The 144179-nt window shown below is 37.9% G+C and overlaps 5 protein-coding genes and 1 pseudogene across 5 annotated transcripts; 3 read left to right on the forward strand and 3 right to left on the reverse strand.

Moving 5' to 3' along the window:
- Positions 1-12855: 12855 nt before the first annotated feature.
- LOC139716755 (Golgi SNAP receptor complex member 1-like) lies at positions 12856-24149 on the reverse strand. The gene is made up of 7 exons (XM_071628289.1): positions 24010-24149; positions 21404-21512; positions 20820-20907; positions 18600-18871; positions 17175-17204; positions 15508-15590; positions 12856-12980 (listed from the first exon to the last, which is right to left on the reverse strand). The coding sequence occupies exons 1-7, from the start codon at positions 24086-24088 to the stop codon at positions 12856-12858; spliced, it is 786 nt and encodes a 261-aa protein (XP_071484390.1). The 5' UTR covers positions 24089-24149.
- A 491-nt stretch (positions 24150-24640) lies between these two features.
- Positions 24641-28178, forward strand: LOC139716708 (DNA oxidative demethylase ALKBH2-like). Its single transcript, XM_071628238.1, has 3 exons — positions 24641-25117; positions 26423-26565; positions 27869-28178. Exons 1-3 carry the CDS (start codon positions 24641-24643, stop codon positions 28176-28178), a joined length of 930 nt encoding a protein of 309 aa, XP_071484339.1.
- Positions 28179-31457: 3279 nt separating this feature from the next.
- Positions 31458-53358, reverse strand: LOC139716756 (E3 ubiquitin-protein ligase BRE1B-like). Its single transcript, XM_071628290.1, has 19 exons — positions 53266-53358; positions 51029-51170; positions 50278-50445; positions 49463-49781; positions 46864-47040; positions 45652-45761; positions 44940-45149; positions 42331-42456; positions 41592-41765; positions 40987-41122; positions 40469-40590; positions 40022-40329; positions 38834-38918; positions 38045-38227; positions 37099-37227; positions 36379-36588; positions 35567-35707; positions 34709-34810; positions 31458-33509 (listed from the first exon to the last, which is right to left on the reverse strand). Exons 2-19 carry the CDS (start codon positions 51152-51154, stop codon positions 33333-33335), a joined length of 3003 nt encoding a protein of 1000 aa, XP_071484391.1. The 5' UTR covers positions 51155-51170; positions 53266-53358; the 3' UTR covers positions 31458-33332.
- A 2457-nt stretch (positions 53359-55815) lies between these two features.
- Positions 55816-73427, forward strand: LOC139716757 (ankyrin repeat domain-containing protein 27-like). The gene is made up of 16 exons (XM_071628291.1): positions 55816-55866; positions 56909-57014; positions 57751-57787; positions 58272-58401; positions 61344-61400; positions 63257-63318; positions 63596-63752; positions 64797-64876; positions 65560-65719; positions 65994-66065; positions 66250-66348; positions 66993-67090; positions 67518-67611; positions 67983-68217; positions 70572-70662; positions 72052-73427. The coding sequence occupies exons 1-16, from the start codon at positions 55816-55818 to the stop codon at positions 72110-72112; spliced, it is 1590 nt and encodes a 529-aa protein (XP_071484392.1). The 3' UTR covers positions 72113-73427.
- Positions 73428-88213: 14786 nt separating this feature from the next.
- Positions 88214-92417, forward strand: LOC139716758 (3 beta-hydroxysteroid dehydrogenase type 7-like). The gene is made up of 4 exons (XM_071628292.1): positions 88214-88314; positions 89542-89711; positions 90476-90640; positions 91515-92417. Exons 2-4 carry the CDS (start codon positions 89552-89554, stop codon positions 92291-92293), a joined length of 1104 nt encoding a protein of 367 aa, XP_071484393.1. The 5' UTR covers positions 88214-88314; positions 89542-89551; the 3' UTR covers positions 92294-92417.
- A 16044-nt stretch (positions 92418-108461) lies between these two features.
- On the reverse strand, positions 108462-110328 carry LOC139716709 (E3 ubiquitin-protein ligase TRIM33-like; annotated as a pseudogene).
- Positions 110329-144179: the final 33851 nt, after the last annotated feature.

Raw genomic sequence — 144179 nt, forward strand, 5'->3', positions numbered from 1 at the left:
GCAGAAATATTACCGATGACGCGTGTTAACTGTGAGTCTGTGACGACACATCATTAAGGGGGGGGGGGTATCGTAATGTTTAATATGAAAAAAGAAGAAGAAGAAAGAAACTGGCCATGTTAGCATTTAGGGTCCTAGTGTGTAAAAATGTTTGGCCTGGGGTGGATATTGCAGATTGTTCGTGATTTGGTCAAGGGGTAATACTCTCTTTCCTCGCCAATGCAGTGATGTGAACTATGTCCCGGCGGAACTAAGTCTCGGAAACTCATGTTTCTCATTCTTATTATATTCCCCAATAAATAACGAAGAAGTAACGTGGTACAAGCTGTTGTGTCTCTCAGTCCCCATCGCATGCATCTCTTTTCATGAGTTTACAGGGATAATTGGTATTGAATTATCTTTTGATATAACCCGATTCCTATAATAGGCCTAAAATGGTGCCCGATTCCCTCATATATTGTGAGCTATGATATAGAGCCATGAACCATCCTTGTCATGGTGACTTGTTTGAAAATTATTGTTCCCTCTCATTGTGAGTCGATCTTGGGAGAAGAACTGAACGCGACTAGGCATTAAACTAACTTGTTCTGAATGAATGACAGGGTATAGGCCGGAGGAAAAAGAAAGAAAGAAAAAAACCAAAGCAAAAACCCCTCAATAGAAATCAATCATTATCGTGAAGATTTACCAAAGCTTTTTTGCTCCGAGTGGAGCATCTATTACTTTTGGTCAAATAATATTGTCTCACTTTCTTGCATGCATAAAAATGCCACAAGTTGTGAATGGTCCATTAGGTATCACTCCCATCACGGATAATACCTGCCAAGTTTGGGGAAAATTCGACAATGCGAGAACGTGAAATGTATAGGCCTACATTTTGGACCCCAAATTGGTCTACCTTCCCACAGATCTTGTTGAGACCCAACAATGGACAGAGCTACCAAGTCTCACGCATTGTGAGTGAGACTCAAGCAATTAGGGTCTGTCTCACGATCTCACGCATGACACCTATTGTTCTCACGCATTGGGAGCATAGCTTAAAGGATTAAAGTGAGAGTTGCAATTGAAGGTATATTTCCCTTTTGTCTTTCAAAATAAGTAAAAAATAGTCACTTAGGTATGCACCAGCTTGCTAGGGTTAAAAATTGAAAAAGCTCTCTACTGTGGGAGGGCGGACACCCCCTCCCACATCCTCCCCTCGCTCAGTCGCTTCGCTCCCTCACTCACGCACATAATGCGCGCGCGCAGAGATGCTGAGTCATGAAAATCTCACTCATAAAAAATTTTTTGAACTTGGCATCTATGAATGGGGGGGGGGGGGGGGGAATCAATGCACCTCCGGATCCGCCATGAACAAATTTCTAACTACGGTCAGGCCCCTACTTCTTACTCAAGCACTATATACGGTTCTTATGTCACTAAAATACTTCTGCTTCTAAACAAGATCTTTAAAGATTGGGGGGGGGGGGGGGGGATGGTGCCTAATTTGAAAAAAACTGAGGTCCTATCACCCTACAATCCTATACTTTGAGGTGATAATCCATTAAAAGAGTTTTCAAGAAGATGCTGAAAATGAGAAAATATGTTTAAATCACACACTACTCCACATTGCGACATGCTGCATTATGTATTTCATAGAGATTTATATGCCTTTGTTGATTAATATAGTATAAACCTAGCATGTTGCCATAATAATGTTCCAAATGCTCTAAAATACGATCAATTAGCGCGTTATAGGCCCTACAGACATACGATCACATGGCATTAGGTGCTCGCATTTGGTCCCATACATCTTCGCCTCATCACGTCTGCGTATTATACGCCCTAATATCATGACTAATTTGTGACGTTTTTATCACAAGTATAGCCAGAATCATTTCACAACAAACTGTCTTTTTAACAGTTACTACTTTAATTTCAACCATCTCCTACGCGGTAGTCATTCTGATTTACTTGTAATAACTAAATCAAAGACAATACGCTTGTTTCTTTGCTTCAAAATCATGACGTAGTCTACAACAGTGACTGTAACAGGTATCACTCTTCTTCATGAAAAAAAGAAAGAATATCAAGCTCCAATGTCCATTACTATCCTTTACTTTACGACCAATCTTCATGTCAATTCCACCTTCAGTAAAACATTATCAAGGCTGACTGCAACAAGGAGTAAAATTGAAGTGGACACTAGAGGGCGCATTCTACAATACTAGGTGTGACCACAGTTCTGTGGGTGTGACCAGTGGGTGTGACCCGTACTCGTACACGGTACAGGTGGGTACGATTAAGTAGGACTGGTACGATCTATAAAGCAGCGCAGTCGAGCTGATCAATGACCTGTCTGGGCGCGTTCATTCTTTTTCGAAAGAAATACTCATTCATTTGAGAAATAAACAATTTTGAAACAATAAAGTTGACTGAGATGTATTAATGGCATTTCATTACGTAAGCTCTACAAACTAGTTACTCAAATGAAGGAAAAAAATGTATTGGAGTTGTTCAAGACCCAACTTGGCTTGTTAATTACTTGCATCCCCCTCCCCACCCACCCCCCCAAAAAAGCAAAATTGCAAATTTTTCATTCTATTTTAGATAGAAAAATAAGGAAAGAATGCATATGTACAGAAAATATGTCACTTAAAAATGTGTGTGTGTGTGTGTGTGTGTGTGTGTGTGTGTGTGTGTGTGTGTGTGTGGGGGGGGGGGGAGGGGCTATTTCCGAATGCAGTACCCTTCTGTAGTGCACCTAGATCCCCCCCCAAAAAAAAACAACAACAACAACAAATGCTAGCACACACTTTTTTTTTGTTTTTCAATGATGTTTATTCTGTTCCATTCAAAGTAATAGAAAAAAAAATAACAATTTTCATTTGCTACAATTGAAATGACGAAAATATACATTTGTGATCATAATAGCAAATTTGCTATTGCTGTACATAATGACATAACAAAAATTACATTTTCATGAACAATTATCAATTTACATACAGTCACTTCCCCTATGCTCTCAAAAAAATTGCTTAAATTTAACAGTGATAATTCAATTCTTCTAACATTAATCTTGATAATCATCCAAATGAATTATGCAGCAAAATTATACAGTAATAAATAATGAAACCATATTATTTATCAACCAATGCCCGCCCACCTACTAACTCATATCCCTTCCTTAGTCCCTATGACCACCCCCACCAGTTCCCTACCTTCCTGTTTCCTCCCCCACCCCTATCTGTACACATGCAACACACAAACACACACAAACACACCCATACACACACACACATACACATGCACCTAATTTGGTTAACTGCTCTTGCCTACACATCACAATATAGTAAATATAGTTATATAATCAGCCCGCCAACAGGCTGACAGGAACGCATGGGAAAGGAGGGGGAGAAAATACAAAACAACACAAGAGAAAAAAAAAGAAGAAGAAGAAGAAGAGGAGGAATGAAGGAAAGGAAAAAATGAAGAAAAGAAAGAGTGGAATACTATGGAAACATCACTATTTTCATAAAAGTCACAGACGTTGCAGGCCCGTAGCCAGGATTTTTCAAGGGGGGGGGGTGCGGTCACTAAAAAAACGGACCTTCGGTACCAATACCAATGATGACACACACACACACACACACACACACACACACACACACACAAATTATATATATATATATATATATATATATATATATATATATACATTCTTTGGACGACCGAACTACAAAAGTTGTATAAGAATTTGCGCGCGAAGCGCGCCGCAAATTGTGAATTTTGACTGTTTTAATGACGTATAAAGTCTCGAGGAAATTTGTATTTTTGTCTGTTGCATGCAATCGCGTTACGGTATTTCATCTAGGAAATAGTAAAAACTCATTTTGCCAGGAAGTTGCAAAGTTTAATTGTGTTCGAGACTCTGCGCGCGTAGCGCGCCGCAAAATTGAGAATAGTGATTTTCCTGGTGTTGTTTTAACTTTTATTTTTTCTATTGTATACCCGCGTTAGCAGGCCTGAAGCCAGGATTTTTAAAGGAAGGGGGGATTGCGTTAATTAACAAAACGTTCCTTTGATACTGTCCCGGGAGGGGTAGCGACAATTAAAAGGTGGACACCATGCTCATACATGGACTTTCAAAATGGCCCCTAAACGAGTAATGATCATATGATTTTTTCGGGCCTTAAAAACAAGTATTCCTTAAATGTTTCCTGCACCCTAAAGAAGTACTTCATCATGATTGAACAATATACCATTTTCCCAAATTTCGGCCTTTTTGATACCCTTTGATTATATACGCTCGTACATCACACTTTCCATCTAATCCGTGAGAAAAAACGACCCCTACGCGTTTTCTTTAGCGAGTATGGTCACGGTGTCCACCTTTCAGTTGGAGTTTTCCATCCCTTTGGATGCTGTTTGGAAGATGAAACATTCATTTTACTATACTATACAGTATCAGCCGTTGGTATGCGAGTTTGTCAAAAACGAAAATAAATAAGAAAATTTTTAAAACAAAATGAATTGTAAATGTGAACCATTTATATTTTGCCTCCTTGTGGTAGGATATTTCCAGCATTTCCGAACTTTCAAATAATCATTTTAGATTTAATAATATTAAAGGTAGTAGATCCGATTCGCAAACATCTCCAATATCAGTCAAATGTCATATTAACCATCATGCTAAGAAGGTTTTCTTTGTGAAATTTGGAGGTCAGTGAAATTCAAAAATCAAACATCCGTTAGCCATTGGAAGAAGTTGAGTGCAAATTCAGACCTCAGGCTTAATGCTCAGATGTTTTCCTATTTGATTTGATCTGTCTTACTGTGCACACTAAGATACATACTGGAATGGTTATTTCTTATTTATTAAATTATAGTAGCATATTTGGTTACTAGCTGTCTCTAGGCATTTTCGAATTTGGGCTGCAAAGAGATCCACTACCTTTAAGTTAGAAGAGAGATAAGTAAATAATGATAAAATAAACAAACAAAAAAGAATGAGTTTCTTTTGTAATACTATCTGACAAACTTTTTACTTTACCATTTTACTTCATAGCTCAGCACTTTCCATTCTCTCTCATACCCTCTTACCCATTACATTTAAATGAAATACAACTAAAATGAGTTTGCGTGCCTGCATAATACTCTTTGGAAATTATAAGTGAGAATGTTCTTAGGTTTTGGCTCACTTTAAAATGAGAACCAATAGAACTGTCACAACATGAGAAAATGTATAAGTAATAATCAACAGTACTTTTCCGAATTTGGCCTGCAAAGAAATCCGCTACCTGTAAGTTAGAAAAGAGATTAGTAAATAATGATAAAATAAACAACAAAAAAGAATGAGTTTCTACCGCCGTATCCAGAACAGAGCCTGAAACGGTGCAGGCTCAAGAAATCGTTTGTACTAATACGTCTTGTTTTTAAGACAGGCCTTTCATTTTGTTTTGTCTCTCCTGATTGTTCGTAAGAAATGCTAATTCATGACCACCTTTTCACAATTTGATTGGAGCATGCATTCATAATGGAAAATAGTTGACATAATAATCTATCCCCAGGCATTGTCATGCCAACATGTACTTATATATACATGTACTATATCTTTGTGAGACGTAGATACAAAATGTCTCAGGTTTTCGATTATAGTAATTTCGAGGAAATTTCTTTAATTTTTATCATATATGTAAACTTGAGGCTATTAGATTTTCATCCACTTACCTCTGTTCCTGTGAAAAAATGCAAGTGTCAACCTCAATGTCATCCACGAATCGCGCGTACTCGGGCGGCCAGTGGAAAAAAAAACAAACACCGGTCACACGCGCCAAGGGCCATGGCATGCAGTGCCAATATAATAATAGCTCGCACAAACTGATACATAACATTTGTGTTTGTGTGCATGGGGACGACCGATGGTTCATACAACAAAAGGGTTTCGTACAATTATTTTTAACATTGTTAAACGTACTCTTCCACATTTACGTAGCATATAATGTGTCTTTATATTTATTTGGATTGTTATCTTGAGAATTGCTAAAAACCGTTATTATGAAAAAGTGGACCTTTCAGAATTTTTTTTTTTTTTTGGGGGGGGGGGGGGGGGGGGGTGCGTACGCACCCGTCGCACCCCCCCCCCCCCCCCCCCCCCCCCCCCCTGGCTACGGGCCTGCGTTGCAAGTAGCTTCAGACTGGTTTATTCAACGAAGTCTCAAAATATTCCCATTTTTAGTATTTACACATTTTGATCTATTTGAATAACCCGAGATTCCCCCAAATATATCTCTCCAATCCATATTCCTTAACTCATTTATATCAAAATAATTAATTATGAATTCCCATAACGGTTTCACTTTAACACAGTGTAAAAATAAGTGCAGATAAGTTTCAGGCTCATGTTGGCAGAAGGAACAAAGGCTGTCTGTTACAAAACCAAACTTCATTAAACGCTCCTTAGTGTAAACTACGCCATGTAACATCATAACTTGAAATTCTCTATATTATTTTCTTATCAATGTACACTTACTCGGTTTAATAAAAAGATCTTTATTTCTTTGTTTGTATAATCATAGCTACTGTGGTCATCTTTAATTTGTAAAACATAAGATGACTGTAAATCTTCCACCATAGCCTCATATATTTTTCTCGATTTTAAAACTTCCAAATTTACTCTCTGACCAGAAAAAAATCAATTTTAAGTCAAAGTTTGTGGAATCAACTTGCTGAAGTGTACCTGCTCTCATAGAGTCCTTCCATTTCTGGGGTATAGCATTAAATATATCATTCAGTTTAAGCAATTCTTCTACCTTAAAACCAAGACCCAAGCTTTGAAAATGTGACTGAGATCTCAAATGACCGTTATCTAATATATCTTGTATTGTAATTATTCCTGCATCAAATAAATCTCTATGAAAAAACATCCTACCTGCTATGCGTACACTCCTATTATTAAATATTATTGGATTTACAACCTCATTTTCCAATTGTCTATATTTATAGATATCAAGCCAAACCTTCAATATTTCCGAATAAAAAAGTGGCACATTATCTGTCATAATAGATGAATCAAAGTCACACATAAACAGGAATCTACCTCCTACTGTACTAAAACAGAAGTCAAAAAATAATTTCCACCCAACTTCTTTTTCTCCATATAGAAGGCGCTTTAGCCACATAATACGTTGTGCCTTAACAAATAATTGAAAGTTCGTCATTCTTAAACCCCCAAACTCATAATCTTGATACATAATATTTCTCTTTATACGGTCTTTGCCATGCCATAAGAAATCAAAGGTAATTTTTTTGACTTCTGAAAATACCCACTGAGGAACAACAATAAGTGATGCTACATAATTTAATTTTGACAAGGCGAATGTTTTCATAAGATGTATTTTTCCCATAAGTGTTAAATCTCTTTCTTTCCACCATCCTAAAAGACTTTTTATCTTACTTAATATTTCTTTAAAATTTAAATTTTCTTTTGCCTTAACATCTAAGGAAAAATAAATTCCTTAATATATACACACACAGTCACATACACACACACGCACACATACACATAGTTGCACATGTGTCCATGCATACTTCTTGCTCTGGCTTGCTCTATTTCATAACATCATAACAGATACATTCATAGTCTGTTTGGGGTTAAGCAAACCAAAACACACACAATATCACACACACACACACACACACACACACACACACACACACACACACACACACAATCCACTAACCCCCTCTCTCTCTACACAGTATTTGACTGGATTTCAGTAAAGTGTATCAATTAAAGAAGTCTTTTTGAAGGTTCCACATTTGCTCCCGCAACAGTTGCTATTACGAAATATCTGCACAAACATTGATTTTACCCACAAACATAACCCTAATCCTAATCCTATAACATCAAACTAAAACCCTATCAAAATGAAAATCTTTGGAGAAAATAAGATTGGAGCAATCATTGCAGGTCAGCAAGTGTCATGTCACCTGTCCTTCTTTCATTTTTTATGAAAGTGTCAAAAAGAACTTGAAGTCAGCTTAAAGGGAGAAAGGAGGAAGAAAATGTTGTTCTCTTTATAACCCTGGGTCCTGTGAAATTTACATGTATACTTAATTGTAGGTTTGTAAATGCCCACAATAGAAAAAAGAACAACATATGCTCATGTGTGCATGTACATTGAACAGGACGCTTTTATATGGATTAAACTTGTGCACCATGTGTATATTACCACAAACCTCTCTTCCTCATTTACTTTTCCATGCAATCCTTCAAACTCACAAACTTAAGTGGTTCATGCTGCATTTTTTCGTTGAATGGCAGTAGAACCAAAACTGTGCGGAGGTATGTTCAATACTGTAGGTATCTTGATTTATGAATGGCAAGAAAGTGCACCCTTAGGATCACTTTAACAAAACATAATGAATCAACAGCAACAGATCAGTCAAACCGGACAAATGTCAAGACAGCTTGAACACAGTGTACTTTTTTGATAGACATCTGTTTGTGGCATTCCTTGCACTATTATTTATCATGTGTGTGAACATGACATATTTACAGCTTTTCATACATATATCTCTCTCTCAATACAACATAAAATCTTTTTTTTTTTTTTTTTTTTTTAAATAGGTTTCTATGTGTATACAGTCATATTGACATTTCATGCAAACACTGATATGATTACTGCCTATTAGTCATTTCAGGCTTCAAAAGAATGCAATACATCCATCGAGATCGACAGATTTCCATAAGGTGGGAACAGACTTTGTATTGTTCACGAATGACAACAACTGTTGCTTGGCTGTGGCTTTCATTACACTGTACTTTCTTAAGCAAACTCTTTGACATAAATTGTGTTGTATTTCATGTGTTATGTTTTAATGTCATTCATGTATCAGTCATAATTATACAGCGACATACAGACAAAATATATCTTTTATTGAACACAAGTACTTGAAATTAAAAGTAAGTACCTCATGTATCATGACGTTACTAGAATAACTATATTTTTCCTTTTTAATAGCTTCTACAAGACAATTTCATTATGAAAAAGATTTGATGTGAAAGGGCATGGAAACTGATAAATGGACATTCCAGTGAATGTACACTACACTTGCACATACAATGATTGCTATTTCTTTTGCCTTGTTTACTCTGTACAAAACATGCTTTCTATAACCTCATTCAATGCACCTGTTACGGATTCTTTGATGCAGTGTCAGAGAAAAAGAGTGGCCACAATTTACTTGTCAGCATGCTTATGTAATCCTTGTCTATGATTGGCTAGTGCATTGAAGATCAACTGAGGATATTTTTCTTACTTACTGTGGGTTTCAAGAAACATTTACAAAACTGTCTGTGACAGGAATACCGTATACAATGCACTCCTGTCATAACCAACACAGTTATAACGGAATTCTCGTTGCAACAAAGTAAAAATTCAGGTCCAAAATTCATTTATATATCTTTATTTACTTCACTGTAAAGCTATAATGAAATGTCAGTACAACAATAGAAAACTGCTGGTCTCAAGGACTTCATTATAATGGGAGTCACCTGTACACAGCATATTCAGTAGTGCTTTCATTTTCCATAACTTTGGTGAGTTGACTGACATTTACAGAATACATTCAGAGTAACTTGCAATGATATTGCCTTGGACATTATAAATTTGCTTTATGTGTATACTGTCTCCACTGTGGGAAATTAATTATCAATCTCTTCTTCTTCTTTTTTTCTGACAAGGGACAATACTTACTCATTTCTTGTTCCATCACTATGATTCTCGATGGTGAATTTAACCACTTGCAAATTGTCTTGCAAGTTCTAATTTGCCAAAAATATGCTTGCAAAATGTATACCGTAAAACGGATTGAGTGTGTGGGGAAGAGCAAGTGATATAAGGTAACATCACCTCCCAAACTCTTATACACTCGTTTTTTCATCTGTCATTATTCAGGAATGGATCAATCAGTGATTTTCACATGTAAAAAAAAAATCATAACCTTGGGTCTGAAGGGTGTGCCTAGCAACAAGGAAATTGAGAAGCAAATGTTTGTGATAAAGTAAAGTCATTATAGTACCACTGGGGGGCATTTCATGAAGCATTTTGTCCGACAAAGTTGTCAGACAAATTTGCTCTCAGCCAATCAGATGCAAGGATTTCAGTAGCTTGTAACAGTTTGTAAGAAAAATATCCGACCAAAACGCAGCATGAAATGCCCACCTGGTGTCAGTGACTATACAGCTTATTGCCATCTTCTAAAGTCAGCAGTCTTGCGCATTGGTACGATAGTCACAAGCATAATCACGGTGATTCACTGTGTATCACTCTACTCAGCTGGAACATATTTTGTGCACTAGCTCCTTTTCCTACTGAACTATCAAGTGCCTGTCACTATCCAAGAAACCCACTCTTTTCAACAGGACAACACTGTCTCTAGTAACCTTGACAACAGACCTGCCAGCAATTGTCTGTAACATGATGTTATCACTTGAAAATGAATAATCATGAAGAATACTAATGATGCACTGACAAAAATTACATGTACTTTGTGTTTCAAAAGATAATGAATAACACCAAAGTTCAAGATCCACAAATTAGAGCATGATGCTTGACAGGAAAAGAATCATAAATCTGCTATAAAGACACCATGTCATTTTTTTTATCAGTCAAGACACAATGCACATTTTGTATTCCATTCTCTACTGATAAGAGAGACAAGAATTGATAACAGTCTGTCTGAACCATCATTGTCATATCATATCACTGGCTTCTGTGTTCATAGCAATGCTTACAGTTCTCTGATGTGACAGACACTGATACAATGGGACAGTTGTGAGGACATCTACAGCTGTGTATTCTACACTTCTCTTGCACTTCACAAATATCTAGTGAGCCTGTCAGATGCTATTGGACTTAAAATACTTATCAAGGGAATTTAGACTCTGCGACAAAGATCTATGACAAGGATGAATATACTCATGGCCAGAACTACATTGTATGTATCAAGCAGACTCTGATTTATATTGCTAAAATCACTCCCCCTTCATTGCCACATGAGATCTACGATCTACATTTATATCACTGTAACTGACAGGAAAATATTCTTTGCACAAGACCAGCAGTAGAATGACATCTTATGTCATATTTTTGTACATTCCTTATTTGCTAGTAACACTTGCAATCCTGTACAACAGCAAATAAGCTTGAACGCACTAGTCTACAATACACGACTCCTTGGTCTGTTTTACACTTAGTAAGAGTACATATGTCTTGTTAGTCTCAAACCCATTCTTCTGGCATTAATTATGGATAAAATGAAAGATGCCAGTTCTCTCTTTCAATCGATTCATTTTGCAGCCGATGTTGGCATTAGATTTCTGAAAGAGGGAGCAGCAATCATACCTTGGCTACCTCTTTTGGATATAAAAACTACAGTACATGGTAGTTCATGTGTCTCTGTGCTGTACCACGAGTCTTGTTGTCTGTTTCAAAGCAGCAGCAGTCAGCATCCCTAGCACAATGCACGGCTTGGTTGATGTAAATATAAACATTGTTCTAAAACAAGAAGCATGCACATGTATCCTTTTACACACATGAAAAATGCAATGACCATCTCTTGATCTTTATGTCAAAATAAAAGTTTAAATAACATGTTTTCTTTTTACATGAATTTAAACCGCAAAAGAGCTATGGAGACTCTCTACTGTACATTTCATTAGCAAGCACTTTAACTCTTTATGCGCCACGGAGAAAACCCCGTGTGCCACATTATTCTGAGACAGCAACATAGTCATGCTTTGGGACACATTCTGTTTTTCAAATTGATGTAACTTTTATAGATTTTTGTTACCCTGGACATATGATGAGAAAAGTTGTAGGGGAAACGCCGAGCTTTGCTTTGATGTAAATTGTATGACAAATTTATGATTGTTTCTCTTTCAAATGACAAGTAGTTATATCATTGTATAGAGGCATGACTTCTGCACACAAAACAGTGACAAAAACGTAGAATTTACTCCCAAATCAGTAGGGAACACTGCTTGATAGTCAACTCACCACATAAAATGTAAGCTACATGTGACAGGAATGGAATCACGAGGAACGCTTTCATTGTACTTTGGCGTTTGGCGATTTATCAATCGGTTTGGGCGGGTTTGTGCGTTCAAGCAGAATATGCGAAGTTGGCATGCCGTCGACTAAGTCGGGCGTGCGAACTTGGCACATAAAGAGTTAAAGTCAATGACTCAATCCATAACTTAAAATAAAAGGCGAGCCAATGTATCCACTGTAACTCTCTTGACTTTACTCCCATAATCATGTCTATGTAGATAAAACAAGTATACATAAATAAAAAACAAATCATGACTCAGTGAGTAACAAGAACAAATAAGATCATGTGTTGAATGAAGGGTCATCCCTAATCCAACACACAGAAACACACGCATAACAATACTCAGGCAGATGTCTGGGAAATGCGTATGATAGCAAAATCAGCTTGTCCTTTAACAGGTTAAGCAAACAGGTGAAGCGGGGGGTTCCTGGTGCTGTAGAAGTTTGCTATCATTGCTCTCAATGATGTTAAACCAATGCAGTTCATTGCTGTAAATCTTCATCTTAAACTTGGACTACAACTATGTACAGATCCTCAGCATTCCTGTCTTCATGGCTTCTGTTTGCCAGTTCCTTCTTGTATACAACAAAGTTCTCTGAACGCTGCTGATGATTAAAGCTGATGCTCTCAAGGAATTGGCATTCCTAGTGCCCACAGAGAATAGTTTCCATACAGCGGGTGAGGGAAGAGTCTGAACATTGTATGGCCACAGCATGGGAATCAAAGACAGACCCCTGGAGAGAATAATGCAGGGCTCTATCTGAATGCATACCACAGTAACAATACAAGGCAGACGGCAATGACACCTCCTAAGATTAGCGAGTCTCTTCTCTTTCTCAGATTTATTCTTTGAATCAGGCTGTTTAGGACAGGGAATCGATCTGAAAGGGGAAACAAGCAGTCAAGGAGAAACATTTCACAACATTCACAATAAGTGTTTACCAAGAACACAGACAGCAACTACCAAATACAGCACAAATACAAATGTAGGAAACATCAAACATACGGAACATGGAAGTTTATACTGAATATCACTTTAACTACCGGTAGTCACAAACTACATTGTAAATCCATCTTGTTTTAAGGCAAATACACTTAGGTACAGAACATATTTGAATATAAACATAACATACATTGTATATAGCATATGGGCAAGTCCAAGATAAGGTCCCCTCAGAAGGCAAAATTTCATCTTTGCTGAATATTGACATGTTTGGTATCATTTTGAAGCTTATGAGTTGAAGTTTTGATTTCCAGGGAGGAAAATAAGATATTATGTAAATTTATGCAAATTTCAAGGGCTTCATTTGCATGAATGTGAAATACAGCGTTACGTATGGGACATTTATAAAAATTCATATTCATTCAAAGGAAAGCAAATGATATTTGATTAATATGTGGACATAAGAAGTTCATCAAATAGTTTAACTTGGTATGAAAATTTAGGGATTATGCAAATGATTATGCAAATTAGCTTGTGTCCTATCATGACATGTCCCATACGTAACAAATTGAGGTCATTTTTTTCTTAAGTTTTTTCTGAAATATCTAAGGTTATTTGAATGCCCTTTTGGGAAGTTCTAATTTATTGTTTAAAGAAGTTAAATACCACACAAAGAAGAGAAAATAGTAAAAGAAATATTTTTTATTAGGCAATTAAATAATGTTACGTATGGGACAAATGCGTTACGTATGGGACATCCTCATACATATTGCATGTGAATGCATGTAGCTAGCTGGGAAGGTCTCTCAGTACACAAATGGTCAATCATCCTGCAGAAAGCATCCCAACTTTGCAGCTACTTTTGAGTTATAGACACTTGAAACAATACATGTACTTGACTGAACAATTTTCAGAAAGAGGGAGGGGGAGATGCCAAAATACACAATGAAAATCAGCATTAAAGGGATGATATAGTTTTCGTAGAAATGGGGATTCAGTTTTCAACATTTTACAAGATGATTGGAAACCACTATATGAATTATTAAAGAGCATACAATTCTATGACTAGAGGAATTCCAAGTTTATTTTATGAAGATCCAATTTGAAATGGCTGAGATATCAAAAAACAAACAAATACAAAGTAAAACAAAGTGGTCCTAATGAAAAATGTGACCCACCGTTTATTAGGACACCACGTTTCTGGATATCTCAGTTATTCAGTTATTCAGATTTTGGTAGTGGCCATGACAAAAATCATGGGTATACATACTGAGGTGTGACTCAAATCAACAACCAGATTGCTAGACAGACATCATATATCTACTCGATCACTGGGGTTCCACGCAGCAGGTATTGCATATTTATTAAAGTTAATATTTCTTGTGTCAAGTTGTTTTTTATTGAAACTGAATGGCAAACTGCCCTTCATCAATGGAAGTAAACACTTTACTATTCGATTTTTTAGTAGTAACTATCCTGATAAAAATACAGGGCATGCATACTCAGGTTGGTCATCAAAATATAAAATATGATTAAATATGATTATAATGGTAAATATTTGGGGAATATTGACTCCCTTGACAATATGGATCAGTATTTGAGTAATTTCAACTGATTCTACTTCGATAATTATGCAAAATACCCATAAACATGGTTCTCTACACACTGAACGAATGGGGGACAAAGGGCATGCATACTCAGGTTGGTCATAAGAATTATAAAATATGATTAAATATGATAATGACGGTAAATATTTAGGGAATATTGTTCCCTTGACAATCTGGATCAATATTTGAGTAGTTTCAACTGATTTTACTTCAATAATTATGCAAAATACCCATAAACATGGTTCTCCACACACTAAACGAATGTGGGACAAAGTGTCCCATACGTAACTATCCCATACGTAACACGTCATGTCTGTCTTTAATTAGAACCTGTAATTAGTGTTTTTTTTGCCTCATGACTTGAAACTTACCTCTCATAATCTTGAGTGTTGTGACTTTCATCACAGTGATTTACAAGTTGTAGAATGAAATACTTTCAGAGAGTTTTGAGGTTGAAAAAAAAGTTCAAAAAACCCCCCAAAATTGTTCTGGTCCCATACATAACGGGACATATTTTCTCTTCTAGAATATAATTGTCACAGTCATTTTTCTCCATTTTTTACATGATTATACTTCTCCTAGATACCAATCACCATGATAAAGTTCAATATGATCAAAGGCCATTAACACTATTTTTTAGGTCATAAAAGTCTCTGAATGTCCCATACGTAACGCGCGTGTTATCCTGGACTTGCCCTCATACAAAATAGAAAATGATCAAATCAGCATTGAAATGATCATATTCAAGACATTTTAAGGAAAGACTCATAGCAGAGTGAGAGAGAGAGAGAAGAATGAGAAAGATGTAAAATGTTAGTTCAACAAAACTTTTTGTGTTGCATTATAAGAAAAGGATACTGGCCATGGTATTCATGCTGGTGGAGATCTTCTTTAATGTTGATTTCTGGGAGCTCAAGTTTTCCTTTGTAGCCATGGCAACACTGAAGATATAAAACAAGAAAGAGTAGTGTAGTAATACATTGTATGTATTTTTATTCATTTATAATCACTGGGATTAGTCACTGGTTTTGTTTGTTCAGGTACATTGTAAGTAGCACACTGGTAAACAAAGCATGACATGAAGGGAACATCGCAATTCTAAAAATAATACTAATATGAAAATTTGCACAAACAATCCTCAGGAAGCACAGCAAAATGTAATCACTGCATAATATTATCTTTTACAACTGACAGCCCAACCTTATGGTATATAGGTAAATTATATCATGCAAATATACATGTGTTTTGACAATACACTGTATCTCTAATAACTAGACATCCATCTACATGGTGTTATCTAAATCAGTGAAGTGAATCAATTTGATCGGTCAGGAAGTCCCCTAAAATGATACCTTATCTAGTGAGTACTCACAATTGCACAATCTTAATCATACCAGGTATATGTGTATGTATCAACTGGTCTGTTTGTATGCATTGATATACAATTGTATATTCAGTCAACTGTGATGTACAGACACTACATTCTATAGCAAGAGTGGCCTGTCAAGATACAGTGTAGTGACCCTGACCTTTGGCCTTTTACCCATATCATAAGTCAGTGAAATAATGAGTCTATTCCATTAAATTCTTCCTACCATATAATGATTCCCATTTGACATACCAAGTTGAACATCTGTGATCAAAGTTCACAGAGACTCCAACCCCAAGCACCTTCTCATCTGGAGATTCTCCCGCCCGAAACCCCTAGCAAACGGGAGACTCCAAGTTGATGTGTGCGAAGCGCGAAGTTCCTCGTATAGGGTTCTAGATGTTCTCTGGTGCTATCTAAAGCCTATTTTTCAACATACGATAGCAATAAGTAAGAAATCCTTTCCACCGGGAGACACAGAGCCAGGGCGGGAGAAATCAAATCTCCAGCGGGAGAACGGGAGATTTTGCAAAAATGGGTTTTCAGCGGGAGATCTCCCGTCGAAAACGGGAGAGTTGGAGTCTCTGAGTTCAGTGATTTCTGACCTCCAAGGGATTTTGTCCAATATCTAATCACTGTATCTACACTAAAGCAACATACATGTGCAAAGTATGACACAAATCCACTGTAAGGCTTTTTTTCTCTATGTGTAAGAATGAGATCGGAGTCATATGGATGGAAGAATGATGATTTCTTAAACATTATGCCTTGGGCACCTTCTTGGGGTAAGGCACTGTTTAATGCAAATTACCTGCATAGAATGACATCCAACATATCTTTATCTACGCATGTCACAAAACACTTTAAACTTTGAGGGGCATTTGCAAAAATGAATGTTGAAATGAATGTTTAGTTGCTATAACAATGGGTGAATATGACTTTAAAGAGAAGCACAAACATGTCTGATTCTTTTCCTTGTGTGCGTGTGTGTGTGTGTGTGTGTGTGTGTGTGCGTGTGTGTGTGTGTGTGTGTGCATGTGTCTTTTGACTTGACAGAGAAAGTCAGAATCTTTGAAATAGCAAGAAATTTGGATGGTTTCATATCAGGTTGAATACTATCTGTGAAAATGCACAAATATCACCAAGAAATACATACCTTATTGTCTCATCAGCTATTCTCTCTGAACTGTGGATCACAGAATACAAGAAACAGAGGAGTTAGAGCTTGATTCAGTCAACAAAAAAATCAATTCAGTCAAGTCCTGAATAAAAATTGTCATACCCATGTATCTTAAAGCATCTTTTGCTACAAATGAGAATAAACATAAGACTACAGAGATTACACAGCATCAGGTTTGAAAGTAAGGAATAATATAGCTTGTCTGCTGGGAGAAAAGTGAAGGTATTACACACAGAAATCTCACTATGTTGTCTCCTTTGTGATCATGATGGACATGAAGTTACAATACCCTAAAGAGTACATGATTCAAAGCAGTGAAGCATCGGTTACAAGGTTATTACAAAGTGATTGAGTTTTTTATTTATTTATTTATTTATTTATATGTTTTATTTTCACAGGGTGGCTCCATCAGTGGGTTAAACACTGTTGTTCTTGGAGGCCCTGCATGAACACATACATACAAATAAACACAAAAATGTATGATAATCATACAATACCAACAACAAAATCATATTTGCAGTATCAAATCTGTATATATCTTAATATACTGTATACTGATGTATATTAAACTCAAAATTTAACAAATATTATGCAACACATTACATCCTCATATCCTTAAATTTCCCCTACCTCAGAAAGAAAAAACAAACAAACAGAAAAAAAAAGAAATGACAACAGAACTATACTTGGGCACAGTGGAGTGCCCTCCAAAATTGGGCTGAGAACGAATGTTTAGATGGAGCATGCCTTAAGTTTATTGGTAAACTGTTCCATTCGATTGCGCCGGTGTATGAAAAAGACTGTTTCCCAGCATTCGTTCGAGCTCTAGTTACTATTAGCCCGTCAGAGACTGCTGATCTAGTCTGGTAGTTGTGTGTATTACAAAATACACACATGATAATGATAAGGAAGGTACCTGAGTGTTTCAAAGCCAGCAAATAATTCAACATGGTATCCTCTTCTCTTCATTTATGCTCATCAAAACTATTCGACTGACATCAATTAACTTCCACTCTCACCTCCAAACTATTCGGTTATGAAAACAAAATCACTGTTTTCAACAGAACCTGGGCATTAGTAGTGCACCCTTGACCAGAAAAATAAAACTGCCTCTCGCCCTCTTTGGAGTGGAGGCTTAAACATGTTTTTGAACTTGATACAAAAGATATGACAGATCACAGAATGACAAATGCACAATACTTTCTTTTTTGGCTAATTCTTTTGTCTCCATGAAAGACACAAGCCATTTGCAATTTACTATAAGTGTTACTAGCTGGCAATCATGCAATTACATGCCTATGTAATACACATAAATGATTAGAACATAAATGATTAGCACATTGTAAAGTTCAAACTAGTCCTCACTGATAAAGTAGTTGGCTAGTGAGAAGTTATCCTTACTTTCGTATGTGTTCATTCTCCTTCAGGTACAAGTCTGTTCTACGGTTGAGCCCTGAGGAGCTCTTGTAGCTGTCAATCTCACGCTGCACAGAACCAAGCAGCTCCTCACGTTCTCTACAAGCCTCAATATTGGCCTTGGTCTTGTGGAACTCATGGGTATAGTCCTGTAGAATGTCTCGATGCCGCTGCAGAGTGTGTAACAAGGCAGCACTTGGCGATGCTACTGACACACTTCCAGCATAATCAGCCATTCGGTCATTGACATCAGACAACTGCAAGTGTAAAAGAAAACAAAAACAGAAACAGAAAAAAGAAACCCACACTCACTACTGGTAATACATCTTTGGGCTACTTAGATGGTACTTCTAGAGAAATTGCATGATTTCAGAATCTTGCAGTAACCCCAAATGAGAAATTGGTGTGATACTATAAGCCAGCAGACAACAGTTTCACAGGAAGGAAAGTATACACATCTGATTGTCTAACAAACAAAACAAACAACTCTTCAGCAGTTCCATTCCCAGAAATTCTTGACATTACTGCATGATAAGAGACAAAAAGTAAAAAAAAAAAAAAAAATCCCTGGTTTTTCATACAGCATGGAGATTTTAGTGGAGTTACCACATTTAGAACGTAAGCTTAGACAAGGCAATCGCCAAATTGTGTCTCGCCCATTCGCGTACAAGGAATTAATATTTTTTATAACTCCCAGAAGTTATTTGACCTGCTTATGACCTTTGACCTTGTGGTGACCTTCAATACCCTAAGGGACATTTACCATCCAAGTTTGGTCACAAACGGACAAAGGGATCAAAAGTAATGAGCCATAATCGAAACGCGCCATAAAAACTTAACATTGGGCCCTAAAAATGTGTTGACCCCTTTCTGTGACCTTTGACCTTGTGATGACCTTTAACTCCCCAAGGGACATCTAACGTCCAAGTTTGGTCACAAACGGACATAGGGATCAAAAGTTATGAGCCACAATCAAAACGCGCCCTAAAAACATAACATTGGGCCCTAAAAGTTTGTTGACCCCTGTCTGTGACCTTTGACCTTGTGACGACCTTCACCTCCCCAAGGGACATGTTCCATCCAAGTTTGGTCACAAACGGACAAAGGGATCAAAAGTTATGAGCCATAAACGAAATGCACCCTAAAAACTTAACATTGGGCCCTAAAAGTTCGTTGACCCGTCTGTAACCTCTGACCTTGTGGTTACCTTCAACTTCCCAAGAGACATCTACCATCACCCAAGTTTGATTGCCATTGTAGCAACATGTGCTGAGTTATGTGTGATAAGAGAGTCTTGCGAGTAAACTTTAACGTATGACCTCAAATGACCTTTGACCTTATCATGTGACCTCTTACGGCACCATAACATGAAGGTACTCCCAGTGCATCCATCACCCAAGTTTGATTGCTATTGTAGCAACATGTGTCGAGTTACGAGTGATAAGAGAGTCTTGCAAGTAAACTTTAACGTATGACCTCAAATGACCTTTGACCTTATCCTGTGACCTCCAACGGCACCATAACATGAAGGTACCCCCAGTGCATCTATGACCCAAGTTAGGTTGTAATCCAAGCAACTTATGTGAAGTTATTTGTCAAAAGAGAGTCTTGCAGGTAAACTTTAACATAGAAAAGAGGGTCTTGCACATACCCATTAATATATGACCTCAAATGACCTTTGACCTCATCACATGACCTCTGACAACACCATAACATGAAGATACCCCTAGTGCTTCTATCACCCAAGTGTGGCTGCCATTGCTGTAACAGTTGCCAAGTTATGTATCATAAGAGAGTCTTGCAGGTAAACTTTAACATTTGTGACGGACGACGGACGACGGACGGACGACGGACGACGGACGGACGACAGACGGACGACGGACGACGGACGGACGACGGACGGACGACGGACGGACGCCATTTGGATCCCTTAGTCTCGCCTTCACCTCCGGTGGGCGAGACAAAAATGAGTTCACTTTATCAACACAGACACTGTGTAAAATCATGCCAATGGATACCTTAAATACAAATTTTAACTGCATAGATTCACAATTCCTAACTCTGAGAAATAAACATCCAGTCAATACCTTCACCAGTTAGTATAATAAAGACTACACTCTTTGAAATGTGAAATGTGGGATGTATTAGCACAAATTCAACAACAAAAAATGAATAGAATTACATGATTGTTCTGATGACACATACCTTATTTAATAACTGCTCTATCTCCATAGCCATGGTGTGAAACATGTGTTCACTGTTAGAAGCACTGAGAAGAGGAGATGTATCTGAACTGTTGGGGGAAAAACAAACATTCATAGAAAGATAACAGCAATACCAATTTCAACCTAAGAATCGATGATGATGGAAGTCAGTTGATCACCTGATAACTACAACAATGTGTATCTGTGGCAACACACATTGTACAGCTACATAGGGAAAGGTCTGTATGTGATTTCAGGTTCATGGGTCGGGGGAGAGAGATCCGAGATGGGGAAGGAGACAGGGGAGGTAAAAGATAACAAGAAATTTGGGGTTTGATGGAAATGTCAAACTGTGGATCCATAAGCTTTTCTTTGCATTATTTGATTGATCAACACATGTCTGTGCATATCAGGTTCAGACTATTGAAAGTACAGCACGAGAAATGTACTAAAACTCTGTGCAAGGCCTGTGACAAAACAGATAAACTATACTGTCTATATGCCTAACACTGTGTGTCTGTAAACTTGTTGTAATTTACATTGTAGTGAAACCTATGCTCATGATGAATTCATTCACTCACTCACCTGTCAAAGCCATTTGATGTAATGGTGCTAAAACTTGTTCCAAGTTTGCTGAAGGAAACCAGCTTCAAGTCAATCTCATTTTCTAGTTGCCTTGCCTTTTTCCTCAAATCTAAAGCACAAAAATGGGACAAAAACACTTAAAAAAGGCTGTGAATTATATAACACAACATATTAAAGGCAATAAGATAAAAGGGTGTGAACAGTTCTGGTCAAGGTGAGGATTTAGCTTTTAACGTTTTGCGATATATTCAGAAACCACTCCATATGAGACGCCAAAGAGCATGCTATTTTCCAAAGCCTAAGGGTATCAAAAGTCTGTCTGATGAAAATCGGCTCCGAAATGGCTGAGATATCCAAAAACAAGGTGAAACAAAGAGATCCTAATAAAAGGCGTGGCCTGTAGTCTTTTATTATCATCACTTTTTTTCGATATCTCAGCCATCAGGAAACCAATCCCCATCAAACAAATGTTGAATCCCTCCCAAAATTACATGCTCTCCCACATCTCACAAGAGGCTTGTCATATCTCACGTTGGAATGTTCAAAACATGAATCCCCACCTCAACCAGTACTGTACAGTCCCTTTAAAGGACAAGTTCACCTTCATATACATGTGGATTGAGTGAAGGCAACAATGTTAGTAGAACACATCAGTGAAAGTTTGGGGAAAATCCTACCATCCGTTCGAAAGTTATGAATTTTTAAAATATCTGTGCAATTACTGCTGGAGGAGAAGACTACCACAGTGTATGATGTCACATGCGTACAACGATATAAGGGAAATAAAAAGAGAATTTCACAAAACATGACGTTTTAAATAAAGTGCACATTTCCTCGACTTGTTACTAACTTAAAGGGGTAATATTATTCCCCCTGACTTCTGAAAGAGAGAAGTCGATTGTTCTTTTATTATGTGAGAAAAGTGAGAATATCTTGAAGTTTCTTTATACTTTCTTTATATAGTTGTACTCATATGACATCACAAGCTATAGTAGTCTTCTCATCCAGCCGTGACTGAGCAGAAACTTAAAAAATGCATAACTTTTGAACGGATTGTCCGATTTTCCTCAAACTCTCACTGATGTGTTCAAATAATATTGCTGCATTCACTCAACCTACATGTCTATGAAGGTGAACTTGTCCTTTAAGATTAAGAACCTTGAAAAATATCACACGCACACATACATACATACATTTTAGTGTAGCCCCTACCCAGTCTCTTCATACATGTAGCATTATGTAGCATTATGTAGCATAGCACAGCATGGTATACTCTAACTGCGACAGCCGCCGCACGAAATGTGGCGGCTGCGCCGTTTTCGCATTAAGATCTTGGAGTTGTACAAAATGGGTGCCGTTGCATCGCTATATTTCCGTACTATTTCAACAAAAACTACTAGGAATATGCTGTACATGGGTCGATTAAACCTAAATGATTCCAATCGCTGACTGTTTGATGCATTTCATTGCTTATGATGCAGAAAATGTTGTCTTATAAGGCAAATATCTTCAGCTCACCGATGCTCACTAAAACTCACAATCACTTGCACATGCGCACAGAATGCATTCAGTGCAGTGCATTGACAGCTGTATCGCTTGCTACATGATGCATATTCATTTCACCTTATATGCACCGTGCGATGATGCATTATTCATATCCTTGAGCATCCGTATTGACGTTGACGTCATTGTTCATACATGCGCAGATGCGTACTAATGGATATACACATTCAAAATGGCAGCAAGACTCTCCACTGGCACTAGGGCAGGCCGCTTACTCAAAAAAAAATGTGGAAAATTTTGCAGTTTCCAGATAAATTGGTGAGAAGAACCAAATCGATTGGGTAATATATATTTCATTTTTTATTGTCACTGGGTTTATGATAAAAATTTAGCCATGCTTTATTTGTGAAGTCGCCGCATGTGGCAATAGGGAGTTTTTTATTCGTGATTTTTGCTCCAGCTCAGATGCGGGGTAGCGGTCTCCGGGGCTAGCTGGAGCCCTGCCTAATGCAAACATTCCTTCTTGTCTGGGTATTGATGAAGGACGCAAACATTTCTTTGACATGACTGCTTTTGTATTTGTGATGGCGTCTTGAAGTTATGTTAAAAGTAACAAAACTAAAAGTAAGTTACAACTGAACTGTATCTAAGTAACGTTGTCGTTACTATCAATCACATTTTTACCTCTAGGTCTAGTCCTATATCGATTTTAACATTTAAGTTCAACTTAAATTCTTCATGAAACACCCCCGTGCTACTAAATTTTACTGTATCTAATTTACTACTGGTAAACTTTACTAACTTATTAGATCTAACTTGTTAGATGTAGAACCTTTCTATTCTACATTGTACTTTTTGTAGGCCCGGCCTAGGTCTACGTCGCGTCTCCTGTGCTGTGCTGTGTGTTATTTGGATGGCAGTTCTAATCTAAAGTAAGTGTGTGCGTGCACCACCACCATAACATCCCAATCGCAGTCCATGCAAGGCATACCAATCCTCTGAGTGTAACGTGAGATCTAGAAAACATTTATTTAAATAGAATAAACTTAAGAGAAAGTACTTAAGGACAAAATGAAAAGCCATGAAAAGGCCCTAAATATTACCTTCCCACTGGTTTCCTTGCGCCATATTCCTCATTGCAGTCGACTCGGGTGTGGATCCGGGATTGTTTGTGTCCGACATCTACGTGGAGGTTGCTTGCAGTTAGTTTACTAGTAATTCCCGAGCGAGGCTTGTATCGAAATTAAGATATGACGAAAACATGCGTATTTCGAGACAATATATCCTCTAAAAATTAATTTTTGAATAGATTCTAATTGAATTTAATTTCAGAAATTAGTTGCTAATTTTATGTTTATATCAAATAACTAAAAGTTGAGATAAAATTAGTATATATTGTATATAACATTAATATTAAACTTAGCAATGAAATATTAGACGTTTACCAGTCGTTATATTGATAAGCGAACCATCGTGTTGCGCAAGTTGCGTAGATGACTTTTACGATCTCGCTCGCACCATACCATTGTATGGTACCACCGCAGCTAGTAGCTGTACGAGTACAGTGAGTAGTTCCTCGATCCCCGCGCCGACAAAGTGGGAGCGTAACAGTGAGATTTGCCGTACATCCGACTCCATCCAGCATGCAGTGAGCAGCGAAGCCAGCAGGCCAGCTAGCCATAGATCTATGGTATGCCGCGAAAGATGTTCAAATGTAGATGAGGACCCAGGACAATGGATCGTTTTGTTGTTAGGAAGCCAAAGGGCAAAATCAAGTCTGCAGGCGCCCACAAGGATGAGGAACACGAGAGAGATGGAGGTGAAAAAGCTGTCGCGAAGGGTATCCAGCGTGAGGGGCTTACGCAAGATCAAGACGGCCGCGGCAACTCTTCCCCTGGCTCTCCGGACGACGCCCAGCGAGCATCCACCCATACATGTAGCTTGAAGAGAGAATCATGCTGTAACATTAGAGAGGCTGCTTATAAAGACAGTTACACTTTAAAAAGAAAGAGGACTGATGAATTCCTGATGAAGTCAATGAATAAACGGAAAATTTCGGGTGAAAACTTGAACTGCGATTACATGAAGGTCTATCTGAGGAATGAGGCTGATGATTTGTTGCAACAGTGCGAGGAGAGTCTTGACTATTTCACTGGTGACTTGGCAAGAATTCAGGTGTATGGAAAATGGCATGATATTCGAAGAAAACAGGTGTGGATTTTTCTTAAGGATTGTTCTTAAAAATATAAAGTAGATTTAACATATTATTCACTTTTCTCGCATGATAAAAGAACACTTGACTTGCCTCTTTCAGGAGAAGGCAGGGGGAATATTAAATACCAATTGTAAACTCATATCCCGTAACATACGTCAGTAACATTACAAGTTGAGGGAATGTGTACTTTTTTTTTTTTTTCAAAAGTGAAATGTTGTGGGGTTCTCTTTTTATTTTCATTGCCTTGTTCTACACATGTGACATCATACTCTGCAGTAGTCTTCTCATCCAACAGTGACTGTGCAGAAACTTTACAAATTCATAACTTTTGAATGATAAATGATTTCCTCAAACTTCTGATGTATTCTGCTGATATTTACTGCATTCACTTAATAATCCATATTATTATGTATAGGACCTATTGATGTGAACTTATCCTTTGATTGACCAGTAGACATGGGATCTACAATTAACTTGTGTGCTCTCTGGCTCTGGTGTCATGGTGGCTGATTCTGGACTGGTTTTTCTATGCTGCCTAGGAACATAAGTTTGTACATGATCACACAGTGGACTAAATTCTTGGTATTGTTTTGTTTTGTTTTGTTTTTTTGGTAAAATAATAAATGTAGAATTTCCTCATGAAGAATTTTAAAATCCTGCATTTTAAATCTTTCCATCTGCATTTACATCATGAGAAAGGTTAATTTTTAAAATCATAATGTTTAAGTAGTCTAATTTTGTTGATTCGTTGACAGTTGGAAAGTCTGTTGTAATCTTCAGTATTCATGAAAATTATAAATTGAAGTCTATAATTTACAAATTCTTCAAATAATAGATCAGTGAATATGGGATAATTATTGTACTCAATGGTCATTGTTAAGTCAGCATTGGTGGTTTGTATGCATGTCTGTTAACAGCAGCTGATGATAATAATGCAGCTGTAATACATTAGATTTGTAATGCACTGATCAGTAATAAAATCTATTGTGCATTGTCTACAGATCAATTAGTTGGCTAGCACACTACAACTATATTCAGGTGTTGACCCAAAGATTAGTCTGTATCTGGTCGATGGGGATATATTCCGCGGAGACTGCATCTGCCTTCACGGATCCCCTCCTATACAATCTACAGAGGAGAGCAATAACGACAAAAAAAATAAAAGACTCCTCCGGACGGATGGATCTTTCTGTCTAATTTATGTGATGCAAATTCACATTAAGGTGGTTATTTTCAAATCATGTTGTGGAGTTTTGTCTATGTATATATGTATTTTTTCTCTTCTTCTTCTTCTTTGAAAGGTTGCTCATGGTGACTCTGGAGTAACATACAAATATTCAGGTGTGACGGTACCTGCCAAACCATGGACGCCTCTTCTCAGCACCATACGTGATAGAATCCAGGAGGTGACAGGCCACAAGTTCAACTTTGTTCTCATCAACAGGTAAAAAAATTCAGTGTCATCTTCTGATGGTAAGAATTGTACAGTCAGCCTTGCCTAAGTCTAATTTATTTGGACTGAAGAAATAGCCTCCATTTAGAGAAAATTTGACTTATGAGGAATTAAAATCAATAGAATATAAAGAGGACTTGAAAAGACCTTCGACTTAGGTGATTATTTGACTTGTGCTAGGTCGACTTCATAAGCAAGGATGACTGTAGCTATATCAATCAATGATATTTATGAAATATGCAATTACTTGTAGAATGAATGACTTTGTCAATCTTACTTTTCTGTGCAAAAAGGGGTTTGGGAATTCTTGCAATGTGACTGGTCAATTGCTATGTACATGTATATCTCACCGACTGCATGCATATTTTCCCATTAGTCATGCCTTTTTCCTTATCCATGCATCTGGTGTACAAGTACAGATGCACAATTTTTCCTTGCATCTAGTAAACTACAGTCAGCACACACTTAAAGGACAAGTTCACCTTCATAAACATAAGGATTGTGAGAATGTAGCAATATTAGTAGAACACATCATTGAAAGTTTGAGGAAAATCGGACAATCGGTTCAAAAGTTATGAATTTTTGAAGTTTTTGTGCCGTAACCGCTGGATGAGAAGACTAGTGCAAACTTAGATGTCACATGCGTACAACAATATAAGGAAAATATAAAGAGAATTTCACAAAATTTAATCTTTTGAAAAAAGTACACATTCCCCTGACTCGTTACCGACAAATGTTATGGGTAATATTATTCCCCCTGCCTTTAGAAAGAGGCAGGTCAAGTGCTCTTTTATTATGCGAAAAAAGTGAAAATATGTTGAATTTTCTTTACATTTTCTTTATACAGTTGTACGCATATGACTCACAAGCTGTAGTAGTCTCCTCATCCAGCGGTTCCAACACAAAAATTTTAAAAATTCATAACTTGCATCGATTGTCCAATTTTCCTCAAACTTTCACTGATGTGTTCTACTAATATTGTTGCATTCTTTCAATCCTTATGTTCATGAAGGTGAACTTGTCCTTTAAGCCATATTTTTGAGGAATTTTCTATCCATTGTAGATATAAACAGATGACTCGGGGGTTTTGTTTTTGTGAGTTGGTAGAAATCGCATGCACTCAGTACCTCTGAATTATCCAAACTCACTCGGCTGCACTTCCTGGAGTCAGTCAGTTCAAATTTTCATTAACAATTTCTATTGACCTACACAAACCTGCAAGTCATATAAATGAATACTTTGTAAAGATACATGGCATGATATTGTTCTTGTTACTGTTGACATCGCACCACAGATATGCTGATGGTAGTGACTACATGGGGGAGCACCGAGATGATGAGAAGGACTTGGTAGCCACAAGTCCTATTGCTTCTCTGTCTCTTGGCCAGCATCGTGACTTTGTCTTCAGGCATTGTGAGGCTAGGGGCTCACATGCCAAGAGGAACATTGCTCCAGTCAAGCTAGAGTTAGAGCATGGAAGCCTATTGGTGATGAACTACCCTACTAATGTGTACTGGTACCACTCCCTACCGGTCAGGAAACGAGCACTCCATGTCAGGATCAACATGACTTTCAGAGACATACATGTAGCGAACAAAAAGTAGTGGCGAAAAAGAGACAGACTAATTGTTCAGCATATGACAGGAAGATAAACCGTCAAATGTACGCAATGTAATGCTTGATAGTGGAGACTGAATTGTGGCACATACATGTATGTAGCCTAATCTGAAAAAAATATTTCTGTCAAGTTTGGAAAGCTGTATCTCGGCTGATGAAATTAGTGCTTTTTTATACATATTGTTACAGAACAATAATGTACAACTGTAATTTTGTCACAAGTGTTTGATTAAGAGACTTATGCCCAGCATTACATACTATTTTTTTAAGAGTCTGCCTGAATATGTGAATCTCCATGGCATTAGAACTGTCTGTAGGTTGTAATCCTTTACTGAGGTACTAAGAAAAAGATGTGAAGGAATGATACTGTATTGAGATATTCATGATACATTCATTGTTTGAATGTGTTTGAACTGTGACCCTGGCTTGAACATTCTGTCGTGGTTTATTCATGTGTAGGGCCTACGTCCTGCATGTTTAATCAAAGTTGGAAAACACTTGATATCTACATGTCTTGAAAGGACCTCTCAGAGTAAAGAACAATGAAAATTAAATCAAACAACAAACAAGTAAACAGACTCATCAGTTGTCTTTTGAAGCTTTAAACACCCAAGTGAATTAATTTGTGCACAAGCCCACTGATGGTAGCATTCTTCTGTTCTTTTAAATTGTGAGGTAAATTTCAAATTAGAGACCTTTTTTTTTTTTTCAAAAGATCCACGGTATAGTTGTATTGGGAAATTTCACTTTATACCTCCTATTCTCTCCCTATGTCTTTGGTTTAACTGAAACACCTTTGTTTTTGTTTATTTGTTTGTTGTTTGTTTTTACTTGTATGGGAGTGTTGGTCCTTTGAGAGAGAGAGAGAGAGAGAGAGAAAGGATTCTTTCTAACATGCTGTGTAGCTGGTGCATAGTCACCCTGACCAGGCTTACTTTCATGGTTCTAAATCTATAGGCCTAAAGCTGTTAACCTATTCATTCTACACAAGCCGACTGCTCCTTTTGTTTGTGCAGTACATCTATAAACAGATGTACTTTTATGTGACACACCACGTAGGTCCTATGATGTCACACAAAGCTAGTACTTGAGATAAAACGAAATATTTTTCAACTTCAAGTTTTCTTTTTGAAATGGGCAACACAAGACTTTGTGGTGCCATCACAGCGTTGAATTCAGATTGTCTCATGTCTTGTGTATTTGTCTGTCCTTATTTATTCATTTTGTGTGAACATGATGTCTAACCCCATCATAATGAGATATTCTGGACTGCAAAGAAAATGGTGAAATCTTGTGAAAGGGAAATGAAACCGAATTATACATTTGCTTTGAGTTGAATTCAGCAATGTTCATAAAACACAATAGTAAAAGTTTGGTGAAAATCAGACAATCTGTTTGAAAGTTATGAATTTGTAAAGTTTTGGTGCAGCCATCTCTGGATGGAAAGACATCTACATGTTTGTATCATCATGTATGGAAAACTATAAAAAGAAAATAAAAAATGAAGAGAATTCCACAAAAATGACATTTACATGAAAAGCATACATTCCTTTTGAATTGTTACTGACGTAACTAATGTTACTGTGACATTATTCCCCATTTTCTGAAGTGGAAAGTCAAGTGCTCTTTCATAATGCTGGAAAAGTGAAAAAAAAAAACATTGTACTCATTTCAAATGACAAGCTTCATGGATTCTCACTTACGGCTAATAACCAAAGAATATGCCACACCTACCAGGTATGAATTCCTTGCGTACCTTGATAAATACACTGTACATTAGTTCGCTGAATATTGCATGCCACAGACACAGACCTTGCTAACACTGCACACATGGAGTGTTATCTCTGCTTTGTGAGTAATGAGGTGCTGTGTGTGCCATATTTTTGTGAAAGTGTACAAGATGTGCTATTTGGTTGTGAATCCTCCAAGCATGTTCATAGACATTGTAGATATGTAGTTTGTAAAGTTAAGCACTTTACCCTCATTTTTTTATCTCAAAACAAAAACAAGTAGGCAAAGTGATGACGGCTTACCAGTAAAATTACCTTCATACATGTAGTAATCATGTAGATTTTAACCTCTCATCAGTCAAATTTTCTCCAAGTCTAAGCTATTTCTTCAGTTCAAATAGATTTGACTTATGCAAGGTTGACTATGTAAGGTACAGTGGACTCCCATTATAATAGAGTCCTCGGGAGTCGGGACCGGCAGTTTTCTTTTGTTATACATTGTATTGAAATTTCATTATAACTGAACAAACAAACAACCAAAATACATAGAACAGATAATGTTACAACCTGAATTTTTACTTCATTGTAACTGGAATTTCGTTATAACCGTGTTCGTTATAACAAGAGTGCACTGTAGTATCATAGACATGCTTGTTAGAGCATCCATACCAGAAAAATCTCAATAAATATTATCAAAGCTTGTTACAAAGGGGTTTGAGTGTACGTAGTATAGTGTTCTAGTACGTGTATTCACTGGTGTGTGTGTGTGTGTGTGTGACATCATGCTTCTGTGTGGTATTGCAATAGTCACGAGGTCAAAGTCAGAGACCAATATAGTCAAGGAATAATTTGAAGTAAATGTACATAAGTTATACGGTGTACACTGTATTTTTTAAAACTTAATTTTATAGTCCCCTATAAAATGCAGGTGAACCCTTGTAACGAGATACTTGGAACTCAAGAATTTTCTTGTTACGAGGAAGTCTCATAAACACAGACTCCCACAAGTTGCTACATAAATACATGTATATAAACACCAGAAGAACTGAAATGATCACAAGAGTTGTCTTGTTAGCGTATGTTTGTGGCAAATACAGAGTGTAGGCCTACATGTACTTTGTAGATTAGAAAAACTTGGTACACAGATGTAATGCTGGCAGTGTACTACCTAAACCTTTCCGTTAATTGTGATAAACCGTCAAAGCATGTTGAATGTTTGATGTTGGACATAGTATACGGAATATATAAACCGGTCTGTATATCAAATAATTTTATGTATTTGATATTGAAAATTGAAGTTTCAAAGCATAGTCCCTTTCTTTATGCTAACCTGAATGAAATATTTTTTTTGTCTCACTCTGGTTTATCATCATCATCATATACTGTAAGTGGAACTAATGTTCAAAAGAGGAAACTTCACGGACACTTGACATATTACTCACTAACCACACACCAAAGGATGGATGAACAAGCAACTCCTGTGCTGTGCACTCGACACTCATAAAGAAATACATCATTTCACACAAATAACCAGAGTTGGATTTTGGCCACAATGTTCATCAGCTGTTATTTCACAACAAAACTGCGGACATACTTCTGACTTGAAACAACAATATTGGTCACACTAAAACTGGGGTATAACAACATCCACAATGTCACATTAACATCAAATATGTATCTCGTGAATCTATTCACTGGTGATTTTGGTGAAAACCCACTTTCTTACAGCTTGAAAAGTGAATCGAGTGTTTCTGCAAGTGAAATAGAACGACTGTACTATGGAGCAAGGCAAACCTGTCCAAATGACATCCTAACATACACTATGATACCGTGTACTTGGCTAGGATATATGTTCTGAAATGTCCACTTGTATATTCTGGTGCTAAGGATGGACTTTACAGCATACAGCACTGACAGTTTCCTTGACTATACAGTAATGATGAACCATGCATAATCTACATAATTGTATTTCTAGAAAGACTGACATATAGGAAAAGATGTAGTAGAAACACTTCAGTGCTGACAGAGTGGAAGGAAGGAAATGCATTCATATCCATACATCTGGTGAAAACAGTAAGTAGTACATTGGGGGACTGTGAGAACTGAGAGTATTGGTACAACAGGTAGGCCTGGAATAAAGTGGCAGGGTGATATCTCCTACAATTGACCACTCTTGGAGAGTTCTAGTTGATGAAATCTATCAATGTCCACAGTTCCCTTTGCAGAAATTTACATGCATCACTGATGGTCTGCAATGTTGAATCTCTTGACAAGCAAGGGCAATGAGAGTAACAAGTTCCATTTCAACAGGAAGAAATGTATGCCTCATGTCAGAAGTTATTTACAGTTTGAATAATTATATATATACACATCAATGTTTAGACTTACAAGTATTCACAGTAGGTTTCAAGAAGGAATACATATAACACTCCATAGCCTACATACACAGACCATTGACAGGAGCATTGGGACACTACATACTGCTGGTGCCAGGACAGTCATAGTTTGGAAGAAAAATTTTCCTTACATCTGTACATCCTTCTCTACAACAATCTTCCTGTGTGGGTTGTACATGACAAGAAAACATTCTGACAATTAAGTTGTGACTGCACTGTTCATAACAGCTCAGTAACTTGACTGAATGTCTGAAGTCCTGAGCCTTCGCAGTAGACTCTAGGAATCCTGCTAGAACCAATGCGGATGTAACATACTATCTCTTTAGTAGCAATGTGTTTCTTGGTTGCTGTTGTTCACACTGATTCCAGTGAAACAACAGAAGTTATGGATATTCTAAACCATTGCCAATACAAGATAACCCCAGACAGAATGCAGCACTACACATTGCTTTTGCGTACAACACAATCTTAGAGGAATTTGGTTTACTATGAAGAGTAATAAAAGCGCATCACAATCTTCCATCAATGTTTAAAACTATGCTTGCTTTTATCAACTTATGACAAGTTGTGCCGCAAAAAGAGTAACAAAACAATGTGTACTATCTTAATGTCTCTTGCCACCTTCAACTCTCAGATCTTACACTAACACTTGACACTCATGATTATCTTTCTTGTAAACCCATGACAAATCTTAACATTTTCTTTCTCTACCATCAACCTAATCAATAAAAGATGCACAAAACCCCTGTATATCTACAGGTTTTCCAAACACAAGAGTAAACAGCTTCACTTTTGAGTGGCCAATTCATAAATCCCAATATTCAAAGTTGCTCTGATCCTTCAACCCATAAACCAATATATCCACATCAATACAAGTCCATCATTCTTCTCCATGTCTCAAATCCTGCATGATTATGTCCTCATATATGTCACACACTGACAATCCAACTTCCATCATTAATAAATTGAGGACAGACACGAGACAATTTGCCTTCACAGATATCTCCTCAGAGCCTCAGTCTAGCCATATCCTATGGTAGTCATTGGCACCAAAGCCAGCATTACACTTGGGGCACTTCCGTTGCCGTGTTTCATAGCGAGTCTTGATACAGGTGAAGCAGAAGACGTGGAAGCACTTAGTAAGCACAACATCCTTGCGACCTTTCTTGCAGCACGGACATGTCAATTGCTCCTGGAACAGTAGAAGAGTACAAGGTATTTAGAGTATATCATTCAATGCTTGCGTCTATTCAGCTCTAAATGAACGTATTCACACTATTCCCTCACAAGGGTGGTCAGCAGCGCTCGAATCACACTGAGGCCATGAGGCCAATGGCCGTAATGCCCCTCTAAACTGAAGAGTTCAAGGCCATTACTGGTCATGATACTGATATTAAAGTTAGACGGCAAAAACATAAATTTTAGTCACCTTTGCATAGATCTACATAATGGCATAAATGTGCTTTTCTTCTGGGATGTGATCTGAAATGTTGTATTTACATTTCTCAACTATTTTCATTAAGTATATATCAATGCGCTTCATGTACATTATCACATAATAAAACAACATCAGTAACTTTTGTTGCCAGGCAAAGAAACGTCAATCACGTCAATGTCGGTAAAAGTCAAAACATTATTTTTAGGTAAATGAATTTTGGCCTTGATGCCCCCTACATGGCCCTGATGCTTCCTTTGAATATCTGCGAGTCAGGGCCAAAACGACCATGGCCTAAATCAAATGGAATTCAACTCTTTATGTGCCACGTTCGCACGTCCGACTCAGTGGACAGCGTGCCAACTTCGCATAGTCTGCTCAAACGCTCAAACCTGCCCAAACCGATCAATAAATCGCCAAATGCCAAAGTACAATGAAAGTATTTGTCACGATTCTGTTCCTCTCACATGTAGCTTGCACTTTATGTAATGATTGACCAGCAAGCAGTGTTCCCTACTAAATTTGCATGTAAATTCTAAGTTTCTGTCACTATTTTGTGTGCAAATGTCATGCATTTACAGTCATGTTGCTACTGGTCATTTGAAAGAAAAACAATCATAGATTTGTCATTTTGGCATTTTCTCTACAACTTTGCCCACTACATGTCCAGGTTTTAACAGAAATGTATAAAAATTACATCGATTTCAAAAACAGAATGTTTTCTCAAAGCATAACAGCGTTGGTGTCTCAGAATAATGGCACACAGGGGGTTTCCACCATGGCACATAAAGAGTTAAGGCCTGCAGGTCAGTGTTAGGGAAATTTATGTTACCAAATTCAGACTGTTGGCTAGATTGAGGTTTAGTTCTTGGACAAGTTTGCCGAACATTTACAAACATACTTACAGCCTGATGCAGGGTACCAGTATACCAAAGTGTGAAGAGATTAATGCTTACCTTTAATGTTCGAACCTCTTCAGCCAGAACTTCATCAGCACTGCTAGCAAGCTCCATCCGTTTGTATCTTTCTACTTTCCTCTTCAGACTCACACACTCTTCCTACATAGACAAAAGAAAGAAAGAGAGAGAGTGTGAGGTGTATTTGATTAAACTTCATTTTAATACTACCTATATATGCAGAAATTTTTGTGGCTTTATTTTTATAAATTATAAAGCGAATAGGCTCTCGACCATGAAAATAGAGGTGAAAATGTTGACAAAAATTGCAAACAAAAATTTGCCCCACACGCACAGTCTCAGGCAGGACACTAAGTGAGGAATAATGGTAAAGCCCTGATGCAGTCATCACTACGTACTGAGAGAATTGATCTCATTTCAGCAATGCAATCAACAAAATGGTTTCTTTGAGAAGTCATACCATCATCTGAACTTTTGTGTAATATATATAACATGTTTTTGCTTGCTTGAATAATTAATAAATCAATTAATACACATACTTTTTAATATTTCATGTCCGCATACTTGTTATGTGAGAAAGACCCTCTGGAGAAAGGGAGTTCACTCACAGGGCTCCTTTTCTCAGATTATCACAGTCATCACACATGAAATGCTATGCTAGGCAATAATCATGTATGTTGGCAAAGTCCAGATAGGCACTGATACACAGACAATCTAAGAATATGAGCAACCAGCTTGACAATTGTCATGATGGTGATTCAATCAAGAGAGATGGAATCTAAATATATATACAATGTAATGCTCCTCAGATGTATCTTAGGTCTACAGGACTGCACCCTAATCATAACCATCATCATAACATACAATGAAGAACACATGTAAAAGTGCATGAGATACCTGCGCTCTCCTGAACTTGTGGTTTTCTGCCTCCACGGCTGTGGATTTCTCCTTGACCAACTTCTGAAGTGCCTCTGTTGTCCCGTCAATCTTGTCAAGTTTGAGTTTAAGATCCGCAGCTTGCTGGGATACATCGATGGCCTGAGTATGCCAACCAAAGAAGAAAGGAAGGGATCATGATAAAAATAACTAGAATTTAGTACTGAAAAAAATAATTATCCTTTGAAATCATTCAATATAATAAAATCATTCTTTGAATTAATCTAATATAATATCTACCAATTGTGTTGTGAATCATAACAATGCTGTGTGTTTGGAATTATGATGGATAGTAAATATCTTACTGTCTCTTGAATGACTGAATCTGGTACATGAATACTGTGTACGCTGTTATTTTCGCATACAGATATTTTCGCGAATGACGAGGCCATAGACATTTTCGCGAGATGTTGTTTTCGCGAATTGACGCCGACGCTTACGTTAATGCACTATTAACAGGACGCATAGAGACATTTTCGCGTGTTGCTAAATTCGCGATCAAACTGTGATTCGCGAAATTCGCGAAAATTAAACCCTCGCGAAAATAACAGCTTATACAGTATACCAGACATCATTCACCCCTGTCCCTGGCACACAGCATTCTTTCTCACTCACTCTACAGGCTATACAGCATTTCAGTTTGAGGACGTATTAGTCCTCACATAAGGATGCCACAATGCTTTGCACATGTCCTGTGATTATACTCATATAAATGGACACATAGCATAGATAAATTCTGCCATCATGTACAAGGCTTTCTACAGGGTAGCTACCTTTCGTTTGTGCATCTCCATGGCCTGCTGACGAAGAGTCAACTCCTTCTCCACAGTACTCAGGGTGCTCTGTAAGATTCTCTCCTTCTCCTCCAGTTTCCGTACCACCTGATTCTGGGCATCCACCTGGGTCTGAAGCGTCCCCACCTGGTCAGCCAACACATCCTTCTCTTCTCTCAGTAGTTTGTGAATCTGGTTGGACTTAATCCTCTGTACATACGAGTTTGAAGGTAAAATTCAATACACATAACAAGTGGTGAAGATCACTTACGAAGCAACATTACATCACATCATCCTGGAACAGAGTATCATTTATAATGAAATGAAAGATTTATCAAAAGTTAACCTTGTTTACCCAATTTATGACCGAGAATGGCTAATCAATCTTTCTTGTCTATCACTACAACAATGAGGTTGGTAAAATACTTGAACGCATTCTTTTTGTGATGATTTCATGTTTGCAATACTTAAGCATTTTACTCGCCAGCAGGACAAGGAAGCCAAGTCAAAGCTGAACTACAGGCTTACAGCTGTTTTACTGTTTCTAACAGAAACTTGTTGAAATTAATGGAAACTGTTTACACCAGAGGAGGGAGATGGTGTATATACATCCCTGCTTTAATTTGTGAGAGAGTATACAGTGCAGACAGTGATAGACTAATCTTTTTCTTCCTAAGTGTGGCACAAATCCATGTGAATGTGTGTCCTCTTTGTACTCACTTCAGACATGAGTTTGAAGTTGGCGTCATCCTTCTCTCTGAGCTGCTGAAGGAGGCGAGTGTTCATCTCCTGCATGTCCTCAAAAGCTTGACCTGTGACATCCATCTCAGACAGTAGAGCCTCCTCCTCCTGACAGGACCACATCAATACCAACATCAGTTGCCATGGCTTCATGACTGACATGTAATGAATTTATTTACTGACATTTCACTTGACTTTTAACTCTGATGACTTTTTTACAAAATTCACTTTGCCATCTGTTTGACAACAGTAAATAGCAATCATCAAATATATGTGGCAAGGAATTTTAATCTGTAGTCTCAATAGCAGCTCCACTGAGTCAGTTTATTTGTCATATACTGTTACAAATCAGCTCACAGCTATCTGCAGCAAATATTACTCAATAGTGCATACAACATTTAAACTCACCAGCTTTGCAATTCACTTTTTATATTGAACAAAATATGCAGGAGACATGCTACACCATAATAAGACTTTGTAGTGATCTTTAGTATCAGAATGTAATTTGCAAATGAGCTTTATACTGCAGTTATAAACCAACAGCACTGAATTTTCTAGGCTTTCATAGAATTCCAAGCTTGAATTAAGACTAGGAGTAAAACCTCCATTAACCTTCCCTTGAGGTTAACCTATCAAAGAGGTGTGTAAGTGGCTTCAGTGCCTCTTAACCCTAAAGGGGCCGGGCTTTTTTGGCTATGCTCAGACTTGAACGAAGAAAGTCAAGAAGCCTCGCGACGAGGCCTTCTCGCGTTACAGAATTATAGCGCGAAACGTCGAGGGGGCGGATTCCGCCCCCCCCAGCCCTTTTAGGGTTAAGCTTTTGACTTAAATTGGTGTGAATAAATCATAGATATCTGTTTTTGACTGCCATCTAAAAAACTCTCCCTCTTCACAAACATTCAGTAAATGTTAGAGCATCTCTCACCTGTTTCTTCTCAGCAAGTTTCTTCTGTAATTGGTGAATGCCTTCTTCCAGGGCCCGAATCTTCCTCAAAGCATCCTCATCTGTCATCTTTCTGCTCTCTAGTCTCTCTCTCTCCTCTAGGTGTCGTATCCTTTTCTGGAGGTCATCGATCTCCATCCTGGCCTTGCGCTCATTGGACATAATCTGGCCAGAGAGGGCACACTTTCTGTTATCAAGTCACTGATGGATAATTTATCTTCTATCTTGTACTCATGAATTGCTATCTTTACAAATCACAGTATATACTCGAACAATCTCTCCATGTGTACAACATAGTTTATATTTTCTTTCATGTTAATATTCTTATCATATGATGTGTGCAGGACTAAAAGTGCTTCTTACCATTTAGACTTATGAAAACGAGTGTATTACAGAATTATTCTTACTAAGGCAGGTACTGGGTAATCTCAGTTTGGATAACCATAAGAAAAAAAAAATCCAGCTGTGCCATGATACATCCTTGTGAAATCTGCTAGCTAAACAGAAGTAATTCAAGATATTTGGCTGTATTTAATAATTTCACTAGATATTGCCACAAGCATTTGTTAATAAAAGCCCACATATCAAGGAGAATGTGTGCGGAAAGTGGGGAGAAGTCTTTGCTGTATGCAGTCCAACGTAGCAAGAATGTAACTTGCTGACTTGATTATGACAAAGAACACAAATCATTCATGCATGACAAATTGTTTCTTAACCTGTATAAACAAGCCCCTGTATCAAAAGCTACGTATACTGCATGAACACACTTACCTGTGCCTTATCTCTCTGCTCTTTCTGCAGACCTTTGTACATATCGAGCAGCAGCTTTAGCTCTTTCTGTCCTTCCTGAGCTTTCCTGCAACAAAATAAAAAAGAGAAGAAAAGAAACTCAACAGTCAAGGCTTTTACTGTCGAAAAGAGCTATCGTTAGATCATTGTAAATGGTTTACCCGGATAAGGGAAAGTTGCTACTGGAATCCCGTCATATCATATTTGATCTAAACTACCCTCTATTTACATTGTATGCCCTCATTATCTGTAGTCACTCAATACTCATAGGTCTTAGTATTCAGTCAATACTGATGGCTAAATTTGTCCTCTCCCTTCTAACTCATCCCCTCCCCCCCCCAAAAAAAAAGCATTTTCAAAACCGACATCATGTAGTTCACTTTACTAACTAGAAAAGCACTCGGAGAGCGCAAACCTCCACCAAGCCAACATCTAATTTCCACCCATACACGTACACAAATGCAATTTCCCAGTATAGAAGTCTTTTGTTTACGTCATCAGCTTCTAGCTGTGCAGTGCCTTGCCAGAGCAGAGCATGCACTTTAGAGCGCTTAAGCAAACCTCAATTACACGCAGCTTGAACTCACAAGTTCATTGACCCTATCTGTAAAAAGATAAAAAATCCTTTAAAAAAAAAAAAAAAAAAAAAAAATAGATCCCCAGATCAGTACCCAAATTGAATTATCTGTTCCCTGTGTCCTTATCAACTTTTTATGCAAGTTTCATTCAAAACCGTTCACAACTTTTTGAGTTATTTTGCAAACAGACACACCAACACACATGATCACTAAAACTCCTGCTTCCTTCACATAGGTAAAAACACATCCTGATTGAACAATACATAATGATAAAAAAACAAAACAACAACAACGAAAAAGGACTGACTCACTACAAAATACTGAAAAAGCAAAATATTTTCACGGGATGAAATTATTGCAAATTGGAGCTGAAGGCCTTTTGCACGTCATGAAATTTCACAAATTACCGCTGGCATTCAATGTTTACAGTGTAAGCCAGAACTTTCGAGTGCATTTTAATTTCGCGAATCTTGGCTCTGGCAAATTCGCAAAAAAATTAAAATGCACGTAACATTCTGGTTTTTCAGTACCTCTTTTATGCAAGTAGATTCCTAAATATGACTGAAAGTCAGAAGAGATATTGTGAGCTCACTTTAGCTGTGCCCTCAGCTCCTTGACCAGGTCAGACTCATTCTTGATGTCTTTCCCACGATCCTCCTTCCCCCGTTCTTTATCCTTCCTTTCTTCCCCATGGTGTGCATGATGATGGTGTGTGTGGTCCTCACGCTTGGCTGGCTGATCCTTCTCATGCCCACCCTCTTTCTGGTGCTCTGAGCTACTCTCTCTGCCATTACCACCACTGCTGCCACTCCCACTGGAAGATGCAGCTGACGCAGAAGACCCTCCATTGCTTCCAAGCCCACTGCAGCCCTGGGCATGCTTCTCCACTTCTGTTTTCAGCTGCACTCAAAACACAAGGGATAGAAAGGGTGTTTAAGAAAATCATGTACACAAAATACTTGTCTTTGTGGATTCGTTCTTGGTGAACTTTTCTGCGGCTTATCATCACTGAATTCCTCGAACAATTGACGAGACTTACTTTGGCTATTTCCACTTGAGCTTCTTTGAGTTTCCTCCTGTAGCGGCTTATTTCTCCCTTCAGCTGTGAGTTGTGACTTTGGTAACTGGACACAAGATGGCGCAGTTCACGATTGATGGGTCCTTAAAATAGAGAAGCAGAACAATGATACATACTGATGATGCAGAGTACAAAGGTGTTTGTTAAAAGTACATCAAACTGCATGACAGGAATGGTATAGAATTCTAAGGAATTACATTTGGTATCAAGTTGTGCCTTTGTAAGATTTGGTCAATTCTGATTATACAGAAGCCTTCAACTTCAGTGACATCACCAACACAGCTCCAAAGACTCCAGTCTGTCTACTTTTCCTCCAGTCAATAATCATGTCCACTTCTATAATTGATAAACTCACTTTTGCAACAATGATTCCTTTAGATTAGCCAGCGACACCTCTCTAATTTCTCCACATCCTTATGTCTGCACTGTAAGCACTACCTTGGCTTGCTTTTGATGCAGTTCTAATCAAGATTTCTTACCTGCTTGTTCATTGGCTGCCAAGTTCTGTTCAAACTCTATCCTCAGCATCTCATATTCCTTTTGGACCTGTGCTAGATTGTCTTCCAGCTGCATGACCTCCGTGCGTAGCTTCTTCTGACAGGCAAGTTCATCACTCTAGAGATGCACAAAGTCAAACAGAACATTTTTCATATATTAGAACTTATGTGACTGCTGGGGGACTATAAGATTTGAAACAAAATTCATCTCTGCCTCAGAAAAAAAAGTTTCGACAGGTCCTGAAGGTGCCCGTAGACAAGTTTTGGAGCCATATTTCCACATAATTCAATGAGATTATACCATATTGAGACTTACAGTACAGTTACTCAAATAGTCTTCTATATAAGGCATATTTAATCTGCATATTTTATAAATTATTTCAGAATTCATATCAAACGAATGAGCAAACTGACATTAGAAACACCTTTGGAGGCTTAAAGATGACATAATATGCAGGATACATGTCCTTATCAATGAGTCATCTCACAAACATACTGTCAAAGATACAATTCAAAATGTTCTCGGGGGGAATACAACTGAAGGGAAAAAGTAATGGTTCAAGACTCTAGAGATTGAAGTCTTCTACCTCCATCTGTTCAATCTGTCTCAGGTGAGTGTTCTTAGTCTGCTGCAGTAAAGTCCTGCCATCCTCTGCCTGAGACTTCATTTCTTGAGCCTCCTTGTAGAGAACAGAGAACTGTGACTGCAGGCACTTGTACGTCGCTGTCTCCTTGATCACATGCTCTGGCAGTAGCTTTAGCTGTAAGAGTATCACAGTTATAATCATGAACTGTAATATTCATGTGAAGCAAAAATGATCTAATAAACCATTTCATTTTTATTTATTCACTTTTCTGCACCCAGGGTAGCCCCATCAGTGGTTTATACACTGTTATTCTAGGGGGCCCTGCAACAGAATAACAAAGTATAACATGAACTAGGAGTTCTGAAATGAACTTGTCCCAAGCATAAGAATTTCTAAAACAAAATTCCACATGCAATATTGCTGATGTTTGTATCAGAAATTACTGGCAATGATATGATGTGAGAGAACACAAAAGATCCTGAGTGTTCATTTGTTTTGTGAAGATCTATCCAGTACTGGCTTTTTGTGAATAGTTACATGCTTACAATCCACATTATACATTTGTCAGAAAAGGAAGTATTTTACAGTATCATGTATGAAAATTAACATGTCTAATATATTTTACCACAGTATGGCTCCATGCTTTTTTCCTTGTATCTATTTTTCACTACTCCACCCACAACCTTCCACCCTTATATCATCCTAGAGATGATGACTGCAGCATTAGTAGTGTGCTTACATCCATTTTGGACTGTTCCAGATCTTTGACCACATCTTGATACTTCTCCTGAAGTTTTTCAAGATCATCCAGACGGCTGGTGGCTAACTCTTTGTTCTCCTGTAGGTCATTCACTATGCTCTGTAGCTGTAAGGACCAAGATAAAAAGTGATGCTCCAATTACTAAAGTACAGTTTGAATGTGATATATGTGAGGGCACACACCTGCTGATATGGCTGATGCTCACAATGTCACTGAACCAATAACAAATCAATGTGTGCATGTGTGTATAGACTGTATGGTCCATTGTATACCACTCATATATGAGAAGCTGGCAGAAGAGACAGAGAAAGATGATGAACTTTAAATCCTAAAATGAACTGTTCTACATGTTTGTTCAGAAAAAAAAAAAATGGCCACGTAGATCAGAAACTAAAACAATACTGGACAGTCAAAGAAGAATGATAGTAGAAAAAGATTTGCTTTTCAAATCAAAAAGGGTCATAATTCCTCAAACAATGAGAAAATGTGAGCTAGGAAAAGGCACTGGTATGATAAAGTCAGAGAATTTGACACATTCTATTCTTTTTTTTTTTAGCATAATGATAAAGCACTTGACTGTACCTCTTTTAGAAATCAGGGGTAATAATATTACCCACAATGTATGTCCCTAACAAGTCAAGGGAATGTGTATTTTCCATAAAAAATGGAATTTTCTTGAATTCTCTCAATATCGTTGTCCTGGGGCCTGTCTTATAAAGACTTGTGATAGAAATCAATCACAAGTTTCATGTGAGCTTCAATGCAAGTTGCGATTGATTTGGGGACTTGTGATTGATTTGAAGGCTTTATAAGACGGGGCCCTGCAATGACATAAAAACTGTTGTAGTCTTCTTATCCAGCGATGGCAGCATCAACGCCTTAAAAATTCATAATGTATGAATAGATTGTTTGATTGTCTTCAAACATCACTGATATGTTCTACTAATATTGCTACAATTACACAATCTACATATATTTGGGTGTCTCTCCCCCCCCCCCCCCCCATCTCTCTGGTCTTTGCATGCACTTTACATTAAAACCTAACCCTGTTGGGGAATTGGCCTCCCACGCCTCGTCAGCTTTTGTACATTCTCTTACACACATGCGTTTTTCCTTTTCATTCTCTTCTTTGTACTTTTGTGTACATGCAATGTTATGTCCTACACCTGCCCACCATTACTAAAATCTTAGCATGTGACATGAATCGAACTTGAAAAACTTGAAACTTGTTATCATAGTATACAGCCCAAGACATTTAGATCTTGTGTATGTCTGTACAGCGTTTGCATCATTGTGGCCACACAAAATGCTACAAGAGTGACAAAGCATTCTAGCCACTACAGATCAAAGGTGTATGAGAGGTTAGTAGAGTAACTATGACAGTACTAAACTAGAAATGTCGCTATGGCGACTGGTATGCCTCCGCCATAATGAATGATTCTCCTAATAGGTCTATAGTACATGTGGACAATGTGTGATTACATTTTCAAAAAATTGGTAAAATATTAAAATGACATGTTTGTCACAAATGTATCGAATGTTTACCTTCCTTGACCTATGTTTAATTGGATGAATAGGAGAGCATGTACTTTAACTTCGACTTTGACCCTTTCATAAGTTTACGCACTTGAGTAATTTTCAAGGTACGGAGAAAAAGTGCAATTTCTGTATTGAACAGTAAATTGTTACCATTTTCATCTGGCCTTTGATTCATAAGAGAATCACTGTCAGGCAGAACATACATAAATATGTACTAAGTTTAATAGATTACTTGAGCCGCTTCCGATATGGAGAAAGTAGCAAGTTCAGCACTTTCACTTGATCTTTGACCTTTTGACCTTTGACCTTCTTGGCAAAAAAAAAAATCCCAGAGAATCTCTAGTGGGTAATATACATGCATACATTAAGTTTAAAAAAAATAATCCTGCTGGCATTGCATAAATATAAGGAAAATAGTAAAATTTCGAAGTATTGCCCTTGACCTTTGACCCCTGACCTTTGACCCCATGAACCCCAAATTCCCTAGCTAACTACTGCCAGTCAGTACATGCATGTATACTCTGTTCCATAAAGATACTTTGAACAATTTCCAAGATACAGAGAAAAAAGTGAAATTTTAACATTTTGCTTGACCTTTTGACCTTTGACCTTTTGACCTCATTACCCCAAACTTTCACCAAAGAATCTTAATTGAGTAATACATGTATGCACTAAGTTTCAAGAAAATATCTTCAGGCATTGCATAGATATGGGGGAAATAGTGCAATTTTAAGCATTTGACCTTGACCTTTTGACCTTTGACCTTGAGCATGTGCACCCAAAAGTTGATAGGCACAACTTCACCCCCTAATACACATACATGCCAAGTTTCATTAGGATACCTCAAAAGGTTTTGATAGTTACCTTGTCCACAAAATTCATTACGGACGGATGGAAGGACGGACGGACGGAAAGACGGACGGACGGACGGACAGACGGAAGGACGGACGGACGGACGGACGGACGGACAACCCGAAAACATAATGCCTCCGGCACCACTTCGTGGCGGAGGCATAAAAATGAATGAAGCTGTAAATATTCTGACTGACCTGTTTAGATGCAAGTCCACCTGATCCATCCCCTGAGCCACCAATGAATGTGGCTGTCTTTAGCTTGGTGTAGCTTTCTTCTAGAAGGAGTTCTAGCTTGAAGCCACGTTGCTTGGCCTGATTTAGGTCATACTCTAAATCATCAATCATGTTGTGAGCCTCGGCTAGCTTGGTCTCCATTGACACCAACTTATCACTGTACCCTGTGTACTGCAGTCAACAAAATACACAAGGATTTTATGTTCTGTTTCTGTGAGTCAAACATCTTCCAGAATTCTGGAGAATTCTTTGAACTTCAAATCTGCTCTTTTCCATGATACTTATGGTGCCACATTATGTGATATGTTTTCATATTTTTTTAAACTTTAATAACAAAAAGTAAAGTCAACATTCATAAGATCTACAAACTATTCTTCTGAATGAAGAAATTATTGCATTCTCCCTGATAAAAAAAGAGAAACATTTTCAAAACTTCTTTAATTCTTGTGTTTATCAATGCCATGCATTCGGCTGACATAGTGAAGACCTTTTATTACAGCTTCCTTCAGTCATTATTGCATGTCTAACACTGACTATTGCCTTTCAAACTTATGAGCACAGTCTGGACAGTGCGGAATGTGTGACAAGTTAAATCATATACATTTCAATTTAATCCTATGTCAAGTACAAAATAGGGTACATGGTCTGCAGCACTGTAGAATTGGAAACAAACCTTCATGGTGGATTCTTGATGCTGAGTCTGGACTGACTCTATCACATCCTTGAGCCTTTTGTTCTCAGCATAGAGGTCATCATTAATGCTCTTCAGCCCCTGCTCTGCATCTGCTTTTAACCAAGAAGTGCACAAAATACACCATGTATTTAAAATTATTTCAGCAACTCTGTAATACCACAAGACATCAAAGTTAGGTTTGTAGTCAAACAACTCCTTTTTAGGATTGAGAACATGAACATTACAAATCAAACACAACATACAGTGAAATGAAAGCATGAGAGGAGAGGGAAAGTAAAACATTTATGAAAAAAAATTGACTTCAAATCCAATTAAAAGACATAAATGATACTTCTTGTTTCAAGAGTATTTCATAATCTGTACATACAATGGCTCTAATAGTATCTGTGTACTTATTGCTTTACAAGGTCTATTATGTGTATATTCCATACAAGAGACCAGAGTAATATTCATGAAGCTGCTTGCCAGACCTAGAAGGACAAGTCCACCTTCATTATTATACATATGGATTGAGTGAATGCAGACATATTAGTACAACATATTAGTGAAAGATTGGGGAAAATCGGACAATCCATTCAAAAGTTTTGTGAATTTTTCCAAGTATCTGTGCAGTCACGGCTGGATGAGAAGACTACTACAGTGTATGTTGTCGAATATATGTAAAGAATGATGTAAAGAAAATATAAAAAGAGAATTTCACAAAATTCTCCTTTAAAAAAAAAATAGTGCAGATTTTCTTGACTTGTCACTGACGTATGTTAACCCTATAAATAACCAGGGGGGGGGGGGGGGGGGGGGCACAATATGTGTGTGCACAATGGGCACAATGTGCCCAGGAGAAAATGTGTTTGCTACAATGTAGCTCACCTCACACAATTCTTCACTTTTACCTCAGTCATTTCGAGAAGATCTGATAATAAGGCCAAAGATTCTATCGTGGTCGTTGCTGAACAAGGCCAAGTTCACAAAGATGTTATGTGATCTCATTTACTGAAATCTCTCTTTTTCTGAGGAAATTCCACTTTTCTTATTTGTCATTCTTTGGTTATATCTCCAATGTACAATTTTTATGACAGCACTTCATTTCACATATGCTATTCATATAAATAACATTATTCAACTTCAGCTGTCATTCAAATCATCAAAACCACACATTCTGTCATCTCTACCAAACGATAGGACAAGACTGACCTGTGCTTTCCATGTTTTTAACAAATGTTTCCTGTTTGCTCTTGAGATCTTCAAATGACTTAAGGAGCCTGGAGACAGCCTCCTTGGAAAACTTGCATCTCTCCTCCAGTCGGATGTCAATCTCATTCTGATCACAACTTGACATCATGGCTAGGAATGATGTGATTTCTTCATTGGCTGAAAAACGCAAAGAAAAAGCATACACAATTCTTTATTGACTACATGCTGTGCACAATGACTTTTTTATGTTATCAAACATACAAAGTAGCTTTCCCCTGGCTATCACAAGAGGTCATTACACAAGACTCTGAATATCATCCTTCTAATTCACACTGATTTTCTATATGCTGATACTGGCACAGATGCTAAATAGGAATTCACGGATAGAAATTAACAGGTTAGACCAAGATTTAGCATGTCAGGACAGAAAAACACAGAGCATTGATTAGAATTGAGTTAACAAATCAAATATTTCAATGATGACACTTTTTCCCAAGCAGCTTCTTCATCAACTATGACAAGAAAAATAAAGACTGGCTGGTGCCATGTTAAGAAATATCAAGTGACAGCTAGTGACTGTCATGTAAGACTTGAACAACCATGCAAGACAAAAATTTTGAAATCTAGTCTGACAACTGCATACTACAGGGAACTGTACTAATTGGAGGAAATCATTTAAAAATGAACAATGAAATTATAATTTATGTACAATGTAGCACTAAATCAATGATTATTTGACCAAAATGGAACCAGTGTTTCAGCCACTAGAATGCTTGTTGCTTGCCTTAGTCGACGTACTTTATGTCGAGTGAAATAGAGCTTTGTCATCCGATGTGACATCACAATGTAAGATGTAATGTACCCAGCGTTTGAAAGTGTTGACAATTTTCTAAAATCTTTTACACAGCTACTTTGCTCATAATTCTATTCACTGTACTTAATGACATCATAAAAGAATAGACAGTTATTTCTGAAGTTAAGATTCAGGAATACATATATGTAAACTTTCTTTTGTGCACAAAGCATAAAACTGCTGAAATGTCCTCATAAATTACCAAATATTGCTTATTTTCACTTTTATACATTGCTTGTAATATTCAAAGATTGTTTTCTATGTGACGAGTTCTCATTTCATATTTACTCCTCAATAGGTATATTAGACATCTTTTGCCTTCCTACAAAATGACTAGCCTCAACACTTGATCAAAAAGAAGAAGAAAATAGGAAGTGCTTGAATAGGTTTGCAAAGCTGCTAGTTTAGAACTTTAAACAATGTTTACACCTTTTAAGCATTTCTCTCACAAACTGCTCTGTGAAAAATTGATAAATACACTAACAATTAACACTTCAAATTTGAGAACGTGACGACCTTGTTTAAAGGGATGTTACAGTATTGGTGGAGATGAGAATTGGGCTTTTAACTTTTTCGAGATACCAAGAAAACACTTATGAAATAGTACAGAGCATACCATTTTAAGAGGAATTCAAAGTTTATATGATGAAAATCGGGTTTGGAATGACGGAAACATCCAAAAACAAAGTAAAACAAAGCGATCATGATAAAGTGTGGGTCCCACACTTATTAGAATCGCTCTGTTTTGGATATCTCAGCCATTTCAAAACCAATTTTCATCAAATAAACGTTGAATTCCTCATGGAATTACATGCTCTTTCATATTTCATAAGAGGTTTCTCATTACATGCATTATCTCACCAAAAAATGTTAGAAACCTGGGGCCGTATTCTGAGGGCTTATTAAGTGTCTGATTAGCACTTAATTACCAAATTGGTATTCTGAGAGCTTAATTAAGTAGGGGGTTTATTAACTACCACGACAACAAGCGTTTTGGTGGGAAAGTCTTGCGCGCTTGCGCGTATCAATGCGCGTACACCTCTGAGAGGACTTAATCACAGAGTTAATTACAAATTGGTATTCTGAGTGTGTAATTAAGTATGAAAGTTAACGGAAAACTCAATGATACCAAAGAGTGTCATTAACTACTCTGATATCACGCATTACAGAGCTTTTTCTCGCCCACAACGATGCTTACCGTCTTCGGTAACCGAGGAGTGGTTGAGTCTTGTTGTCATGGTATCCATAGAATTCAGAGAAAAAAAGAAGTGTAGGCGATCTTCAGGGAATTTTGTCATTTTATGTGAGCTCTTCGCGTGCGTAGGTGAAGGGTTGTAATCAAAGACCGAAGTGTGCGCACGGAGCTCTTGCGTTGTAATTACAGGGGGTGTGTGGAGGAGCGCGCATTCAGCGCGCGTGATCATCATTTTGGCTTCTAACAATGGATCTGATTGGATGGAATAACAATTGGATGGGAGGAACCTAAGACAATTATAGGGGACTTAATCATACCTTAATTACGTCCTCAGAATACCGATTCTGCCCATGATTAAGGGTCTATTAACTTCTCGACTTAATTACAAAGTTAATCACATACTTAATTACAATGTACGACCTCAGAATACCACCCCTGAAATTAGGTCTCAACCCAAACTATACAATCCCTTTGTTTAAATGCCATATTTGAAGGAAATGATGCTGGGTAACCATAACATTTCAGGATGAAAATATAATCTCCAGGATTACCTTTCTTTTCTTCCTTAATTCCATCCTTGCTGTCTGAATCAACATCCATCTTCTCCTGTGAGTCATCGGAACCTTCAATCCGAGCATCGGTCTGACTCTCAGTCTTGACCTCTGGTGGTTCAACTTTGACCTCTGTCCCTTCACTTTTCACATCAGGCTCCTGTTTAATGGATGGTTCAGTCTTGATCTCAGGTGAGGGTTCTGGGTCAGGTTTGATTGGAGGAAAGCTAACTATGGGAGGAAAGCTCACAATAGCTGGCTTCACCTCCGGCTCAGGAACAACAAAGCGTGTCAGGAGAATCTTCAAGTCTTCTTCCAGCTGTAATCAAGACATAAAGTGAGGAAAATGTAAAAGACTTTTTCCACACATGCAGATAAAGTGACTCGGGTCATGCTAATGAAACTGCATATTTATGGTACATTAAAAAAATTGCAGCAGCCAAAAGTCTGTACCGTACAAGGAATAATCATCTATGCCTAACATCTTTGAGTGTAAAGACTTCCATTTGAAAAAAAAAGAAAAGAAAAGAAAAGAAAATTATGGCAGATAATGTGACACAACACATCCCAGACTGCAAACTGTGTCTTTGAACATAGACATAAAAAAAGAAGAGTTTTGTAGGCAGGAGTTGTCTGATAGCTACCACTCTGGTTTTTTCCTTTTCTTTTTCTCATGTTAGGCAGTGAAAGTTTACTGAGAGTTAAAAGATTCCTCCACTTGGTCACATCAGCAAACTTGTAGCACATTTAAAATCATAATTTCTATTAGGACTATAAAACATACAGGACCTTATTTTGCACAAGGACAATCATACCTGTGTCCAATATTGATTCATCAATCCAAGAACGTATTCATCTGTGTTCTGTCTTTGTTGGAGCCGCTCTATACGCCCCCTAAGGTCATTTTCTACTCCATTCCGTGACTCCAAGCGTTCAACTAATTTTTTGTTCTGAAATCTCAACACTTTGATGTCCATCTCCTCCTGTGGAAAGAAAGGTGGTATAAAGTAGAAAGAAATACACGTTGAATGTATCAGCAAACCCCTGATGCCATGGTAGAGCAAAGAGAGTCACAGTATCTAACATTGCTAAGAGACATCTTTCTGTCATTATATACATACACATACACATACATACATAGCTTCTAACATTAGTCCTGAAGAACTTCCAGATTTTTGTCATTATTTCTTTTTCTTTTACAGCATCCTCTTATAAGTTTTCCGCATCTATTTTCTGCAACTGCCTGGACTTGCATCATTTCCATCACTTTGTACGCTCTACACCAAGTATGTTTCAAGTACACCTACACGTTTAGGAAAGACATCCACATCAGTGGATTTGAGAACTTAGCAATATATGACACACAAATACACACAAAGGATTCGTCCAATAAGCAGTAGAGCACAGTGGATTTGTGGATGTTCTATTTGAAAAAAATGTGTATTTAGATGTTCTGGAGCACTGGCACGCCACAATCCACTCTGCACATGCAGTACGTTGGTACACCTCACTGATGACCTGTAATGTACCTTAGAAGACTAAGTGGTGAAATGAAGGCAATCTTACCTGTGAGTAGATGGCTCCAATGCTGTATGGCTCTACATGGATCTTCTTCGCAGCAGGTTCCTCCTTACTAGTGGAGGCGCCATCTGAAGGGGAATTGGTCTCACCAATAGTCCTCTTGGTCGCCATAGTGACTGGCTGCTTGCTGCGGATTTGATTGGATAATAAAGAATCAACACTCTTAAATTCATGAAACACATCTGGATCTACACTGACTGAAATTGTGTGCAAGCCACAGGTCCACAGTAAATGTCGGTGAAATAATTTACAGAAACACGTCATCTCAAATGCCTCCTCTGGGCTGATGTCATTTGCTCATTCACAGCTTGCGTGGTAAAACTGTGCTTGATCCCAATTTACTACAAGTGCAAATGTGCTGTAAGCCAGGGACTACGGATAGATCTAAGGGATTTGCACTTTTTCTTTTTGGTTGAACTTCAGGCAAATAAAATCTAAAACTAAAACAATTTGTATCTTGTACTACACATGCACATAGCATATATGTAAGAGGTGGCAAAAATTTTGTCCCCACCCCTATTTGCTCCACAGCTTGCCATATGTGTGTGTTTGCATCCACATCCATGCATCCTCGCGCATAAAAGCCAACATTAACACAGGTTGGGTAAAGCGTTATGTTAAACATCAACAGGGAACATCAAGAAATCTTTCTAAAAAAGTGTTAAAATAGTGCAGCATTTTGCCATATAAACATGCATTTCCCATCAACATCTGCATGAGTATACTCGGGACTAGTCTTCAGCAGGTTAATTTAGTTACACAGTGACCAACTGGCTATAAAGTAAGCTGCCCATGATTAGATCGACCAAAATGCCGTTCAAAATTCGACCACATGCTGCATGTAATGCTTTTGCGCATGGTTGAACCTTGGGCACGAGAGGTTGAATCTTTTGCTTTAATTAATGCATGAATGATGCAGTAGTGGGGCCAATTACCGTACCTCAGCATAGCATCTTTATCCTTCATTCTTTTCTTTCCTTTTTATGATCTTTCTGATTTTTCTTTTCTTTCTTCCTTTTATCCTCAGAAAGACTTCAACGTCTGACAAATTTTACCATAGATACAACCCTACACTACCCCAACTTTAGCCCAACCAGACGCTGTGGGTTAATATTCTGTGCTACGTACAGCGACTGGGCCGTGTATAGTTACCCCAACTTTCTTGCTAATAATGCATGAATGCATGCACCCTGCGTGGCTGCGGTCGGTCCACAGTGGGGCCCATTTCACCATTTTGTCCTGCATGCATGCAAGCGCAAGCAGGCAGTACTACAATATGTTTCTATGTGGGTAATCTCGGCCTACTACTACTAGTGGGTAAACTTGCCCCTCATGTAGCAGTCATGACCCCATTGCAAGGGGCCGAGTTTACGCGAGGCATTTTATATAGGCCGACTTGCACCCACTAACAAGCACAAATATCACAAATATGTTGGTAGGGTAGGGACCTACCATAGTTATGGGTAAACTTGGCCTAGCGGGTAAAGTCGGCCCCCAGCGCGCACAGTGTCAGTACAACTAACCTTGTACTGCACGCGCTGGGGGCCGACTTTACCCGCTAGGCCGAGTTTACCCAAAACTACGGTACACTGAAACTGAAACAAAGACCTGATCTTGTTCGATGGCTGTCATAGACACTATCTCACTAATCTAGATTCTAACCCCAGTTAGCTAGCATGGTTAGGCTGTTTTTCGTGTTACCTGTTTTTATTAGTACCGTAAATTTTAATATTCATTTGTAACGTTAGGGTGCAACTTCTGCAAGTTTAAACTTAACTTTACACAGCTCACACAGTGCAGTGCAGTGAACAGACAATTAAGGAATGCATATGCCCGACTGAACACACCAGAAACCATTGGCGTTTCATGGCTCTTCTCTTCACTTTATTAATATAAGGTGAAACTTTTAAACCCTCCGCTCCGAAGGAGCCCAAATTCTCCACAAACACATCTTAGCTTGTTGACAGTCAGCCTGACAGGCAGGGAGCCGAGAGACGGGAGCGATCCCGATTCATCCAACTCCGAGCTCCTCCCGATCCCCGCCCCGCGCGCGCGCTCCTTTTAGTACAGTATCCCTAGATAGCTAGAACACCGCAGAAAACCTTACACATCCAACACTATGCATACTGCGCCAGATCATGACGAATAATCCACCAAAAACATAATCACACGGTGCAATAACACACTTTATACATAATCAACAAAAATATGAAAAAATATACCTCTTGACAATCAATTTCAAGTTTTATCGATCATGTCTCGGTCATCGTCTCCAGTTTCTTTATCACTGTTCCTACCAAGCGCTCGGTTTTATGTCCGGGTCAAATGCTATCGGAGTTGTTTCACGTGACCCACCGCTCAAAGCCCGTCAGCCCGTCAAAGGGTTTGAGGTTTAGATCGGATACATAAAGAACAGAAAAGTTTGGGCTACTAGTATGTCGAAGGGCTGGGGCTCTATATACTGAGTATAAGAGTGGTGGAATTCCGTCCCGTCTGTATCAAAACGTCGTCGTTTTGCATTTTCCTTTCCTCTATTTTTTTCCTCTCAAAATGTATTGCAACCATTAATTTTGTTTCTTCTTTTGGCGCTAATAATGCATTACAATCTCTTCTTTTCGTCAATCCATGTGTACTGCTGGAACCAGAAAATAGACTATAAAAACCTATGATCAGAGCAGGGAGGTGAGACAAATCACCTCCCTGATCAGAGATAGACTGACAAATATGTCATTGATGCTTGATGGTTTAGAAAGACATGATTCACATATGGATAAAAATAGATAGATAGATAGATAGATAGATAGATAGATAGATAGATAGATAAATAGATAGATAGATACATTATACATACATACATACATAGATAGAGAATAGGGCTACGTAGTAATTTATCTAGATACGGACAATCAGAGAGGGAGAGCGACCAGGAGAGAGATATAACTTGGAAACACTTAAAGGATCATAATTTTGGTTGAGACCTAACTTAATTTTTTTCCTTTTTTTATTTTGGTGAGGAATTGAAAAACTTCTTATGTAATATGACAGAGCATATGTAGCTAATTCCGAGATGAATTCAACGTTTATTTGATGAAAATTGGATGGCTGAGATATATATATCCAAAATGTAGAGATTTACTTTTATTTGTTTGTTTTGGATGTTTCGGCCATTCCAAAAACCGATTTCCTTCATATAAACATTGAATTCCTCTTAGAATATGCTCTGTCTATAAGCTTGGTTTCTTGGTAGGCCCTATCTCGCAAAAAGTTACAGGGCCGGCGCGGGGGCACTTTGTCACCCGGAAAAGGCGCCAGGAAAAATTGAATGTGGTTAAGCTTTTCACAAATTGTATCAGAGCGATTTTTTTTTTTTTTTTGCTTGCAGCTGATAAAACCCGGAAGCGGCACCAGAAATATAAACTGCCCCCCCCCCCACTTTTAAACACGTGGCATCGGCCCTGCGAAGCCCATCACAAGCTCATCTCCACCAATTTATACCATCCCTTTAGAGTCAAAGTGTGACTATTCCATGTTCGCACAAATATGAAAAGGCAAGACGATATGGCCCTTGCAGAACACTGTCTTATAGGAAGAACAAGCCTATCCGACACTCTACCATTTTGATGTGGCATGGGTTATATAGAAGGAAAAAATATAATTCAATTGCACTCGATATCACTGATGACCAGAGGATTGCACCATTTAACACTCAGTTTAATCTCTCGAAATCCTATAGAATATCGTATATGTGTGGATAGGTCATGGATTTTTAAAATATATAAAGTTCTATCTTGTAGCTTATACTATCAATCTTAGAAAGATAGGCCTATAATTTTTCTCAACTGGAAAATAGCTTTGTATTAGGCCTATCTTTATCTGTTATCTATCCTTTTATCCTTTGCACAGTCGATGCATTAATGGTATAATTCCTGATGTATTTTGTGTTGTGTTAAGTTGTTGAAGAAAAAAAAAGAAAGAAAGAAAGAATATAAATGAATTGAATTGAATTGAATGCATTAGAAGTTGGAGAGTGGTAGTGTGACCATCAGCGTCAATAATTGGATTGTGCCTGAAGCGGTTTAAAATTATGTTAAATTGTCATGTAGGCCTAATTATGTCACAATTAACACATGACTGTGCCTAATCAGCTGACAAGCAGAAAAAAAGTCCTCACACTTTTTTATTTTATTTTATTATCATTATTTTTTTCTTTTTGCTACGAATTACAATTTACACATGTGTAGTCGCCAGTATCAGCTGACAAGAAAAAATAACGCACACACACACACACACACACACACACATGAATTAACACCAACTGAACAACTGCGCTCGATCGCCAAAAAACAACAACCACCCCCCACAAACACACAGACACACAAAGCAGATCTCCACAACTTTTTATTGTCAATTTCGTCAACAAATCAGCTGCAAACTAACAAACAAACAAACCAAAAAGAGGTACACAAGATTTCCTTTTTGTAGCAATTATATGGTAGAATTATGCAAAAAAGAGACAAATTATGCCTGGCATTATAATTAATGCTAGATGCTGAAGCGTCTAAAATTATGCCAGAAAGCACGCCAACTCTGCATATCTAGAGTGCGTGGAGAGATAAGTGAGGCGCCGCGGTTCACGGGACGCATCGTCCGATACACCGCTTTATTTACATCTATAGGTCTACAGTAATAGTATCCGAATAAGTTGTTCTTGCTCCTATGATGGGTATCCGTTGTATTGATGTACACTGCACAACTACTGGAGCTGCTGAACTATGGCTGACCACGAAGATTTGGAATTTAACCCATTATACAAAGCTCTACAGGTAATGTGCATACAGTGAGCACGTATGATAAGCATTGAATGTATCTGTGACTGAGTTTTAGTGTTGTTCCGTGGATTGATTTGTGCGTGTGGGTGCCATTGCAGTATTTCAGTTAAATTAAAAGGAGTGGCTAGAATAAGCGAACGTTTACACGGTCCCACATACTTCATTATATGTTGTGCTGATTCGCAGTGGTGAATACTGAATGAGCCATTCAGCATTGATGACCCAGAGAGTTTGGAGGCGAATAGATCCTAGAGATTTCCGAATGATCCATCTTGTTTAGACAGAAAGATCCGTCTGTCCGGAGGAGTTGTTTATTATTATTTTTCTTTGTGGACGTTATCACCACGTTATTGACAAAAATCGCTCTCCTCCGTATGGGATGGCGTAGACGCAGTCTCCGCAGCTCCCTGACGCGACGACCACTTCCGGTCAAGATTTACTTGTACTATCATGCACATGACACTGCAGAATTATTGGTGGCTAAGGATACTGGAGGATACTGGTTACAAATACCAAGAAGTTGATTGAAATGTAGTATTGACGTATTGTGGATATATGTTTGCATTTGTCGCAGTTTATAAATCTACTCAAAAGCTGCTGCATCACTTCGGTGATCCCTCGCAAGTCGCATTTATTCCAACCCAAAGTTGAATTATTCTTCGGGTTTGCATATGTGTCACACACAAACACACTGCTATAGCTTCTGACCATTGAGAAGTTATAAGGTTTCTGGGACGAATACTGAACTAGGGCTTTCTGTAGCTCAGCTGGTACTGGTAGAGCACCGGGCCGGGCCCACATACATACTGTGTATGCAATGGAAGTCTAGCAGCCTGGGCCCAGGCTAGCATTGCATCCTGAGATCTCGGGTTCGAATCCCAATGTTGAATCCCATTTTCTTTGCATCTTCAGTTCACAGATCCATTGAAAGGTAATAATATGAAATAGTTTCACCCATGCCATGAAAATTGTGTGCATAGCAAAGTACATCTGTATGTGAACTGTGACATAACAATTTTGTTTGCATATTTTACAGACCAGGTATAGGAGCAGATTTGAAGATGCTCAGGATAGACAGTTTCTCGTCTGCATTCCACAGACTGCATCCCTTGTAGGAGTGGACATAAGTGATCAGTTCCTTGGTAAGGATTGCTGTATTGATTTGCCCAAAACTCTCACTAGTCTCAGTAGGATTATTGTATCAGGGCAGACCTCCAATTTGTAACATGAAACCTCGTCTTAATGACATGATTAGAGAACTTTCTGTTTCAGTTTCTGTCTTTGTTTTTGTTTTGAAGATATGTAGTTTTTCTCAAGGAATGTAGCCTCCCTCTTCTTAAAATAATTTTTATGCCTTAGATAACCTACATGTACTAGTAGATTTAGAAAATGACATTAAAAGAGTATTGTTAACCTGTTTAGGACAGACTGATTTTGCTACAACACACATTTCCCTTAGACACTTGCCTGAACATACTCTGGATTTGTTGTCAGCGGGTTTACGTAAATACCATTCTTTTGTTCCATAAACTAGATATCATATACATGTAGTTGAATACTTTAGACACAAGCTGTCATTAATTCTGAAAGTAGATACACTGTGCACATGACAAGATGGAAAAGTCCTAAACTTTCATTGTGATTAACATGTAGAGGGGAAATGTGAAAAGACAAGATTATCAATGTATTTTCCATTTTGTTTTTACATACAATTTCTTTTTGATGTTTATGATTCTTTGCACATAGTATCATGAATGTTTACAGTAACTGAGTAAAAAGGCCCAACATTAGTTTAAAAACCTAATATCTGAAAGTGAAGCTGTTTAAAATATCGGTATTTCAATGATTCATCAAAGCTCCTTTTTCTCTGACCTGCAGGTACGCATCTCTTGAAGCCATCTCCAATGTTGCAAGAGTAAGAATCAATGTTTTGTATTACAATATGTTTTATAGTTTCATGTCAGCAACTACAGAACAATACTGTTTCAGACAAGATCCAGATTTTTTTTTCAAGAAGTAAATTTAACAGCTCATTCAATTCATTTCGAGTTGAAAACTGAACCTTTTTCCTTTCCAGTGAAAAAAATTAACTAATATCTAATCTTTAGCTTAAAGTGAAATTGCAAATTTGAGGTAAGAAGTTGCTACAATCATCATCATGTCCCAGTTTATGTCAAATGAAGGGTTATTACTGTATTTTTAGAATTTCCTTTGAAGAGATCCTAGCGTCTCAACATAGGCCATTTTTATTGGCTGATTTTGCTTGAAAAAGTTATTGACAAGACATTAGAGAAAATTTATGGTTAAATGATTATGAGGTTGTAATATTCAGATAGCCTGAGGAAAACAACTGCAGAATGATGGTATTTCTGTGCTCCACCATATTATCCTTTGTGCAGTCATTACATCAGCACAGATAAAAGTGGAAGTAAGACCATATTGGTAGATGAAGCATTCATCCTAACAACAGAGGGATTCAGTCAACCTGGCCGCATCAGAATACTCTCAGAGGAGCTTGGATACAATAAGGTGAGCTTACCATGACTAATAGAAAGAATCAATGGAGTCATACCATGGCCTACTGATTGCTTACTTGAATATATACAAATTGTATATCCAAGGTGTTGCAGATGATATTTGTAGCTTTGATAGGATTGATAGTGAATGTAAATTGATGCTGAAAAATGTAGATTTGTCACGAGGTCAGCATCTCCAGCCTCACCAGCCTCATTGACAGTATGTAAAATGTTTGTTTTTAACATAATCACAATGCAATGACTGTACCACTTTGTTTAATTTAATTTAATTTTTTTAGATATTGCCTCGTATAAATTCATTAACCATGCAGTCACTTTAATGATATAAATGCAGGAGTTATGAAGTTCATCTTGAATAGATTAACGACATATATAGTCAACTACTTCACCTGTATACATTTTTTTTTTTTTTTTAAGGGGGGTGTGAAGTAATAGCTTGATGTGTTCACTGCTCAACCTCTTGATGCCTGTTTCGCATACTAGTATTGTTTTCTAGAATGAATGTCACTAAAAGAAATCCTATCATTACTGTATATGCTATAATTTTCGCGTACATAAATTTTCGCGAATTGCCGCTGTCACACATTTTCGCGAGTGGTTAAATTCGCGATTGGGGGACCAGAGAAAATATGAAGTGGCAAAGAAAGTGTGAATTTTCAACTTACTAGCAAATAAGAATGATACTAGTTATACACTGCATGAAAAAAACTTACCAAACTCTGCGAACTAGTAAGTTAGAATTCAACATTTTTGAAGTGGTAAAGTCCATCGCGCTAGATTTCTGATGAGTGGTCCCCTTGCGATAATGGATTGGCTCTCTACAGTATTCGTAAGTAGACGTGGACGTGCGTAAACAAGCTTAGCCAGTATGGTCTGTTCGGTAAGCTGTGACATGGTATACTAGTACTGAAATGTTCGTATCATCATGGCAAGGGATTCATTTTGGAAGGTAATATTTTCGCGTGTTGTTAATTTCGCGAATAGCTCCCGACTCGCGAAATTTGCGAAAATAAAACCCCCGCGAAATATATAGCGTATACAGTATATGAGAATAAATATCATGGGGTAGGATGATATCATAGACTTGATTTGATTACTTCTGTGTAACTAAACAAATCAGTGTTGATTTAGTGCTGATGATTACAAAGTACAAAATGCATACTAAACCTGGTGCTTTTGAAAGTGCCCTTGGTGAAGGAGTCCAAAGCTCAAGTTGAGAAGGAGAGAGGGAATAGTCTGCAAGAAATCCAAATAGAAGATCTGTATCTTGTCGCACTATACTACATGTGCTATACACAGAGCTACCAAGTCTCACGCATTCTGCGTGAGACTCAAGCATTTAGGGTCTGTCTCACGATCTCACGCATGGCATCCATTTTTCTCACGCATCTGGTGAAATCTGCAATTTGGGCCAAAAATAAGGAGCATAGCTCAAAGGATTAAAGTGATAGTTGCAATTGAAGGTATATTTCCCTTTTGCCTTTCAAAATTAATAAAAAATAGTCACTAAAGTATGCACCAGATCGCATCATTAAGAGCTAATAGTTTAAAAAAGCTCCCTACCATGGGAGGGGGACACCCTCCTCGTTCGCGTGTGCATGCGCGCGAGCGCCGAGACGCCGATTCATAAAAATCTCACTCATAAAAGTTTTTTGAACTTGGCATCTCTGTATATATCTTTTCTTGATGTGTCATTCATCGTACAACTCACATTGTGTCTAAGATGATGTGTCCATTTAAGCAAAATTTCAAACTGATCACAAGTCAGATTGTAAAGTTGTCAGTGAAATGTAAGGAAAGTAATCATAGAACTTGAGAGAAAGAGGACAAGATTCACAGTAATTCCTAGATCTTAAAGGACAAGTCCACCTTCATAGACATGTGGATTGAGTGAATGCAGCAATATAAGTAGAACACATCAGTGAGAGTTTGAGGAAAATTGGACAACCTGTTCAAAAGTTATGAATTTTTGAAGTTTCTGCTCAGTCACTGCTGGATTAGAAGACTACTATAGCTTGTGATGTCACATGTGTACAGCGATATAAAGAAAACATAAAGAAGATTCAACATATTTTCACTTTTCTCACATAATAAAAGAACGCTTGACTTGCCTCTTTCAGAAAACAGGCGGAATAATATTACCCTTAACATTCGTCAGTGACAAGTCAAGGTAATGGGTAATTTTTTTCAGAAAATGGAATTTTGTGAAATTCTCTTTATATTTTCCTTATATCGTTGTACGCATGTGACATCATCCACTGTAGTAGTCTTCTCATCCAGCAGTGACTGCACAGATACTTTTAAAATTCATAACTTGTGAATGGAATGTCCGATTTTCCCCAAACTTTCAGCGATGTGTTCTAATAATATAGCTGCATTCACTCAATCCACATGTATATGAAGGTGAACTTGTCCTTTAATATGCGGTATCAATGCATGAATACACATAAACTGTATGTTTATGTTTACTATGAGATGTCAACGATGTAATGCCCAGACCAACCTTCTCTGTCTGACTATCTATATCCCAACTAATTCCCCAAACCTTCACCTGTCAACCACCCAGCCCCCCCACATCAATCACACATCATCCTAACAACTTTTCTTTTTCTATGATAATGTGTTCTCCATGTTCTTCTGAGTTGTATCACCCACCAAGACTTGCAATAAACACTTCACTTGTTCTCCCAACTCTCTTCAAGTCAAGATCTATAATTCTTGTGTGTCATACCCACATGACGATTTTACATTTGATGATGAGGATTGGATAATCATTACTTAAAGAAATATTCTGTAAAGCATTATTTTGTTTTTATAAAGCTGTGCAGATAATTAGAACATATGTTCTTTCTTAAACATTGAATCAGGATACAGAGAATGTTCATTAGTTGGGCGAGGAATTTGACGAGAAAGTTTATGTCATTTTTTACACAGAATTACAAGCCTTTCAAAATGCTGATCATAGAAAAACCTCTTGAAGGTGCAGTCAAGGTAAGATGTTTTCAGTTTATATCCTTGAAAATGTAGAGTATTTTTTTTTCTTTTAGCTGTACGGGTGACTCCCATGATAAGTCTTTTGGACTGGCAATTTTTTTTTCTGTTCTATAGTGAAATTTCCTTATAGCTGAACATTACAGTATATGAAGATGTAGAAAGAGATTTTTGGACCTTACTTTAATTCTGTAATGAGAATTTTGTTATGACCTTGTTTGTTTTACCAGGAGTGCTCTGTATTTGTGTCTTTTTGGATGAGGTGTTGTTGGTTCTGTAGGTATACAAATGCTTATCCATGATAATCAGTTGCTGATGCAATGGGTATGCAATTTAGAATGATTTGTATGGAAATGGAGATGTGTGTGAAGTGATGTTTACTTGACACTTGAAATCAGTGTTTGCTTTTACACACAAGATTTGTTTAAAGGGACAAAAAAAAAGAAAAAAAGAAGGGCTTGGTTTACGAGAAATATTAGAATTTATGGAATCTTATCTATGAATTTGTGTATTTCCCAAATCTGTGTGAATGAAACATCATTTTGATTTTGATGGTCCCCCTCCATGGAATAATATTTTTGCTCTTGAATAAAGACTGTGCAACATTTGTCAGAGCTCTCCTCTTGTCAATATTGCACCGCTTCATGTGTATTAAAGCTGATTGCGCCTTGATAGCACAGCATTCTATTCATTCCTGATTAACCTGCTTATTGGTCTGGAAAGTTTCCATGATGACTTCCAGGAAGTGTAAGTTAATGGAAGAACCACTTTGTATAGTCCTATAAAGAGACTTCATATGTTCCTACTGAAATAGCGCTAAAAGGAAAGTTGGGAAAAGGCAAGGGTAGTAGGGTTTGTAGGTTGGGATGTGACAATAAATTCATTAATGACACTTGTCTCCAGCAAATTGATAAAATAAAAGAAATATGGAGAATGAGGAGGATGGGAGAGAAAGATAAATAGATAGATGGATAAATGGACAGAGAGGGAGAGAGAGAGAGAGAGGGGGGGGGCATTTTGTAAATGAAGGTGTGGGAATAATTTCTGTCATATGATGAAAGACTGATTAACATCAGCAATTTCACATTTTTTTGTGTGTGTCATTGATAGTTGAAATAATTTACTTTGTTGAACAGTGTTAGAAGTCACAGTAGAGGAGGGATGTTGGTGTTGTGTATAACATGACAGTTCTCACAATTCTTTACACAAGTCAGTTTGGTCATAGGACACAGAATTTCTGTCAGTAGTGTGCCACCAGTCGTACGCTAAATTCATGATGATGATTAACTTAACAGTTTGTGAGAAAGAAAAAGAGATCTTGTATCAGCTGCATTTATTTGAAGCGATGTTTTGAGTAGTGAATGTATAACTTGTGAATTTGCAATACACTAGTACTGGCCATGTTTCCATGACGGATCTGTATGTCTGTGTTCCGTTGTGTCTATGAGAGATGTCAGTGAGGTGTGTCTGTAAGGGATGTCAGTGAGGTGTGTCTGTAAGAGATGCCAGAGAGGTGTGTCTGTAAGGGATGTCAGTGAGGTGTGTCTGTAAGGGATGTCAGTGAGGTGTGTCTGTAAGGGATGTCAGTGAGGTGTGTCTGTAAGGGATGTCAGTGAGGTGTGTCTGTAAGGGATGTCAGTGAGGTGTGTCTGTAAGGGATGTCAGTGAGATGTGTCTGTAAGGGATGCCAGTGAGGTGTGTCTGTAAGGGATGTCAGTGAGGTGTGTCTGTAAGGGATGTCAGTGAGGTGTGTCTGTAAGGGATGTCAGTGAGGTGTGTCTGTAAGGGATGTCAGTGAGATGTGTCTGTAAGGGATATTAATGACACATCTTTGTTTTTGTGCTCTGTGATTTCAGGGACGAAGGGGATCAGCTGGTTTTTCAGATGATTTCCTCACACCAAGAGCAAGTTACTTTGAGTGAGTTAAAGACACTGATGTTTGTTCACAAATCTCTGATGTGACAGAGAATAAAGATATGTGCTTGCTGCCCTTTATAACAACAATGAAAGAAACAAAAATATTAGAAGGAAATCAAAATAATGGATGGAATTGAATACAATAAAGTGTATATTTTGTAAATGTATTCCTTGAGAATTATGTGATGAAGCAGACATGAGACTGTTGTGGGAAGTGTGGTTAATGTTTGAGAGCTGTATACAGTATAGCTATTGTCTCTTCCTGATTGTGGTCCTAGAAACCAGCGGCTCCTGGCCCTTTTCACAGAGAATCGTCCAAGCATGGACCGATTAGAGGAGAGTGTGCAGCAGTTCAACCAGAACTACATGATAGTCAGAGGCTACCTGACTGACATCAGCAACAAACTCAGGAGGATTTGTGAAGAACATAAACAGGTGAAACAAAGTTTACATCAAACCCATTGTTGATGTCTTGTTAAGACTTTGATAAATGTATTACATTTTGTCTCTCTCTTCTGGTCTACAAGGGCAGGGGTTAAAAATCGTACAAAATCATTGACTGCCATGTGACTGCATTGTATTCTAAACTCATTTTTCTGACTGAAGTTTTGTATACATTTGTATATATTTTGAAACAATGATGGTAGAAATGTGGCTGTGTGCTTCTAGACAGGTTGTGAAGACTTGACACCATGAAACAGTGATCAAGGGATTTTTCAAGCAGTGAAACCTAATTCTACCCATTGTTTGTAATTTGTCATCTTGTGTTCATGCCATACAAATATGTATCTTCACAGCAGTTTGACTAATTTTCTCAAAATACAATGAGTCAGAGGCACAATGAAATAAGATACAAGAAGCAATAGAACACTGGTGCACCAGAGTTTTGTGTATCATACTTCACAAAAGAATTTATTTGATGCAAATTTAATGTGAAATATATCCTAATTTGATTTACCCTTCTGTCATAGACATGAAAAGAAAATTACTTCAAATTTTGTCATTGTAAACATACATTTGTACATTGAATTGATTGTTAATGCAATAGTCTTACAAATTTCCTGACTTTGATTTTTAAATCAATTTGCAATTTGTTGATGTCCCATGTGATGTCTTCTAGCTTGTCTCCATAATCTTTAATCTGAGTTTCTTCTCTCTTTCAAAATCCAAGGGAGAATACAGATAGCTTTTTGTTATTATTTCAATCATCCATATTAAGGCCAGCCTCTGGAACAAGTGTATAATGCTGTCACTATGAATTATTTATTTTTTTCTCAAATAACCCCCCCCCCCTAAAAAAAAAAAACACCCACAAAACAAAACAAAAACAGGAAAGTGAATTGCAAGTAGAAGATAACATTTTGAGTGTTCAGAACACAAACAGATGAGTTTGTCGTTATTACAAAAAAAAAAAAAATAATGTAAGAATGATGTCCTGATGTGAGCCCAAATTTTGCATCTCTGTGATCATCCCTGCAGGCTTTCCTTGCAGCAAACCAGTACGTTAAACTACAGTCTGATGGCAGACTTGAAGAGGTTATTTCTGTTGCTGTTGAGAGGTAAGATAAGATCTTATGATAAACCAATCATTTAACTTGTGCCATGTTTGCACCCCCAACTCAGTCGACGGCATGCCAAGTTCGCATATTCTGCTCAAACGCACAAAGCGGCCCAAACCGATGGATAAATTGCCACATGCCACGAAGGATGAAACGATGTTAAAACTGTGATATGCAGTTTGTTTTGGATCTCAGCATGCCAGGTGACCACATCTGGTCAGTGTCCAGAGAACTTATGACATACCTCATCCCACTGCTTTGAAGAACAACAAAAAATGCAGATAGTAATGTAACAATTAATATGTTTCATTATACACAGCTTGCATACATACTGAGGAATTTTGTGTTACAGTGCACTCAGTTACAATGAACACAGGTATAACAAAAGTATACAACAAAGTAAAAATTCAGATCTCAAAATCTTTATAAAGTCTATGGGCCAAAATTGGCTTAAAATGAACATGGTTAGAGCAAATTTTTTGTTTTCACAAAGTCATTTCCGAGCGCCATAGAAAACAAAAGAAATTTGCTCCTTTACAATGAAATGCAGATTGCTTACAGAGTTAGAGTGCACTGTATACAGGTTTAGTCAAATTGTAAACCATATTGACCCCAGTGAGATACCCCGTGGATTTTTCAAAGTTGTGATTGTAATAATCATTTCTTCATATTTCCACCACTAGCTGTGTCATGGGTGGAGTCCACTCCAAGGTGTTCAAAGCCATCTGCTCAGAGAAGCATCAGGACGACAACCTTGTATCTGACAAGCTTCACAAGCTACAGGGAGTGACTGGTGAACAGCTAGGGGTTCCTGAAGATTTCTGCTGCCCTCTACCAGCTTCAGTGAGATAGCTTTATTCTTGCTATATGCATAACTGTCTTTCTCATCACATTCTGAATATCTATATCAATTACTTGTAAGCAAATTTGGTTGCAAATTCCTTGACAATGATATCCATAAATGGGACTATATCACATTGTACTTTTTTCCTTTCTCTCTAAAAAGCACCTGTCATTTGACACTGTAAAGTAAAAATGAATATATGAATGTGATGTCATGTCATGGTAATGACTTTTGACTGGATTCTTTGTTTGTTTGTTTGTTTTTTGCTCACAGGTAGTGGAGCTGGCCAGGCTTGACAGCATCAACACACCTCATGAAAAACTCATCTGCCTTCAGTCTACTCTTGTAAGTTACTCATAATATACCAAACAGTTTACAGTGGCATGATATTTGATGATTGCTCAAATCAGATGCAGAGAATTGTATGAAAATAATGCAATTTTGTTGTAGTGTTAGCAAGATGTAAATGTTTGTTCTTGAAATGTGATGACTTTGGTGGTTATTAATTTGAGAAAATCTGTTTGTACAGGACAACATTACGGAAGAGGTGAACGTTTACCTGAGAGACAATCTGGCGCCAGGTCAAAGTCTAAAATGTTTGACCTCAGATGACCTCATTCCCCTTTTGGTAAGTTTGCTCTGTTTGCTGCATTCCACATTGATGCTGTTCAGCAATTCTGATTATACCACAGGCATGGAGTATGTTAAAAAACAGACATAAAAATAATCATTGATGTATTCATGAGTCTACAGCAACACATTCCAAATATCTTTTCTTACTATGCAATACTATGGCTTGACACTCATCTACAATTGTAGCTTATGATGACAAGATTGATTAGAAAGCATGAAATGTGAATAAGTGTAAAATGTGATGTGGCTTATGTGCAAGGTCAGTTGGAACTGTCTGTTCTGTGGTGAAGACTGAAGGAAGCAAAGAGCCATTGGAAGTAAAATTTTGTTGATAATGTGAAAGTATGTGTTATTACTTTGATCGACTGAAATGCCTGGGTACTGTTATAAGACATTGTTGTTAATGAAAATCAACGTGCTATTAAATTTTCAAAATACTTGTCTATTTAGAAAGTGATGGTCAATACGGTGTCCAACTTGTGCACTGCTCATTTTGTTGTTGTTGTAATGTTGTTGTAAAGAAGATATCCTCAGTCAGCTATGCTCCTGTTTTATCAGCACCAAGTCATTTTTGTGTATTGGTCTGTAATTTCTTGATGAAGATTCTGTTATTGGTTGTCACACCTTCCTGTGTGTTAGGTGGTAGTGATCAGCCGAGCCAAGTGCAGACATCTGTGCAGCAATCTCTACTACATTGAAAACTATCACTGGGTGACTTCTAGACATGATAACTTGGGGTAAGTTTTGACCAATCTTGATTACCTAGCATCATACTTTGAGACATGATGACTTTCTTTGCATACTACCTTCATTTACCTTTCATAAATAGCATGTAAGATCTGTATTCCTGTGCCTCAGAAGATGCCGATTAGGCATTATGCTTAGATTGTCCGTCTGTCTGTCCAATTTTTAATAATTTTCCTGATATTGCATCACAATTTGCTATGCATTTTTATACCACTGCTACACAAACTATCTTTAGTGTAGTATTTGTATTCCATAGAAGTGTACCTGATACCATTCAAAATATTGTTAATCAGCTGCAGTGGGTAATCAAATTTGAGTTAAAAAATTATTCCCTGCTGTCAGTCAGTTCTCTAATCCTGCTGTGAATGTAAGCTAATATATTTGTTAACATAAAGTCTCTCTATCCTGTGTGTCTAGGTATTCATTAGTAACCTTCACAGCAGCTGTGGAGTACATCAAAGAAACAGACTTCTCACACATCAAAACAAGCAAGAACAGAATGAAGAAAGAGGTAATGATAAGAGAGGATGTTATAACAGTTTGTAATGACCAGTTCAAGATCTGAAGAAATTTACTCCTATACATGACTGCTAAACACATAATATGTTACATACTATCTTCTACCCATATGTATCTGTTTATTACCTCGTTTCCTAATCATTTATCTTTGTTGTTGTTGAAGTGCTTACATGCATCCTGTCATGTATGTATATGGTAGCTCTTTTTCAACCTATGCATTGTTACCTAGGATGCTTTCGAGCACTCTCCTAAAGCAAACTGAACAGTACCGAACCCGTCTTAGAGGAGTGCTCCAATGCTCCTAAAGTGTATGAGTGATATGATTGTGATGCAAAGTTCTCATCAATGCAATCATTCTTGTAGATGAGCATTGAGGAGCTGATGGCAGCCTCCAAGTTTGCCTATACCAGTGGCACCAGTGGAGACACCACACCCACTCAAGCTACCCTGGATGGTGGGACTAGTGAGGCAGGACCAGCACCACATGTGATGGCAGAGAGACAATCTTCCCACCAGATGAAGTCACTTCAGACGCAGCTTGACAACATCAGCCGTATGATGGAATCCTCTTCTATTGCACCCAGAAGTGTGTTTGGAGGTGAGACTACTACTGATCTCTGCGCAGGTCATGACTTACTAGTCTGGTTGTACCAGTCTTGTTGATATCTCTTTCCAGCTTGAGACAGTCTCATCACATGAATTTATTTTCTTCATCAAGGCCAGAAACAGAGTAAACATTGTGTTTGCACAAATCTCAAATGTGTATGTGATATCGACTGAAAAGTTCCAACACCTTTGCTAATTTTGACCATGATGATACTGCAACTGTAAGTATGCTATTGCAAGTAAAATACAAAACATTAATATATATAGATGATGACTGGCGGGGGAGGGAACATACCGAATGTTCCACCCGAAGGGTTTGAAATGCTATTGAGGGAGGTTATAAGTCCTGAGACGAAGTCGAGGGACTTATAGCCCCCCGAAATAGCATTTCAAACCCTGAGGGTGGAACGTTTGGTACATGTTCCCGACAACAAAAGTCATCATCTGTTCTATTATATGGGTTAGTCAAATACGTCAACGTCAACCACCAACAAAGATCGTAGAGAATCAGTGTACTTACGCGTAGCTAGCGTAGCCCGACCAGACGCTGTTAATACGCAGTGCGCTACACAGCGACTGGGCTGTGTATAGTTACAGTGTACGATCTTTGCAACCACCAGCATGCATAACGCATGCAGAGCACAACGCACTCGATCACTCGCTCGCGCAGAGCCAAATTCACTGTGCGCGCGTGGGTGGCCAGTCCTAGGCCTTCTGTCATTTGTTACGTGAAAATGTTCTCCCATGGGAGAACATTACCAAGAATGTTCGCCCATGGGCGAACATAACGAATGTACCTCCATCACGTGACTCTGTTTAGCCAATCACTAACCGGTATTTGACTAACCCATTTGATATAACCACATGTGTACTGGTTGCTCTTCTTTTTTTGCATGTCAAGCCCTTCCAGACAAAGAATGGAAGTATGCCACTTACTGAATGTTAATTATTTCATTTCTGTTGTGCAACATACAGAACAGATGTAAACAAACACTGCAGAATACATGTAGCATACAGAAATATGACTTAAAATTATGAGTGATACCAACATAGAGAAAATTTAGGTGTATTTTTAAAAAATCAAGCTTTATAATGAAAACATAAAAAGACTGTATAACTGAAAGTGCTGGAATGAGATGACAATATCAAGCACAGAAGCAATCAAAAGTAGAAGTAAAAATGTGAACATACATCACTAGAAAGATGCTGTCTTCCTCTGGCTCATTTTAATCTTAGAGGAATTTATCCTCAACCACTCTAAGCCGGTTAAGAGTCACAACACACTGAAATAAGTCTCTCTATTAGATGGACATTAATTCCACTACCATGTACTGTTAAGCAAGCGATATATTTGTTCTCGCTTGACAAAATAAGCCAAAGTAGTTGTAAGCCCAATCCTTTGATATGCTTTTAGTGTGATATTTATATGATATTGGATGGCTATGAATGGGATACCAGGTAATATTGCCCGAGTTAGGGCCAATATTGCACGAATCGAAGATAGTGCAATATTGACTCTAACGAGTGCAGTATTCCCTGGTATTCCATGAATCAAGGCCATCTAATATAATTATCATCATCTATACAATCAAGTAGAGCAACCATGAACTGCACAAAATTACCCGGCTTCTACTCGTCTCTGAAGTTGACTCGGCAATCCCATCCCAGCGCTGAAAAGGGGAAGCCCCTAAACCTGCGTATGAAACAAACAACTAGCAAGATGTTTGCGCGCTTGTGAAAAATGTAACAAAATGACACGCACTAGTAGCAAGTGTTTGCGCATTCAGCAAGCGCTCACGCAATAAACGAGACAGAACTGAATATGGTGTGATCTTGAACGGCAAGTAACAACGGTAGCCTATGGGGAATTAATACGTTGTTCTATGCGATTCGTTCAATATGCTCTGATATTGAACGGTAAAAATTGAGCGGACTACAATACGCGTTTTTAATGCGCCGCTAAAATGTCCTATGTAGATGATGATATGGAAAATAGTATCATGATGATATTGGCTGGCCTGTAATATTGGTGTGATCCACTATCAATACACAGTATTACAATAAATGAGACCATTGTATTGCACTTGTCCTCAATCTATGTGAAATAAACCTGGTAAACACAAAATGTTAATTCTTTATACTAGATAAGCTACATGATGAGAGTTTTGTCAGCACATCCAGATTTAAAGAAGCCTTTCTTCATAGATGATTAGTTCTTTGATTATGTTTGGACATTTTTGATATCAGTTGCATTTCTAAACTCTTTGAATTCCATTTCCTGTCCATCCAATATGTATACCAGGAGATTTCCTGAAGTGATGATGTGTGATGTGATAATCTGTGCAGGTTTCAATGGTGCACATGACGAAGGAGCCAAGGGACCACCTCCTGATGTGATTCCTGCCACAGAACACAGACCAAACAGGACCCAGCTAGGGTGAGTCTAATCACAGAACACAGACCAAACTGGACCCAGCTAGGGTGAGTGTAGTCACAGAACACAGACCTAACAGGACCCAGCTAGGGTGAGTCTAATCACAGAACACAGACCAAACAGGACCCAGCTAGGTTGTGTCTAGTCACAGAACACAGACCTAACAGGACCCAGCTAGGGTGAGTCTAGTCACAGAAAACAGACCAAACAGGACCCAGCTAGGGTGTGTCTAGTCACAGAACACAGACCTAACAGGACCCAGCGAGGGTGAGTCTAGTCACAGAACACAGACCAAACAGGACCCAGCTAGGGTGAGTCTAGTCATAGAACACAGACCAAACAGGACCCAGCTAGGGTGAGTCTAGTCACAGAACACAGACCAAACAGGACCCAGCTAGGGTGAGTCTAGTCACAGAACACAGACCAAACAGGACCCAGCTAGGGTGAGTCTAGTCACAGAACACAGACCAAACAGGACCCAGCTAGGGTGAGTCTAGTCACAGAACACAGACCTAACAGGACCCAGCTAGGGTTGGTCTAATCACAGAACATAGACCAAACAGGACCCAGCTAGGGTGAGTCTAGTCACAGAACACAGACCAAATAGGACCCAGCTAGGGTGAGTCTAATCACAGAACACAGACCAAACAGGACCCAGCTAGGGTGAGTCTAGTCACAGAACACAGACCAAACAGGACCCAGCTAGGGTGAGTTTAGTCACAGAACACAGACCAAACAGGACCCAGCTAGGGTGAGTCTAGTCATAGAACACAGACCAAACAGGACCCAGCTAGGGTGAGTCTAGTCACATAACACAGACCTAACAGGACCCAGCTAGGGTGAGTTTAGTCACATAACACAGACCTAACAGGACCCAGCTAGGGTGAGTCTAGTCACAGAACACAGACCAAACAGGACCCAGCTAGGGTGAGTCTAGTCATAGAACACAGACCAAACAGGACCCAGCTAGGGTGAGTTTAGTCACATAACACAGACCTAACAGGACCCAGCTAGGGTGAGTCTAGTCATAGAACACAGACCAAACAGGACCCAGCTAGGGTGAGTTTAGTCACATAACACAGACCTAACAGGACCCAGCTAGGGTGAGTTTAGTCACATAACACAGACCTAACAGGACCCAGCTAGGGTGAGTCTAGTCACAGAACACAGACCAAACAGGACATTTTTTTTTGTTTTTGTTTGGGGGGGGGGGGGGGTTATCTTGAAGATCAGGTGAGCAGCACCCCCACCCCCCCCCCCAAATTTTTTGTTTCCACATTTGTTTTGAATAATAAGATAAAAGAAAAAAACTTTACATTGGAAAAAGTGACAAAACTATGCATTCAGAAGAATGTAGTGCTCATCTACTTTCATCATATTTTCTTCTTACAGAGGATTCTTAGCTGCCCTGCAGAGTGACGTTCTGGACTGTTCATATGGCAAGCTGGACTAGTCTTGTGTCAAGATTCATAGCCAAGCGAGGTTTTTGCTCTCTGACGGTTTTGACAGCTTGGATGAATGCCGAGAAGATTGTAAACTCTGAACAAAGTATTTGTTTACCTGTTGAAAATTTCTTGCATTTCAAAATGTTTGGCAGTAGACTGTCTGAGACTTGGAAGATGTGCAATGTCAAAGATGACTGAGTAAACAAATTTTGTTCATTTTCCTCATTGGAAAGAGAAGTGTTTAGAGTAAATGTTGTGATTTCTTGTGCAATACTCTTGTTTCTGTTTTCACTGCAATACAGTCAGTGAACACTAGGCGATGTCCTGAATTCTAGCTTCAGTTTTTAAGATGCAATATGTTCATTGAGTATTGACAAAAAGAAGAAAGCAGCTGTGCACACCTGAAAGTTGTAAAAAAAAAAAAAAACCTCCACTCGCATGATCTCGTGGAGATTTTTGTTTTGTTTTGTTTCCTGTGCTGTAATCATGTGAATATTGTATTTATTGATCTGTGAAGTGATTCGTTTTTTATTCAGGAAATCCTCCCATATCAGATCTAAAACACTAAACATCTTGTCTTGCTTCACCAAAAAAAAAAAAAGGAAATGAAAAATAATTTGATGCAAGCAGATAAAATCCAACAGTTTGCCTAGTTTGTATAAGAAAATGGATGTGAAGTATATGGCTGACCATGCAGTACATGGTTCCAGTGTAAGAGGGCTAACCTGCAAGATGATTGTTCACAGAATATCATGTCAGGTGTTCACAAAGAGAAGGGGGATTAGTCCAAGACTGCAGACAAGTACACTGAAAGAATGCCAAAGGCAGCCAATGCATACTTAGCCTCTCTCACTAAATCATTGGTATGGAGTTACAATGACACTTCCTTATGTCTCTCATCTAGGGCATTGCAGAAGGACATAACTTTTCTTCTTATTATTCTTTCTTACCAATTTAAGCTCGTAAAGTGTTGTCAGTGTATTTAAGAGTCTCAACAAATATAAATTTTTAAATTAGATTATTTTGTTTTCATCATTATCCTGCTTGATTTTCAATTAATACCATGTAATTGGATAGGTTACCTGTGAGGAGAGATAGCAATATATACAATGATGCTAGTAATGAGGATTGGTTTATCAGTAGGGAGGTAGATTATCAATCTAAGGAAGTGGTTGAAATTTAAATTCATGCCCAAGTGCTATTAAGCTACATATTTTGCAATTGCACGAGTTGGGTGCTATTTGCAAATTTAGTGAGTGAAAATATTAACTCTGATATTCAACAACACATGAAATTATTCACTCTGAACTCGACATGAATATGACATGCACAGTTACATGTTTCCATTCAATACAGTATTGTACTCAACAATTGGAAATTTGGCCACTTTCTAAATTGTCTGGAAGTCCTCATTCACAAAAAATTAGACTCACAAAATAAATGGGGCATACAGTAAAAGAGTTTCTCAGAAATACATATCTCTGGTGCCCATGTACTTGTATGTTTTGTTTCTGTAGGGATTTTTTTCAAGAAAAATATTCAAATTAAGCAATATTATAAACACAGAATAAGTATGTTCTGTATTACCAAAGAATCAGTGGTATAGACTCAGTTAGCTTATACTCTGCTGTGTCAGCCTTTGGAATGAACCATTCTGATACGACAGTCTTTTTTTTTTTTTTTTTTTTTTTTTTTAGATAAAAATAATGTGAAGCAAATATGATAAAGTAGAATCCATACCAATTTATCAATCTATTGACAGACTGAGTAGAAAGATGTCTTCTTCAGAGGGAACTCAAAGCTGTACTGTGTTGTGACATGGTTGCTTGCTTACAAACATTCCTTGCTTACTTAAAGATCACATGAAACAAATGTTGTAATTCAGTTGCTCTCATTTTGGTTACCCCGAAGTGTTCTCTTAATGTCCTATTCATGTGTTAGATTATGTATCCTGCATTAAACATGGGTCTTGAATTGTATGTGTATATTTGTAAATAATTTATATGTAGTAATATATTAAACATTTTACTGTCATGTGGAATGTTGTGTTTCAGGCCACATCTGCTGACCTAATTTATGTCTATTTGCACGAGCCATCAACAGGCTTGAGCTATCTTCATGTGTACACTCCATATAAATTCGAAGCATTATTGATGAACTTACCATTTACTGTAAAAGTGGAAATTTCTGCGGTGTTGAAATTTTCTCGCATTTTGCGCAATTAGAAACTAGCGCGAAATTAAAAGTATGCAAATATTTTTGCTTGCCATATGTTCCAGTGGTTGATGTCTTGATTCTGCAGAATTAAAAACAGGCGAAACTCACCTTACACAGCTGAGGGCACAAAATTAGTCTCGCGAAATATCCACTTTTACAGTAGTTCAAGTATAAAGAGAAAAAGAAAAGAAAAATCACTGAATTGCCCGAGGCCCCTCTTCTGAAATGTATGTGTCTTTTGTGCTTGGGTTGAGTGTTAGTCTGTGAAAATGAGTTGTGTTATATCATCACTGTTCTGCTAATTAATCTTGTGAATATTGATGGATTTGTAATAACCTGTGCCAAAGTGCTATAGAGGTGACAGGAGAAGAAAGCTCCGAGTGCTATAAGATGAAATAGTGGCTATCTAATCTCACACCCAGGTGAGTGTTCTCGTCACAGGTTGAACCACAGAATCCAGTATGAAAAATATAGAAAAGGTATAAAGAGTGTAGAAAGTGTAGAAAGAGCAGAGTACACCGTATCATGTTTGTTCATCTTGGGGTCTTTGAGGAAAAGGGTCAAAGGTTGTAATTTATTGCATAATAACAGTATTTGATAATGAAAGGATTTTGCCTTCTTTTGCAGATACTTTGGATGGGGAATGACTTGGATGTTGTTAGAATGACAGCTTCTCTTGTATGCATGGATCCATGGTTACAGGATAACAAATACGTGTATTAACATGAAAATTATTTTAGTCATGTGACTGAATGGATCATGTAGGAAGCACAATTTATTCCACTAAGGGGGTAGAAGGTTCAATCCAAATTGTCTGCATACCTTTCATATAGTGTCATTGCCATGTGCATACTTACAGGTAGGGATGAAGAGTTTGTTTGCAAAAACCGATAAGTCCATTTTTGAAGATTTTGAAGTACGGTCTCTGTCATAAAGTACAAAATAATACCTTTTAAATGATATATTGGTCACTACATATACAGGTATATTTTTGAAGTTATGGTCAAAAGAAGCAAAAATTTTCTTTATTCTCTTTATTTTTCTTCACCTTTAATTGCAAATATCTCCATTTGACAAATATGGACTTATCGGTTTTTGCAAACAAACTCTTCAGATACTGTGAAGAAAAGAGGAACAGTATCTATGGATTGAGAGGAATACCAGATTGGATTGATGGATCACATGACTGCTTCAAGAAGAATTGAAGGCTGGATTAGCATGTGTAATGAAATAGGCTTTAAAATCTCTGCAATCTGATTGGTCAATTGTTATGCATTGATTTTTACTGATCCACACTGAGCCATGTGTCTGATAAAATCTGAACGCATGGCTCAAGTCTTGTATAGTGTAGTGGGTGTGCCGGACGCATGATGCGGAAAATGGTTGTATTTCATGAATTTATGGGCCCATTTTATAACACAAATGATGCACAGGCCTATTTCATGGATCAGTGAGAATTTGATGTTCTCGTTTAACAAAGTTAAACTCGTGCATGCAATTCTCACCAATCCTCTCTGTCCTGTGCATCATTTGTATATTGTTTCGTTCGTACATGATGCACATACAAAGTGATATGTCGATGCATGATGACATGTCATTATTTTATAACAAAAGCCATATGAAAATATCATTGAGTGCTATCATAAAATCAATGCAGTTATTGATCTGTGCAACATTTGGAGGAATTCTGTGTCCAACGGTCAAATGAGCAGGATAGGAGAGATAGCTGGACACAATCAGCCTCCAGCAGCAAAGCAAAATATATTTACTACATATCGACTGCTACATGTGACTTTTCATTTTGTGTTTTGGCATCGATATTCAACTTTAGGCATTTCCATATATTGAGCGTTGACAGCTACACCAAAGAGTACTTGTTGGAGACTTAAAATGTGAAATTGTGGCATGTACATTTTGAATTATGTAAGACTTGTTTTGAAAAAAAAAAGCAAACCCTCAAACCATCACTTTGTGACTGTGAAAGGAACTGTTTCAGTACAAAGTGCGATTTCATAAAATAATTTCATTGTAGTCTATTTACATAATACTTAATGAATCATGGAGGGGGGGGGGGGGGGTGGAGGGCAAGGTAATTCAACATAGTGTCCATTCAATACTTGCAAATGTCACGCCTAACATGACAAAGCCAAAATAAGGTGTTTGAACACATACTGTATCTGAAAAATTCTGCTCGCTATAATGATTAAAAATATTTGTATTTCTTAGCCATCTCTTTGCATGTGTTTTAAACAAAAACCCTGTCTTAATCATTCTTCACTATGAAAAAATAGCATTATTGAATCCTTGACATAGATTTAATTCATTTCTGATAAAGAAGGTACATGTATTTCCTTTTCATCTCATTTTATTTCCGTGAAAACCTGTAATTTTATGATGCAAACTTTTCACTGGAGATAACTTTTGTTGTAATATGTATATAATACTTGTATTATCAGACTGTAATTTGTTATGTGATTGTGAGTTGTCTGCTTGTATGGCAAGAGATATCACAGTGGAGCCTTTTTGTAATGAGTTCAAATATAGCATTATACCTGATATAACGAGGTCATTTTATTGGTATCATTCCTTCCATATTATTTGATTTATCCTTGATCTAATGAGATATTCCTTATAATGAGGTCATTTTATAGGTATCATTCCTTCCATATTATTTGATTTATCCTTGATATAATGAGATACTCCATATAATGAGGAAATTTTACAAGTATCATTCCTTCCATATTATTTGATTTATCCTTGATGTAATTAGATACTTCATAAATTGAGGAAATTTCAGGGGTCCTAAGCAGCTCACTACAAAGTTTCCCTGTACATGTACTTGATTTATCATTTACTGTTTGTTAGTAAGGTGATCATCCTTGCAAGAGGAATGAATACAGCACAAGTCTCTGGGAAATATGAGCCAGATATATTGGATACAAGAGATAGAATGTTTGTTTGTGTGTCATCTACCATGGTTTTGGGTAGACACTGGAATGGAATTTCATCATTTCCTTGCCACGGTACTCAAAAAGGCATGAAATTTCTATTTCTAAGGCATGGAATTTCTATTTCTTTTTTTAAAATAAACCTTTATAAGCAAGAGATTTCATCGACTAAAATCTGTGGACAATGTCCTTGAGATATCTTTGTCTGAATCAGGAAAGAAGAATGTTTTATGAGATTAGTTACAGTCCTCTATAGAATATATCACAAGAAATTTACTGGTATGTCCTATACAGCTTCCCATATTATGACTCTCATATAACCTCTCAATGGCCCAACTGTCACATTTGCTCTGTAAATCTTCTTGCATGTGCTGCTTTGTTTTCGTTCATTGAAAAAAAATCCTCATTGGTTCATTGACTTCTCACAATGTGAGAGGAATGAGATGAGGGTTTTTAAGCCTTGTTACAGAAACACTGCAAAGAGGGTGCTTATTCAGTGAAATAAAGTGGGAAAATTAATTTCTGCTATACATTTCTGGTGTGTGTTCGTGAGTCTTTTTCTCTCTTGACTTGCTAGCTTGACAATTATACATGTACACAATGTACAAGGAATCTGTGAAGCGACGAGACCTCATATCTACAAAATTGGATAGCCTTTCATTTGACGTGCCATCATTTTTGGGGGTAAGACAGCTAGGATTTGGACAAGACATCACTGAACTGATTATCTGGTCCTTAATCAAAGAAAGTCATTTTCATTAAAATTTTAGATACAAGGTCTTGTCACCCCAGCGACTTTATGTTTACTATAATATTGGCTCAATTCCTGTCATTTAAAAAGCTGCCCATGCTTTAATGATCACTAGGATCCACCAAATTTGAAGTAGCAGTCAAGCCTGCACACTCGACCACAAACTTTTACATCAGCAACAAAGAAGCACACTGTATTGTATCTGGAAATGTAATTTCACAGGGGAATCACCGTATGAAATGTACGAGGTACTGTAAAAGTGGAAATTTTCGCTCATTTCGCGCAACCAGACACTAACGCGAAAATAAAAGCGCACAAATGTTTTTGCTTGCCATATGTACCTGTACTTGGTGTCTTGATTCCGTGGAAATAAAAACATGTGAAACTCCTCTTGCCCAGCCAAGAGCGAAAAGTTAGTCGCGCGAAAATAACCACTTTTACAGTAATCGGGTCTGACTGACTTTCCGCATTATATCCTGACTCTCCTATCCATTCACTTGGAACACACTCACAAATACACGTACATGTACATTGTACAGCTGTACAATTGTATGTGTACATTGTATTACATTGTGCCAATTTCCTGTGTAATGACAACATAATTATAATGAACAAGCTGATGTCATGTTTTCAAATGGATGCTTCAGTATTATACATATCTAAACATAATCCACAAATTTAGAAACAATCATACAGTCAACCTTGCCTAAGTTGAATCTATTTGGACTGAAGAAATAGTTTTGACTTACAGAAAAATTGACTTATGAGGGATTAAAATCGATAGAATATAAAGAAAAGAGGACTTGAAAAGACCTTCGACTTAGGCAATTATTTGACTTATGCAAGGTCAACTTAAGGTTGACTGTATTTTTACTGGTAGAACTTCAGGTATCTTCAATGTTTCAATACAAAGGTACATTATCTATTTTTCAGTGGTGATGCTAGACTGTTGATAAAGACTAGCCAGCGGGTATACAATTAGCCAGACTCTAACACTTATAGATTTCTGGCAGTAAGACAGGATTCCTGGGATCCATCGGTTTACTCAAAATACAACTGTTTAAACTTTTAGGGCTTTGGACAAAACCAAGTACAATTTGTAAGGTCAGAAATAATTAACATCACCTGTGAATATGCAATACAGTACTTGGAACCAGTATGAAAACAGGCGTTGTTAAATTTTACTTGAACCTGACATCAAAGACTAGCACAAGTGACTTGAATGCTGAATCATTCAATTCAATCAGTGTAACATTTTACAATCTGACTTACAATATCCTTACACATGTACACAATTATTTGAGCAACTTGATAAAAGCTAGCTTACACATAGCACTTTGTGTGTTAAAGCCAAAACATAGTTCTTGTTGTTGTATGCCAGCAGAACTGTCAAGTACTGCTCTAAAATGTACACGTATGCATAACAAATGTGTGAAGTGATGTTGTAGCAACACAATTTCATTTTGGTAACGACAAAAAAGCAAAATACATGTATTAGCCAGAAAGTTGTGCTGAAAGTCCACAATCTCAGAGCTTACCCCATCGGGGTTGCTACGTAATTTTTCATAATTGATTAACGGTAAGTGACATATCGGGCCACAGAAATATCCATCGCTCTTCTGAGCTAGACTGAAATCACATGCAGCTTGTTGGAACATACAAATTGCAAGGGTACAATTGATCATCATGCTACGTTTCGCCTTCCCACAGTGCTGAGTGTGGCGTTAACGGGAAGGGCTCTTCTGGTATAAAGATTGTGTGCTATGATCCAAATTATTCTACATGTTTGATATCAAAACCCTAATCCTGTCCAAGTTAACAGTTTTCAATGCACTAGCTAGTCAGCATTCAGTGCAATCCAAAGCCACTCTGTTTGTTATCTTCCACTTGTAAAAGATCAGGGGGAGAGAGCCTCGGTGTACACGTACATACAAATGTATGCATATTACGACACGAACACGAGATTGTGTTAGAAGCAGATCAAGCTCTGCTGCGTAAAGTGAAATTGCCTCAGTCATCTTCATGTGTTATGTGAGGTTTACTTGTATCTCTAGCAGCCTTTCTTGCTAGGTATCTCTCTCTAGCAGACATTACTGTCTCTGTTCCTGCTCTCTTCATAAATTTTGCTGCTTTCTTGTCCTCTTCCTCTCTTTTTTGTTTGGCTCTCTCCTTCTCTTCCTCATCCTTGGCAGTCAGTCTCTCATCTTTCTTCCTCTCATCTTCACTACTTTCAGAATCGACCTCAAAGTCGCTGTCAGCATCCTCGTTGATAGCTGCATCATCATCATCATCTGCTTCAACCTTTTCTGTCTTTTCTTCACTGGCTTCTTCCTTGATCTTAACATCACCTACCCTAATTTCTTTTCTATCACTTCTGACTCTTTCTTCTTCAGATTTTTCTTCCTGTTCAGTGCTTCTCTCTCTGTCTCTCCTGTCTCCATACTTGTCATACTTCTGTCCAGTATCACCCCTTCTGCTCTCATGTCTGTCACCCCTTCTGCTCTCATGTCCGTCATCTCTTCTGCTGCTGTGGCCATGTCTGTCACTCGGCCTCTCGTGTCGATGACCCTCATACTTGGATAGACGGTCATCTTTTCTATCCATATCGGAGGATCTCCCGTGCCGGAAGCTGTCGCCTTCTCTGTGACTCTGTTTTCCATCTGAGCTTTGTCTTGGGATAAAAAATCAAAGAGAGCAGTACAGATTTAGTAAATGTGAGAGTTGGATTTAGCTGCTTGCCTTGCATTCACAAAGGTACCATTTTTCTCTTGTTTTTTTTAATGTAAAACATTTATAACCCTGTTTAATACAGCTGACATGATAAATGCAGTGAATAAGAAATTGAGAGTTACATTCAGTGTATACAGTATGCATGTGTCATGTAATCTTATCAGTGCTGTTCTAAAATTAAACTACGGTGAGACCTATGGTTACACACAGCAAGTACAATGAATTTTTTTGTCCCCGTTATACAATAGGTCGACAGAAGAGTAATGTGGAAGAGCTGACGTCATGTGCTGTGCAACAATGATTTTTTTTAAAGTAATTAGGAGAGTATGCATATGAATCTATGGGTTGAATTATTTTTAAGTATAAAAGAAGAACATTGGACATGAAAATGAATACATAACCCTATCAGAGGAACTCCTGTCATTTCCCTGTGAAATTGACAAACTGGAGCACTTCAAAGCCTCACTTAAGACTGACATCTTTTCACCAGGCATTCAATTGCTAACTCTCTTGGAGGAGTCTGCACCTTTGAATTCTTTTAAAACTGATATATGGGCTATAATACTGTGACTCATCATCGTCATCATCATCATCAAAGACACAAAAAATCCTTTTAAAAACCTCCACCTTCACAATTTTGTTTGCTTTTACCATGGCCGGCGGAACCGTGGGGGGGGGGGGGGGGGGGGGGGCTTTGTGCACCATACAGAGGAATACATGAGGTGTAATCACTTTGGGCCCCCCCCCACACTTTTTTTAACCCAGAAGTACGTAAGTGGCACTAAAAAGAAATAGATAGAGATCTTGAAGAGTGAGCGCGGAAAGGTTAATATGTTTTTGCGCTGAAGACCCATTTTTTTTTTTTTGCTTGTCAGCTGAAGAAACCCGGAAGTGGAAGGAGAAAGATAAACATTTTACCGAAGACCCTTTTTTTTTTTTTTTCCCCGCTTGTTAGGTCATGAAAATGCGGAAGTGCCCCCCCCCCCCCTTTAGAAAACGCTCTGCCGGCCCCGATTACACCAACCAATTTTCATTCTCACACTGCAATTAGTAACAGGTTTGAAAAGTCTATTTAGTGCACCCAGTTTAAAACATTTAAAAGTTAAATTATCACTTTTCAACCTGATTTAATTGATCTCCACAGAAGAATCACAGAAGAAATCACTGAGCGAGGATACTCTCTTCCACCAAGTTTTGGTTATATAAAATACAGGAGCCATTTCAGGCTTCATCAGTGACAAAAAATTGTTAATACCTATTTCTTGTGTGGAGGCCAGAATGATACTCTGCCATCTCCTCCTTTGTCTTCATCCTCCTCAGGTCTTTACCATCCTCTTTCTCTTCCTTGAGTTCTTTCTCTCCCGTTGTCTGGGAAAGAAGGTGGCGATAGAATCCTGACAAGTCTTTCTGCTTCGTTACATCATTAGCAGCTGCTCCAACAAAATATGAGAACAAAATGTAACGTAAATATGAGATCTGCTATTGCTATAACAATATAGTATGCTGTTACACTGAAAATCACACTGTAAATCACAAAAAAAAAGTACATCAGTCGGAAAGGTTCCATGTACTGTTCCATCAATCTACAGTTAACTCAGTGAAAAATGAGTGGACCACACCCATGTTTACCTAACAGCAACACACAACAGAAGTATACCTTTCACAAAACAGCCGTTGATACACACATATGAACATATTAGACATGATGTGAGCAAGTAAAAATACAATTCAATAATTAAATTTGTGTTCAAAAATCTTCAACCCTCTCAATTTTCAAATATTGCCCGAGTTTACTTTCTTCAGTCCTAAGGACTTCAACTCATGTGAAGTTTACTGTACATGCGTACCAACCACGTGAGCAATCACATCATTTGTACCAACTGACTGAGACAATTGTACATCAAAGGAATTTTTTTGAAATTATTCAAATACATTTACAGTGTACTCCCGTTATAATGAACGCAGTTATAATGAAATTCTTGCTACAACCAAGTAAATTCAGGTCTCAAAATTACCATCAGTATTTCTTTATATTCTTTATTGGTCGGCTTTGATTACATTTTGATACAAGTACGGAAAAGTGCTGGTTCTCAGGACTTTGTTATACTGGGAGTGCAATGCTTAGTATACTGGAAGTTCTGCATGAATCATTTTCTGACCTTCTTCCTCTGCTTCTCTCCTTTCCCTTTCTTCCTCCTCTGCAAGTTCCTGCATTTTCTTCTTGTAGGCAGATGTTACAAAAGCCTCTTTGTCTCCATACATCTCCCCTTCCTTTTCTCTTTCTTGTTGAATCTTTCTCTCTTTGCGTCGTTCTTGCTCCTTCTTCCTTTGTGCTGCTGCCTTCAGCAAGCCTTCAATGTATTTGGGCTGCATATCAAAAAGATTGATCTCTGAACACTCCATGCTCACTCTTGAAGAAGATATCTTCCATAATCATGACTATAAGCAAAGCCATTTACAGAGCAAATATTTTCAATTACATTGTAAGTGCACATTCCAGAGACATCATGTACTAGGTTAAAAACTAGGTTAGGTCAGGCAGAGATATGCTAATCATTTAAAAAAGAAGAAAACAATTATTAAACAGATAATGATGATAATTACTGCACTTAGTACTGTTTTTATTTAATCATCAATTCATATCTCTTTAAATTATTCTTCACTACTCAACATTCTTGCTACAGTTGTGGCCCTAATCAGTATCATTGTTACAGACGTTAATAAACCTAAAGAGCACCACGGACTAGGCAGCTTCCTCTCTAAATCACTTAAGAGTCCTCGAAAAGAGGCAAGCAAACACTACACTGTATATTAGTAGGCCCCCCATGTACATTTCTGACATTGGGAAAGTGGTCTTCATGAAGCTTTAGCAACATCAACAGTATGCAGCACAACTCTGTGTTATGTAAGGAATAACTTCTCTCACTGTAATCTTTTCCCTACTCATGTACACATACATGTAAGTAAAAGTGGATAGTAGAACAGCCACTCCTTCATCTCTGTTAATCTAATGTACATTACTGTTGAGCTGTGAATATCAATATCTATTTGCACAAAATTATTCTGCTTTTTAACCTCAACCTTTCATTTAAAAAAAAACAACTAAAGATGTCTTGTCAGTCCCCCCAAAATGGAAAAAAGACAAGAAAAACAAACAAACCTGAGAGCCACTGATTTTCTTTTTTGCTGCTTGAACCTGTTCTTCCTTCTTGCGTTCCATGTCATCATAGATACTGTCATACTCATAGACAGTTGGGTCTGCTTCCAAGGCTCGCTGGATCTCAAGCTGAGTCTATAAGAAACAAACAGACAAACAAACAAACAAAAACTAAAACTGAATGTTGGGGCATAATAAAAAAAAATACAAATATCAATATCTTGTGATTATCATTGCTAACTTTACTTTCAAATGTATAGTACCACAAATAACAACACACAAGATACTGTCATACATTTCAATGATGGTAGCTTGGACAGTGCAATTACACAGCTAAAGTATGACATTTGTTGTTTTATTTCCTACCTGTTTTTTTATCTTTGTTTGCATGGCTGCTTGTCTTCTCTTCTGCATGTCAAGGGAAGTGACATTCTCCTCCTCATCACTAGACTCATTGAAGACTGAGGCTTTCTGTCTCAAAGGAGCAGGTTTCTTGGACTTAGTAATCAGTCCATACCTATAAATAATGAAAAAACAACAACACAAAAACATACAAACTATATTAACGAAGGCAAACAATATCTCCCATGTGAGAATCACTTCTATTATTTTTTATGAAGACTACTTTCAACACAACAATGGATAATGTAACTTGGGAATTACTATTGACATACATGTGGTGTTTCTCTTGAGCTTCAGATTTCTATCATGCTGTAACTATACAATATTTCATGGTGTAGAAACTCTCTCAAAGTTAAATCTATTTTGAATCAGCACAGTGTTTTTTTAATAAATTCATAATGCTGTAACTGTACAGTATCTCATGGTGTGGAAACTCTTGCAAAGTTAAATCTACTCTGAATCAGCACACATTTTTTATTTGAATTTTAAAACATCGTCCAGAAACTTCCTCATCTCCAAAATCATAAATGAGTGAAATACATTTAACTGCTATAGGCCCAATGAAAAAACAAAACAAACAACACTCAAACAAAACAAACAAACAAACAAACAAACAAACAAAAAACCCTCATCATCCAGAGGTTTCAACTTAGTTTTACAGTATTATACTTGATAGGTTATCATTTCAGGGTTGTCCTCTAGTGCAATTTCTTACATGATGTTTACATACATTTGTAACACAGTACCAATGTATCAGGACTTAATGTAATCACATTTCCCTTTTATATTCAACAGCATTACAGTTCAGTATTATAGTTCTTCAGGACAGTTCATATTTTTGCCTAAAAATTGATTTAATTTGGTTCATCTATAGTATATCATGCTCTACATAGTCAACATAAAATTGAATTTTATACAGTCAACAAAACAGAAGACTGAATTGCTATAATAATACTCTACACAGATGTACTTGCAATTCATTCTCATTTACAGCAGAAGATTCATGATGAAAAGCAAGGAATATGTTTATATGAGTGCCCTAAAATATACATGTTGTATAAAGAGTACATTAATTTCTGCTTGCCCTGTTTCTCTCATAAAGTTAAATACACCCTGTATCATTACTGGTTACCACAATGCATCAAGTGCATAGACAATGCTTAAGGAATTTGAAAGAACATCACTTCAACAGTGATGAGAACACCATCCACTATTCATCTGTATGACAGCCCACCAGGGCAGGGTGTTGTGTGCAGTATCAAACTACAAATAAAAAACAGAACCAATTCTGGAATATCCACCATCAACTTGCCCCATTTGACTGTGAAACACTGACTCATCATTAAAATCTACCAGCTCATCACGAGCTGTACACATACACTTGGTGTACATGTACAAGGATATACCTTTTATCACATCAAGAACTCGGCAACATCAAAAGTCCTTCTTCCATAGAACTGTGAAAGCATGAAATAATCTCCCTGCAATGTTGTGTCACTCAGTGTCAGACTCTTTGGTCAAAGCCTGTCATCTTCATTTGGCAAAAGGAAGCACCTGCACCTTCTAGATCAATGGCATTTTTTTTTAATACTAACACACTTGCAAACAAGTAGCAAATGCACACACCCTACTCCAATTCTGTGACACATGTTGACTACAACTGTATTAGTAATTCTGCAAGAACCTTCAAGTTTGAAGGAAGCAGAGTACTTAAAACTTTAAAAAGCAGAATCATCTGATACAGGGTGTTCTACATAGTGTTACTCCAGCCCCTCAGATGGTCAATCATATACACATGAAATGCTTTTTCCAGATTCTTACAGATGTCCCCTTTAAGGATGGAAATTGGTTAGGACTTTGACCCCCTTTCGAAGGGATGCCATCAAGATTACCCCCGGGCTGCTTTTGGAAGGGAAGACAGAAAAATTACCCCTATATATAGGTTTTTGGAAGGGAAGCAAGGCAGTGTGACATAGATGCAGTGCCTGTGGTGAAATCTCCTTGTAAAAGAAGGCCAGCTTGGCATGCTCTGCAGTAAAACATGCACAGTTGGCATTGTACCGATATTTGTACATTGGTACATTCGGGAAAATAGGGGGAACACCAAGAAGCTGCACTACTTCCATTTCAGATTTTTTCCCCTTTATTTTGAAGCTAACCCTTTTCATGACCCTATTTCAGGATTGTTTGGAAAAGATTTAAAATTACCCATAAATAAAGATATCTAAAAAAAAACAAAAAAACAAAGAAGTAAAATACAATGTAACCCTGCTTTCAATGATTTTTCATGACTTATTTCCCCAAATTGAGCAACGAAAAGATAGTATTCTAACACACATGCATGCCGCACCAAGGGTCGATCTCCCTTGCCAAAATTTGACAAGGAAGCACTAGGTTTCTACATGTAGCTGGCAGTCAAATCTTGGATGGCGTTATGATTGAATTGTGAGCAGCTTGCCCTTGCTTTACCCCTTTCCCACACAAAAAGCTGATTCAGAAGCTAAATTTCTATGGAGTCCGCTCTAACACCTTACAATGGATCATAAATTTCCTTACTAAGCGTTTTCAGCATGTATGTGTAAATGGATAGAGCTCTGAATGGCATCCAGTTTTGAGTGGTACACCACAAGGTACAGTATACAATAGATTTGATATTGATTATTCATCACACACTAAACCAAAGCTCATTAGAAGCAGATGCAGACATTCTCACCAGTTCGAAGTAGGCCTACATGTACCATCCTCCAGACTGGAAGTCCACAGGAACTCATTCTTTCCCCGCACAATTAAAGTATTGAATGAACTTCCTTCTTCTGTCATCACACCAACTGATTCAGTTAAATTTAGAGAGATGTTACTTAATGGAATGATTGTTTAAATGTCCACCCTCCGGCACCTCCAGTAAACTCCAGTGGGAGTGTCGAGTATCCAGGAGGATCCCAACAACCAAGTACTGTACCAAGTACCTTTTCCCGAAAAATTGAGAACACACATGCGGTTCAGAGCTAGCACCGGAGCCGCGGAGTGGGGGGGAATGCGCGGTAGGAGATGTTACTTTGTACACTACACAACACAACACAACATAGATAGCATGCAAGATTGTTGCATGTTGGCAATACAGCACGTAATTCCCATGTTGCAGAATTGATGTCTATAGTTGTCACTACACTGACTGTCACTGATTATGATTGTACTCGAGAGTCGTAGATTGGTCATTTTATTGATAAACAATTGAATTAATTTTAGAAATTGTATTTATAACTTAACATTGATAAAATATTACACACAGTCACACTGAGTGCTACAGTACAGAATCTATGCTACACACACCTGCATGACATTAGCATGAGATGACCTAGATTGGACGTCGTTGTATGTGCTTTTGTCGAATTGTCTGCCGTCTGGAGCACCGTGGTAGCACCATCAAAAAACCTTACCTCTGGGACTACGCTATAGTATAATTCTGACTCTGTGATGATAATGAAGTCGACTCACTAGAAAATTTCAGAAGAAAATGACTTGACACAGTCGAAGTATGTGGTTAGATGAGATTACACTGTAAACGAACACGTAATACTGAATTACAGCAACCTTCACTTACTGTTTCCCGGTTGATGATGCCATCTTGGGTTACAGATGCAGGTAGCTTGGCGTGACACAGTGAAATCGCGCGCCGCCAGCTCGCTCCGCACCGGTCGTCCCCGCCGCCGCGATAGCGATCGATCCGAGCGCTCACCCACCCGGCCCGACGTACAGTATTTTGCATGCAGCCAAATCAAAAGACTCAGAGCAAGGACGTGACCGAAAGATCGGTCTGGTCGTCGGGGATATGTTCCGCGGAGACTGCGTCTGGCTTCACGGCGAGGAGAGTGCGATATAGCGTCAAAAAACATAAGACTACCCTGGACAGACGGATCTTTCTGTCTTAACAGTTTTAAAAGCAAAGACCAGAGTGCCGTGCTACTGTTCGGCTCTTTCAAGAGGAGCCTAAAATACATGGAACTGGTACAGTATTTACATTTGGTAGATTTAACTAGTACATATTACAGCCGATACATGTGTAATCCATAATACCATACAAACCGGTCCTTTTCTGCCTTGCTCCTCATACTGAGCACTGGATGCACTGCACTGAAGGTTTCACAGTTCATTGTACTGTTGTTAATGTAAGGATGTCCTGTTCATCATCATGCTTGTTGTGATATATATTTTTTTTATAATAAGTCATCATTGACCAAAAGATCGGTCTGTATCTGGTCGTCAGGGATATGTTCTGCGGAGAGACTGCGTCTGGCTTTACGGATCACCTCAAGGTGACAAGGAGAGTGATAACGTCAATGAAAATAAAAGACTCCTCCAGACAGACGGATCTTCTGTCTCATATGTCATCAGTGAGTGACAACCAGGGGGGTGTTTCATGAAACTTTTTGTCAGTGATTTACACTGACAACTGTTAAAAGCTACTGAAATCCTTGCATCTGATTGGCTGATAGCAAATTTGTCGGTGAAAACCTCCGACGAACTCGTTGATGAAACGCCCCCCCCCCCCCCCCCCCCCCCCCCCCCCCCCCCCCCCCCCCCCCCCCCCCCGGTCCTGCCAAGCTGTCTTGATTATTAATACATGTGGTAGATCCTGCTTTGAAATTCACCTAATCTGGTAGGTGGATATACAATCCATTGTCATGTGATGTGTAGCATCCATAAATCGTTAATAGGCATTGCGTAAATTTATTAATAATAATATATTCCTTTCTATCACTTATCAGGAGTGGCATTCTCTGGGTCATAATGGAACACTACACCAGAGTATCTTCCTGATGCCCTTGCACTACTACTGTAGTATTTTAACTGGTTATATAAGAGATTATTCTGGTTATTCTGGTTTGATGGTAAGCTTTTTCATCAATGTGCATACCTTGTGAGCTCATAGAACAATAAGAAAAAAAAAAAAGAGTCTGTTAACTCTCCATCAAGATGGTGATGCCCTAGCTGCTCACATGAAAAAAAGAAAAAGAAAAAAAGAAATGTGTGTGTGTGTGTGTGTCTTTGGTCTGCACCTGTGCACCCCCCCCCCCCCCATACACACACTATTGCAGCCTGACCTGTATTATTAGTCATACTCTTGGTTAGTTACCTGGGAGATGGTACTAATGAAATGTTCTGTATACTGTTACCCAGTACATGATTTGGTAATCTGTTGTATTAAGAACATTCAGTGATATTCCCCTACAGACTGACTGGAATGATGCAGAGTCCAGAGGGTGAGGTAGTGGTAGTCACTGGTGGATCAGGATTCCTTGGTCAGCACATTGTGAAACAGATCTTGGAACAGGGAGAGTTTCTGGTTCGGGAAGTCCGCACCTTTGACCTGAAACCTTTCCACTGGTGTCCAGAGTTACAAGGTAATTTATTTTTTTTTTTTAATTTAATTCAAAGGGTGTGTACAGTTCTGGTCAAGGTGAGGATTCAGCTTTTTACGTTTTGTGAGATATATTCAGAAACCACTCTATGAGATGTCAAAGAGCATGCAATTCTAAGGGGTATCAAAAGTTTATTTGATGAAAATCGGTTTTGAAATGGCTGAGATATCCAAAAACAAGGTGAAATTAAGAGATCCTAATAAAGTTGTGGCATGTCACCTTTTATTATTATCACTTTTTTGGATATCTCAGCCTTTTGAAAAACAATTTTCATCAAATAAATGTTGAATCCTTCTTAAAATTACATGCTCTTTCATATTTCATAAGAGGTTTCACATTATCTTACTTAAGAATGTTCAAAACATGAATCCCCACCTCAACCAGTACTGTACAGTCCAGCCTACATTGTCAATTAAAAACCAGATTGACATTTTCTTTCGTAACTTTTGTCAGCATTCTTTTTTCTGTCGAAAGTCAGTCTTTCAAGAAAAGATTTTTCACTTCGACTCAGTTTTGTAGTCTCTGTGAGTTAGACTGATTATTTTTATTCCATCCTTGTATAAAAATTACATTATATAGTTCTCGGTGTGATCAAAATTAAACACCAGATGTAATCCTCTGGACAATTGTGTATCAGAATTCATCCTATCATAGGATGACTTCTGATACGCCATTGTGATAGTCTGCTAGGATCTTGTTTTCCAACCGTTATCTGACTTTTGTTGTCCTAACTTTACCCACGACAGTAGTGAAGCCTGGTGCCACATTGAGCCATGTGCAAGGAGACTTGTTAGCCCTGGATGAAATCAGGAAGGTTTGTCGTGATGCTACTGTCGTCATTCATACTGCAGGCTATATTGATGTCTCCCCCATACCTGATACTGAGCTTCTACGGGCCAGCAATATTCAAGGTAAAGGGAAACGCTCATTTAAAATTTACCACATACAATGTAGGTCTGAATCTCACACTAGTATCAGCTGTCTGTTGTAACATGTCAGTGATTTTCTGAGTATGCCATCAGATAAGTTTGTAGACCTGGTTCTGTCACACAATATGCACTTGTTTAATTAAGCAATATTATTTACAATTAAACCAAATATTCAGTGATTATGGCGAGCATGCAAAGCTTTTAATGGGTATTCTATTAAAAAACAAAAGTATACAAAAAATAAAATACATTTTATATCATATTATTACTCGGCTGGTTGCAGTAAACCAATGTACATGCCTGCTCAAAATTTATCCCTGCACTGGAAATCAGTCACTTCATACTGCTCTACTCTCTCACTGGTACACTGTGATTATGAAATTATACAAAATGGATTTTTAAAAGCCCCCTCCCCACTTGACTGTGTACATATAAACTTTGATATTTAAACATATTGATTTATACTGTATAGAAGGCTTTGTGTGGTTCCGAAGCTCAAAGGCAGTGAAATATTTGTAATAATTTTACTGCAAGAGAGAGAGAAAAAAACGAACCACACCCATATGAGCTAGATCATGATGAAGGCATTTTAATAAAGAAAGAAAGACAGCCCAAGGTCTGTCCATCTACTGGAGCTCTCAACTCTCAATTTGTTTGTTTGTTTGTTTGTATGTTTTTTTTTTGTTTTTTTTTGTAGGGCTCTGTGTATGGAAGGTGTAGTGTAACAAAAGAAATCAGAGACCTTTCCTTCTGGAATCCATCAAATTGATCTGTGATGGTGTTTATACTATTTTTGTGTTACTCAATCATGTGAATGTTAATAAGTGGGTGTACATTTCATTTTGTTTTTCTACAGGATCTGAGAATGTTCTTCAGGCGTGTATTGATAACAACATAGAGTACCTCATCTACACCAGCACTGTGGATGTTGTTATTGGTCAGGAGCCAATAGAGAGTGGCACTGAGACAACTTTAGGCATCCCTCAACATCACCACTTTGGCTTGTATGCAACCACCAAATATGAAGCAGAGAAACTCGTGTTGAAGGCAAATAACTTGATCTTGCAGAATGGCAAACGACTCCAAACCTGTGCTCTGAGACCAACACCTGTATATGGTGAGGCAGATTCCTATAATAGTGGGGTGCTTCAGCAGTGTAGCAAGTATGGCACCATGGTGCAGATGGGCAACAAAGTTTCCCGCTATCAATGTACCTATGCAGGCAATGTAGCTTGGGCTCACATCCTGGCTATTAAGGAGTTAATGAAGCCATCTACTGAGGAGCTAGTATCAGGTCAAGCTTTCTTTGTCACTGACGACACTCCCATTGGTAAGATCAGTGATTTTTTCACACCATTTGTTATAGGTGTTGGAGCCAAGATGTCCACCTTCACCGTGCCATACTGGTTTCTCTACATTCTGGCAACTCTGGTTGAAATTGTGGCATGGTTGTTACAACCTTTCTTGAGACTGAAGCTCTTTGTCACTACAACCACAGTATCCTATGTTCATGGAGTCTACTACTTCAGCTATGAAGGAGCCCATAGATGCTTGGGCTATGAACCACTCTACACATATGATGAAGCAGTGGAAAGGAGCTTGGCATTTTACAGGAGAGAATGTGGTATATTATGACCTCGGGCCATTGAGGTGCACAAAATGATTTGAATGAATCTGCAAATAGAGAGCCTTAAAGTTTCTTGTATTCCTCCTTGTATTTCAGTAATTTCTTTCATAATACACATTGCTTTGTGATGAATATCAGGGTAACTAATCACACTTGTTTCACTTTATAACAGTTATAAATTCTTTAAAAATGTACCAATTGACTTCAAGTATATATGCTCTGACAATTGATGATATTTTTTTTCCAGTTACTAGAGAATGATTAACTATAAGCTTGAAGTACTGAAGATTGATAATCAGAAAGTTCCTCAAAACCCATTTAATGCAAAAAAAAAAAGTGTTGGGGGTTTTGGGGTCCATCTGAATCAAGAGACTATCCTCATTGGGTATCAACTTGATAAGTTTTTCCTTGACATCTCTTTCATGCAATAAAAACAGCATGATCCTTTTTAATGGAGAAAGTCATGAGGTCACATGTCATGTTTATGGTAGGAAAGTAATGCTGGCTCATTAAGATGACCTTGTGATGTTTTAATTGATGTGGTTTGGCAATACATTTTGTGTGTGTGTGTGTGTGTGTGTGTGTGTGTGCTTTTACTATGCTGAACACCCAGTTCAATGTGGTATGCTGTTTGCCAACTTGTTACATTTATATATGTTCAGGCAGTTTTTAGCCATTTTCAAACGCTGAGGAGAAAACAAGTTTTAGCTGTTTTTTTTTTTTTTTTTTTTTCAGCATTTCTAGCAAGGCACAACATTAGTTCAGCAAATACCGTACTGTGTTTAAGTATGTAAGCCCTGTGCCAATGTGGCAAGGGTCTTTTAGGAAATAAGCTCACTGGACTCGCTGGAAAAAGAGGCGAGGAGAGACGGTCTGGTTAGAATGAGATGGCATGGCGAAGTGTGGCTTCATCATCACCCTCCTCAGCTTCCACGTCACTCTTTCCTCTCAACATTCTTGACTCTTCCATTTTGTTTTAGGGGTGTGAATCTAACTTTCACACTTGTTAGGCATCTTAGGTATAAACGTGTTAGGTATCTTTATGAAATGGAATACATATTGCAGGTGTTATATCTTAAAAAAATGGGGGGGGGGGCAATAATCTCCTTATGGTCTCACATCTCTCCCCTCTTAAAATAATGTCTTCCACGACATTACATACATTTTCCTAAACAAAGTATTGAAACAAAACAGTCTTAATGATTATCTTTCATATCAACCAATGTGTTCTGATTGTACCACTTGGAGTAACTACCCTATTAACCACAATGAGGAATATCTCCTCCTCGCTTCCAGTATCACTCCGATTTACCGGAACCATTATGACTTGACCTAACCCGGGGGTGCACATCAAGCCCAGTTGGGTGCAAGCCATTAAATTAAAAAAAAAATTCTGGTTTAACAGGTAGGTTCTGCACTTCTGTACAATTTGGTACACATCAATCCTATAATAACGAAAAAAAAAAAGGGGGATCAGGACATTTCGTCTTGACACAATTCATGCATAACAAAATAACATAACTAACAATGCATTTCATCATGTATTGTCCGTCGTACTTGTGGGTCCCGATTCCTTTCCCTGTAAACCTTGCGCATAGGTTTGTTCTTCATCTCTCATCTTTCCCTTCTTGTTTTCTCCGTCAAATCGGACATCAAATTTATATTACAACAGTCGTTATAAAAACTGTCAGAGTTCTGTCAATCTTTTTCTTATTATTCCCAATGAAATGTCCTCGTTTCTGGGGGCATTGTTGAAAATTCGGGTCCTAGCTTCATGTGGTAGTTGGGTCGGCCTCATCATTAGCTCTACAGAGTTGATTTTCCCCTTCAGTCCCACAGATGAACACTCGGGCTATGGTGGATATCGGTTCTATCTTAGGCCAGAATTTAGCGAAAGCTCATCCTTGGTGCGTAGCGGTTACCAAGGAATTGGGGGAGAGTTTGGTGCTGAAAATTTGTGGTATACTAGTTTGGAAAGAGATATAGGAGGAAGATTGGAGAATTGGAGAGGAGGCTGGGGTGTCTCCACATGCGGTTGGTAGTTGAACTCGTGCTGCATCGGTTGATTGGATCTCTGTGTGGGCTGATATGGTGGGTGGGCATTGGGCCATTGGTAAGTATGGGCATTCATGTTGTTTAAATGTAGCACATTTGATGAAGGCTGTCCCAATTGGTCATATGTCAGCAAAGTGGGAGGTCTCTTGTTACGGCTAGAAGTCCTCCTTTCTAATGAGGGTGATGCATCTTGGGGAGGCAGGGGATCGTCTTGAGCAACAACTTCTGGGGGCTGAACTTGACCATTTTCATTTTGCTCTTCTTGAGGCTGAACAATAACTTCATCTTGGTTATCATCAGTATCATTCATGTTATCTACCTCACTGTCATCTGGGGGTTGAGGTTCGGTTTCCTCATTTTCAACTGGTTGGGTATTTGGTGGTGGGACTTCCTTGTCATTTTGGGGATCAATGGGCACATGACGCCGCATGAATTCCATATAGTATTCAGTCTCTGAGTCCCCAGAGTCTGAGTCAAGTAAGGGCGATGGTGGTCGAGTCCTTTTCACTTTCCTAGGGGTTCTATTTGTGGAATTTGGTCTGTAGTGAGGCTGCGAGACATGTTGACCGATGGGTGGGGATTCTTCGAGATAGTCGCACGGCCGAAGATGGTTCCTGTGAAGAACCCTAGTTCTCCCTTTTCCTTTTTCTGGTGCTATCTCATACACTGGCATCTCATATTTCTGGGAAATGACTATGTAGACCCTATCTTCCCAGTACCCGCGAAGTTTTCCAGGGCCACTCGCTGGAGCCAAATTCTTCACCAACACTCTGTCACCTGGGGACAATATAGAGCTGTGAACCTTCTGATCATAGAACTGTTTGTTCCGGTCTGCAGCAGAGGCTATCCGTCTAGAAGCAAGTTTGTATGCCTCTGTCATTTGATCTCGCCATTTCGCAACATACTCAGAGTGGTTCTTAGGTGCGTTTTTGTCTTCATTATTCTTCAACCCAAAGGCAAGATCAACAGGAAGGCGGGGTGATCGTCCATACAGGAGCAAGAATGGTGAGTATCCTGTGGCAGAATGTCTGGTGCAGTTATAAGCATGGACGACTTTGTTTACATGGTCTCTCCAACAGGATTTTTCTGTGTCTGTCAGTGTCCGGAGCATTCCGTGGATCGTTCGGTTCATTCTTTCGACTTTCCCGTTTCCCTAAGGATGGTAGGGTGTCGTGTGAGAGCGGGCAATTCCAGTATGTTTGCAGAGCTGGGCAAAGAACTTGTTCTCGAATTCCCGTCCTTGGTCATGATGGATTCTTTTCGGGAGCCCGAAGCGAAGGACATAATCATTGAAGAACTTGTCGGCTGCAGTTTTCCCACTCTTGTTCGTAGTTGGATAGGCTTGAGCAAACCTGGTAAAGTCGTCTACAATGACCAGAATTTACTCATAGCCTCCTGTGCTTCTCTCAAGATGAAGGAAGTCTAACGACACCAGTTCGAATGGTTGAGTTGTGGTTATTTGGTGTAATGGTGCCCGTGTATTCTTGGTCGGTTTCTTGTCCTTCAGGCAAGTACACATGCTGCTGGTATACTTTTCTACATCTCGCTGCATGTAGGGCCAGAAGAATCGGTCCCGTAGGAGTGACAGGACTCGTTCAGCCCCTTGGTGCCTCATCTCGTCATGCAGTTGGCTCAACACCAGGCTGTGGTAGACCTTCGGTAGAAGCATCTGGTTTCGGTTGGTGGTCTTGCGATACAGGATGCCGTCCTCGCTTATCTCAAGGTTTCTCCATTCATGGAGAAGACTCTTAGTACTGTGGGTCATGCTCATTTGAGATTTACGAGATGGGAACCTGTTTTGCCTTTTTGCAGTTAGAACAGGGCTGATTGTTAGGTCTTGATCTTGTGCTTCTCGGATTTCTTCCCTGGACAACGCAGGCTCTGTAGCATGGTTCTCGATGTCCTCATCCGTGGCATCACTGCTTCAACATAATGCACGCAACATTTGCCTTCTGGAAAAAAACGGTCTACAGATGGCGCAATAACACTTTCCTTTCTCTAGATCTCTCCGTAGCGCGTTTTAGCACTTACCGTAACCCTAGGGCCTGTTGCCTTGGTCCCTTCTCTGTCTCTCTCTGTCTGTCTGTCTGTCTGTCTGTCTGTCTCTCTGTCTGTCTGTCTGTCTGTCTGTCTGTCTGTCTGTCTGTCTGTCTGTCGTCTGTCTGTCTGTCTGTCTGTCTGTCTGTTTTGTTTCTATCTCTGTTTCTCTCCCCCTCTCTTAATTCATAATAAGTCAAGTTTCTGTTCATTTCTGAAAAATAATTTCACATTCTTTATATCATCAAGTCGAGTACAAGTAAGCAGTACAAGTGAAGAGTTTGTTTGCAAAAACCGATAAGTCCATATTTGCTAAATGGAGATATTTGCGGTTAAAGGTCAAGAAAAATAAGAGAATAATAAGAAAATGTTTGCTTCTTTTGACCATAACTTCAAAAATATACCTTTATATGTAGTGACCAATATATCATTTAAAGGGTATTATTTTGTACTTTATAACAGAGATCGTACGTCAAAATCTTCAAAAATGGACTTCTCGGTTTTTGCAAACAAACCCTTCAAGTGTAGACTAAAAGGGCTTGTAAGGACTGTCAAAGCTGGACCAGCCCTGTTCGCTGGGACAAGTTGTCCGAATTTTCTCTATGTTCTTTCCCTTCACCTACTATACATTGTGCACATTATTCCCCTCCACTGGGTAATGTTCATTATTACATCAGAAAGTTAATCAATCCGAAAATGAAGGTTCGTTTAATCCGAAGGCTAACGCTCGTCATGGCGTCACCGGTGGGGGGGGGGGGGGGGGGGGGTGCGTTGGGTGCGAACGCACCACCCTTCAGACCCTTAAAAAGAAAAGAAAATCAGTCTGCGAGCGACCTCAACGCCGGACCCTGAATAATTATTACTTTCATTTATTTATTTATTTTTTGAAATTTTGCATCGGGGACAAAAAAAAATCGTAGGCAAAAACAATTCGCACCCCTGGTTCTGGCAGCAATGATTTTATACATATCTACTAGTACAAGACTCACAGTAATATTCTACACAGTGTTTACTATTTAGATAGATTTTGGACATCCTTCCCATGCTTGGTCACTTCGACGCCACCTCGCTGGTCATACCTCCCCCAGTCATGAACATAAACCGACACCCTTGACTACCAGTGCGGATCCAGGGGGAGGGGCACACGGGCGTCCCCCCCCCCCCCCCACCCGCCCCCTCTTAATTTCCAAAGCGAAAAAAGTATAGCTACAAACGGCAATTTTTGACTGCAAAATGTCAAAATTTTCAAGCTCGCTGGCTCCGCTTGCTGGCATTTAGTCGTAATGCCATTCTCCTGAAGTTGCTGCCAGTAATTGCAGCAGCTCCACCCGGTGCGCCCCCCCTCCCCCTTATACTGCAAAAAAAAAATATATATATATAGCTACAAACGGCAGTTTTTTGACTGTAAAATGTCAAATTTTTCAAGCTCGCTCGCTCCGCTCGCCCGCATTTAAATTCTCCTGATGTTGCTGCCAGTAATTGCCAGCAGTTGCGTCCGGTGCGCCCCCCTTAATTCGAAGCAAAAAAAAGATATAGCTTCAAATGACAGTTTTGGGACTGTAAATGTCAAAATTTTCAAGCTCGCTCGCATTTAATCTTTATGCAATCCCCTGATGTTACTACCAGTAATTGTCTGCAGTTGCGCCCGTGCGCCCCCCCCCCTTAATTTCCAAAGCGAAAAAATATAGCTACAAACGGCAGTTTTTCTACTGTAAAATGTCAAAATTTCAAGCTCGCTCTCTTCGCTCGCTCGCATTGAATCGTTATGCAATTTACCTGATGTTGCTGCCAGTAATTGCCAGCAGTTCCTCCCGGTGCGCCCCCTCCCTTAATTTCCAAAGCGAAAAAATAATGAAATTATGGCTAAGAACGGCAGTTTTTGGACTGTAAAATGTAAAATTTCAAGCTCGCTTGCATTTAATCGTTAAGCAATTCACCCTGATGTTGCTGGCAGTAATTGCCAGCAGTTCCGCCCGGAGCGCCCCCCTCCTGTAATTTCCAAAGCGAAAAAATATGGCTAAGACGGCAAGTTTTGGACTGTAAAATGTAAAATTTTCAAGCTCGCTCTCTTCGCTCGCTCGCATTTAATCGTTTATGCCAATTCACCTGATGTTGCTGCCAGTAATTGCCAGCAGTTCCGCTCGGTGCGCCCCCTCCCTTAATTTCCAAAGCGAAAAAATACGGCTAAGAACGGCAGCTTTTGGACTGTAAAATGTAAAATTTTCAAGCTCGCTCGCTCCGCTTGCTCGCATGTAATCGTCATGCTCTCCTGATATTGCTGCCAGTAATTGCTAGGAGTTGCGCCCGATGCGCCCCCCTTAAATTCCAAAGCGAAAAATATAGCAACAAACGGCATGTTTTTTTTTTTTACTGTAAAATGTCAAAATATCCAAGCACGCTCGCTCCGCTCGCTCGCATTTAATTGTTATGCCTTTCTCCTGATGTTGCTGGCAGTTGCGCCGGTACGCCCTCAACCCTTTGTTTCCAGAGCGAAAAAATATAGCTCCAAATATAATGGCAGTTTTTTTTACTGTAAAATGTCAAAATATTCAAGCTCGCTCTCCTCGCTTACTCGCATTTAATCGTTATGTCATTCACCTGATGTTGCTGCCAGTAATTGCCAGCAATTGCGCCCGGTGCGCCCCCCTTAATTTCCAAAGCAAAAAAATATGGCTGCAAACAGCAATTTTGGGACAGTAAAATGTCAAAATTTTAAAGCTCGCTCGCATGTAATCGTTAAGCCATTCTCCAGATATTGCTGCCAGTAATTTGTCGTTTCACACCGTCATTCCATAATCCATTTATAGGGGGACAACCCCCTCCCACAACCCCCCCCCCCCCCCTTGCTCGTTCCACTTGTTCGGGCTCGGTCGCGTTCATGACATGAGAAGTTTATTTGAATTATACCATTTATAGGCAAATTGTTCAATAACAATTTACTTCAAAATGTACTGATGCCTTAAACAAGTGGGACTGTTTCAAGTCGATTAAACACGCAAAATACCTGCATCAAATTGCACCATTTACAACATCAAAAAGTGCTCACCGTGGGAGGGAGACACTCCCTCCCACATCCTCCCCCTCGCTCACTCCTCTCGCTCTTGCTTGGCCGCGTTCATGATATTCAGTGTAAATATCAAAACAGGAAGTTTATTTGGATGATACTATTTTATAGGCAAATTGTTCGATATTAATCTACATCAAAATATACTACTTTGTTTTAAACAAGTGGGACTGTTTCAAGTCGATAAAACAAGCAAAACATGCATCAAATCCCCCCTCGCTCTCTCCGCCTGCTCGGGCTCGGTCGCGTTCATGACATCATAAGCGGTGTAAGAATCAATACAAGAAGTTTATTGAAATGATATAGTTTATAGGCACATTGTTCAACAACAAATTCCATCAAAATGTACTGCTACCTTAAACAAGTGGGAATGTTTCAAGTCGATAAAACACCCAAAAAGCCTGCATCAAATTGCACCATTTACAACATCAAAATGCAAAAAGTTCTCACCGTGGGAGGGGGGGGGGGGACAACAGGCACTTTCACGAGTCCCCCCCCCCTTGCTCGCTCCCTTGCATACTAACACACCACCCCCCCTCCCCCCCCCCCCAAGATGAAATCCTAGCTACGCCGGTGCCCTTTCCCCGCTTGGTTTCCGTCAAAAACAGTAAAAGTCTAGGGATTGAGAGCTTCCTATATTCCAAATGTCTGTCCAAAAAAAAAAAAAAAAAATTCTCGTTACATTAGGGTCAAAACGCACCCCCCTTGAAAAAAAGCTGGTGACGCCCCTGCTCGCTGTTCCGAAATACTCAAGTTCCCTTTACCGAGAGGTTCGTTAATCAAGAAAATAATAAATAGGGTTCGTTGACAAAAAAAAAGAAAAAAATAATTCCGAATTAAGGTTTATTAATTCGAAAGGTTTATGGTTATTTCGAAGGTAAGTTAATCAGAAAACGAATAGTGTTCAGTATTCCAAAGGTTCGTTGATCTAAAAAAAAAAAAAATAAAGAAAAAAAGTACATAACACTCGATATAATGTTCTTCACCTTATCGGTTTCCATGTTTTGCTCGATTCACTTCACCTATACCCCCCCCCCCCTCCTGAAATCTAAACGGCTGGCCAATCTATTAAAACGTCAAGTCTTATAATTAGACCCTTTTTGTATCTACTGCTAACGCGCTTTCATGGTTAGTATACAGTTACTCTCGACCAGGGAGGTGAGACTCGTCTCATCTCCCTGCTCTTTCATAGGGTAGGCCTATGAACCAGGGCGGATCTAGCTTTTTTTTCCAAGGGGGGGGGGGGGTTCAGGGGGCTGAGCTGGGTATTGCCGAGCTTGCCATGTAGCGACCGAGCCCGGGCGAGCGAAGCGAGCGAGGGGGGGGGGGGGGGGGGGGGGGAGGGAGGGATGTGGGAGATTTTCCATTTTTAGGTTTGCCAGCTTGCGATTTTAAGCATACACTGTACTTGCATGCTCTATTTTTTTCTCTCTTTTTATTTTGCTTCTAAAGCTTCTTTTCAGCACGACGCAGGGGAGATTGAGGTGAACGTCGAGCTCAAGTGTCGTCTCTTAAGCGTCCGCGCTGCAAATCTAAAGCTCCCTATTGAATGATCTGTGACGAAGCCGGGGAGGGGGGATCATCGCTTCTGTAGAGTACTAGTAGTTATGACGATGGGAAAGCCGGGGATGATCTATCATGAGCAGGGGAGCACACAGGATCATTTCAAAGGGCGTGATCAGTACACGCAGGTGTGATTTTTTTTTTTTTTTTTTTTGCTCTCTCTCTGTCTTTGAGCTTCTTCTGGTGATAATTGTTTCGGGACGTCACGATTCCCTCATTCTAACGACGCCAATTAGATTTAAAAATGGCGTTCTGCATAGTTTTATGTGTTTACGAGTCAGCTGTTTCCACTGTCGAAGCCGGGAGGCTGCGTCATCTTAGCGTTCGCGTCGCAGATCTAAAGCTCGCTAGTGATAAGAGCGGGGAGAGTGACGATAAATACAGAGGAGGAGAAAAACTATACTTTTTTTTTTCATCAATAACACAATTACAGAGTGTATTTATTACCATTGTATTCCAGTTCGTCGATAAGTATATACATGTATCTTGTGTGTTTGTGTGTGTGCGCGTTTTTATTCAATATTCATTGCGAATAATATTCTTCACCTTTTTTGAAAAAAGAAATATATAAATTATAACGCCGTATTTTTTGTCACTAAAGAAAGTTTATTCCATTTTCGAAATAATGAACCTTATTTCATTTTCGGAATTAAGGACCTTCGGAATAGCGAACCTTCGGAATAATGAACTGTAATCGTTCAAAACAACCGACATAAGAATTCAGTAAACATAATAGAATTCTGTAGATCATAACTGCAGCCTAAAAAACAACAACAACGAAAAAAGAGTCGTTCATGCACACACACTCATTTTGGCTATACTAAGACGCAGAACCCCAGTTACACACTCATATACATGGCTACACAGCTTTCCTTTCATTACGGTGGCAACAGCTGCACCCTTGGCATGCCTGGTGTGGTTCTCTTTCTGAAGAAAGTTGATACAGCTGTACAACAGTGTAATATGTTCATATTTAGGTATCACCAAGGTTAGTGCAATGTAGTTAAATGGGATGAATAATTTGTCAAGCATTACCAACTGTACTGAAATGTCTTTTGACATCAGTTTTTCATTCAATGTATAAACACACAACATGCACAAAATATAAGTAATCCTCACAAAAACAGCAACACACCCTTAAAGTGACGCAATATATATATGTTTTTATGTCAAAGAAAATCCAAGGAAACAATATTTACTATACTAAACATGATGATCAATTCTTTATTTGCCGACGCAGTGTTAATGGAAATATTGTGATCATTTACTGAGGAAAAGCTGATAATACTTTAACTAAACAAATCATTATTTGATATGTTGGACGCAGCAATGAAAGCTGGTGATTATTCTAATGAGCAAGATCATTATTGATTTACATTCGTATCTTTCAAGTCATATATTGAGTGAGAATTGGTTCAAACTTCAGACACCGAACATTGAAGACAACAATTAAAAGAGATCGATCCGTACAGACCCATAATTGATTCACAAAAAAGAAGAAAAATATTGCTACAATACAAATGTCTTTTTCAGTAACACAAAGATTCTGTAAAAAGTGGAATCGTCCATAGCTATGAGGACAGAACAGGTTATGAAAAGAGATTTATAACTATGGAGAAGGCTAGGTGCGGCTATAACCGAACAACATTGCATGGTTTGGGAATGTATAAGAGGAAACAGAGAGGAGTTGAATGTTTGCTGGCAGAATATGGAAATGGAGTTATCCGGGAAACAGAGGAGGAGAACAATTAACAGAAGAAGATAGCTTGATGGCCTAAAGGAGGACCAAAGGAGGGAGTGAAAGGGATAACGTGTGCTGTCTCGGACACACATAAACGGAGGACTCTTTATACACTTATCAGTAATCTCACATCACGGATACGAGTGAGACAGATCAGGAGAAAAAAGAAGAAGAAGAAGAGAAGAATGAAAGAGAATTATCTGAACGTTGAAATACGTAAAGTGAAAGGGAACCTGGGAAAAGGACACCTGACAGCTGTGGAATGAGTAATTGATGATATACATGGTATATGAACATAAATTATATCACACACATGATGGAATCCCGCGGTGAACCTAATAGAAATTTCATTTGCAAATAAATTGATATCTTCTTCTACTCATAAGTCTTTTGATGACCTTCTATCACCCACAAACAATCATACTACAATGAAAATGAATTATACCCTCTGGTGTCACTGATCTAAATATCAACACTAAACTTTTATCTAAAGCATTATGAAGTCATCCAAACTTCCAACGAAACTCTTAATTTTGCTTTCTGTAAAAGAATCAAGAGTAAATCTAACTAGAATATTATACAGGACAAGTAGATGTTAAAGCTGTATATTGTGATGATTTAATCAGAACTGAGCACAGGAGAGAAGTAATATTCATTATTATTTTGTAGGAATACATGTCATTTCCTGTTTCTTTCTGCAATTTTTCAGTAGAGCTTATGACACCCAATTTTTCCCAACTTGGAATGGAAAACACAGCTCAAAGTAAAAACCGACAGTTTCTCATCCATCGTGTTCTACTGAATATGTTTATCTCAAGAGATAGATCCTTGAATTAAGTCAGAAACAATATGAGCAAAGTTCTGGTAACGGTATGTACCGCGCAACATTAAGAATAAATAATACGACGTAAATGCTTGCAAAACTCAAGACTAAAAGAACAAAACAATATATGTTCCCATTTGTGTTGCCGAGTAGATTATATACTTCATAACTTCTAAGAGAAGCATAATATATCACATATTTCATGAAAAGCTTAAACAATTTACTTTGAAAAGCATGGTTCCACAGCATTTGCTTCCTTTTTAAATTTGAAATGAACATTGAAATGATAACACACGTAATACAATATATCATGATCACAGTGTCATAATTATTAGAAATGTGACTTTGGTACCCTATACAATATCCAGGACAATTTCGCTGCCAATAGATAAGATTGAACAATCACGACTCCAACTATATGCTCATGCAATGATTATCAGATTAAACAAAACGAAACAAAATAAAACAAAACACTGCTTTGTACCAATATATTTTATCACAGCTTTATATAGCTTTACAGGCAAAAGAAGTAATACATTATATTGAAGTTAAACTCAAAGTTTAAAACTGATACGCAAACAGAGATTTTTTTTTTCTTTCACTAACAAGCACTCAAAATTGAATGCAGTGCCAATTCCTTGCTCATTCAATGAATACCAAAACAAAACAAAAAACACTTTCTTGCATATACGTGAAAAATGTGAATTTCTTTTGATTGGAGCTAAGAAACGAATTAAGTCAACAGTTACTCCAGATGTATGTATTCAGAATATTCCTCTCAAACGCGTTACGCACTGCAAGTATCTCGGAGTTATTATTGATGAGCATTTAAATTGGGGTAAACATATTGATTATTTAAGAAAGAACACAGCAAAAGATATATATTTATTAAAAAGAATAAGACCGTATGTTACACAACAAACTGCATTAACATTTTATAAATCTGTAATACAAAATAAGTTTGATTATTGTAGAATAATATGGGGGAATGCTGGGAAAGGGTACTTGGAAAAATTACAACGAATGCAAAATAGGGCACTCCGGGTGGTTCTCAATGTAGAGTGGAGATTTTCTAGTCGAGATATGTTTGCATATTGATAATCTTTCAGTACGAAGAGATAACCATGTATTGCATATCATGTATAAGATTGTCCATGAAATGATGCCTGGTGAGTTTATGAAATATTTTGTATTCAAAGAATTTTATCATGGATTGAGGAATACATGTAAGAATCTAGAAATTGCAAGACCGCGTACAAATTAAAAAAAAAAACGGAGTTTATCAAACAGAGATGTTATAAAATGGAATCAACTTCCTGAATATATTAAAAATAAGACATTTGCTGTATTTAAGGTTATTGTATAGGTGTAAGGGTGAAATATAGTTAATTATGAAACATATTTGATGGATAAAGATATACAATGTATATTATGTGAATATTCAGTATTATGTTATGAATGGACGGGGGATGGGAGAGGGTAAACGTTTGGCAATTTTTTTTTGGTACTTTTGTATTTGTGTGCATTTTTTGTTATTTTAATCGACGTATTGTATTTTTGTTTTGTTTGTTTGATATGTTTGTTATTGTACAATGTATGATGATGTATTTGTGATTTTATCGGGCACGGACCAGCTGAAGAACAGCCATTGGCTGAAGCCGGTTCCGTGCGAAAATAAAATAAACTGAACTGAAAGTGAACTGAACTGAACTGAACGTGAATTACTTCACAGATTCGTGGGCATAGGGAACAAGAACGGGAAGATATACTAAAAGTCTAATAACACATTATGTGCAAAAATTGATTTATTTCTTCACTGACAAAGTCCGTAAAATGTAATCTAAATTCTATAATTTCCTAGAAGTGTCAAGCCTGACGAATCATGGTTCCAATCAGACAAACGTCATAAGTTTACCAACTAGTATATACTGACAAAATTCTAATCAACCACGCATGAATGTACATGTATGTCCATATTAATTTGTGATAAGTGATGAAATACACCACAGGTGTCTACTCATATGAATAGAAATTTATGATAATTCTGTAAGCCTCCAATAGATACAATAATTGCACAAATTGATACACACACACACACAAACACACACACACATAAATATATGTATATATATATATATATATATATATATATTATAGAGGTCCTTCAAACCCATGGCTGGAATAGTGAGCCAGACCTACTTGAGATATATCTTTCAGATAGATCCTTAAAGTATTAAAATATTTAACACATGGAGTATACAGAAGCGGTTCAATGGGGTATACATGCTGATCGACCTGTAGGATGAAGTTTATCAAGAAGATATTCTGCAGTTATAACATGTAACAGGAGCATTCCACTGTTTTTTCTTACACGTTTAAACACTGATAAAAACTTACTTTTCTACATACACTATAAGTACATCTGTACTATGTATACTAAGGCAAATTGGATGAGCAATGCAATATGGCACAAGAACCACATGAGCGAAAATCGTTACAATAACTCAAGAACAAAAGAGCAGGAAAATTTTATGACATTTCATGATGTACAGTACTTTGTGCAAACTATAATAAGAATACAAATCAAATAATGTAAATAAAGTCAAATAAAGAATAAAAAGTACTGCAATTTCCACGATGAACAATGAAAAGTAATTCCTGCGTATAGGCCTATACTAACATATATGTATTGTTCATCATCACTAAATTTTGAATTAATTTTTGCTAGCCAAACAGAAGGAAACATTCACCTTAATGATTAATATAACACATGTTCACAAAAAATAGCATGAAATATGCCTGAAGTGACTTTTGCCTTATACAGCGTATAATATCTTACAATGTTTCTCCCATAACAGATGAGACTATCTAACATTACCAACTATATCTGAAAAGATTGAGTAGCAGACATTTAAAGGACTACCCGAAAACAGTGATATACCAATATCATATTATGACAGATAACAAATCAATGAAATAACTTTTAATTGTTTTCTATGAGACAAGTAAAATCTGAGTGATGGATGACTCCAGTCAAAGAAGGCTTTAGTGAGCCCAGCTACACCGGAATATCATCTCCGACAATGACAGGAGAACAATTTACGCACCTTGCAATACTGGAAAAAAGCAAGGTATATCCACAACCAAAACATGGATGAGGAAAAACAAGAAAACACAAACATCCATACGATCAAAGAAGAGCTAATTCAAGCATCCCTCAAAACCCTATTTATCTTGCTTACAGTCACATTAAGGATAGTCCTCATTTAAGGACAGATAACTATAACGTTGTCATAACATTACCATGACATTTACTTCCAGTGCATTGATGGCACTTGAGAAGGAAAAAATGCCCTTCATTGCATGCTATTCACACTTTCATTACCATCAAAGTAACTACCATGTCATGATTGGACAGCAGTCACATACACAACCAAAACTTTTCTTAGCTTCTCCCCTTCGGAACAAGTCAGATGGGTCTAAAACGACTGCGATCATGAAATAGCTGAGATATAGAATGCCATCGACCATGCACAATACCAGACTGTGTGAATCTCTGCAAATATCCAGACATGACCAATAAAAGTGCCAGCAATCTGCTGATGCCTCCAAATCTCATAAACTCTCTAATCCCTCTCTGTCAAAATGATATTCCTCGTGAAGGTCAAAGTTCATAACCCAATGTATTTATAGACAGCAAAGTGCATTTCAACTCTCGCATTCTTTTATCTTGCGCACCAATGTCCATGAAATTGTCCTCAAAGAATGATCTCGACACCACCAGTGAAACCGTCTAATGTCTCTTGAGGTAGCCTGTCATAGACTGACAATTCCCCCCCCCCCCTTGGGCATACATTATCTTTGAATTAAGAGAAACCGAAAACATTATTTCTGTAAAAAATAAATCCTCTAGATAGAGAATAGGTCTGCAAAGCATCCCAGCACGACAAATCACATACAGTTGCATCTCAATGTTATGAGCAAAGAGGAAGACAGACATGTCTTAAGACAGTGTCATAATTAAAATTCAACCAAGTCCATTTTCAAATATGAAATTCACATCATACTACATGACTCTCTAAAATGGACAGCCATTGATTAAATTCAATATCCTGTCTTCATTTCTTGATGCTTCTCAAAGTGCCATCCCTATCCGGGAAAAGACGAGTGTTTTGTCCATGGATAGATACACATTATGAATTTGCTAATGAAATTTCATTTTCAACAAAGAGACTCATCATCAAAATAGAGAAGCATGGCAGAGACAACTTTGTTTGTCCTATCATAAATGAATTCTGCAATAAGGAACTTTTGTTTTGAATATATACACATTCAAAAGAAAACTTTCACTTCCAATATACATTCTGTTGTATCCTACGAACTCAGACACTGAGTAATTGGATCATGGTTATTTATGAATACTTCGACTTCGTTTCATGAACACTTAATTGAAGTGAATTGTCATGGAAGTGAAAACATACAAATAAATCGAAATATTGAGAAGAAATCTACCAGACTAGTTAAATACATCAAACCTACTTGAGAGATCATTACATTTTGTTGTACCGATACTAGTATATGATGGCAAGGATGATGATTACAATTAACTATGTCGATCAATTCCACTCAATATGTATCCCTCCTTTCCACAGCATTATAATACCACCCATATCGAGTTGTCTACAGAGATGAAAACACAGACCAGTCTTAGCATTCCTTGTAAACACTTTCACTCCGTTGAAGAAGTGCAGGTAAACACACACACACACACACACACACACACACACATAAAATCCATATGCAGTCTATGCCACTATGGCACTGTGGATCAGTTACAGACATGGAATCCAGAGTAAGTATATACTCTTGTAACAGGAAAGAGCAAGTCTTCCATCAGGGAGCCAAATGAAACCACGGTATAAACTGTCGAGACACATGTCTTAATTGGATTTCTTCAAACTGAACCCATTCCTTCAGATCTAAGCCTTCTATAGTGTAAATAGAAAGCTTGAGACGCCTTGAAGTTACGCTTCCCACATAAACTCTGTCCTTATCATCAAGAGCAACATACAGAGATTCACAGGACAGCCCTTTGACTGAGTTTCCTGCATTCCCCTCCTTGTCATACACAGTCACCACACTTGGGCTTGTCACATAGCAGGAGCTGGTGACAAGGAGTTGTGACTTGGTCTCTACCACCTGCAGTGGCCTATTTTCTTTGGTATTTACAGTCAGCTTTAGTTTGCCTTCTGTTGGGTCAAAGATGTACACTTGGTTACAGCCATTTGCAACAATGATGTCTCCAGAGAAACCGATACTTACTGCTGGGAAATAGTTATTTAAACTGAAATTCAACTCCCCAGCTGACGTTCCATCAGGCAGGTACCTGTAGATTGTTGAATAACTCTGTCCTGTACTCGTCACTAATGTGTCATTTTGCTGGAAGGCCACACCGTAACGGGACCTACAGAATGGACAATTTGTTAATGCCTTCCTAGTACTGGTGTCCGATAAATCAATCAGATCAATATATTGATCTGAGTGATTCAGGCTATATATAGCCTGAATCACTGTATCCAACAGCTATTGTGTTTGTTGACTTTGCTGTCAAACATAACACAGTGTAAGGCAAGGATATGATCTCATCCACTTTGCTTTTAAGCTTTATTATACCGATATCAATGGGGCTATCAAACGGTGAGAACACCAAACCATTAGAGCTAGCAGATTTTTTAACATACTTGGCGTTCGAAAGGTCAGCGTTAATCTTCAGCAGGTTCTACAGTTCTCTGCACAGCAATGAGTGAACAGCAAGACTTTCTGTCTCAAGGTGCTTAAACTTGTTCCTGTCAGTTGTTATGAGGGTGGCAAGAGCTGTCACGTTCTTTATCTTTTCTCGGTCACAAGCCTTCAGATGGTCAAGCTTTTCATCAAGACCTGCCTGCATTTCACCTAACGTTCTGATAAGTTTCTGTTCGATATCTTGAAGGAGTTTGATTCGTTTGCTGCAATCCACTTTAACTTGCGATTGTAATTTCTGAAATGAGTAATGCATGCTTTTTCGTTGTGTTTCAAGCGCTTCAATATTATTATCAAACTCCCACTTTCTAAACTTAAACTGGGCTGAAAGATCAGCCCCCTTGTCCTGACGTTCAGCTTCAAAATCTTGCAGATTTTTTATCTTGTGATCGCGGTGACCAACAATGACACATTTCAAGCATAGATGAACGGTGCACTGCTCGCAGAAGAGATCCTTCTTCTCCTGTCTGTGAATCAAACATTTCTCTGCTTGCTGCTGGATACTTACTTTCCCTTGACAGACATCTTGTAAAGAAACAACATGATGGTTTACAAAGAATGAGGATAGATGGTCGTGGCTCTGGTGGCATTTCTCACACATCTGATTGTCACACTCGTAGCAGAACGAAACTGCCACCTCCTTGGACTTACAAGCTTGACACTGTGGCTGGTCTTCAAAGATGGTGTTAAGTCCATCCATGGGATTTCTGCAGTCATCAGCAAGACCCTTGATGGCATTATTTGCTGGCAGACTTTCCACTCTGCCATCCTGCAGGGTGGTGGATTCCCTGCAAAGAGGACACACCATGTAGGATTGCTGGGCATAGCACTTGTCATACTGCTGTAGGCATTGGCGACAGAATGTGTGCTTGCAATCAAGCTGAGTGGGATCATCAAAGATGTGAATACAAAGTGGACAGAGCAAGTTCCGTGATGCTTGTTCAGTTCTACTCTCTGCCATCACTGACGAGAGGACTTAAGTCTGCAAGAAGACAATGGGCAAAATGAGAAAGAAGTACGTAATGCTAGCCTCATGTACTCAAAATACCCTTGAACCAGTAATAACCTAGATATATGAAGCAGAGTTTTGTGTGCACATATACACTGATTACTGTTCGACTCTTAATCTGAATCACGGAAAATTAGGGCCTACTGAAAAACGCAGATTTAAAGATATGATCAACGGAATATGAAAGGTACTGTTTACCATTGGGAGCAGTGATTTGAAAAAAAAAATCGAGATGTCACATTTATTTGATGCATAGGGCCTATGTGTAGGTCAGTTGTACACACAAAAAAAAAACATTCTCCAATGTTAAAAATTCGCAATAAAGCCTAAAATAAAAGGAGATATCACTATATTTTTCTCAATAAACCATTAACTGTAGACGATAGTCTAGATACATTTCTATTACAACCATTGTTCACATTTCGTTTATTCAATCATAATTAACATTGACTATGCTGAATCAAATTCTTACATTGGTTCTTTCTATCCCTGACTCACATTTTAGATCTATTTTGAAGCACTGAAGATGGGTTTTAATTTCATCTGCAAATGGTAAGTAATGTCTCTTAAGGCCGCCCTAACGTGGCCACCTCATTTCGACAAATAAGCGGGTTCCATATGGGTGTACAACTGAAACGATTTTGAAAATTCAACAGTATTCAGGCTGGGGAGAGCATTCATTAACCAATGTGCGCTACCGGCAGCCCATGCGCAGATACTGTAAAACGAGGAATTTTTGCATACATTTTAATTTCGCGAATTTCGCGAACGCCAAGATTCGCGAAATTAAAATGCACGCGAAAGTTCTTGTCTACACTATATGCATTGAATGCCAGTGGCAGTTCGCGAAAGTTTCATGCCGCAAAAATGGCCGTCGGCTCCAATTCGCGAAAAATTCATACCGCGAATATATCATGTTTTACAGTACACACTCGATTCAGCCGAGGTTTCAATGATACATGTGCATAATGTACACAATATGTTATCATACAGAGTATAGATCGATACCACATACTATGATAGGTACACTGCAAAAACAGTGGTGTTAGATTTAACACCACTGGTGTTGAATCTAACACCGGCCGAACTTCAATAAAGGACCACACCATCTGGTGTTGAAGTAACACCGTCTCTGGTGTTAAAATATCCAACACCCATGGGTGTTAAAGGGTGTAAAAATATACCAACACCAGCCTCGGTGTTTTTTCAACACTTAGGAGAGTGTTAAGAAGTTGACACCATAATGGTGTTCATTTGACATCCCAACACCAGTTATGGTGTCAGTTCAACACCCGTGGTGTTAAAATATACCAACACCAGCTTTGGTGTTGCTTAGATTATTGATAAGTTGACACCACTTTGGTGTTCTTTTGACACCCTTTAACACCAATTACGGTGTAACTTCAACACTATTTGTTGTTAGAATCTATACCCCAACACCTGTCATGGTGTTATTCTAACACTTCAAAGTGTTATAAGTTTGCATTATTTGGTGTTTATTTGACACCACAGAAGTGTTGATTCAACGCTTCAGAGTGAGAAATAAATTCCAAGTGATGCCAACTTATTAACAATTTGAAGTGTCGATACCTCGACATCATTTCACACTCTCCACATTCAATCGCACAAAATAACACAGTAATGTAAGTAGGTGAAAGACAGTCACGTGCTACTAGGTTGATCAAAATATTTAATAAATTCTGTCTGTCACAACAAAACACAATAATTCTATTACATGTAATGAAAGCCTCATCTCTACAATATAAGTATCAAAATGGAATACCTTTGACCCTGTCAGTTGGTTCTTTGATTATCTATGCAAATGAGATACATTATGGCTATTGTAGGCTAAAATATCAAATTTAAATACTCACTCTGAATACCTTTGGCCTTCTTGGCACTATCAAGTTGAATTTTCAAATGAAATTGATACTAGTATTATATCTTCTTGGCTCTATCATTCAAATGTTCAAATTGAATTGCCTACTCAGTTGCATAATTCAAATATTCAATACAGATCATCCAGTCTGGTTGTAAAATGTTAACATAAAAAAAAAAATTATACTCTTTCTTTTGATCAATGCTATTGCAAGTGACGATACAAGCATGTGAAATTCGGATCATTTAAATATTCAAATGACACACATAAGGCCTTCTTGGGCCAATATTTTCAACTCGAACTGGATGTAACTGATACCCCCACCTAAAACTTAGAGAGTTAGCTCAATTCATGATATTCTTGTATGCCTTTAGTTGAAAAAAAAAGTACAATGTAACAAAAGTTGTTACCATAGCAAGATTACTCAAGAGTGAGATCAGTGTGCGACTCATTTTAAGATTACACTGGTTACATGAGCGAAACCTCAAGTCAAATGCTAGAATACTGAGGGAGCTCACCCAATTCACAGTATTTTTTGTTTGATTTTCATTTTAAAAGATGGTTGCCATTACATTAGCACTCTGTGCAATATTTCAGGCCAGATGCTCAGAAACTGAGGGAGATTGCATAATCAACTGTTGTGTAAGTTTTTAATTTGAAAATGTCACTGCCATGATAACACTTTCTTTGACCGATACAAAAGATGACATTTGCACATTAGCGCACTACAGTGGTCACGTGCCAAATTTCAAGTCAAATGCCTAAAACATGAGGGAGTTATGAGTCAATCACAATATCTTCGATTGCTTTGTATTAAAAAAAAAATAAGTTAGCATGGCAACGCATTGTTTAACATTGACGAGAAAGGTGTTTTGCACATCTAAAATTTATCTTGTCACAATATATAGGTGTCATATCTCAAGGTTATTGCCAAAAATTGAGAGAGTAAGCTCAATCCACTTGTAGTTTATACAATTGTCATTACAAAATACCATTAACTTGACAACATACCATTTGACAATGACGAAAAATAAAATTTGCAGTTACATAATACAGTGGTCACATGTGCCAAATTTAAAGTCAAATGCTCAAAATCTGAGGAAGTTAGCTGAATCCACATCGTACTTGTGGATGATTTGTATGAAGATGCTGTTGCCATGGAAACGGATTTATGACCCCCACAAAAAGTGTCTTGCACGATAACATATTATCATAGTGACCATATGTATCAAATTCAAATTTAAATGCTAAAAAAAAAAAAACTAACAGAGCAGCATGATCCACACAATTTTGTATGATTTGTTTAAAAACTGCAATGGCCATGGCAACAGATTTCTGGACAATCAAATTTCAACAGAATTGATTTAAAACTGAGTAGCTTGATCCACATTCTGTATTTGTAATCTTTATGAAAATTTGATGTTACCATGGTAATGCATTACTCCATACTGACACATGTAAACTAGGACATGTAAAAATTACAAGGTCGTTGTTCAATGTCCCCTGCACTAAAGGTAATCACCTCCTCATCAAAAACTGTCATCGACTAATGGAGAGTACTGCTTCATCAACTGTATATCATCAGTCTCTATCTCGGTTCCTCCATAGAACTGGACTTGGAGTATCTTCACAGTTTCATTGTCACAATGATGATTCTTCAAGTGTCTTCTAAAACCATTGAACGAATCAAATTATGTCCGTACACAGGCCCCCTGGGCGCAATTTATTGTTTGTCCATCACTCAGTCCATGTTCGTATGGCAAACAGTGAAAAAAAAAAGCAGTTTCAGTGGGAACTCCTAAAGAATGCATCACTTCATTATCTATTTGAAAGTTTAGATCTCGGTTCACGAACTCGGGGTAATTCCAAATGTCCAAAGGTTGATGAGAGGTTTTGCATACCGTAGACAAAACACATATTTAATGTGCTTTGAACAATGTGTCGAAGGCACTCTGAATGATATCACCAGGGCAGGGTAGTACCAAGTGGTCAACAATGAAGTAATATTGGTACACATGTATGTTATCCTTCTGACGTCCTCTGTCAAGCAAGCTGCATCTTCTGATCTTCAAGCAAGCAAGCTGCATCAAGAGCTGCATCTTCATCTGCCTTCCCTCTTCAAGTGGTGATCAAAACTAGCATCAGGCTGAAAATGTAAGGAAACAATGAAAAACAAACAGACATTGTATGAATCTATTACAAATAAAAACTAGACAAATTTGACTGTGACCTTTATTTCGATTCCATAATGCAATTTGATAGACTCAGTCATACATAGGCTTAACACATTTTATTCACATTTATGATTATTTGAACAGATTTCAAGCTATCACACACACGGAGGGATGGACTACTCAAAACCATAACAATTCAGGCACCACTTCTTGGCAGAGGATAATAAATGGATCTTATTCCATTTTACTTAAAGATCACTATAATTTCACAATTAAAACTCACTTATACTTATTTTTTCTTAAAGAAGCTTTGAAATTTATCACTTTTCTCTTATTCGTGACTGATCAAAAAGCAACTTCAAAATTTTAGCCTACATATGGGGAAGACAATCTTTAAAGTTCAAGGATCGACTTTGAAGCATTCACGAGTAAAGTTCTCGTCGACATCAGGACATAACCCTGACAAAGGCAAGTGCGCAAAAATATTCACAACATCCAAAAAAAAAAAAGTTAACCTGTGAAACATTGATAAGCAAGTGATCTTAATAAATTACATAGTCCAACAACACAAAAAAAAAACCCAGAAAATTTCCCTTGACCTCTAATTTCTTTTCTAATACAAAAACAGATCATAGAAAGTAGAAAATGCAAAATCAATTAAACTCGTAAAAATCAATTTCATTTTCAGAATACCAAAGTACTGTGAGTTCTAATTGCCTGTCCAAAATGACTCATAAAGGCTTGTTCAGATATGATGAGTCAAACTCCGGCAGCATTTTAGTGCATAAATCAATGCGATATGAGATGGTAAAAAACAAACAAATAAACAGATCAAAATGCAACAAAACAAAACAAAAACACTGAGGCAAGAGGAATATATTTTGCCACACAGTGGCAAGAAGTTATGGTGCAATCAAGCTCAAAAGTAAGTGAAGATACAATGTCATGAGTTTATCTTTATCTTATTTTTTTTTTGAGTCATGTGCATTCATTAACATAATGAAAGTGGCGTGGTTCGGCGCACCATATCTGAACACTAAAAATGTCAGGGGGTTTGTCGCAGCATATTTGAACAAACCTTATAGTCATGTAGACTTACCTTTTGAAATCGGATAAGGTACATTGTAGTCTATAGCCAAAGCCACAGCAATCTGGCACAATCCTTGCGCCCTGGTTCACAGGTGGAAACAGATAGAGTACAAGAAGGATTTGCAGGTTACTTACATTCTATGCTGTTGTAAGAATTGCATGTTATATACAATATATTCTACGACTCATTAACAAAGTATCCAGGTATCAACAGAAATTATCAGTGAATTGCACTGCATAATCAGGGAGCATTAAGTACAACATATGATCCTTCATGTAGGATGAACCCATGGGTTGTTGTGTGACTTCTTTAAAAAAAAACAAGAAAAAAAAACTCTTTATTTCATCAGCATCTCCAAAATAACAAAATTACATTACATATTGATTTGTGACTGTGAACTTTTATATTACAATTGAGTGTGGTGAAATCCATTAATCTGCCTTTGAAAAATCTAAGTCACAAGATATTTCCTGCATTTTTTTTTCATAATGAAGGGCTCCTGACCCTTGATTATTGACCTCATGACCCTCATCGACTCCAGGGAAACGTTTGATAAAATGTATTGTCAGATGCAAAGATTTCAGCTACTTATAACAGTTGTCACCAATGACAAGTTTTGTGGAACGCCCCCCTGGATTTACATAGCCTTACCAAGTTTCATTCACAGATGATTGTTTTCAACTTGCACCATGATACACAAGAAACAATATTGGATGGATAGACATCTAGAACATAAAAAAGGGGCTTTCAAAACCTATAGTATTGTGCATACCCTGACTGCTACCAGGTCTGGTAGTACACTATTTGATGATTGCTCCAAGTCTCATGAATCCACATCAGTTTTCCGCATGTGTTCTCCCAGCAAACTCAACAGCTTGACTGTGGTTTCTGAAGGCTTTCCTCTTGCTAGCTTGACAAGACCTTCCACCAAAAACTGGCCACTGCTCAAAAAAGCTTGGCATCGTTGCCTGGGAGAAGGAGTGAGAAGTACTGTTCAACCTGCAAGTGTAATGACCATGAACATACATAATTATCAAGTGGCTACAAGTCCGCAAACTGTCAAACTGGTGCGCAAGGTGTGATGCACTGGCTTAGGATTCAAAGTACTGAACATCCACATAACTGCACTAGTGTATTTACTGTATACAAGTGCATGAAACAGATTTATCTTGTGTGCATGAAAGATTTGATCAGAACTGCAGAAAACAAAGGGTTTTGTTCAGGTGGCTTCAGATTAATTCAGTCGGTGATTCTATTATGTAAACCTACTTGAGATATGCTCATAATTTCATGTTCGTTTTAATTAGCCACCAAGGGGGGGGGGGGGGGGGGGGGGGCAATAATATCCTGCTTCCAGGTATTCATCATCTTTATGCAGTGTACATTTATGCAAATATTATTTGAGGAGAAATGGAAAAATCAAATGCCATTTTGCAATTGATCTACTCTCATTTTCAAGGTTTTTTAGATAGATAATAAAAGGTCTTTTTGCAATTCTGTCATTTTCAAGATTCTCAAGTGCACTATTGCCAATATCATTAAGTGTGGCAATAACATAAGTATGGGGAAGAGGCATATTCCAGAAGGGATTTTTTTTTTCAAGAGATTATTTCAACAAATACTACCATCAAAGTAGACGTATATTCCCTCACCTGAATCATGAAAAAAGCGATGATACATGTATTCCATTTTGACTCATTTGTGAAATTTAGGATCAGTTCTCAGACAGAGAAGAACTGCCAGTTATTAATATGGGCTGTGATTCTGTTTCTCGCTACCCTTGAACTCGCACCTTACAATTAGATCCAGAGTCTAGAGTCTATAATAACATGGACTCGGTGGAAATACCGGTTTTACATGCATGTGACGTCATCAACTTTATAAGAGCATATTCTTATATAATGTAAATTTGTAAGCGGTTAGCAAACTCATAAATAGTAGTACTCATATTAGAAACTAGTTACCGGTAGTAGAGTCTAACGTAAGATCCACGCGCAAACAGTCACTAGCGTCCTATATAGGCCCCTACGTTCCTTGGCTACATGTAGCTACTGAAAACATCACGTAACCTGTTGTGATAAACAAAAATCGGGTCGGGAGAACCCCCCACCCAGCCCCTTTAATCGGGTATTTACGCTCTTTTTAGAGCGATATTTGCTACTAGTACCTAGTACTAATTTAACCCTAACAGTTTGGACCTAGAACAGTTACAGTAGGCCCTACAAAAAATATAGTAGTCCTAGGGGCCTACCAGTATACCTACGAACATGTACAAACCTACGAACATGTACACACAAACATTGTTCGAACTTCGTCTTCGTGCACGTCAGTAGCGGGTAATGATTTGCGCGCTAACAAAGATCCGCACCAGAGCCTCAGAGGTAAGAAAACTACATCAATAACAATACAAAATGCCACGGAACCTTTTATATTTAAAATTTGATGATATTTTTAAAATGCAATTATTGGACAAAGGAACCCTCAGCGAAATTCGGACTCAATGCACCGCTGTGACAGCGCGTTGGTGTTATGGCCTATTATGTATGGCAAACACTATAGGCTACATGTACTTAGTATGCTGCGCTACGTAGCATACTATAGTATTATGTGCGTGCAAAGACAAAGTTGTCTATAATATGCAATGAAATCCGTGAAAATCATGCACATCGTTTATGATAGAAAATAACTGGTACAGGAAATAATTACCTTAAAAGATACTTATCCCCGCTGACAGACTTAGCAAAGTCACCATCATAGATTCAATGTCATTTTTAGCCCCAGACGACATCGAAAACCTGACTATCGCGATGACAGACGTTGACGATTCCGCGCCACAGCAACAAATTTCAGGCATTGGCATGTGTAACCAATGAGATCATCGGACTGCGAACACGTGACTTTCTCTGGTGGACAACTAACACCGATACGGTGTTATTAGTGAAAAACCCCTTTTCATGACAAAACTATAACACCACTTGGGTGTCATTTCAACACCGAGAATCTAACACCCAATGAATGAGAGAATGTTGGTGTTAAATTAACACCGAAGGGTGTCAAATTGTGTCAATTTAACACCAAATTTAACACCCACAGTTTGACACCCGGTTGGTGTTACACTTTTAACACCGCATTTTTTGCAGTGTACATTTGTTGTGCCGAGTAAGCACTCGATACAGTGGAGAATCGATTTCATGACACGTCTTTTCAAGTTTATGTATTGTTATATCTCTAGCTATAGTTACCGTGTGATATCATTGTGAAGAGTTTGTCTGTGCCCATGATTATGTAATCAATGTAATCAAATTGCTTTTTACCTCACAAAAAGATATTCCCTTTTCATGATGTATATGATCATGTTTTCTCTCTCGCTTTTCGCTATAGGAAAAATAAAATAAAAAGTACATACTACATTTCAAAAAGATTGTGTAAGACACATTTCACCTTAATGACGTGTGAAAACAGCTTTGATTCAATTCTGTGATGTATTCGTATATAAGTAGGCTATACAGATCTATATTTCGTAGGGAACGCTAGGACGAGATGTTGCTCAATTCAGCCGAGAATAAATTTTGTGATAGATGATAATTATAGATATTTGTAGAAGTGATTCTCGGCCGAATATAATACATTTTATATAAATAGTATCTCTAACATATGTCTATCAAAGAACTGATTCTCGGCTGAATTGAGTGTAAACTCGTCCCGGCGTTACGCAACAGATATTCTCATATTAGTGTATAGATCATAACAACAATTAGGGGCCTATCCATCATTTGTTTTCTGACGTGTTTTTTTTTTTCGCTGATGATACCTCCATTATTTCTTCACAGCATGATGTAGGAATCCTTATTAAAATATTTGAATTTGTGAATTATATAAAATATCGCATTGGTTTAAATCTGATTAATCATCTCTGAATGAATCAGCCAAATTTGGTTCATGTTAGAAAAGCTGACTCATAAAAATGATCAATATGTTATGAACATAATACATTAATTGATTGATTTCCTCTTTGTTAAAAGAAAGCGATTAGATTTTTTGGTATTACAACTGATTCTCAGCTAACATGGAACACACATAATAATATGCGTACAAAGGTCCCTATCTAGGAACATCATTACACTTCCGAAGTTGGAAAATCATTTATCCGAACGATACTATTCTTTAATTCTGCCTGACATATTGTATTCAATGTGGTGAAACTGTAGTAGTTTAACTGAACCCATTTTTACTACTCCAAAAACATGGTATTGGCATTATTTTAATTCTACATATTCATCTCATACGGAGCCCTATTTTATGGCTTACGCACCTTTAAGCTTCAAGATTTTCCTATATCTACACACAAGCACATTCATGTACAAGTAAACAGCAAATCAAATTCCCTCATTATTGTTTCACAACTTTTTTTTAAAACTTAAAATAAAATATTCACACATATCCAACTCGTCGTTCGACAGAATTTACCTTGTTAACCCCCAATCAAACCTACAATTTATTACAAGAAATAAAACCAAACCGAACCAAGAGTAGTTAAAATAAACAGATCTCTAAGTAGTGCACACTATAGGCTTATATACGAACAATATCATCTCAATGCATTAATAATAATAATAATAATATGAAATATTTATTTAGCGCTTAATACAACATGTTTCTAAGCGCTTTACAAAGCTAAACAACCAAACATACAAATCAGCTTAGAATAACAAATAATTCACTACAAATGCATACAGGGCCTACATAATCATTAATTCTGCTCTAAAAATAAATGAGTCTTAAGTTTCTTTTTGAAGATGTCAACGGAGGTGGAGGTCTGAATGTGAGTAGGGAGAGTGTTCCAAAGAAGGGGGGCACATTCAGGTGGAATAAACCGTTAGTCTCTCTTATTTATAACTGAAGAAATATCAGAAGACATGCACACAAATAAACAACTTAAACTTGGAGTATTTTTAAGTATTAGAGGACAACACAAAGGAAATACAAGACAGAAACGAATTTAAGGGATAAAGATTGGGATATAGATGAATATGGAAAGGTTGAGAGAAGAGGAGGGTCACTGACCGAGTTTAGTAGTTTGGAACTATATGCAAGAAAAAAAATAGATCGTATCGTATCTATTTTTTTCTTTAAACATACGGTAAATCATGAATTATGATTTGTGGTATGAGAGTAAATCGGTGAGCATGATTTCAAATATGTGAGTGATACATTGTGGGAAGACCTTTTTTGTAGGATTTTTTAAAGCATTGTAGAGAAGAAAGATCATCAGGCAAGAAGGTCAATACATCAGGTCCGTGGTGCCTAATAGAATTTTGAACTATGATGAGTTTAGGGTTTTCTATATAAATGATTGCCTGTTGTATATGACGGGTATAGGACATGAACGATTGCTAAAGAATATAAAGAGATAGCTTTGAATATTACAAGGAGCTGGTTATTCATTTTATTTAGGGCTATACAGGACAGAACAGGGGTAACTCGACCTGTTACCATATCATTTTCACTGTAATAATCACACTTGTTTTTATGTACAGGCATCCATCATGCATATGTTATATCTTTCATTGACAGTGACGCATGGGCCGTGGGTAGCTGCGCAAACCTGTGAATTATGCTGTCGATCAGTATCATACTAGTACTCTTCCCAGCTTGAATACCAATGAATATTCATATTCGCTTCTTCCGCGCATAAACGTAATAATGCTTTCGCTCATCTATCGTGATGACGTGGCCGTGGGTGCGGCCATCAATATTCCATTGCTCATTCCGAAAAAAAATATGGGAAAACAAATATCGAACCAATATCCTATTTCATATTTCTTCTATGAAATGTAAAGGAAATTCTAAGTCAGTTTTTGACATTCATAATAATGAGGAATTAAAAAAGAAATATTCAAGACAAAATCAGAAATTCTTTTATCTATTTTTAGTTCAAATTAGGATATTGTGTTCTTGGCCGTTATTTCATTCAGGATAGCCAACAGAGGACTAGATTTTGATTTTACCAGGTTTCTAGCAGACACGGAATGATACTTACATGTAAAATTCACGAGTACAGGTTCTGTTAATATTCTTGGTAGGTAGGCCTATTATAACTTGAAAGCCAGCGAAGAGGAAGAAGGGGAAAAAACTTTGCGTGCTCAAATAAGATAGATCTAAACCTTCACAGTGTATCTATTGTTTTTGTACTTCGAGCGTGTCTAAGTTACAATTATTGGAACCAAATAATTGAACGCTAAAATTGCGTCTTCACAAATCAAGGAAACCATAATTTATGTCTTCAACTCAAAGTCTTACCTGCTTCTCTGATAACTACACTGTTATGTCTTCAAGGATCACACTTTCTATCACAAACAGGCAATTGCGTTAGGAGAACGCGGACAAATCACAAGTTGAGTCCTAGTTGCTTCTCCATCGACTAAACCACCAGCTCTCTGCTCTGATGTGTGTGAGCTTTAAATGCACGCACACTTATCGCGCGCCGTGTGCCCAGTAATATCGATACACATTGCTTATAGCCGATTAACAGTGTTTATCGAGCGAAAAACTGTTTAAAAAAAACCCCTCTTGTTCGTCGATAAACAGTGTTTATCCAGAAAAACTCTCTTTAGCCATTTTTCAACACTTCTCTCTCTCTTTCTCTCTCTCTTTTTGCAATAGACACTATTAATCGAGCAATAAAGAGTGTTTATCCGGAAAAACTATCTTTATCAGTAAGATAAACACTTTTCTTAAAAATATTAATAAACAGTGTTTTTCCTCGATATACACTACTTATTAAACACTGCTTACAAGTTGATAAGCAGTGATCATCGAGAGTAGCAGAGAAAAACAGAGGAAAAAATCAAGAAAGTGGTAAGGCATCGTAATAGGGTTCACACCTGTAAATAAAATGGAATATCCCTGACCCCATCACAAAATCGTACCAAAGATACTAAAATAAATGAAGAAAAAAATTAATTAAAAATCAGAAAAGGCAATTTGCCAGAAACTGAATAGCTGCAGATATTGAGTATGAATTCCTCCACAAACTGCATTTTGGTTGGAAGATGAAAGCTTTTCTCATGGAATTTGAATTAGGGACTATATTTGATTGGGTGCATGTACAAAAAATATGAGATTTTTTGAGTGAAAAGAACTCGTAGTCTGGCTTTGCGAACCCTTGAACAGAGTTTGAGCTGAACAACCCCCTTGGAAATTTGATGGATGAAAAGGAATACATGTACAGTGCACTCCCGTTACAACGAATACGGTTATAGCGAAATTCAGGTTACAACTAAGTTAAAATTCAGGCCGCAACATTATCCTCCCTATTATGTTCGTTATAACGGGAGTCCACTGTCCTCACTTTTTCAGGTTAGCATGGTTAGTGAGGATGAAACACCTCATTTCCCCCAGATATTCTACATATTTTTTTTTTAATTTTAACACACGTCTCGACGGGGAAATATTTACCCGTGTGAGCCCAATAGGCGCCGTGGTTAAGTGCTGTTAAGCAGCATTCCTAGACAACTCGATCGCGGAGGAACCTTACCCTGGACAAGTCGTCCCAAATCCTGAATAGTTCGACCGGTTCGACTTGTCCAGGGTCATGTTTGTGATCGGACAACTCAACCCAATATAGATTGTTACAGATTTTCAGTGAATGAAACCAGGCAACATTTTGTGAATATACGTCAAATACTTTGAACATTAGTCGAATGAAACGACAAAAATGCTTTATCGAATTTTTAAAGCAATTCCTTTCAATTTTCCTATACTGCAAAGAAATATTCCACGGCATTTCCCTTGCTATGACAATCAAATATACCTAAATTAAAAAGAAATAACTTTTCCGCTCGTATTGTTTGTCAGTGTTGAAATTTCATAGGCATCATAAAGATAAAAGAAACTCTTTTCTTCGTTCTCCACCAGATACATGTACATGATAATATACACACACACTCTGTCTCTTACACCGATATGCTTTGTAAACATACAGTGTGGTCAAGATTTACATTATAAATCAGGTACTGTCTAACTCGTCGACTTTTTGAAGAATTACTAACCATCTTGAATTTCATTTCATGAATCCTGACTTTCTGTGCAGAACAGATTTTTCCACTTTTGATCTAACTGCTATCAAACTTTATAAATCACTTTATTCTAAAAATTATTTGATTGTGTTGTCCAAGCAATTTGTTCCAATCATGTACAAGAAAACAACAATGTGTGGCTAGTTGAAAATGCAGACCTATCAAGTCTCATGCCGTGAGTCTCACTCCCCAGCAACCCTACTCACGCTCACCCGCCCAGCAAATCTTTTTCTCACGCTTCCGAGATGGAAAAAGAAAAGAAGAACAAAACGCGGAGGTAGATTAATGGTAAACATTGTATAAGAAGCCCGCTTTATATGCTGAAGTAAGATAGACCCTATTTTTTCTTTCTTTCATTCTTTCTGTTGGCTATAGAAGATACCAACATTCCAGTATCATTCCAGTGTATCTTTCTTTCTACATTAATAATCCAAAAAGGTCTCTTAAAATTCTGTCATCTATTATGTCATGCATGCCCGTCATACATTCGAGACCCACCCCTCATTAAAATTTAATAACACACACACACACACACACACACACACACACACACACACACACAACGCTCAACATGATGTCTCCAGGACCATCTTCCGTAACGAATAGCTGAGGATAATATGCAAGCAAAATTGTATTATAACTGTGCGCCAAACTGCACAATTTCTAATACCAAAATTAAAAAAAAAAAGGGGGGAGGGGGGGGGGGGGACATCTGCTCCACTCCAACTTACAAATTCCGCACGAGCTCATCATAAAACATTCTATTCACTTCTAAAGAAGTCCAAACTCTGTTCTAGATTTTTTGTGCCCGTCAATTAAATAGATATTATTGATAATACATGTATTGTAAACAAGTATCTTCGTGCGCATATACAGCACCCGATCATTGATGAAAGAATAGAAATTAATGTACTTTTTCCAACAAGACCATGCAGAGAAAGAACGCATGTACAGTTTATATAGTGTACCGGTGTCCAAACCAAAGAAAATTAGCATTTATTGCAATTATCAGTGAAAATGAAAATGCTGGAATGTGCTTACATGAAGTCTGGAACAATAAATGCATGTATACCTAGATGTGCGAATACAAAGGAAAACAAAGAAAATATATTGGCAGATCAGTGTTCAAAGCATAAACAATGGACGAAAAAAAAAATCCACGATTCTGTCACTGATTATGAGATAAGATCACAGCATGATCGTGACAATTTGTAAAATAGATTGCGTTCCTCTGAATTATATCACTATCAAGAGAGGGAGCTCAATGAATGAAGTTAAAAACAACAGATGAGCAAAGTTCAAGGAACAACAGATGGGCAAAGTTCTGGCACTAGCCGGCACTGTGCAACATTCTTAGATAAGCTATATTGATCTATCATGTCAGTCAGCTTGTTTCGACACATAAAATGGTATCGACTTCAGAGTTCATCTTTTATCAGAAGAAACTCTATCCATATAGTATATGGTAATGTAAAGATAGCTGAAAACAACATGCCCTTGCAAGCAAGGGTTGAATCGTTCAAATGAATTACTTTTTAAAGACATATTCATGATATGTTTCTCTATACTTCTCGTAATAAGGCAGTTCGAATCAAGAAACCACATGCTTACCAAGCCTACTGCAAGCTGATATAAAATCACTAAGGATAAGATATTGTCGTAACATGTTGCATGACCATTTGTGTTTTTTTTTTTACATTCCTTTTTTTAAACGCACGACTAGAATACAGCAAGTATCATGGATATCATAACATTACATGATGCACAAGTAATACACATGCGCAAAAGAGAGCTATTAAAAGAGGGAGCATCAACCTGTTTTCATTCTATTTATATGTGGCAAACCTTTATAAACATTATGTACATACAATAATATTGTATCTTTATATCTATTATACAATATATTCATAAGTTCTCATCTTTATATTATGAAGACTTGCAAAACCAAAGTCTACAAGAACAAAAGAATATTTTTCAATTGGTGTTACTATAGATTAAATGTACTTAATGAGAACATTAATGAGAGAAAGATCATAAATGACAAGATATTTCATGAATAGCAAAAACCTCTGTTCTTGTGTATCCATGGTCCTACATCACTTTTCTTTTTAAATTTTCTTCTGTTGGTGAAATATGTAGAGACATTACAATAACATACATAAAACATCATGGTCACAGTTATCATAATCATTGTATGTGGTGATTTCTGCACCCTCCAAAATATCCAACACATATTCACGGGCATGGATAAGAATTGTACCATGATGGCATCTTCATGTTCATGGTTATCAGATCAAATAAAACCACTACTTTGTTGTACAATGTATGTAGATTATCTGACATATTCATAGACACAAAGAACAAGAAATTGAAATGAAACTCAGTCTAAAAATACGCAAACAGAAATGTTTTTCTTCACTGACAAGTCCTCAAATATGGATAAGATTGTTCTATGATCTCAAGTTCATCTTCATTGAATGGTAATAAAAAAAACCCCGAAAAAAATGCTTTATACAAAAATACTGTCTCGCAGATTCACAGGCACAAGGAAAAAGAAACGGAAGTTAAACTCAACGTAAAGAATATACAAACAGGGATTTTTTTTTCTTCACTGACAAGTCCTAAATATACCTTTCTTTTTTCAATGTATACTTGTGTCCTGAAAGTGGTTATTCCTGACTGATGATGGTTCCAATCACATAAACTTTACAAGTGTATACTTATAAAAAAAATAGTGCACGAATACAGTACACATTTGTGGTAATGGAAAAACACCAGAAGGTATCCACTAAATGCACGAATCAAATCAATGAATATTCACTATATAAACTAACTAATACTCCAGTTGTATTATACATAAAGCTCAATAGTCCCTCAAGAACCTCGCTGGAATCTTGAGCCAGCCTCATCTGACATACCTTTCAGACTAATGTTGTAAGTATTTACAAAATATTTAATTTTTCTTCATCTATATACGGTATTCAACAAGTAAAGCAGCATGAAGCGTTAGTGAACATTATGCTAACGACCTACTGCAGGATGACATAGATATGAATTTGTCTGTACAGTCATATAACATGTATAGCATGAGCATGCACTAGTTTGTTTTTTCTTACACACTGATAAAAACTAATTTCACTTTCTACACTTCTGGGTACCCATGTAGGCAAATTGCTTCATCACATGTACAATGTTATGTTCACCATAAGAAAATTACATTTGCAAAATACTTCACAAGATAAAAGAGCAAATTAATTAAATTTGTGACACTTTATAATGTACTTTCTGCAAACTAGTTAGAGGAACAATGAAATTTCCAAAATTATGAAAAGTACATTCTTTACTGATATATATGGATAGTTCTACATTACATACCTAATTCCATTCATTTCTTCTTCTTTCTTTTTTTTTTGCTAAAAAAAGCATGATCACATGTAGCATGAACATTACTTGCATTTACTTTACAACATGATGCCTGATGATATTTTGCATCGTTTCTCCCATACAGATGACATTATTCCACGATGCTGACTTTAACTTCAAAGAACGAAAAGACATGAAAAGAACTGCCCGAAAAAAATGAAAAAATATCTACTTACCAAAATGTTGATGTGACAAGTAATACTTTTATACACGACGAAATATGACATAAAACACAATATTCAATGTCTAAAAAAAGATCACATTTACACAATGAATCGGCATCAACGAGAAATCATCCAAATAACTTCACATTGTTTTCTGAGAGTGGTACACATTGTAGCTTTGTTGAAGCTGGCTCCAATCACGTACAATAGTGAACGAGTATGTCATCAGCAGTTGCATGAGAACAACACATCTTATTATTGGAAAAACACAAGGCATCCATGTCAAAAAAACATAGATAAAAAAACCCACAACAAACAAACAATATAACACAAACACCCATACAATATATACACATATCGAACAAATTATCATATCAAAGAAGATCCAGGCATTCCTAAGGCTTATCAAGTTTGCAATCACTCTTTCATCATCGTCATTGAAACTACAATAAATGATTTGGCATCAGTTACATAAATGATTAAAACTTATCCCAGCTCCTTTTCTTCATAGCAAGTCACATGCAGTCATGAAATAGCTGAAACGCAAATCCATTTTGGATGCACAATACCAGACCGTATGGATAATAGTATTTTTGCAAATGTCAGTGTTAGTAATCTGCTGATGCTTTCAAACCTCCAAAACTCCCTGATTGCTCTTTGTCAAATTTATTTTCTGTGTAAGTCAAAGTTCATAATCCAATGTACAACAGACAGCAAAGTGTACCTCAACTCTTCCCTTCATTCCTTGAACCACCGTTCATGAGAATGTCCTAAAAAATGGCCTCCACATCACCAATGATATTGCTGTCTATTGCTTCTGCGGTAGCCTGTCAGACTGACGTTTTCCATGTTTCCCTTGGGCATACATTGCTTGGATACAAAGAAAGCTAAACCTTTTCTTAAAACAACAACAACATTAACAACAACAACAACAAAACATCCTCTAGGATGTTTTCAAATCATCTCAGCACAATCAATCAAACAGCGGTAGTTGCATTTCAGTCTTATGGGCAAAGAATAAGACATAGCATTAAAATTCAACCAAGTCCATTATCAAATGTGAAATCTACAAGAAACTACATTTATAAATTGCTCGCTAGAATGGAAAGCCTTTGACTCAATTTGATATAAGAAATTGTCTCTCTTTGCTAATGCTTCTCAAAGTGCCATCCCTACCATAGGGAAAGACATGTACTCTGTCCAAGGATGGATGTTGTTATAAACACATTAACTCGCTAATGAAATATTATTTTCCAGCACAAAAGAGACATCATCGAAATGAATATTGGCAGCGAGATAACTTTGTTTGTCAGACTATCGTAAATGGCCTTTTTAATTATTTACCTATTCTGAATATATGTGCATTAAAACAAAAAATGGTCTACTTCCCTTATATTCTTGTACTCTGAATTCTGTCACCAAGTCAATGACTAAATATAAAAAAAACTATGACTTGGTTTCATGAACATCAAAATGAAGGAAAGTCTTGTGGATGTAAGACTGTACAAACAATAAGGAATAGAGAGGGGAAGTCCTAATTCCACTATGTTTTATTGCAGACTGGTTGCTCACTTCAGAGATTAATATAACAATGATGTATACTGATGACAATCTTAACCATGCATCCATTAATATGTACCCTATATTTTTATGTTTCCCTTTTCTCCAGAGCATTTATTACGTTATTGAGCTTGTCTAGAAAGAAAAAAAAATAGAAAACAGCAGCCAGTGCCTTTTCTGTCTGCATGTTGGTCTCTCTTGGCTGGTGAATACAAATAACTAAACAGCTTTCTCTGTTGCAGAAGTTGTAAAAAATGATTGTGGGGGAAACAGAAAAATCTATATGCTACCCATGTCACTGTGGAGCAATTAAAGACGTGGAATCCAGAGTAAGTATACACTTCTGTTACATGAAAGAGCAAGCCTTCCACCAGAGAGCCATATGAAACCACGATATGAACTGTTGAGATTCAGGTTTTGGATTTCTTCAAATTGAATCCACTCCTTTAGATCTAGGCCTTCTAGAATGTACATAGAGAGCCTGAGACGGTTGGAAGTTACGTTCGCCACATAGACCCTGTCCTTGTCATCAACAGCAACATACACATATTCACCAGAAACCCCTTTGATGGAGTTTCCCGCATTCCCCTCCTTGTCATACACAGTCACCACAGTTGGGTTTGTGACATAGCAGGAGCTGGTGACAAGGAGTTGTGACTTGGTCTCTACCACCTGCAATGGTTTATTTTCTTTGGTATTTACAACAAGCTTTTGTTTGCCTTCTGTTGGCTCATAGATGTACACCTGGTGAGACCTATTTGTAGCGATGATGTCTCCAGAGACACCAACGCTCGCTACTGACGGATGGCCAATACTGAAGCCCCCAGCTGAAGTACCATCAGGCTGGTACCAGTAGATGGTTGAGTTACTATATTGTGTTACACTTGTTACTAATGCACCATTTTGTTGGAAAGCCACACTGTTTCGGTGGTTATACGATGGACAGTTTGGTAGTTGCTTTCTAGTACTGGTATCTGACAGGTCGATCACGTCAATATGTCCTGCATTACAGTATCCAACAGCCACTGTATTTGCTGACTTCACTGCCAAACATGTCGAATTGTAAGGCAAGGATATGGTCTCTTCTACTTTGATTCTAATCTTCATTTTACCGACATCAATAGGGCTATCAAATGGTGAGAATGCCATGACATCAGAACAAGCAGATTCTTCAACATGCTTGGCATTCGAAGAGTCAGCATTAACCTTAAGCAGGTCCTCCAGTTCTCTGCACAGCAATGCGTGAGCAGCAAGGCTTTCTGCCTCAAGGTGCTTATATTTGTCCCTGTCGGTTGTTATGAGGGTGGCAAGAGTTGCCATGTTCTTTATCTTTTGTCGGTCACAAGCCTTCAGATGGTCAAGCTCTTCGTCCAAACTGGCATGCATTTCATCCAGTATTCTAATAAGTGTCCGTTCCCTTTCTTGCAGAAGGTGAATCCTCTTACTGCACTCAGCTCTTACCTCAGATCGCAACTTTTGAAATGAATCATGCATATTTTTTCGACGCATTTCAAGCTCTTGAATGTTCTTTTCATATTCAGACTTTCTTGTCTTACACTGGGTAGAAAGATCATTCACCTTCTCCTGAAGATCGGTTTCAAAGTCTTGCAGATTTTTTATCTTGTGATCGCGGTGAGCAACGATGACACATTTCAAGCAAACATGAACAGCGCACTGCTCACAAAAGAGATCTTTCTTCTCCTGCCTGTGAACCAAACATTTCTCAGACTGCTGCTGGATACTGGCTTTCCCTTGGCAGACATCTTGCATGGAGACAACGTGATGATTCAAAAAGAGCGATGACAGATGCTCATGGCAGTGGTGGCATTTCTCACACATGTGATTGTCACAATCATAGCAGAACGAAACTGCCACCTCCTTTGATTTACAAGCTGTACACTGCGGCTGAACTTCAAAGATGGTGTTGAGTCCATCCAAGGAATCTCTAAAGTCATCAGCAAGACCCTTGATGGCATTATTTGCTGGCAGACTTTCCACTCTGCCATCCTGCAGGGTGGTAGATTCCCTGCAAAGAGGACACACCATGTAGGTTTGCTGCGAGTGGCATTTGTCATACTGCTGCAGGCAACGACGGCAAAATGTGTGCTTACACTCGAGTAGTGTTGGGTCGTCAAAGATGTCGAGACATAAAGGACAGAGCAAATTCTGTGATGAATCTCGCTCAGGTCTACTCTCCGCCATCACTGATGAAAGGATTATCTGCAAGAAGACAACATGGGTATAATGAGAAGGAAGGATGTACAGCTGATGCATGGTTAAATGCTACACAAACATCCTTGAACAATCCGAAAGTTTAGAGTGTGGACAATTGGGTTCTGTTCGTTATTCCGGAGGTTCGTTATTCTGAACCTTAATGCGTTTTCGGATTAATGAACCTTCGGAATAACAAACCTTATCACATTTTCGAATTAAGTAACGAACCTTCGGAATAACGAATCTTCGGAATAACGAACCTTCGGAATAACGAGATTTCGGACTAAAGGACATTCGGAATAAAGAACCTTTCAGAATAACGAACTGTAACCAGACAGTTTTGTGTGCACACATGCATCACTGGTGAATTACAGAATTACTGAGAAACACACGTGTTGCTATGGCGACTGGTAGGCACTATGCCTTCGTCATATCGTATTGTTCTCCCAGTTTTTCTTTACTACATCGATCTTGACATTGTTAGACGACAGTTTCATACGATTGGCAACAAAAAAAAAATAAAATGACATGTTTGAAAGTTTTGCACAACCACAAATGTATTGAGTCTTTAGATTCCTTGAACCAGGTTTCATATGGCTAATTATGTTTCGGTGATGACGTATACGGGAATTTTCACTTGACCTTTGACCCTTGCCCTTTGACCCCATGGTCCGCAACTTTCTTAAATAATCACTAACTGCATGGTAATATCCAAATTACATGATATGCCTACTTTGACGTACTTTCAAAATACAGGAAAAGAAGTGACATTTAACATTTTCACTTGACCGTTGACCCCATGGCCAAAATCTTCCAGTACAGAGTCGCTGGTGTAGTTATGCATGCCGTACACACCTACATAGTTTAATAGCATGGAGGAACTTTCAACCCAGCTAACATTTTGACGTTTTCTGAACGTTCTTGAAACGTTCCAAGTTCGTAATTTCAGCACGTTTTGTCGAAACGTTTTCAGAACGTCTTTTTGTGGAAGGTTTTCGACGTATTTAAAACGTTTCAAATGGACGTTATAAAAAGTTTTTTTTAAACGTTTAAACAACCAATCAAAAACCTTTCGGAATTTTGAAGGACATACAGAAAACCTTTTGGAAGTTATAGACGTTAGTAAAACCTTTTAAGAATATTCAAAACATTCTGTGGACGTTGTGCGGACGTCCAGAAAACCTTTCAAAACCGTTTAGAACGTACAAAAAACGTTTTAAGAACGTCTAAAAAGTCTTATGACCCGTTCCAGAACGTTTGGAGAACCTTTCATATCCATCTAACATCCAGAAAACCTTTTAAGAACTTCTAGTGTTTATTTTTTATTGGGTATTTAAAAAAAAATCATATAGTTATGAGATTACACAGGCACAACTGGGATTAATGTACCCTAATCCTAATCCTATATAATCCTATCCTAACCTGTTCCTAATGTCTTACCACCTATACCTACTACACAGGCGCGCCGGAAGCAGTTTTGGATTGGGGGGGGGGGGGGGCAAACATTGGAGGGGGCTCAAGATTAGAACATGCATATGTTACACAATATACACATACACACACACACACACACACACACGCACACACATCTATTATTTATATATATATGTATACATATATATACATATATATATATATATATATATATGTGTAAAGGGCGTACGGTGGGTCGAAACATGGGGGGAACCATAAAGTAATTTTGACGGTCTGTATGCTTGTGCATGTGTGCGTGAGCAATAATGGGACTACAATACATTACGGAATGTGATACATTCAACAACGCAGTCATTGAGGAACATTGTAAGTTTTCCTTACATGGATTATGGAATGACGGTGTGAAGCGATCGACAAATTATATACTGTCAGCAACATAAGGTGAATGGCATAACAATAAAATGCGAGCGAGCGAAGCGAGCGAGCTTGAAAATTTTGATATTCTACAGTTCCAAAACTGGAGTTTTAATTGTAGCTACATATTTCGCTTTGAAATAAATGGGGGCGCATCGGGCGCAACTGCTGGCAATTATTGGCAGCAACATTAGGAGAATGGCATAACGATTCAATGCGAGCGAGCAAAGCGAGCGAGCTTGAGAATTTTGACATTTTACAGACCAAAAACTCTCCTTTGTAGCTATATCTTTCGCTTTGGAAATTAAGGGGAGGGGCATCGGACGCAACTGCTGGCAATTACTGGCAGCAACATTAGGAGAATGGCATAACGATTCAATGCGAGCGAGCAAAGCGAGCGAGCTTGAGAATTTTGACATTTTACAGTCCAAAAACTCCCGTTTGTAGCTATATCTTTCGTTTTGGAAATTAAGGGGGGGGGCATTGGACGCAACTGCTGGCAATTACTGGCAGCAACATTAGGAGAGTGGCATAACGATTCAATGCGAGCGAGCTTGAAAATTTTGACATTTCACAGTCCCCAAACTCCCGTTTGTAGCTATATTTATCTTTCGCTTTGGAAATTAAGGGGTGGGGGCGTCGGGCGCAACTACTGGCAATTACTGTCAGCAACATTAGGAGAATGGCATAACGATTCAATGCGAGCGAGCGAAGCGAGCGAGCTTGAAAATTTTGACATTCTAGAGTCCAACAACTGCCGTCGTAGCTATGTTTTTCGCTTTAGAAATTAAGGGGGAGGCGCACCGGGTTTAACTGCTGGATGCGAGCGAGCGAAGCGAGCGAGCTTGAAAATTTTGACATTTTACAGTCCAAAAGCTGCCGTTTGTAGCCATATTTTTTCCCTTTTATTCATATATATACATATTTATTTTATTTTCTTTGTTTATTCATTTATTTTTATTATCATTATTATTATTATTATTATTATTATTTTTTTTTTTTTTTTTTTTTTTTGGGGGGGGGGCTTTTTGGGGGGGCAAAAATGCGTTTTGCCCCCCCACTTTTTGGATTGGGGGGGGGGGGGGCGGCCGCCCCCCCTGCCCCCCCACTTCCGGCGCATATGCTACTACATCTAATTTCCCAATTGATAGATCTGTATCACATTCTTTTATATGTATACCAGCAAAATGTTGAGATGCATGAAGACATGGTTACTAGAATTAAATCACACATTAATTAGGCCTTTGTAACACAATTTGAAATTGTGATTAACTGCGAACAATAACGTAGGTAAGTTTATTTTTAACACAGAAAGTTTGCACCCAATCTTTTGATTTCAATGTTTTTTATCTATTTCCACTAGTTTTCAAATCTTAAATTTTCTTATTTGAATATTCATAAATATGCATGAATATTCATGATAAGGAAACCAATGACGAACACGTATAGCGGACCAAATAAAAACGTTTTTCAAACGTTCATTAAAGACGAAGTCGACATAGCAGACCTAATAAAAACGTTTTGTAACGTCCATTGACGTTTTTTAAACTTTTCCCCAAAACCTGTGCTTTGCAGTAAATGTTAAGTCCAACTTTGACGTTGTATGACGTTTTAAAAACGTCCATTTCATACGAAGACGTACGGAACCTCAAAAAAAAAATGTTTAGGAAACGTTCTGAAAACGTTGAAATGTGTTTGCTGGGAAGGTATGGGGAAAAAGGAGCCATAATTTCAGCATCAAATATTACAATTATGGTCTTTTAATCTGCATCCTTTGACCATGACCACAATATGACCCGAATTCTACTGAGGAACAATGCAATATGCTACGTTTCATGAAGATACCTTGAGCCATTTCCGCGATATGGACAAAAAGTGAAATTTTACCATTTTTACTTGAACTTTGACCCTTGACCTCATGGCTCAAATTTTCGCTACAGAATCTCTACCTGGTAATCTATGTATGCACTAGGTCTTATGGAAATACTTCAAGGTATTGCAGAGATGTAGGGAAATAGGGAAATGTTAAGAATTTGACCTAGACCTATCACCTTGTGCATCCATGTGCACCCAAATGTTGGTAGACACATGCATCGTCTACTCATACATATACACAATGGGCAAGTCCAAGATATCGCGCACCTTACGTATGCAATGGGACATTCAGAGATTTCAAACCTTTGAAAAGTAATGAGGGAGCACTTGGATTTAACTGTTTATAATCAGTAGGACTATGTATCTCTGAGAAAAATATTGTGTTTAAGTTTGATGTCATTTGACCTTGGGTTTAGTATTTTATTAAGAGAAATAAGGCAACTTACGTGTGGGACCAGAGAAAAACTGGATATTTCAAAATAAAGTTTGAATCAAAAATTCTCTTAAAGTACCTTACTGATCAAGTTCTATTTAGAAGTGAAGAAAGGCACATATATACTTCAAAAGAATAAAGCATATTTTCATGAAGTTGATTTAATTAATGAAAGTACACCTTACGTATGTGACATGGCTCAACTTACAAATGGGACATTTGTCTTTAGTGCACAAGTGCATTCATGGAAATGACTTTAAATTTCTCCATAGTGCCATATTCAGTTCCATAAATCATAAACTATATACAACATGTAACAAATGAAACAGACTTGTATGTGGGTACTTTCCTGGTTCAGGCACCTAACAAAAGCTAGAATTAAGACAAATAAAAGTAGTCACCAATTAAAAGTCTTAGTTTGGATATACCTTCATGCATTAACACTGTCCTCGTGGTGTCTACACATACAGATTCTGTATTTTGACATTCTATTTCTAGCCCATTTGCAATACTATGTGGTCAATATTTTTCATCAACTGGAAAAAACAAACAAACTATTGTGCGAATTGTAGCTTGCGACCTTGATATATAGCCTACAATGTACAATGACTATAATTTGTAGTCTTGATGGTTTCAACTTTAAAATCTAATGTCATGTATTTCCAAATATAGTTTGAAGTGGGTAGATTCAGTAGCTCGAGGCTTACCTTGCAAGTTGTCTAAGTTTTGACAGAGCTTTATAATTGTTTGAAATGCAGCACAAAGCACAGCAACAACAACTGTACTTCATTTTGCTCTGTAACCATCATGTTTTGCCATGTAAATTGTAGCTTCTGCAAAATCCATCAAATTTTCCTGAAACTTTTAGATTCTAAAAGTCATGGTAGACCAGAGAGATAAAAGAATGTAGATGTACCTATATGCTGGCATTAAAAAAAAAAAGGATTGCTTGGCTTCAAGTCTATGAAACTAAAGACGACAAAATTTGCTTTACCTTGTACATAAGTATAGAGTACAGCATGCTTGTGTCGATACTGATACAGGAAAGATTATAATTTGTACATTCAAATCTTAAGAGAAAATGTAATTCTAGATTTGACCATTATTTTAAGTAACTCACTGATCTGAAACTCACAATTTTCATAAATTCTAATAACCTCATTTCATCATACAGTACCAGATTGAAATGCATGTTGATAATGTGTAGATGTGGGGTGTGTCTCAGAGCATCTGTCTCTTCAAACACAAAATAGAAAAGAAAAATGAATTCCCAATTTGTTTGTGTAGTGTTTTTAGCACTCCAAACACAGAACCAGTATTGATATCATGGTTCGTGGCAAAAGTGAACTATAGTTTTCATTTTATAGGATTTTCAGAAATCATGTTCATGACCTTGAAAAGTCATGACATATTCTGGGGGTGTGCAGTTGAAATATCACATTACACATCATATGAAAATAAACTATTCTAGTAGGGTTTTTCCTTTGCTTTCAACTCTAGTCTTAATGACAAAGATACCTCCTGTCACCTCAAGTGAATTTTCAGTAAGACCTCTAATGTTGTAAAATGTTGCTGAGCGCCAAAAGCACAATTGTTTTGATTTCCCTTTTGAGGCTATATAGTACATGCTGAACAGTGTATCGCACCTAAAATGACACTCAGAGAATCTCATTCCCTTAAACAAAATCATTTTGTACAGAGGTAAAGTTGAAAATGGTAACTGAATTAAGAAAATGTCCAATATCATGATGTTAAAAGAAGGAATGTTAATTGAAGACCAGCTGCACAGCCTGTCATGAAAATAAGAAAATACAAGTAGAAAAAACAGATTCTATATTTCTCCTTTTTTAATCATGATATGACTCAATAATGTTGTTCTTACACTCTCCCTGAGGTCAACTGAATAGGAGAGGCAGATATATAGACATATCCTTTAGAGTAGGGGCAAAGATAACCATTAACCAAACAAATGTAAGTACATATAAGGCATCCATGTGAAAAGGAGGTTTTCCCATTCACCTTGCATGTAATGTCCCATACGTAAGCAAAATTTAATAGTTATAAGATGAACAACTAATTAAATTTCTCAACATGTAGTTTCGCTAATCTGGAGTTAAAATGAATAAATTAGAACTTCCTAAAGTATGACTGATCAATGTTAGAAATCTCCAGAAACAAACTTAAAAAAAAAAAACATACTCAAATTCTTACGTATGGGACACTTCGCTCTGGGAAAATGCATAATTTGCATAATTAATCTGCTGACCTTGTTTACCAATTGGAAATTATACTAGCTCATACAGGGGTCATGTCCATAGAGGAACTAGGTCAAGGACATATTCAGCTGATTTTAGATGAATATTTTTCATTTGTCCCATCTATACGTAAGGTTTGTTTTTGATTTATGCAAATTATGGCAGTATTTCCTGCATGAATTTGCATAATTCAATATTTTTGGGGGGGGGGCTGGAAATATACAATTACACTCTTTAGCTAAAACATGATATCAATATTTTTTTTAAATTAAATCAAGATGAATTTTGAGCCTCTTAGGGGAAAAATTATCTTGGACTTGCCCACATGCTAACTTCCATTTTAATACCTTAAACGGTTGTTAGTTACACTGTCCAGTGTCGAGAAGGTATCGAGTGATACCTCCCCTGCTATATAGCTATTAAGATATAAAACTTCCTTATTCATTCTCTTTGCTGAATTTGAATTTGAAGTAGCTGGATGGATACAGCGTATATTTAGCACAAACTATTCACCACATTCTGTAGACAGTGTAACTATAATAAGCAATTTCAATTTCAAACGCTCTTCAGTTAATGACCATACATTGTTGTCAAAGTTAAAATTCCTACTTTTGTCTAAAAACAAATTTATAGGATTACCACTGCACAAGCCTCAGTAGTCCAGATAGAAAATTTTCAGTCTCGGAAAAGTTGTTCTATAAGTAGGCCTATAGGCCTCCTACACGTTTGTTTATTTTTTGTTAGTTTGTTTTTGTTTTTGTTTTTTGGTTGAATCGTATTCTAGAAGGGTATTGAAGTAGATTTAACTTGGTTGCCACCTTGGTAACCCTGGAATTTGTTGTTGTTGTTGTTGTTAGCCTCATCAGCATAGTTACGTTATTATCATAATAAACTATGTAATATCCATATTGCTAATTTTAATACAGGAAGCCTGAAAACTTAGAGAAACCACTTTTTAAGGGTTTCCTATAACGAGGAATTCATTCATGATACCAAGTTTCAATTTCAAATGATGCAAGTGTCTTAAATATTTAACTGGCATAACAAATAAATTTGCATGTACGATAATGAAGTATGATAGACGTTTATGACGATATACCATAATGTATACCATAATATATGACCTGAAATATATATAGCTTAGCACAAGTTTTTGTTGTTGTTGATTCATATTTTAGAAGGGTATTGAAGAAATTGAGCTTGGTCGGGTTAACTAGTCTCATTAGCATATTCAGCTAATTAGTGCAATTTGTAATATGTTGTTCATTATTTCACTGCAGAAATTCCGAAAACACAGGGATATGTCTCTCTCTCTCTCCTTAAAATTTTAGGATTACCACGTTCTGCACAAGTATACATAGGGCCTACTACAGCCCGTGTCTGTGCATGAGGATTGTACGGCTGCCAAGTGACAACATGATCGAGTCTGGCCCCATGAACGCCAACAAGTAACGTTAAAAATAAACATCCAAAGTAGAAACAGTCCAAGCTGAAGCTTTCGCGCCACCGCTGCATCACCTGATCTGATCATGACGTGTCGAAACAACCTTATCAGCATGCCACCTCTCACCTCCTTGCCAACCTCCAAGTTCAAAGACAATAAGATCAGAATACAGGCACTAAAAGGCATTTCATGATTCTATAGCGGATAGCTATTCTGATACATGTATATCTATACATCTATACACGAAATAATGTTCATGAGTACAAAATGAAGTTCTATTCATTCCTTGCGAGCATTCTAACGGGAGTAAGAGCTAGCTTTGCTCCCGAAGTTGGTTTCTTTATTTCGAAGGTAAGGCTGAGAAGGGCTTAACAATTAAGTCACAGAACCCGCCTTCAACTCTCATATCCTTACCTGCTTTTGTTGTGTCTTGAAAGGATAGCACTGTCCACCACTAACAATTTGGACATCGGGGCATATCAGAAATTGGCTTTCTGCTTCTCCTGCTGCTGGTACTCATACGAGTGAAGTATATAAATTATGTCTGCAAGCCTGATACGCGCACTCACCACACGGATATAATAACAATAGTCATATCCGTACGACGTACGGAGGGATGAGGATAACATGTCCGTTAGCGCGAGTTCGTCGTGGGGAATCCCAAAGACGTTCGGGGTGGGCAAAATTGTTGTTGTTGTTGATGTTGTTGTTATTGTGTTTGAGGCGCGTCATTCACATATGAATATTTGCGCCTTCATCTGCAATATCAATGTTTTACATGTAATTAATTTCTCAGGAAATGGACTAAATACTTCACAATTATTTTTAGGCGCGGTATCTGTCTGCTGTCATACGGTTAGGGTTAAGTCCTGGTGCATGCTGCTGACAAACTCTGGTCAGTACGGCTCGTGGTTTATTGCTGATTGGTCTAATATCAGACGGTTTACTTTCAAGTTTGTCTAGCTCCACTATACAGCTAAAGTCACTTGGTCTACTATCAATTTCCTCTACTGCTCGTTTGGTCTAATCCTCACTTGACCTATAATGCCCAGTTTGGCTATAGGCCTATATCGTTTTGTCTAATGACCAGATGGTCTATAAAACAATTGCCATTTTTTGCTCCTAGTGGATTTTTTCCCCCAATTTTGTCTAATTAATTGTGGGGGTTAGACGAAATGGGCATAGCCCGCATGGAAGTAGACCAATTTGTAACGATAAAGCTAAGTGGTCATTGGACTATGGCCAACATACAAATTGCTTGTATAGACAGAATGGGATTAGAGCATGCCGGGATTGAGACTGCATAGACGAAATGAGAGTCACCCAAGTGATAGATGGGAAAAGATGGGGGTGCACCGCCGGCTGGTCCCCACCCTCTCAGTGCTGAGGGGTACTGAGCATGGTTTTTAAAAGTGAGGGGGAGGGGGCACTTTCGGGTTTCGTGCATCACACACACACACACACACACACACACACACACACACACACACAAAGGCAATATTAGTAGAACACATCAGTGAAAATTGGACAATCCGTTCAAAAGTTACGAGTATTTTAAGTATCTGCGCAGTCACTGCTGGAAGAGAAGACTACTACAGTGTATGATGTCACATGCGTACAACTATACAAGGAAAATAAAAAGAGAATTTCACAAAACTTTACTTTTTGAATAAAGTGTTATTTGTTATGCGAGAAAAATGGAAATATGTTGAATTTTCTTTATTCTTTCTTTATATCGTTGTACTCATGTGACATCACAAGCTAAAGTAGTCTTTTCATCCAGCCGTGACTGAGCAGAAACTTCAAAAATGCATAACTTTTTAACGGATTGTCCGATTTTGCTCAAACTCTCACTGATGTGTTTTACTAATATTGCTGCATTCACTCAACCCACATGTCTACGAATACATGTCCTTTAATTTCGCGAATTTCGCTAGCGCCAAGATTCGCGAAATTAAAATGCATGCGAGATTTCTTGTCTACATTATATGCATTGAACGCTAGTGGCAATTCGCGAAAATTTCATGCCGCGAAAAGGCCGTCTGCTCCAATTCGCGAAAATCTCGTGCCGCGAATATATTAATGTTTTACAGTATCTCAAAACAGACAGCCCAAGCCCCTCCCCTTTCATCTCAGGTGCAGTATGTATGTATGGGTACATATCCTGGCAACAGTGGCGTAACTATAGGGGGGGGGGGGCACGTGCCCCCCCCCCCCCCGGGATCACTCGAAGATTTTGGAGTGATCCCTGAGGTCCCTCTAAAATGAGTGAAAATGAACATTTTCACTCAAAATTCACTCCAATTTTACTCTAAATTCACTCTTTTTTGTATTCACTCTTCTAGGAGTGAATATTTTTACTCGATTTTTTTAGAGAGTACGCTTCGTTATATCAAAGCTAGATCATTGATTTCGCAGTGTTGGTTTACATACTAGTCTATATTGAAATGCCTTGCATTGCCAATAATAAGACTTGCTCTGGGTAATTTCCTAACTTTTCCATGTATATAAAAAACACACTAACACAAACACAAACAATTACGGGATGCTCTATAAAGTGCAGATTTTGGACATCCTTCCCCCGCTTGGTCACTTCGATGCCCCCTCGCTGGTCATACCTCCCCCAATCATGAACATGAACCGACACCCTTGACTACCAGTGGCGGATCGGGGGGGGGGGGGGGCGCACCGCCCCCCCCCCCCCTTCTTAATTTCCAAAGCAAAAAAAAAATATAGCTACAAACTGCAGTTTGGGGACTGTTAAAATGTCAAAATTTTCAAGCTCGCTCGCATTTAAAGGTAGGGAATCCCATTTGCATGCCTGAAATGAAGAGTTGTATAAACACAGTGGTATGTTGAAGAGAGTATCATTTTAGAAACTCCCATAAAGTATTGAAAGCGGAAGGTAACATTTAGTACATTTTTATTGACCGTTATAGATTTTGAATTGAATTCTTTTCGGGGCTCACCGTAAATTCCAGTACATTACTAGGCTATCTTTGCAGACCCATGCACTGCATGTGTGTCCATCATGTATATTTTGTGAATAAAGTTCATCAGAACTTACAAACATTTCTATATACATTCTTGCCACACACTCTATATGTTATTACATCAGCTCTTATACTTTTAGATTTGTGTTTATAGATAAAAAATACAGAAGACTGCAACAAAAGGGCTTAAGTGTGGCTGACACACAGAACTACTGAGTAGTTGAGTTTTGTGCATTATTCAAATTGTAGATAACTGTTGACTTTCAAATTTCTAAGCAGTGGCCTAAACAAGTCCCCTGAGGTTCATATTTAATGTTTTGCTGCATTTTGGGAGTTCTGTAAAAGGTATCCCCTACCTTTAAAGGACAAGTCCACCTTCATATACATAAGGATTGAGAGAATGCAGCAATATTAGTAGAACACATCAGTGAAAGTTTGAGGAAAATTGGACAATCCATTCAAGAGTTACGAATATTTTAAATATTTGCGCAGTCACTGCTGGAAGAGAAGACTACTACAGTGTATGATGTCACATGCGTACAACTATATAAGGAAAATAAAAAGAGAATTTCACAAAACTTTACTTTTTGAATAAAGTGCACATTTCTTCGACTTGCTGCTGACGTATGTTAAGGGCACGTAGGGTAATATTATTCCCCCTGCCTTCTGAAAGAGAGAAGTCGAGTGTTCTTTTGTTATGCGAGAAAAATGGATATATGTTGAATTTTCTTTATTCTTTCTTTATATCGTTGTACTCATGTGACATCACAAGCTACAGTAGTCTTTTCATCCAGCCGTGACTGAGCAGAAACTTCAAAAATGCATAACTTTTTAACGGATTATCCGATTTTGCTCAAACCCTCACTGGGGTGTTCTACTAATATTGCTGCATTCACTCAACCCACATGTCTATGAAGGTGAACTTGTCCTTTAATCGTTATGCCATTCTCCTGATGTTGCTCCCAGTATTATTGCCAGCCGGTGCGCCCTCCCCCCTTAATTTCCAAAGCGAAAAAATATAGCTACAAACGGCAGTTTCGGGACTGTAAAATGTCAAAATTTTCAAGCTCGCTCGCTTCGCTCGCTCGCATTTAATCGTTATGCTATTTTCCTATTGTTGCTGCCAGTAATTGCCAGCAGTTGCGCCCGGTGCGCCCCCCTTAATTTCCAAAGCGAAAAGATATAACAACAAACGGCAGTTTTGGGACTATAAAAATAAATGTCAAAATTTTCAAGCTCGCTCGCTCCGCTCGATCGCATTTAATCGTTATGCCATTCTCCTGACGTTGCTGCCAGTAATTGCCAGCAGTTGCGCCCGATGCACCCCCCTCCCCTTAATTTCCAAAACGAAAAGATAACTACAAACGGCAGTTCTGGGACTGTAAAATATCAAAAAGTTCAAGCTCGCTCGCTCCGCTCGCTCGCAGTCGCGTGTAATCGTTATGCCATTCTCCTGATGTTGGTGCCAGTAAATTCCAGCAGTTGCGCCTGGAACACCCCCCCCCCTTAATTTCCTAAACGAAAAGATAACTACAAACGGTAGTTTGGGGACTGTAGAATGTCAAAATTTTCAAGCTCGCTCGCTCCGCTCGTTCGCATGTAATCGTTATGCCACTCTCCTGACGTTGCTGCCAGTAAATTCCAGCAGTTGCGCCCGTAGCGCCCCTCTTAATTTCCAAAGCGAAAAAAGCTACAAACGGCAGTTTTTAGACTGTAAAATGTCAAAATTTTCAAGCTCGCTCGCATTTAATTGTTATGCAATTCTAATAATCTTGCTGTCAGTAATTTGTTGTTTCACACCGTCATTCCATAATCCATGTGGAATGTATCAAATTCCGTTATGTATTGTAGTCCTCATTAGTCTGCAGACTGACAGCGCACGCACACACAAGCATACACACCCTCAAAATGACTTTTCCACGAGGTGCCCCCCAATGTCTAATTGATCCACGGTATACGCCACTGCCTGGCAATTCAAGCTGCCAGGGGCATTGTCAATTATTAGGAGATGTTTGTTGTAAGCAGAATGCTATGGAATTTCAGAACTCATTAGACACCCAAATGCAATATGATGAAAGAAAGGTTTAAAAAACGAAATCTAATGACCAGGGGCGTCACCAGCTTTTTTTCAAGGGGGTGCGTTTTGACCCTAATGTAACGAGATTTTTTTTTTTTTTTTTGACAGACATTATAGGAAGCTCTCAATCCCTAGACATTTACTCTTGTTGAGGGAAACCAAGCGGGGAAAGGGCACCGGCGTAGCTAGGATTTCATCTTTTACAGTAAAAAAAACTACCATTTGGAGCTATATTTTTTCGCTTTGGAAATAAAGGGGGAGGGCGCACCGGGCGCAGCTGCCGGCAATTACTGGCA

This window comes from Diadema antillarum, unplaced genomic scaffold (assembly GCF_040938485.1).
Source record: "Diadema antillarum isolate AM-2024a unplaced genomic scaffold, OU_Dant_1.0 scf00000069, whole genome shotgun sequence".
NCBI lineage: Eukaryota > Metazoa > Echinodermata > Echinoidea > Diadematoida > Diadematidae > Diadema > Diadema antillarum.

Excerpts from the sequence above, each read along its gene's own strand:
- LOC139716708 (XM_071628238.1), top strand. The coding sequence starts at position 24,641 with ATGGATCGTTTTGTTGTTAGGAAGCCAAAGGGCAAAATCAAGTCTGCA. Across the intron at positions 25,118-26,422 it reads ATGATATTCGAAGAAAACAG|GTTGCTCATGGTGACTCTGG; the intron begins GTGTGGATTTTT and ends CTTCTTTGAAAG. Across the intron at positions 26,566-27,868 it reads AACTTTGTTCTCATCAACAG|ATATGCTGATGGTAGTGACT; the intron begins GTAAAAAAATTC and ends ATCGCACCACAG.
- LOC139716757 (XM_071628291.1), top strand. The coding sequence starts at position 55,816 with ATGGCTGACCACGAAGATTTGGAATTTAACCCATTATACAAAGCTCTA. Across the intron at positions 64,877-65,559 it reads ATTTCTGTTGCTGTTGAGAG|CTGTGTCATGGGTGGAGTCC; the intron begins GTAAGATAAGAT and ends TTCCACCACTAG. Across the intron at positions 67,091-67,517 it reads TCTAGACATGATAACTTGGG|GTATTCATTAGTAACCTTCA; the intron begins GTAAGTTTTGAC and ends CTGTGTGTCTAG.
- LOC139716755 (XM_071628289.1), bottom strand. The coding sequence starts at position 24,088 with ATGTCGGACACAAACAATCCCGGATCCACACCCGAGTCGACTGCAATG. Across the intron at positions 20,908-21,403 it reads ACATCAAATGGCTTTGACAG|TTCAGATACATCTCCTCTTC; the intron begins GTGAGTGAGTGA and ends TTCCCCCAACAG. Across the intron at positions 17,205-18,599 it reads GAGAATGAACACATACGAAA|TTCAGAGAGAATAGCTGATG; the intron begins GTAAGGATAACT and ends TGTGATCCACAG.
- LOC139716756 (XM_071628290.1), bottom strand. The coding sequence starts at position 51,154 with ATGGCGACCAAGAGGACTATTGGTGAGACCAATTCCCCTTCAGATGGC. Across the intron at positions 40,330-40,468 it reads CTCAAGTGGAAATAGCCAAA|CTGAAAACAGAAGTGGAGAA; the intron begins GTAAGTCTCGTC and ends TTTTGAGTGCAG. Across the intron at positions 35,708-36,378 it reads TGGAGATGCACAAACGAAAG|GCCATCGATGTATCCCAGCA; the intron begins GTAGCTACCCTG and ends TGGCATACTCAG.
- LOC139716758 (XM_071628292.1), top strand. The coding sequence starts at position 89,552 with ATGATGCAGAGTCCAGAGGGTGAGGTAGTGGTAGTCACTGGTGGATCA. Across the intron at positions 89,712-90,475 it reads CTGGTGTCCAGAGTTACAAG|TAGTGAAGCCTGGTGCCACA; the intron begins GTAATTTATTTT and ends TACCCACGACAG. Across the intron at positions 90,641-91,514 it reads ACGGGCCAGCAATATTCAAG|GATCTGAGAATGTTCTTCAG; the intron begins GTAAAGGGAAAC and ends GTTTTTCTACAG.